This window comes from Lonchura striata, chromosome 1, assembly GCF_046129695.1.
Source record: "Lonchura striata isolate bLonStr1 chromosome 1, bLonStr1.mat, whole genome shotgun sequence".
NCBI lineage: Eukaryota > Metazoa > Chordata > Aves > Passeriformes > Estrildidae > Lonchura > Lonchura striata.
Window position 1 is genome coordinate 134,502,887 of NC_134603.1, and position 144,179 is coordinate 134,647,065.

A 144,179-nucleotide genomic window follows, 5' to 3' on the forward strand; every position below is an offset into this window, starting at 1 on the left:
CTCTATGTCAACCCTGACACATTACACTCTTGGAAGATGCTTTTCCAGGCAAAAAAACCTCCACCAACAAGAATGTGCGTGATGTATTTTTCATCAACTATTTCTGCTATGTGGAGCTGTGCTTCCATGTTGCTTTTTGTTATATATATATACATAAATCTGTCTATTTAGGAACATGAGAACAACTGCTTTAAGTAGCAGTTAAGACTGAATTCAAAATCACACTATTGTGACTATTAACCATCTGAATCAAGTAATAAAATATAGATTTTAAGAAGAGGAAACAAACCAACTTCAGTGAACATTTCAACAATGAAAAACATTTATGGAAAATTATTTCCATACACGTAGGAGATAGAAACATGTTATTTCAAAAAGCTGCTTCTAGTTTTACAACCAGGAAAAAAACACTTTGGAGAGAAATAAACAGAAGGGAAAGAGCAAAAGGGCTAATGAACACAAACTGTCTTCCTGGATTCTGGAGTTACAGCTCTTGTGGAAGGTTCTCATCTTTATTCATTCTCAAATCTGCTGTAGGGGTTATCAGAATCCTGGAGAAGACCTGTAAAACAAAATGGGACTACAGTTATAATTTTCTTTTTACAGAAAAACTCTGAGTTACTCACTTTACTGCTATTGGTACTGCATGTAACAAATCCAAAAGGCAATTCTTGTAATAGTTGCTCCATTACCCAGGCAGTCAAGGATTATAATAAATTGGAAGTGTTCTTAAGCACTCTTATTTCTCACACAGTAATCATGAATAAGTATTTCATGATTTAGCAGGGAGAGAACATTTCCCTATGAAAAATTATTATGGAAAGAACATTTCTCATCTGTGAGGTAAACTCCAAAAAATGCACTTGTGAGAGTCAAGTTGACAAAAATATAAGTATAGAGATGTCTCAAGAAGAACAGATTCCAAGTGGCCAGTTTATAAATGCAAGTGACTATAAGATCATCATCCTTTTAAAATGTAAGATGTTGCTACTTTGACTTAGCTCTACTTCAATTATACCCAACCATCTGTCACATTCAGCCACTTACAGCTTTTCTGCAACAGGACAATAATCTCTAAGAAAAAATGAAGATCACTTCTTATGTGCACTAAAACCTCCAGGGACCAGAACGACACCATCACTTAATCCAAGATAGTGTTTCCCTCACAAAGATTCTTAATGACTTTATACTAGAATACTGTCACAGAAAGCCCTGCAAAGCCATCCAATTATGCTGAGTGCCTGGATATGCAGAGCATCCTCTGTATAGGTTAGCTGAGCAATCACTGTTCCACACAGAAATTACTTCAAAGAGACTTTAAACCACACTTTAAACCTGGGGTAGGCAGAAGACTTAAAATAAAGGAGTCCTGTACGAGTCCAGAGGCTGACCTTATGCTGTGAAAGGATAGAACACTATTGCTATTTTTTCTGCCAAGATTTTTATACTGATGTCTGACAAGGACTCTTCTGTAGCTCATTTGTCCAGGCCTGGAGACAGTATGAAGTGCAGTCGAGCAACTCCAACTCAAAATGTTCAGATTCACAATAATGAAAAAAAAAATATTTCTAGTCACTGCCAAATCTTGTAAGAAGGCGTCTCAGTCTTTTTCACACCATACCTCTTTCCACATGTACCTGCACACAAATACTGAATATTGATATATTCACTGTTTCATCTGGAAGTCAAAACCTAATGGTGCTGTAGGCAGACTACACTATTGCCTACCTTGTGCAGTTGGTGAGCTTCATTTGAACTGCCAGGTTATTTTAAGATGCCAGTCAAGCAGCACAATTGCTCAGGGCTGATTACTGTATCAGTTACTGCTACTAACTACCTGATAGGGAACAGTAAATATTTGGAATCAAGAATAAATATGAAAAGTCCTATAATAACTCAAATAAACAAGACTACAAGTAGTCAATCTGTAAAACATTAATATCAAAACTATCCCTCATATATATGACCCTTACTTGTCCAAGGAGTAAGTCAGTAACATTTATAAAGCTTCAGCCAGGTAACATAATATATAGTCTATTTACCTGGTGTGGTACCTTGTATCAGAGGAACTATCCATTTCCATAATTGTTTTTGAAAGTAAATAAAATAAAAATGTAAAGATTTGTTTAATAAGGATATGCTTAGATGATATAACTGTGGAAATTATTATACAATATTTTCAGATTTTGAATTTTTTGTCTTTTTAAACTTCTAAAAAGTGGTTACTTCTCAGATTTTAGTATTACCTTTCATGCATTTAAACAAGCAGCTGTGATGTCCACTCTGCCTTTTCTAGCGGTCAAGTAAACTAATACACAATAAAAAATTGTCTCTTATCCTTGGCCTGCAATTCAACCTTCAGTGCCTTCAGGCAATATTCCTGCATGAATTTAACCCCAACCCAAAGAGAGAAGAAACATTTCTTTTGCTCCCAGTTCATCAACACCCCCATCCTTCCTCCAGACTTGTTAATACTTTGGCAGTTAGGATATACAGCTCCTAATACAATCAGTTACCTGAAACACAACTGAGGAGTCCAATTTAAAAAAAAATGCAGTACTCCTGTATTTCACCCCTTTGAAACACAAAACACATTTCCACAACATTTACCAAAAATCAGCATCAATACTAGAAATTACCACTATTATTACAATTGCCATTGCTTAAACTCTCTGCACTCATTAAGATCCATTTACAAATAAATGCACCTAACTTCAAAAAGCTTTCCATGAAGTGGCAAGAGGTGGTACCATATTCCCTGACAAAATGAACATGGCCTGCAGACTTTTCTCTGTAGAGTCTGACAAGTGCTTATTATATTTTTTTGATATTTCATTCAGGACACATACTCAATACTTCATAGGTCTGAAACTAGCACAGTAAAACACTAGATTCTGTTCTTTACAGCTTAAACAGCTGAAACACAATGGAAAAGATTTTCTACATCCAGTAATGCCAATTTCAAATTATCCAGAGGACTGTGTAAGAGTCCTGATAAACCTTTCCTACATCATTCTGAAGACTGAATATACTTTTCTCTTCTCCTGCCCCAAAGCACTCAGCTAAAAGCCATTTTAGAAAACTAAATCTCATATTTCAAGTGAATGTGTCATTTTTACTCCTCACTGCATATGCCATACCCAGTAGTACTTGCTTTAATTTTACTGAATTATGTTTAGGAATGAACAGATCTAATCACCACCAATCAGGCATTAGTATGTCTACCTTAAAGTACTCTCATCTGTTTCATCACAGAATACTGAAACTTAACAGGCTTTAAGAATGATGGGTCAATCCAGTGTGAATATTATTGGCTCTGACTTCAGAAATTCATGTCCCAGGAGAAAGGGACTCCAAGAGAAATGGCAAGCCCTCCTTCCAAATAAGGATAATCAGAGGTTACAATACCTGATACACTTTGCTTTCAGCCTTGCTCTCAAGCCTGCACCCAGCATTTAAATTTATTTTACCCTCAGCATTTTAATCACATCATAAGATTACATTAAGTAAGAGGAGTGAGACAGCAGCTCATCACTTGCACCAACTCTTACTGAAGAAGTATCAGGCTCCAGTAAGTGGACAAAAATTATATGGAGAGACATACAAAAAAAAGGAGCATGACAAAAAACTTCTGTCAGCTGCCACAACTGCTCTGCCAGTGCCACTCCAAGGAGCTGGCAGCCCATGCTAATGGGGCAGCACATCTGGCTCAGCTGAAGCTCTCGCACTGCCTGGAACCAGACAGGAGCTGTGTCTCGACTGTTTCTGTCAGACAAGAGAGACACCACCCAAGCTGTCATTTACCCTCAGGGGTTCAGAGAAACCAGATGTTTGCATCTTCAGGAGCCTTGTTTGCAATCAAGTCCATTATGTGCCACTGGTGAACTTGAATATTGGCATACAGGTCACTTAAAAGTTCTTACTTCCATTTACCCTCATTTTGAGGTTAGTATTTGACCTACTTCGCAGTATCTATGAAACACTCAAAAATTTGAAAGGTATGGTAGTCACGTATCTTTCATGAGTTTATAGGAAATAATGAAGAATCTTAGTAAAAATGAAATGAGAAATCAATGGTCAAAAGAAATTAATACCTCTTTCCAGCATATTCATTTATATTGCATACTAACTATGCATGTCCCCAGTCATTGAGATGTGACTCTCATCATGTACCAATGCTGCCCAAAAACAGAATTAACAAGTGAAATACTCAGAAGAGACTGTGTGTAGTTGAAAACAAAACAAAAAAACAACCCAGCTTACTGCATGTCTTCACCCCTTACTAAACTTTTCCTCTTTATTTCTAGCCCTCCATATTAACAACTGTATTCTTAACAAACTAAATAGCTTTCAGTGTTTGGCAATGCAAGGTTCTCCTGCCTTGCATTCAGAACACTAAAGAAGGTCAAGGCAAAGTATCTACCTTGAACAGAAGACACAGTTACTGTCATAAACTACTGAATATAAAAACCAATGTCTCATATAAAATAAACAAGAGAGGATTATGTATCATTAAAATAGCTAATCAAAACCCTTGCAGAACTAAAGAAATGAAGTAATAATCACTTTGCAAAAATTAAATGAAAAAATCCTTCCACTAATACTTGGCAAAATGCTCAAATAAATAAATAATAAAGCAGCTTCTCACTAATGCTATACTGAACACACAATAGAAGCAAATGCAGCAGGAATTAAATTGTAGTTCCTTTGTGTACTACACAAGCTGCAAAGTACTCTGAATTCTACTTTAAATTTTTCCTAAGAGACAACATATAATTTGTGTAATCATATTGCATTCATATATGTGAGCAAATGAAAAATACTATCAACTTGTGTAACAAAGAAACAATTGAAAATGCATACTCCTGGTTGCTAAAGCTCTCTATTGCTTCCAATGCTCCCAAAGGATTGTGGCAAGAGTGACACCTGCAGTGCATCATAAATGTGTAATTACCATTTAAATGGGGTATGGAAAGCTGGGGATGAAATGAGAAAAAGCATTCCCTTAAAGCCAACCAAATACTGAAATTTCGGGCATCATCATCTTTATGTACAGTCAGGTTAACAAAGTCATTGTCATTCTGCCACTCATCCATGCCTACTTAACTGGGAATCCTCTCTGCAGTGTGTAAGAGTGCAAAATAATCTAGTGCCTCCCTAATTATTTGCAGCAATTTTTATTAGATTATGTTTCATATGCTAGCATCTGTATTTTCTAGATAATAAAAAAATCTGGACAGAAAATCCACGTCTCACAGAATTATTCTCACCACCATTTGTTTGTATATTATCAGAATGCAACCCTTATATTCAACAGCAATTATATTTATGAATTTCAAAATTTATACATATTTTGTGTTTAACTTTTTCCTCAGTTACATGCATCCTTTAATTATGTTATGTGAGAGTTAATTTTTTTTTAAACAAAAATTAACCACGTAATTTCAGGCCTCAAATTGATATATCTGATAATATAAATTAATCCTTGTTTAGGCAATACAGCAAATCTGTCAATACACTTTATATAGAAGCTTGCTAATAAAATTTAAGTTTTATAGTACAATTGCAATCTTGTGCAGGCAATCTGAATTGCAAAACCTAAGTGCATGAAGAAGTGAGTATGTCTGATTTCTTACAAGAAAGAACACTTTTCATTAACACAATGAACGTACAAACTTGTTTCTCATTAACTCATTGATAGTGGAGGCAAAATGACACTAGCTCTCCTATACTGTGGACAGTATAGCTACAAACAATATTTGATTTAATGAATTTGATGTCCATATCCAAGGAAATTGCATTATACAGTTTTAAATTTCAGGAAACTCAAGTACTTCAACAAGATCCAGAAAAGCACTGCACAAAGGTCTGAAAGTTAAGCACTGAACAGACAACTGTCCTCAGTAAAATGTAGGGCCATGCAGAGACAAGTGAACTGGTTTCACAAGCAGAATATAACTGAATGCAGCTTTCACATCACTGAACTCCAGTGCAGGGTTCTGGTATGGGAACTGAGATTCAGCACCCAGGACCTGCATCTTGGAGCATCCAGGAAATGCAAAGGTCCATCTGCACTGAGTGCTGCAAGTTATTGTGGGGACATAGCCATTGCCCTAAGCTCTTCACCAGATCTTTCCCAATAATTCAAACTTGCTGAGATTGACTGTGAGGTCTCTTCTAAGGAGAAACAATCACAAAAAGCCTGTATTGTTTTATGTTGTGCTTGGATTTTGTTTGCCTTTTTAACATCTGGATTACTACTGCCATTCACTCAAGCAACTCTTGAAACTGAACTGTGGTTGAAATACAGGGTTAATTATCCTGTAAAATACCACAGAACAACTTCCCTGACTGATGTTTAACAAAAAATACTTCCAGTTTCTACAACAGTCTTCTTTCAGTAGCTCAAGCTTCACAGTGTAGTATTCCTCCATTCCTGCAAGGATCATTCTTTTACAAACGTTCTCCAGAATTCTCTGCAGACAATTCCCTACAGAGTTTGTCTGTATCACTTCTGCATCAGGCAAAGGGCAGACTGCAGATTCATGAAGGCATTCCTAGACTCTGCCAATCAGTTTAACAAGAGGATGAAAATTAACAGCTTGAGTGCTGTTCAGACCTCTAGAAACACCTTCTCTGACATCAGTGCAATTTGCATAATAAAAAAATGCAGCAGTTTTAGCAGATCTGTCTCTGAATACACAATAGTATTAACCCTATGAACAAATCAAATGAAAAATGGAAGCACTGACAAGCCTATATAATAAGAGCCTCCTACACAACACAGCAGGTTCTACAGTCTTGTGACAGTCTTCTACAACTGGACCACAGCTCACTTAAAAACAAACAAAATAAATTTTATCCCTACATTACGTTGCATCCACCACCCTTCTTTTTAAAGTTTGGTTTAAAAAGCTTACTATCTACTAGTCAGTCTCTCCTCCTTCAATAGCCTTGACTCCAGTAGCAAAGTTCAAGTAGGTTGATTTATCACATTCAGAAACAAAAAAAACCCGAAACTCAGTCTTCTTACTTAGGAACAGACAGGATAAACCACTTATTCTCATCAATATATTTAAGTGCCCATCCCAAACACACTGTTCTTCTTGCCCAGTTGGCCAGTCAGTGTAGGAAGAGAACAGGAGCATAAGCGTGCTGAGATCAGGTGTCAGAAGACAAACATCAGCAGAAAACTGGGCTTGGCTACTTCTGATGCTCATAAAGCAGCTTATTTCTGCTGTGAATTTTAACAATCATTAGGGAAAAGGAATCAACTTAGGCATAATATCAAAACAAGATGGCACATACCGTATTTCTTACGTATTTCATCATGCTTCAGTTTTCTTTCATGTTTCCTACAAGAAATAAAGACATCAGTAAAACATTTCGACTCTTTTGAGCTGTAAGCAAATATAATTATATCCAAAAAGGACATTAGCATTTTTACATTAGTATTAGTAATTACATTACAATTAAAAAAAAAATTACACTTAGTAGTTATATATATATATATATATGTTATCTTTCTATTTACACTTCATCTGTATGTACAGACTATGTATTACACACTGTACCTGGAAGACGTACCATAAATTCTTACTAATTGATAGTGCAAACATAGGATGTATTACAATAATAAGAAATACTTTCCTATATAAAAGAACTATGTCCACACATGCACACATTCACAGACTGAGGTGTTAATCTATACATAAGAAACAAGGCACTACACTACACTGGAGCACTCCTTAATGCTTTCCAGCAGGGAGCACAGTTGTAAAATTTAGCTTTGCACAGAACATACTCTGGAATACTAATTCAATATAATAATTCTAAAAGGATAAAAAGGTGTATTACTATTTTGCTTAAGATGCACAGCAAGTGTAAGTGAAAACTACTGCTTTCTAAAATCCAGCATGGCAACCATGCAGAGAATAAATTAAAATATTGTGCTAAATATAAATTGGTTTTTATGTTGTCTGACCATAAGATCATTTTTAAAGCTGTACCTAGTACTGCCAAACTGAAATTATTCACATAAACCAACTGTCTGATGAGTTGATTTCTCCTTCCCTTTTGCAAAGGTGAAGGGGGAAAAAATGAAAGATGTTTAAATGGAAAAAAATTCATTTTTTCTCAGATAGTTTTCCTATATTACAAAGGAAGGATCTATTTTGCTTATTTTAAAAAAGAAACATAAAAGCTCCTATACAACTGCTTCATCAGTATGAGACAGAATCTATATACCTTGAGGAAAAACCAAAAATTTTTGCAAAAAGAAGTTCCTCTAACAAAAATTTAAAAAAAAAAAAAATTAAAAATACACTTTTTGCTACCCTCTGTCAAAATTTAACCCAGTTAGACAAGTTGCGACTTCTGCTGGATTCCAATTTGCACGTATTCAGCAGAAAGCTGTTAAGCACTGACAGCTTAATTCACCAAAGATCCCATCTGCCCTATGCATATTCCACCTCCAAACAATTCCTACTGCTAATCAGATCCTGTGTGTCCTCAGAACCAATTATCCTGCTTCCTAGAGAGCTGAGGGTTGGAGTGGCCTTTTCCAGCAATTACACTTCTGGAAAAGCATGTAGATAAAGCACAATGAGAAAAACCAAACAAGACAGACTCAAAACCTTCCACTACTCTTTCCCAGAGATACCCACGTCCCTTACATCTCTCTGCATTATTAGGCCCAGGCAGAACAGTAAACAAAGCAACCTGGCCAAAATGCAGTAACAGAAGCTGGAGAATCAGGGTAATGAAATTCATGTAGAAGAAGAAAGTCCGGATTGAGACATTGAAGAGAACAGAGAAAAGAGGAGACAAATTTATCCACTGAAGGTAACCTGACAACAGGATTTCTACTTTCTGTGGTACATAAAAGGAAGATATATGGGGCAAGGGATCTCGGGAAGAGAATAGAGAGATTCTGCTTAAAGCAGCCTTCTCCAATATAAAGCAAAATCCTTCTACTGTATAGTTTTCATGTGAGTTTAAACCAGGTTTATTACTGGTGGTACTAATGGCATTTCTTCCTTGTTTTGCATATCCTTTCTGAAGTAATGAAGACTCGTTGCTGCAGGTTTCAGTTATTGAAACCTCAGTATTTCAGCAGCCAGTGTGAATCAGTTCTGAATTCAGAAATCACCTGCTTAAGAAGGGGATGGTGCAAAAATCAAGCTGTGTAGGCTTTAAACCTCAGAAAGGCTTTAGGATACTTCCCTAGGCTATTCAAAACAAACCACCAAACAGCTAATTAAGATTGAAGGGTAAAACCATTAATACCAGTGAAACATTCAAACTCTGACAGGCAGCCACAACGGCATCACTTCACCCATGACTAAATCCTTGCTCAGTAAATAAGGCTTAGGTACACATCAACCCAGAAGAACCAGACACAGCTCTGAACAGGCAGTCCCTGAATCTGCCACTCAGAATTACTGTACCACCCACGTCTCACATGATAATCAGCTCAAGTCACTTTAGTCTTCTGAGTTGGTTCTGTTTCTTAACACTACTGCTATTACTCCATCTTATACATGCTAAAGTCTTGGCTTCTCATGCAAGTTGTCCCCACTGCCATAAGGTGAGGAAGTATTTTTCTCAATACTAACAATTCCCATTATAATCTTCCATACTCAGTTCTTCACAAACTGCCATCCTTTCTTTCCCTGGCCTTTCTCCTTGTTCTCCCTTACTATCAATTTATACTTGACACTAGATCTTATTGCTTAGCATTTGTCTTTAAACTTCTAAAATAAATAATGATTTATAAACTATATAAATCTAACCTATACATATACCATGTATTTGAAACTGTAAAGAATCAAGTGTATACAAAAAGACACTACTCAATGCCATACTGAAAAATAATTTTTCATGTTAGAGATGATGAAGTCAAATAAAGGGCTAAAACTTTTGCAATAAGATACCTGTTTTAAGTCAAAAATTGAACATCAGACATCCTTCTCTTTATGCCCCTCACTATAAATGCAAACTCAAAATATCACCAGTGATTTTCAACCCTCTCAATAAACTGACAGCTACTTTCAGCCTTGTGTAGATAAGCAGAGAGTCAACATAATAACCCTTCTTTTCATTTTAACAGGCATCTTCCAAAGAGACACTAAAGTATCCATAATTAACTGAATTCTAATGCAAACAAGTATTAAACTTAAAAAGCAGACTTTTACAGTGTACCTGAAAGACAGAAAATACTAGGGGCTGCAATCATCTTAAACCTTCCACAGAAAATATCTCCATGGATCACTATGGAACTTGAGCTTCCTTGCTATGTTTTTACCATTCACTAAGTAATCATAAAAGGAAGCTCAGGCTAGTCTGTTCACCTTCCATTGCCAACTGGTATGAATCATATATGAGCTGATATAAGCTGTATTTGAAGTAGCTGTATCCCACAGAAAAAACAAACAACATGTAAGATGACAAGAAAAAAACAAAACCAGACAGACAGAAGGTCAATGCTGTGCCTATTTTTCTCCCATATTTATTCAGCAATTTTCATTAACTATGTGAAAACTTCACAGTAGAAAGGAAGGACTACACAGTACAAGGCAGTGTTTTCCTCTGCAGGTTGCTTGGCAAAAATGGGCTGTTGAGAATATTAATTTGTTCCACAGCCTGCTAGTAGCAATTCATTCTCCAAAGGTCTTGGAGGAAGTAAGCAGTGGATAGGGTAAGGTGCCCCAGGTGCTGGAAGTGGCTTACTCCTTGTGTTTTCCCATGACCCCCAGCCACACACACAATTGGTATGCGTGTTCAGAACATGGAAACACCCCAGGGCTGCCGCTAAGCTCTCTCCTGCAATTAAGGCAGTTTCTGTTTCACAGACACTCCTGAGACAAGCTGGGAAAGAGAAATGCTGCTCTAAATAAGGCTGCAGGAATCATTCTGGCAGAGCAGCCTGCTCCCAGTGATCTTTGTTCCTAGGCTAAATTCAAGAATGGAGCTGATATTAGCTCTAAGTTGCTAATTGCCTGGTGCAACACCACTTGCTTTGCGTGTGTGCACACCACACATTACATTCCAGAAGCATCAGACTTCCTACAGATTAACTGTACTGAGAATTTAAAGCTGATACACAAATCACAGTGGAAAGGTTACAGAACACAATCATCCCATTATGCATGTAGTCAGAAATCTTTGCTTTATAACAAACACAGCTAAGTGCTGTCTTAACTGAACAAAGCAACATAATTAAGGATGTACATTTCACCACAAGTCACATGGTTTTGGCATATAAAAAAAATGCTGATATTCCTCACTGGGTCCCTCCTCTTTTGAAAAAAACAAAAGCATTATAGCAGAAACATCATGTTCATAGTAGCACTCAGCCTACTGTGCTGTGACTAGTTATAACTGGATTAACAAATAGAGAATTCCCCTTTTTACTGATCCATTGCAAATATTCAACATAACTTATCTGACAAATTGTGTGAGCATACTTCCTGAATTGAACACCTATTTCTTACCCTTCCATGCACATTCAAGTCTGACACTTTCAGCTCACAAATTCAGATGTTTATGAAAGCAAATTTGCATCTGTACTCTTCTTGGATAATGTTTGTCCTTACCTCACAATGATGCACAAAGCACTCATGGTACCTGCCACACTGAGCATCAACTTGTTTGCTCTCTGTTCATTTCCAGCAATACAGCTCCTAATCAGGTTCATCAATCTCATAATAAAGCTCTGTTTTGTAAAAAACCTGAAACTGTCATGCCTAACATCACAATGCCTCTTTGTTTAGTACTCCATGTATTTCTCAGAAAGGCAGAATACTCCTACATCATCAGGAAGTGTATAGCTATCTATCAAGCTGTCAAGACTTACCTCTGAAGAGACTGCAGCCTTCGTTCCTCTCTCTTCCTAGCTAGCTGCTCCTCTTCTTCCTCTAGTAGTCTGCTAGAAAAATGAGGGAAGGAAAGCATAAGAGGAGGATAAAGCAACTTTATTGCTAAGCTATCACTATTTACTACTTCATAGCCATGTAAAATTTCACAGCTGAGTAAGTATAATTTACAAGTTTGTGTAATTATCGTTTCACATTTTATAATATTCTAATGCTCTACTCATTGCAGTAATATGCCCTTCAGCCTCCACAGAACTATTTACAGCTTCATACGAAGAGGATGCAGACTGTTCCTGAAGCAGGATTCCAACTGCCCTTTTCCCCATGTGTCACACCCCATTTAAGAGTCAAGTGTTCTGCATGTACACAGTTAAGTCCATTGTTGTCCTTTAGAAGAAGACTGATGGTTCATAAGCCTTTGATGCCAGAACAATTTATCTTTCCAACAACCATTACTATCCAATCTCAAGCTGCCCCCTGGAAATGAGTCAATTCTGGAATGAGCAAGGATTTACCTGAGCATCAGCTGTGTGATTCTGGGAAATGCTGAACCTACACAATACATCTGAGCTGCGCATGTGCAGATATGCTCTACTGAATTATCTGCTGCCCTTTAGCTTTGTGTCCTGCCTTGAAGAAAGCTTAGTTTCACTTAACCATTAAACAGACTGTAAAAGACTTGTAGGACTCTAAAGCAAATGTCAAATAATTTTTCTGTTAGTTCTTCCCTGATAGAATTTATGATGATTCTTCAGGATTAGTAAATGGACAACTGCCATGCTTGCCCAGGTGCTAATCATCTTCCAAAAGTGAATACTGTTCTGAAGATGTCTGAGATGAGTATTTACAATATTAATACACCTGAGCAGCATTACCACTCATCTGCAGCCACCAACATCTAAGTTAAGCAAGAGTGACATCCAGTGGTTAATTACAGTATGTCAAATGCTTTAATACACAAAATTCAGACACATTCAGCTCTGGAAATATGAACTCAATTCCTTCATGTGCTCAAATGGTCCATCTATCTCTCAACACTTTAGTTATTTCAATACAAGCCAGTACTTAAGAACCCATGTAATGTTTCAGAAACAAAGTTCTTAGTTCCAGCTTTTTCCACCTAAAGAATTATAAAATATTAGGGGAGTAGGAAACAAACATAACAAGGTCACTTTAATTTAAAAACAATGTTACCCTTTTGGAAATCTAATCAATTATCCACATCAGCATGTCCAGCATGACTAGAAGCTCCCATTCTTGGGCACTCTTCTGTAAGACTGCTTTACTGGAGAGACTATGTCTTATAACTATACAATAATCTTCACAATTTGTGTTGCAAAATATGAAAACATCAAATAAATAAAATATTGGTGCATGATTCAGAAAATAAATTTCTTCCCTGTAATTAAACATCATTAAGTATTTTCTGATTTCTGGATACTTGGAATTGTCCTTCCAAATTCAGAAAGTTTGAGATTATACAAATAAAAACATGGTTGAAAACATGTTTTTATTTGTATAAGAAGTGATTGATAACAGAAGTTCACAAGAGTCTATTTAGTAGAGTTTCATGAATAATAGCTGTTCATGAAACTGTCACAAGGAACCAGACTCTAAGAAGTCCAGAAACAGAGGATAAAAATAAACACTATGTACCAATATTCCTAGAATTCCTGTGATAGGATAGATACTATCCTATCCTATCCTATAGTTACTGTAGTAACTACATTACTGATATGGGGGTTAATGAACTTAAGTATGCTCTGTGTTCAAGCAAAAGGTAAGTTCAGGCTTCTCAAACACTTAAACACCACAGCTTAAGAATTTCCTAAAGAAACACTGATACTTCTGCAAAACAAAGAAAACAAAGTTACAACTCAGAGTTCAGATGATAACCTTAAAATAGAACCAGTTACACAGATCTAGTATTACATTTCCACAACCTTTCCTTCCTCCTATCCACAAAAAAAAAAAAATTATTTTATGGAAAATGAGTCCCCAGAAATAAGGAAGACAAGAGCAAAAGAATTCCTGCTGAGAATCAGCAGGCTTAAAGCCAATAATGTACCAGGCTTCAGTGTAATAACACATTCTGATTCCTCCTGAAACAAGCTGGACACCAGATTGACAAGACCTTTAAATCCTCTAAGGGTCACAAGATTAAGCTTGACACCTTTGGAGTCTTGGCATAAGATGATTCTCAACTAATCCTCTATTTTTAGAATTAGATGTTACAGTACTGATTGACAACTTAGCTACCAAAACTGAAGTGTAGCACAAATGTCTATTTTCACAGGATTCAGGCTTTATTTGCTGACATGTCAGCTACAGGGACCTACTAAGTTGTTCTGCAGAAGATACTGGCAGATCTTATGTAAGATCTAAACCTGTTCTTCACATCTTCAGGGCTTATCAGCACAGGGCTAAAGAGTATTCGTTTTTGCACTAGGGCAGATTTGGAATACCAGCGTACCAACAGAACAGATACCTGCTTCTTTCTCAGGGAAGAAAGAAAGGAATGAGATGTTATTTACAATTATTTTCATATTTCTTTAAAAGCCACAGATGTACTGTATTTCTCTGGCTTTAAGGTCAGCACTAAACAATGTACAGTTACATAAGCTCTTTTAAAAAACCCAAAACTAAACCTCAAACAGGAACAATGAGTCAAAGGTATTTAAAAAAGTATAGAAATCATTTCAGACCAATAAATAAAGCCCCCATTTTATTTGTACAGAAAGCTTTGAAAGAAAAAAAGAACAGAGCTAGCTGAAATTACACTGTCCAGAAAGCTTTTAAAACTTGAGTGATAAAGGGAAGTATGTTGTACTGTCCCACTTCACACACCAGTATTGACGCACCTATTTTAGCTGCTCATCAACTACTTCCCTCCTTTTATGAATATCAGTTACTCAGAGAAGCCAGTTAAAAAAAAAATATTACAAGTTCTTCAAGATCCCAAGAACATTTAATTTTTGCAGTACTATTTTCCTTGCAAATAAGTAAATTATTCTTAGCATCTCAGAGCAAAGAAGTATTATCTTACACATAGATTGTCTTTCTGAATCGGCAAAGAAAGTTAATCCCTTATATACTGACTGCTGACAGATCCTAGAGCAATTCTGAAAGATGGATACCAAGTGTCATATAGGACATTGTTGCTCAGTTACTTTCTACTCACCTGGTCCCTCTTGGCTGTACCATGAGCTTGCCTTGAAATAAATTATTTACACCATTTTCAGAAGAAGCAAGGATTTATTTGGTCATTTAAAGATTTCATGTCCAATGTTAATAAGAAAGGGTAAAACAAAGAAGTATAAAGCAACAGCTTGCCTGAAGTCAGGCAAATCAGTGCTGTTACCACTAGAAAAATCACTTCAGTGTCATTCCATTCATTATTTCCAGTGTCATACTACACTAAATATCTCTTATCTTCTTGTCTTCCTCAAACAAATAAAGCAAAGTGACCAAAACTGCTTCCAAATGAAAATATTCTTAGAATACTGGAGAGTAAAAATTGCAGGTAGATAGGGAAGAAGACCAGGACCCAGTGTTAGTAAAGAAAACAAATACATGTGTTTACCTCCTGGAAGGCCTTCTGCAGTAACAGCAGTAACAGCAACAGACTGTTATGGACACCAGAATGAGCCCAGCTACCACAGCCATAGCAATAATTAAAGCCTCAAAGTTTACTGAAAAACATGAATATATTCAACTTGTTAGACTCCATTAGTAATATTTCTCTTTCTAAAAACTCTACCCTTCCTTCCCAGACATTTATCCATCCCTATATGCAAAACATGATTCTGTTCCACTACGCCAGATAAAATGCAGTATACCACATTCAAACTTTGCAATTATGCATAATCATCACTGAACAGTCATTAAGTAAAAGCATATTTTTCATTATGATACTTCTCTACAAGTTACAAATAAACATATTCATCCAGTAAAGCAATTTTCTTCAAAAAAGATTTTTTAAACAAAATTTAATTTTTTCAAAGTATACTATTTAATTGAAGCAAAAAAGGGTTTTTTTGGACCTAATAAAGTGCAGGGAAAGACTGTCAGTTTTCAGGCTATATTCCTGGCAACAGAACCTACTTCATCTGCCTACTATTCATGAAAACACCCAACACAATCAAACTATTTTGTATTACACTGTTGTTCACTCTGGTTAATAATCTGTCAACACATGTAATTCATATAAAATTGTAACTGGAAGCCAGCCATTTGTTTTTTACTTTGAAAGCTGCACTATTCACCTTCATTTTCAGCAACAGTGAACAACATTCATCTCTTAATTTTATTTGCTCAAAGAAAAAACCCATCACCACCACCTTCACAAGTTAATTAATTTTCCTGCTGTGTTTGTAGGGGTCTCAATAAGACCATATAACCCTATTGCATGTTGCTGCCTGTAATTTGTGAAAAACATATTAAGGAAATGCATGTTTGAAGGTGTTTTTGTTGTTGTTTTGGTTTGGGGTTTTTTTCCTTCTTTTACTTCTTTTTGCTGAGAACGTGCTCCATTATGAAGTTTTCATTCTGTGTTTAAGCTACAATCAAGCTAGAAACTCAAATGGTGCACAAGATAGAAGCCATTTCCACAGCAGCAGTAAACTGTCAAGACCATCCTTAGTATCAGTAGAAAAGGATGTGTTTCTCTACTCAGTGTGAGAGTGTAAACTTATTTCATAGTAGCTCATTTGAGCTGTGTTTTGGATTTCTGGCTCAAACATGCTGGAAACACATCAATGTTTTGGCTGCTGCTGAACAAGCTTGAACAGCACCAAAACATTTTCCCACCTCCCCCCTACCCCCTTCCCTCTGTTCCCTGCAGTGAGCAGGGTTGGACACAGGCAAGAAAGTGAGAGGGGTCAAGAGGGGATGATGAGAGAATACTTGACCCAAACTAGCCACCAGATACGGTGTCATGGTCAGATAAAATATCTAAGGTAAAGGACAAGTAAGTGGAGGCCAGCTCTGGCTTCCAAGGGGAAAGTCAATTCCAATGGGAATTTATTGTTCGGGGACTGGCTGAGCATCAGTCTGCCTAGAAGGGGGTGCTAAAAAAAAATTTCGTTTTTTCCTTCCCTTTTTAAACTGTCTTTATCTCAATCAAGAACATCTTCTGCTCTTGTTCCTTTTTCTTCCTCCATCCCACTGGGGCCATGGTAGAGAGTGAGGAAGCAAGCAGGTGTGTGAGTGCTCAGCTACTGGCAGGAGTCAACCCTCCACACTTTCAGGAAAAAGTCTGCTAAACATTTCATAATAAGGGCCTTTACTACAACACTGCAAGCCCATTTTTCTCAAAAGTGAGTTTTATCACTGAAATTATATTCTTATCATACCCTAAAAAACTCCAACAAAAGTCTAAGCACAAATGCCTGTTCTCAGAAAACAAAGCACAAAGCCCTTCACTATGAACATAGAATTTATAAAGTTCACCTGTACTTTTTCATCTAGTCACTCTGAAGCAGGTATTAAGTAGTAGTGTCCAGAAACTTGCATGCTCCACTTCAACAGCAATCTTCTGCTACCCTAATTTAGACTACTGCAAAATCTCTCTGCGTTAAGCATGGTAACTTTCTTCAGTCAACATAGTCACTGACAGTTCACCCCCACTTGTTTTGTCCTTTAGCCTCCTGGTGTCCATGCACAAACACACAGAAAGCTTTGCTCTGCTGGACTGAAGCTGTACTCTTGCTTCACACAAGAAGCTTTACAATGTCTTAGGTGTTCTCTGTTCCAGTCTAGTCTGAATCTAGATCTGTACACACATTATTACAAAAACAGCTCCAAATATTTTACCCTGACGGCAGCACATGCTCAGTCATGTATTTTGTAGTAAAACATACACACAGGAAATGGAAACCGAAGAACAATTACACCATGCGTGATTACAACCTACAGTGGCAGAATGCATGTTCCTTTTAAACCTTATCTACATTGCCTTTGGTACCCAACGATTACACTGTTATTTCAGTTAAGCAAAAACAGCAATTTAAAAATTTCTGTGTGACTCTATTCCTGCGGTATTGGTTCACTGCCACTGGAATATAATAGAACTGTGGATCTAGACAAATCATCCAACACTTCCAGAAATGTTAAAGAAAGTAAAAATGTTTTAAAGCCATTGCCTCACCATACCTACACTGACTGGGGCTATGGCTCCAAATCATAACCACTGCCTCCTTGCTCAAATAAATTATCAGGAGCAAGCTTACTTTTATCATACTCATAAATAATTCTCTACAGCAAAAGTAAAATTAGTACTTACTCCAGCAAACTCCCCATCGAGCATTTGAGAGAGAACACAATGAAGATGGTGGAAAAATACTTCTAACAGGGTAATCAATGCATGTGTTGTTGGTGTAACACCAAAGGCACTGTGCAAAAGAACAAAAAAAACCCCAAATTATTAATCTTTAAAAACAGTTAACAATTTAGCACACCACTCCAAAGACAGATTTCTTATGTGAATGCAATACTGGAGAAATGGAAGTGCTTTGTCTTCTAAAGCCTACAGAAGTCCTTGTGCAATTTCTCAGTAAAACCTAAACTGAATGATGAATAAGAACATTTTGTACTTACAAGTAACACTAGCCTGAAAATATTTGAGAACATATTGAGGTACCCTGCATACTTGAAAGTAAAATGGCTTTGGGTTCAAAATTACTGGAATTAACAAATACTAAATACAAAATCACACTGCCGACTGTTCAGAATTTTAAAACACCTCGTATCTTTAAGGAATAAAAATACACCTGCAATCTTATTTCAGCCTTGCATTTGCTTATCAACAAAAAGAAAATATTAAAGAATCCTTATAAGTGTACAGGAGCTTTTGCTGCAAGGTAGTGAATGATACAGCCTCATCCAGTCTGAGTTGCAAAGCACTCTGAGTACCTTAATTGCACATGCTTACATATCCAGATATTTTTAAAATTTCAAGTTTTTATGTGTATTATAGATAAAATTCCAGCAAAACATTTCTGCTTCTAAAGTAATCTCTAAGCATCAAGCTTGGGTTTTGGTTTTCATCTGTTAAAATAAATACTTACTCAGAAGTAATTTACCACACAACTCAAACAGTGAAATAGTTTTGAATAATGGCAGTAGAAATCTTTGATAGGACATGTTTTTTTAGGATTCATTATAAAAAGAGCTCAGACAGGAACTATGCTTTATCTAACTATCAAGAACATCTCTATCATACATCCTCAATTACACAAAGCCTGTTATCTTGCTCTCAGTGGATTACAAAACGTTAAATACAAAGGAAACCATTTGCAGCAGATGCTGCTTTCTTGAAAAACTGTGGATACAAGAAGAATATATTACTATTTTGTAGTTGGTAGACTGTACAATTTAAACATACCCATAAGGACACATCAACAAAAAAAAACTAAGAAAAGACAATTCACTTTGCAAAAACTGTGCCCTTTTAATTATGGATGCTAGATGTGAATATGCTTTTTTTGGTTCAAATATTTAATAAGAATAAACAATTCAAAAATAACAACTAATAGGGGGCATAATAAAAATCGCCGCTAAACTCGGAACATAATGCTGACCCTGTTTTGAGTAGGAAGCTGGATTAGGTGGTTCATGAAGTCTCTTCTAACTGAAATGACTGTACACTGCTGGTGACAACTGGGAGCCCAGAAAGGCCAGCTGTATCCCTCTGATGGAGACTCCTGCATCTGAGTACTGAAAATGTGTCTAACCCAAAAGGCAATACCTGACACAGCTACTGGCTGGAGCAGGGGCTGAAGTACAAGAAAATATTTCAGTTGTCTCATTCTCAACGATAAAAGAATCTGACAATACACAATCATCAATACAATTCAATCAATATTTTTCCCTTAAAGCCAAAATATGAATAAGACAATCAGGTAAATTCAGATACTTCTCAATCTTCCTGGGCAAAAAAGTTTTCTAGTAATGGAAATTTACACGCAACTTTAAAACTTCTGAAATGTTTGTTTCCAGTGACATGTGAAGTTTGAATCTAAATAATCCCTCACTTCTGCTCGGCACAGACTAATGACTTTTGCATGCTTACTACAATCCTGATTGCAGAGCTAAAGAAGTTTTCAGCAAAGAGTGGAGAAATAAATTCTAACATTTAAACATCTGCCTTATTGCAATCTCATTGGAAATACACTTTGCTACCAAAAGTGGCTTAGCCTGGCAGTCTTCAGCACACAGAGTCAGCAGAGGGACTGGCAAACTGCCTCAGTTACAGGCACTTCTTGGGGCATCTTTAGAGAAAGGCACTTCCAGTTTATTTGCATTAATTTCCCATTTTTCCTAGCACAACACAAGAAAAGCAAGGCATTTTAACTGCCTGAGTTTATTAGATGGACACTTAACAAAGTGCTACCCACAAAATGAGGATGAGTCTGAGGCAGCAGCAAGATGAGCTTGCTCAGCTGAGCTAAAAAAGCCCTGAGCACACACTGGCACTGGAAGCCTGGATTCGGTCTGTCCTCTCCAGACAAAGCACAGAAACACCCTGAGTGACCAAACCATGGAGCAACCCTGGCAAAGTGAAAGCACCCTGGCATCACGTGTGACAGACAGAAAGCAACACATCAATCAGTTGATTCTATCACGTAAATAAGTAACAGTCAAAGAAAGCCTAACAATTAGATTTCATATTAAGTGGAAATTCTTATCAATCAAAAAAGATGTTAAAAATCTTACCGAAACATTTGCTAGACACTCATCACAGGACTTCTGGGAAAATGCTGAACATGCTAAAAAAACAAACAAAACCAAAATATAGAGATTATATACTTATTTTTATTCCATAAGGCATTTATCATAACATTTAACCTTTTTTTTTCCTTAATCCTAGATACAAGCAATAATTTTGACTGAAGTAATGAAATGTCAGTAATTCCATTCCAGGAGAATTGCAGCAGAGATAAAAAACATTTAAGTTTAACCTCAGACATAGGGGAACAATTCAAGCTTACCTTTATCTCTTTTGCTTTCTCTAAGGACAACACAGAAGGTATCTCTACTGAAATTCTAGAACTTACTTCAATTTAGGGAACATTCCATATTGTGCAGCTTTAGAAGCTTTGCAAGAGCTGACCCTTGTTTAGGATTTATCCCCTTCCATAGTTATTAACTTTTTTTCTGGGAGAAAAGAGTTTTTAAAAGATGAAGCTCTTCAATTAATATTATTTTAAATAACAACAAAAAACACTTCCAAACATAGGACACAATGTTAATACACAAGAGTTCGATAAAAACTTTAACAGAAGCTTGACAAGTCAAACGATGCATTTTCTCTGAATTTAAGAAAAATACATACTTACTGGTGTTCACATTTACTTTCTTTAGAAGTACCCCATGTTTATCATCTTAAGAGCAGTCTTTTTCATCCATAACTCAGACATAATTTGTTGGCCACAGGACCACATACATGCCATAGTCCTGACCCAGATTAACTATTTGAAAGATGAGGGGGAACCTCCTTTCCAACTCTGAGCCTGGATTTTTATTCTAATAATTGTTGTGCCTATGATAGCTTTTTATACCAGTTAATGAAACAAGGTTGTTCTTGTTTCACTACATTACAAATACAAGGGGAAAAGATCTCCAAATGTAGCATAAATCACAACAAGTTGTCAATTTGAGGTAGAGTTACTTGCTTGTGAGACAACTATATATTTCAATGTTTTCTTTTCATAATTAAGTATTACATATTTCTGGTACTAATTATTAACATTAAATGCAATTTATGTACAAGTATATTTATCTTTAATTTATATACACATATGGAAAACCCCCTTACCAGTTCATCTGGTAACAATTAAATGGTTACAGGTACCAATTAACAGCCTAAGTGTAAGGCCTATATACCAATTCCTGAAAAAACAACATGAGAAGCAGGTTCAGAAATTGTTCTAGGTTTATACTCAAAAATTTTCAAAAGGAGTTTTCAACACTAAGTACCACCACGTTTATTAAAAAACTACTTCATTAGTTTTCCAACTGCTTTCATAGTTGGAAAACTAATGAAAATCTCTCTCCAATGTGAGATTTTAAACACCCAAACAAACAAGCTTTCTGAATATGAATTAGTAAGGCTAATTTGCTTCAAGTTAGTTGTCTCAAAAAGCTGGAGACTCCCTTTTCAAGGATAAGCCCTTCCCTAAAGGAAATTAAACACCTCTAGCTAGGATCTAGACATACGTGTCAGAATGCACCTGAGATACCCAAATTTGATGCCAGCCAACCTGAGGTGCACCTTTGTGGCCACATCTGTTGGTGGCAACTGAATGTGAGGCGGAGCTTCACCAGCTGCCTGCCAAAAGCAGCGAAATTACTCCCACAGAACAGGAAGGGACGAACAGCTCCGTCAGCTTCTCCCGAGCCAGGGTTGAACACACATTCCTCACCCAGGGCTGAACAAACCCTGGCGACTGTGTACCCTAGGACAACCCTGCTTGAGCAAGGGAGGTTGGACCAGGAGGCCGCTGTGGTCCCTTCCAACCTGCGCCATCCTGCGGTTCTGTGACTGTTTTCCCGCGGCCCCGCAGGCGGGCAGCCCCAGCGCCAGCAGCGCGTCCCTCGGCCGGGAGCGGCCGCTCCCTCCTGCCACAGGACTGTGCCGGGGACAGCACCGCGGCACGCCCCGGGCTCCCCGGGGCTCTGCGGGCGCCGCCGAGCCTCGCAGGCCTCGGGGCCAGCCCGAGCCCCTCGGCCCGGCCGGGCCCGCCCGCTCGGGCCGCACCCGCGGGACAGCGGGCGGCCCAGGGAGCCGCGCCGCGCTGCCGCCCCTCCTTACCCTGCGCCGGCGGAGCCGTGCTGCCGATCTGCTCCAGCCCCGCCGCGGCGCGGCCCCACAGCAGCGCCAGGCCCGGCAGCCACAGCGGCCAGCGCCGCGCCGCCTCCATGGCCGGACGCTCCGGCACAGCCCGCCCGGCCCGGCCCGGCCCGGCCCGCGCAGCCGCCGCCAGCGCCGGGCGGGGCGCGGCCCTGAGGGAGCGGCGGGACACGGCCGGGCCGCGCCCCTCGCTCCCGGGGCGGGACGGGAGGCCGGGCTCTGCCTTGCGCTTATGGAAGGCACTGCGGGAGATCTGACACACACGGGGCCTTCTGCCCTCCGCTCCTCGTTTGATGTGCCGCCCTTTTGCTGTGAGGGCAGGAGGTGGCGAGGATCCTGTGCCCTGCTTCCTGCTTTCGTTCCTTAGTGAGGATGCCCAGCAGGCTGCCAGAGCCAACGGAGGCATCCCAAGCTAGGGCTGGACAGAGAAATTAATAAAGGCATGGAGGCAAACTGAAAATTTACCATGACCTTTCAATTTTAAAAGACTAACGAGTTGTTGGTTTTGCATGGTGACCCACTTTTCAGGGCCTTTGGGAAGCGTTTAGCACCCTTTAAGTGCCAGGGATATACAGAACAGCCAGATAAGTCTGTAATATACAACACAGGAACAAAAGAAAGACCCCAAACCTTCTGAGATGGCAGGGTAAGGACACACAAGACATTTTGGGCATCTCAGTGGCCTTATATAGCTGTGGTTAGGCACCAAATCAAGTCCTTAATGGCCAGTGAAGTGACTTACCATGCAGTGACAGCCAACTTTGCTTTAGTTAAACAATCCTGCTGAACTTCATTCGCTTCTCTGTGACTTGTTCAGGAATGGGAAGTTTGATAATTGGCAATCGATAGCTGAAGTACTGGTGTAGGTTTTGGTAGTGCTCAAAGATTCTGCTTCAAGCAGAAAGCAAACACTCCTTCCAAGAATGGCATTGTTCAGTCAGTAGTGACTCCAGCTGCTTGTGACCTCCCTTCTCAAACACTCCTTCTCTTCTTTTTGGACCATTTTTATTGCTCTTGTGTTATAAGGCCATTGTTGCTATAGAAAGTACTGCAATTGGTTTGTGGACATAGGGACAGCAGATCTGAGCTGTTAGAGAGGCTTTTGTAAATATACTTCAGCCTTAACAAGAAAAAAGAGGAATGTTTTTCACAGTGTTTGACCTTGACATCCTATCTGGTTTTAGACACCTGATTCACCTTCCTGCAGATATCAATCTCCCTAAAGTCCTACATGGTAAGGGAATAATAGCTCCAGGAAAAATTCTGAGGGAATTAGGATAACTACTAGTATCTCTGGTAGCTTAGGCCAACATGCAAAATTGAAAAGATCAAACCTGAGCAAGGTGCCCTTACCTTAAATTAAGTTTCAACCCGTGCATTAAAAAGTAATTTACATTTAATTTTATATATGTTATCTTCAGATTTTTGCTAGCAGTACTAAGGTCCCTGCTTCTTGGTCTTCAGGGATATTAGAAAAATAAAGCCAAAGTGTGGGTATCCAGGCCATATGGAGACAAAGTTTTTTTTTTTACCTGAGGTTAAATATAAGACAATATTATTATGACTTCAGTGTGCTTCAGCTGGCAGAATCCTTGAATGGTTTGGGTTGGAAAGAGCCTTTAAAGGCCAGCTAGTTCCACTCCTCTGCAATGAGCAGGGACATCTGTAGACAAGGTTTTACCACATGTTCAAGTCTATAAATCTTAATGAAGAAGGCTGACCTAGAACAGAGACTCGATTGAGATAAAGAGTAAAGTTGGTATTTAGTAAGAGGTCTCAAATAGATCTACCTTGGGCAGCACAACCCAAAATGGCCAAAAAAATGGACAACAGGTCACAAGGTCTCACACTTTTATAAGTTTGGGTCCATTACAATATTGGAACTAATTGTCCAGTTACAGCCCCAGCCCATGAAGTCCCATCCTTCTTATCTTCTCTCTTTGGTCCACCATTGTTTATGCTCTTGGGCCTGAGATCTGGATTGGCTGTCCTTGGGTCCCCAGCTAGAGAAGGAATTGGTTCGTCTACCTATTCTGTGGAGAGAGCTTACTATCTCCTAATATGAAGCCTAGACTTACACACTAAAGCAGAATAGAATCTGAAAAATATAAAAGCTAAAACTTGAGGCATCATTTATGCTCTGAAACACTTTTTTTCCTGTTTCTTGAAGTCACTTGGAACAGGCTCTCGGGACAGTAGAGAGACACAGGTGATGAACAAAGACTGCCAAAGATAAGGAACTGTTTACAAGTAATAATTCAATAGACTATAGCTAGGGAGGCATATGCCAGAGATGTATCAAGTCATGAAAGGCACCAGAAAAATGAACACAGAAGGGCTTTCTTCTAATAGAAGACCTAGAGGGCACTGAACACAATTGTCATGTACAAGACTGGAAAAAAAAGTTCTTAGAAGAAAATAAAGTGCCTTAAATTGCAAAAATATGGATATTAAGGACATTAAAAGTTTAGGTTAGGCCAAAAGTTTGACTTTTTTCCATAAATATGTCTGTTAACAGTTATTAAATATCCAGATACCTCTGGTTCAGAAAGTCCCTGCTTGAAGTTGTGTGCAATTGCTGAGGAAGATGCATTATGTGATTGCTTTGTTCTGACAGTCTCAGGCTTTTGTTGTTGACTGCCATTTTAAGCGAGATACTGAGTTTAAAGTGCTTTGATATGACTTCATTGAGCTGTTCTTATTAATTTTCTTTTTCTTCAAAGCTTATGTTATATTCCACATGATTGCACTGAATTCTGTTTGAGGCAAAGGGGAAATCTTTTCGCTGTTTTATTTTTTTCTTATTTTTGGATGTTTTTATGTATTCAGTGAAGAGCAACTTCTCATAAATTCCAAGTTTCCAGAATATGGGATTTTTCATTGAGTTGCTTTTAATACAATTATGTTAGAGGAAGTATTTAACTGCAGCCAAGTGGGAGAGGAGGGGAGAACAGAATTTGCTGAGAGCTCTTCAGAAGTATGGATACATCCATCTTCTCAGATTTAGTTTTATTATGCCTTTGGGAGAAAAAAAATCCATTAATATAATTTATGAACGGCTGTGGTAATTCTCTCACAGAAACTACTCCTACAGTAATGTAACACATTTCTTCTTCGTTAGGTAGCCACTCCCTCAGCAGACATAAATTGCCAGGAAATGGAATGTAGATGACAAGAAAAAGTGATCTACCAAGGAACTGACTTGACTTGTTGGACTTTTTAAGATTGCAAACAAAAATGAAATCTCAGAACTTAAAACATTTTAATTATTTTGTAATTCCATACATATTTCAAATTATAAAGATTTTTTTTTCAGCTCTGTAGATTTTGCCTGGGGTTTTGAACAGTGTTTCTACTCATGCATTTTCAGCCTCGCCTCTGGCCCCTTTGCCTCATCTCTGCTCCAGCTGCACCGTTGTGACAGAACAGCTGAATGAGCCATTCACTGGGTATCTGAACAAGGAACAGATTGGGCTGACAGAAGCTTGTCTTCTCTTTTTAGTTTGTTTATTTTCCGTTATCACCAGTGCTAACAGTCTCAAAGGTGATATATGGGTTACAAAACCTGGGTGTGTTCAGTCGATTCCCTTAATGGCATTATTACTTCATCATTGTGGCAGAGTTTACCCAGCTTTCCTGAGTGCAGTATGTGTAAATAATTCAGATGATGAGTCACAGAAGTGATTAGAATGTCACTGGGGTTTTTTTGTGTTGTATTTATCAACATAGGCTCTGGTAAAAGGCTTTTACTGCAGCAATACATTGTTCAAAAAGCTTTTTTTGGTTTGTAACTGGCTGGACCAGGAATGTATCTTCAGGTTGCCATTTGGTTTGTAATTAGATCAGTGTTCCCACAAAAAGCAGTCTGTACTTCTCTCTCCCTGAATACTTGTTCTTTTAGCTGAAAAACACTGTGGTACATGCAGCAAAAACATATCTGTAGTCCTATCGAGAACCAATGCAACTGGAAGTTAGTTTTTGAGGGAGATCGGGGCTACTCTATGGGTTCACTGAGCAGGGGACCAAATTCTTGTGCTGGCACAGCAGAAGAAAAATTGTACCCCATGGGCTTTTGTTTTTTTTGTTTTCTCAGTTGCAGGACCAGCTTAAATGTCTGTTGGCTTCCTATAAAGGCTTCAGGGCATTGTTGAAATTATGCAAGAGGGCTCGTGTGAGATCTAGTACTTTCTTAAAGTGATTACATACCTACAAGGAGCAGATCTGCTGAATAAGGACATGCACCTTCATATAGTCTTCCTTGAGAATGTATTCAGATTTTAATAAAATGGTTTCTACTATCTTCTTAAAAATATTAATAATACCATTTTACAGTGCAAAATGTGCAACTATGAGTTCAGACTATTTCTCAAGGTCAGATACAGAAAATTAGATCTTCCAGGTCCACCTTCTGTCATATAATAACAATCTTCCATATATAATCTTTGGTGAAACAGATCTCTTAGAGGTGTTAATAATTAGAAGTGGAAAGTATAAAGAACAACCTAGTTCCGGTCCTGCAAATACACAGATAGCAGATATTTGCAGAGATCAGAACATTGTGGTTTATTCAAGGTTTTTGTGGGTTTGCTCTAAATGCAACAGCCCAGTTTCAGCTTTCAGACAAACCCCATGATTAAACGAGAGACTGGGTGTTAAATAGTATTATTAAATTCGGACATGATCAGCTGAACACTGCTGGGACAGTTAAAGAAAGTCAGTCTCCTCACCTGATGTGGGGTTTGTAATGGAGGTAGGATTTGCTCCCACAGTGAGTTTTTGCTTGCAAAAAGGTAGCCTAGAGGAATAGACAAGAGCAGTTCAGTGTCTCTGCTAAGGGTGCTGGTAGCAGCTGATGTTCCTTTATTTTCATTGCACAGTAGTCAGGTGACTACACACAATGTTTAGGGAATAAACATACTTTTCAGAAGAGGATCTGCATAATTACTCAATTATCTTGCGGTTATACTGAGAGATAAAAATACTAGTCTCATCAAAAAAGGCATACAGTGAAAATTTGTTTTCTGACCTATATGTTTTTCTGACATCAAGTTTTTTTTTAAAGGAATAGTTGAGAATAGCTTTATGGGCACTGTTCTGCAGAATGGTTAATAGTACTGAATTTCAGTCAAATTGAATTATAGTCTCTTGTTAGATTTATTGTAATGTTACTATGACCAAAATGACAAGCCAAGTGCTTCAAACTTGAATTTCAAACTAAAATGCACTACCAGTCAAATCTGGCAGTGCATAAACAGCTCTTAACATTTAGTTCTTGCTAATATTTCAAAAGAGATAGAGTAATGAATTTTCTAATATGTCATGTACTGAACTGATCACTCCTAGCAGGGCCAACTAATTTATTTTGAAAAGCATTGGACATATTTTGACAAAGACTAATTGTTAAAAGCATCATTTTTTCAATATCAGGGCTGATTTGGTTTCTGGCTGAGCAGTATTGCATAAAAAATGGAAAGGGTTTTCAAGAAAAATAGTGTCTGGGGCCTTGGCATAGGCTATTGCTCAGATTTCCCAAAGAGGCCAGCTGGTTGCAGTCTGGGTAGTGGCAGGAGTCACTGGGTCAGGGGAGACTTCCTTAACTGCTTCTCTGCTCAATTCTCTCTCATGCCAACTGGCTCCTGATCCCATATGTGACTACTTCAGCATGTGCATTATCCATTGTCATAGAGTGCTTTAAATTAAATCATCATGCTGTATTAACTATGTGCAAAAAGATTGCCCTGTGTGACCATATCTGTATTTACAAGAACAGTTTTTAAAATTTGCATGCATCCTACCTGCATGCAATCCCAGCAGTTCTGCAGCAGGAACCACCAGGAGGGTCTGAAAGGGCCAGATTCTTCAGCCAGGAGGTTATGGGACAAATTCAGGTGTAGAAAGTTGTCTTGAAACAAGCAGGAGCAGCGAGGGAGGAGCCCTCAGGACTGTCTGAATTCCTCACCTGAAAATTAGTGCAATAACTCTTGCAATAGTTAGCCAGATCCTTTTATTGTGGAGCTGAGGAGGAGCCAAGTCTGTCACCTTGCCTTTGCTCAGCTGTGTGTCTCTTCTGTGCAGGGACTAGCTGAGGAATTTCTGGAGCACCCGGGGACTTAATGAGTTTGGGGCACTGAGTGTGCACACAAGGACACCCCTAAGACCTATCTACATCACAATGACAACTAAAGGACAGCTTGACTTTCATCCATATGTCTCACACTAAACTTAGTTACTAAAGCTCTTGCCACAGCACCTCTGCAATTAAAACCTCGCAGAACAGCATCTAGCTATGAAATAAGATAGGCAGCTTGTGATTTCCTGTGGGTCTGTCTTGAGATTTAACTGAGCACAGGTTTTTCCTTGGAACGTGGATGCCATGCAGTTCATGCTGTTTTAAATTGCTCTTGCTCTCTTGAGAAATCTGTTTCCAAGATTCTGCTCTTTTTCCCAGAATGAATTAATGGAATGATACTTATTTGCATGTTTTGTATTTATCCTTGGCTTTTCTTTATTAAGTCTTGCCTCAGTCATAGCTGGGCAAGAGAGACATTGTAGTGCAACAGTCACATGGGGTAAGGTAAACCGGGAGAGTCACAAAACAACAGCCCAACAAAAGAAGGGTTCTGTTGAATTCCAGAAATTACTAACTCCACTATTGGTTTAACAAAGTGACAGATAATATCCTTTGGCTGTTATTTCCTGGGACTTACATCTGAAAGACTTCCATTGTCAAAAACTGGTAAAAATCAGCCAACATTTTAATGCCAAAGTATGGGATAATTATTTACCCACACAGCTGCTCTTATTTAGTCCATTTTCTAAACTGTGAGGGGACCAGATTTTCTCTTGGCATTTCACAATCTATATCATATGAGTTAACAGACTGTTTCAGTTGGACACAGATCTTTTCCTTAATACTGGGTATTTCCTGCCTTGTCAGCACTTCAACTTTTCTTTCCCCTGCTGCAGACTTGGATTTGGTTCAGAATGCCATATAGCTATGCAAAAACTAGTACTGAGATCTCATATAGTTCTGTTGTGATTATTTTCAATACAAAGTGCTAATATAATTTGCTTCTTGGATCAACTTAAGTAATTCAAACATCCTGCTATGGCTTTGGGCTATCTTCCTCCCTCCATCACTTTAATTCAGAATGATTAAGGAATAGTATCTGTATTAATTTCATGTAATACCAGTTCTACACCATTACAGAAAAGGAATCCCTTCTGTCATATGCAATATAAAATTCCCAGCCTTATTTAAAAATGGGAATGTATCATTCTAGCACATATCCCAAATTTGAATTTGGAATTTTGACTGTAGCAAGTACTTATATGTTGCTCCTTTGAAGAAATTAAGGTACAGAGAAGATACTGTTGATTAGCCTGCTTAGTTTCACAATATACACTCACCTGTATTAACCAAAGCAGATAACTACTATTTTTGAAAATTGCAGCTTTACAAATGTTCCCATGAACACAGCATCCTGTCCAAATCTCCTTGCTTGTGCTACTGGACTGTAATGTTGGGAATCTGGGAGTCTACCAATGTCTGCCTTTACATCTCAAACATTTTCAACACAACTGTGATCAAATCCTTATTTTGATTTACAGATAATTTCTTTCTAGGCAGTGGGTGACAGATTTTTTTACAGATGGGTCATATACTGAGTAGGGATTTCCAATTTAAACTCTATGTCCAAATTTCTGGTATTTTCTGCCATGCCTGTGCCAATAGAAAAGGAAATCCTGCCTTCTCCTATATTCTCCCTTCTTATGTCCAGCCAGAGTTATGCACTTTGGACAAGTGATAAGAGACACAACAGACACAGTAGCTGGACACCGAGAATATTCTCAGGAAATGTAATAATAATTTAAAGCCATAGAGGAAACTTTAGGAGCTCAAGAAAACGAATTGATAGCTCCCTACCATTAGGAACTTGTGTTTAATCCTGTTAGAAAGATGTGACACCAGAGCCAGAAATAAACCCAAGAACATGTGTTGAAGTATTTCAGTAAAGGCTAATATCAAGATGAAATGCAAAACAATATAAAAATAGCTGTAAGAAAAATAATTTCCAGAACCAACCCAGGAAACATGATCAATTTTTGTTTTAACTTAAAATAATATTCAAGCAAATCTAGGCTTATGTTATCTTTGACAGACCATACAGGAACTTCTGCAGCCCCTTATGCCACCTTTGGGGCCCTACAAAAATAATGAGATGTCACCTGAGATTTTGTCTTTTAAAAAATGGTTCCTGGAGAGCTGCTGTGGACTTATAGACCCAGAGAAGTGACTTGACCATGCTAGGAAAGCAGGAGAAGGACTTTGAAATTCTTTAGAGAATGAAGCTATCCATGAAACAAAGTTATGATGTACAGAAAGGCTCTTAGAAGAAAAGGACAATTTTCTAGGAAAATTGCCTTCTGTCAAAGGCAAGCTTTCTTCTCTAGAAATGGTAATCTATTTGGCTGACTGGAGAGTCAAAAGCTGCAGGGTTTTAGTACTTTTGTATGCACACACAAGAAGCTCAGAGGCATAACTTATCAAATCATGTTGTTTTCATGTTATATGTCTAATAAGACCTTTTTGAGTTCTTTTAGTAAATTTCAAACCAAAAAGTGTTTGTGATATGTTTGAATCTTACCATGAGTATTGAAATACACTCTGAGCAAATTGTGTTCTGCCCAGTGTTCAAGATCTTCTTCAGCAGCTCTAAACAGATTACTGCTGAGAGCCTGAGAGAATTACAGCTCCCAGAGGACTTTCTCAAGTGAGGCATGCAGGCATCAGCTGCCAAGATTAGCAGTTCTCAGGGTTCTCATTACTCCTTGGCTACTTGAGGTGCAGCCACACAGCATTTGAAAGTGTACATGCAAACTGAGACTGCTGCAATTTAATGAACGATGAGCCCCATAACCTCTGACACAGGAACTGCTGAAAGCCCCACCACATCTCAGCTTAGCCACAGCACCACAAACCTGTCTTCTGGCTGCCAGTGTCCCAGCGTGCCATCAAGCTTGTAAAGCCAGCTCTTTCCCAGCTGTTCAGCTGACTCTCCCAAGTATTTCCAAAGGAAATGTCCTCACCTCTGCAGCTGTGGAGGTTAACAGCATTTGGTCAGAATTGCAGGTAACAAGTTAGATCTGAAGGTGCCCCCACCACAAGCCTAACAAAGAGCAGAAAGGTGAATGTGTTGTTTTGTGCTCTCAAGGCCTTCCCTGCGAGATGTACAATTGAATTGATCAGAATAGGCAGCAAGAGAAGGCAGCTAAATTTGTGCAATCTCACTTACCTGGAGCAGTACTGTAGAAAACATGCCCTCCACTAAGCCCATTTTGTGAGAATGCAATTCCTTTCAGCTGCTTCCTGAGATGACAGTTCTGCCTGGAAATTCAACCTGTCTACAGGACACTATAGCAAATCAGTAGAAAGAACCTAAGCATTTTATTGTTGCTGACTTGATTAAAAAGTCAAAACAGTGAAATTATAGTAATGCAGGGTCTCTAGAGATAACACTAAACTATTCACATCTAACCTAGAAACGAATGTAAATACCTTACTATCTGGCATGATTAATCTACTACAAAATTAGCTCTTTTCTTACTAATATCATCAGTTTCTGCATACATACATAATCTAAAGTAGTCTGATCTTCAAATTCAATAGAAGTAAACTACTTTTTGTGGTTCATTACCTTTTTTTTCTTGCCATACTGTCTTTCTGAGTGAATTAGGGTAAAATGAAAAGAACAAAGGAACAAACTTTGAAATGTTTTGAAACATGATTTTTTTTGCCTTGTCAGTAAATGTTCTGTGATTTTCTCCAAATGCAGCATTTTTCAAACACTTCTATAACTGATAAACACAAACCACCTAGAAAATTTTTCAAATTAACAGAATCTTTCTCATGCAAATTGCTCATTAAGTGAGAAAACAAAGGTGTCAAAGTAAGGCTTCATGAAGGATCAACCTAAGACTGCCATCTTGCCCTTCTTCTACTCAAATACTCCCACTTCCTCCTTTGTGCTGACAGTAGAGCTTGTGACCAGGAGGCAGATCAGATTAGCTACCTGAGGGGCTGAAAACTAAATAAGCAGAAAAGATAAATAGCAAAAGGAACAATAAGACATGATTTCATCTCCTGGTAGCAGACTCTATTTACATCTGCTTAAGCCCATCAAAAAAATCACATGCTGAAACCTCTTGAATAGTAGGTCACAAAGGGTCTGCAGTAACATAAGATAGATCCAGGACTTTTTTTTAGGAAAAAACCTTATTTTTGACATAACTGCTAGTATTTATTTAAACTCCAATATGAATTTGTAAATGATCTTGCACATTTGCTTAAAAATGTATTGTGGCTTTGCAAGAAAACTAGAGCAGTATCAATGGTTACAGACCCTCTGACTGGTGGGAGGGCTGTAATATGTGGTGATAAGACCACAGAGAGACTGGAGAGCACCAAGCTTTAAATGTCAGCCTTGGCAGTGATGGCTACACAAGAGGCACGGCATATAGCTAGGAAGTGGTACTGAGCATTTGGGTCAATGTCTGTGGTCCCCAAGGACACATCCTGCCTCGGTAGTACTTGCATGTTGAGTTTTCCAAGTCTGCTTACATTCCTCTAGGAGTCTAGGATGTCGAGTAAAGCTTATTCCTATACTTAGAGCTTTCATTACATATTTTTGTTTTTGTTAGAACAGAAACTATGGCAACAACCCTGCTCTTGGAAATCCAGCTGTCTGGTCTCTCTCCTCAAAACAGTAACTCATACCCTACAGCTCACCACAATTTCTACTGCCCTTTCTCAGCATTTACATCTTGCAGCTGCTGCACCCAGAAGACAAGGGCCCATACTGCCCAGCCTCATGCCCAATTAACCAAGTTGACTCTTTGGCACGTAGACAAAAAGCAGTTTTGAAAACAGTAAAAACTTCTTATCCTCCAATGAGGTCTCTGTATGTCCCTCTTGATGAATAAGGATGCAGCAGTGGAACAAAAATCTTAGAGGAAAGCTTATGCTGCTTCTGAGGTGCACTACTGCTCAGTACATACATGAAGGGATAAGTAACATTACACACCTAATGAACCACACGTGTAAACTCCAGTCCTGTGAAATAATCGAAAAAACTGCCAAGATGTTTGTTTCCAATGAGCACAAATAGGTGGGGTAGTTTTATAGGAAATTTAATATGAAAAAAATGAGTCACTCCCACATTTTGGGAGAAACAGTTCTCTGTGTATTTATGCCAACATCCAATCAAGTCCCTAGGTTTGTACCAGCTAAAAGAGAGAGGAGGCCTGTCTGAAAGTGACAGCAAATGAGGAAATGAACCCACTGAAACAGAGATTATAAAATCATTTTTACACCCCCTCAAATGAATTGTAGTACTGACAACTGCTTTTTACTGTGCCTTCTCCACAAGAACAGTTCTCATACAAACTACTTCTCAAAACAGATATAAAAGCCCCAGTTGCCTAGAATGCCGAGACTAGAAATCCTTAGGAATTACCAGCAAGTCTCACTCTACTCTGCAAAATAATTCAGGTTTTATGAATTTGAACTATGGCATCAGCATTTTTAACACTCAAAGGGTTTTTGTATTTAGCCCCTGAACAATGGGGACAGGCTCAGTGTAGCCATGCAGGTTTCAGTGGTGGTTGCTGCTATCTCTAGCCATTCCCCAGCAAGCATCTCCTGCGGAAAAGCCGCCTGGGGAAGCGTTCAGGCAAAGCACTCAGGTCCACACAGCCCACTCAGCGTGGCTAGCTCAGCAAAGAGCGGCAGAAGGGCCTTTTGTACGGCCAGTTCCAGCGAGGCTTATTGCATCCACCACCCCGAAGGGAAGCCAGGGAGGGAAGACCAAGCCATGTGGTGTGCACAAGGTTAAGTATGGGGTCAGTGGCCAGTGGTCTGAGGGCACAGGTGGGGCACAAGGGGCAGGGCAAAAGGCATTAGCCTACAGGGAAATGGGGCTGGCCACCAGGGATACCACAACCAATGAGGAAAGGGAAAGGAGAAATGATGAGAATTTGAAATATATGGGGAAAGGAATGGGATGGATCATGGTTTTGTGCAAGACTCCACAGGGAAGTCCTTTCTGTTCACCTAGGTGGGGAAAACTCTATGGTATGTCTTTCCAAGACAATACCCTGTGGATTTCCCTGAGGGGGAAGGATTCGGAGGATTCCCCAGCTCAGTACTAAGTCACCCTAATGCTGCTGAACTGCAGTAGCCAGGAGCACAAAACAGAAGTGAAGCATCAAGAACCACTGCCATCCTCCCAGAGTGCCTCAAGTCCCTGGGATGCCAAATGACTTTCACAGGCCAGGAGGCAGTATATTCTCCAGCTGACAGCACATCCTGCACAGCAGATGGGAGGGCAGGAGTTTGGCTTACCCCTCCTTTTCAGAAGAGCTGGTTTAGGGTTTTGTGATGCTTTTAAAAATTATTTTGTTTCACTCAAAGCAGGAGTCCTATAAAATTATGCATCTAAAATGCAGTATACATATTTTAAACCTAAGGCATCTGAAATAGTCTGGTGATCAATATCAAAAGGTAAAGTCTTTCATATTTGAGTAGCTACTGTTTTCAACAAAATTAATCAAAACAAACTGTGTCTATACGAGACTCTTTTATTAAAAATACATATTTTCTGTTTCACATAAAAAGAATCAACACTCAACACAATTTAAAGAAGTTGGACAGGAACTACTTGAAAAAATACAGGTTCTTGTAATCCCAGAGCACCCAACCTTTACTGCACAAGCTACAAATTAAAATCTTTCTGTTCAAGACCCTAAGTGCTTGTCCTGCACACAGCAGTGCCCAGGAAGGTGCAGCCTCCCCAGAGGCTGTCCTCTGGCAGATATACGTGCAGGACACGTGCTCTCTACCAATCCAGGGAGGCCTGGTACTGGGCACAATGGCAACCTTAGTAAGAAAAAATGTTGAAGTGGCACTCGGCTCAAGTGTCACAAATTGGCCATGTCTTTCTGCAACAAAGTAAATACAGCACAGCACTTCCAGGTAATTTCACTTAGGATCCAGCAGAAACATATTAACAGCATTGATGAAAGAAAATCAGCTATGCTTCGGTCATAGAACATGATGCAACAGTCATTTTGCTAACTGAAATCTACACTGGAATCCATTATCTTCTGGAGCTCCACTTTTCATAACTCATTCATCTCTGACTTTTGGAAAGACACAATTTTCAAAGCAACAAGTTATCAGCTTAGGCAGCAGCAAATACTGTTTAAAAGTTCTGTGCATAAAAATCAAAGTCAGAATACAAAGTCAGAATACTCAGAGCTCTCAGAGGCATCTGCTATTAAAGTGCACAGAAAACAACACTGGCTAAACTTATATTCTTGTAGAAAGCAACAGTTTGCCAGGCTGTCATTCTGGTTCTGGAGATGCTGAAAATTCAGTTTCTTTTTAAGTCACCAAGAGACATATTCATCAACTCTTAAAAATTATCAAAATGCTTTGCAAACTCAGGCTCAAAGAGTGTATCAGATGCTGACTCTACCATGTACTGGCCAACTCGTAACTGAAGCAAGGCACAAAGAAGACACTGAAGTGATGCAGAAGCAAGATGACATTAAATCACAAACCAGTGGCCCCTTTGCTTTGAGCTTACCAGGCATCAAAGGATATGGGCAGCTAAACTAGCAACAGTGTTGGACAACAAGACTAACAGTAAAGCAAAGTTGAGTTTTGAAGAAACAAACCTGGCTTGCATGTCATTACACATGTTCTAATCCCATGCAAGTCATGATCTGATTAGAAAAGATACTTCATACTCTCATACCCTGTAAACCTAAGAGAGTATCATGTTTAGGCCTTTAGAGGCATATCTCCTTACATATTCTTTACTGTCTACAGTGGTAATTCCTTGAGACTGCTGTTTAATCAAGCACTGTGTTAATGGCCTGACACTTTACTGACTATGCTGGGAATTATGATAGAGATCAGCTTCCTCCTTCAGTCCACTGAAGTCTGAGATCTGCCAGCTAAAACACAATACTTTACATACTGTTATTTCACAAATTTTAACAGACCAAGTTTGCCCAGTACAGTACTAGTTTCTATTTCTAACACCTAGAAGAGGGAACTAAATGGTTTTCAGGATTTTGGATGAATTTTCAGAATTAGAATTAAAAGAAATTTATTTGACTTTTTAAGAAATACAAATTTATTCTGAGATTAATCAAATGCAAATACTCACTAAACTCTAGAATGCCACCAATCAAAACAGCTTTCCTTACTGGGATGACATCTCAATTTACCAAAACCTGAGAGAATCAAATGCTTGCTTTAATTATAGCACTCTTCAACTCACTGTCATGAAATTTTCAAGTTATGTCAAAGCCCATATTGAAGAGCTTGGATCCTTAAGGCTCACCTGCTGCTCTGTATTTTAGAAGGCAAAAGTGATTTAAAGACATCCCACGTTGGGAATTTACAATCTCTCCTCATCCTTGTAGAGCTACATGCTGAAGCTCAAAGGTTATTCAAAATCTCATCTTAGGGAAAATAGGAATAGGAAACTTTCTGCATTTATGAGGTGGCAAGAGGGAAAAAAATTGGATTTTAAAATAGCTGAATGTGAAAGGTGTTAAAGAACCAGGCTGAAAAGGTTAAGTCTTAATCAGTAATGAAATAAGCTACAGCATGAAAAGTTCATCAACCATAAAGATCAACTCTGAAAAAAAACCACAATCTTATTGTTCCTTGTATATACTTTTAAAAAACACCTAGATTAAAAAATCTCTCCCCAGGGTTATAATTCCCTTTTCAGAGAGATGTTGTTATAGCTAGTAAACAGTGTTTCAAAAGAATCTTTCCTAGTCTTCAGAATTCTTTATGATTTTCCTAACCCTTTTTGCAGTGAGTGACATTTCTCTAGAGAACTGAACACTTTATATCATACTTAAAAACCCATTTTTAAGAAGGCCTTAAAATAAAACATTAAAGGTTCTAAATACAATTTTTAAATACTAGTGTTTTTAGTTTTAATCACAAAATAGATCTAGTGAATTTGCTAACTTAGTAAAAAACAGACTAGAAATAAAAATTCACAAAAGATTTCTAGCCTCCAGTAATTCACAAAATGCTATTAAAGCACAGAACAACATTCTTAGTTAAATCATAGTTTTATTCCTTCTGACAGCTACTTTGAAAATAAAGGGCAATTTGGCACTAATTCTGTTACAGAAGTTCCAATGCAGCTATCTGTGTTTACAGCAAAAAAACAAAGAACAGCGCACAGAACTGAATTAGTCTGCCAAATACCCTTTTCAGACATCACATATTAAAATGTGGGTCTGGATGAACAAGAAACTCAGTGAATCCCCTACACCCAGTTTCATTGCCTGCATCTGGACAATACACGGGTGCAAGGGTCTTACAATGAGATTGGAATCTAGGAATAGCTTATTAAATTTCAAAGACATTCAGATCTCCTTTGACATCAGGAAGCAAAACGATGGATGCATACAATTGTTAGTATACTGTTCCAGCATTAGCAGCAACTGCGACTGTAGTGAGCTCAGTCAAAATAAAAAAGAAGAAAAAAAAAAGGAAAGGTGGTCTGGAAGTAACAAACAGACCAGAACAGCAACAGACTTGCTGAACTCAGGCCTCCACGGCTTTGCGCCTTGGGAAACTTGACTTTACAAAGGATTATGCTCAGTGTGGGGCAGAGAATCAAGCCTGCAATCTTCATGGCTTGAATGAGCACAAGAACTTGGCTTCCAAGGCTTTGTCTCCTCAAGATGAATGTGTCACAACAGGAATGTCAATTTCTACGGCAGAGAGGCGAGAACGTGCGGAGTAGGGCTGAGATGCATAGCTGTGCATGCTGGGGGCGTGGGAATACAGGGGCTGCCAGAAAGGAGAAGGGAGGCTTTTGCATGCACAGTACCACAGGAACAGCAGGATGGAAGTGAAAAACAGACCGCCAGCACTGGCAATGGCAATAAATACAGAGATGTCAAAGCTGAAGACGGGCTCGTATTTTCTGTTCAGATAATTGTTATAAAAAATGACCCAGATGGACGGAGTGAGACAAATGGCACAGGCAAGCAGGAACAAGAGGCCGGCCACGAGATGGCAGCCTGCACTGTTTACCAGGCACTTGGCCAGTTTGACGTTTGGCACGCTCGATACAAAGGCTGTGTTACACATGCCAATCATGCAGAGGAACAGAGCCGAGACAGCAGTAAACATACTCAGAGGAAGGGCAAACTGAAGAACACGCAAATCCAGCTGATCGACAGCCGTGTACCACTGTGGGTCGTAGATCACACAGTCTCTGCTCCCATCAAAGCGTGCACACTTAATCCAGAGTCCAGTGTAAACGGTCACATTCCTCTCGTTCTTGTTGTATGTGTACAGTCTCATCTGCCTCCAGTTGGGAAGCAGAACTGCTGCAAGGAGCCCAGCCACTGAGGCTGTTCCACTGAGGAAAGCCAGTACGGTCGCCGCGTGAACATCCCGGCAGCCCATATCTACCCACAGAGGTTGTTTCCTGCAACTAAAAAGAAAAATATAAATGAAAACAATGGACACAGGACTAACTACAGTTGATTTTTCATTTTAATAATCTTAGATGACAGGTAGTAGGCACTAACTCTGTGGCACCTTCTTTGTCTGACACACTTAAGACAGTGGTAACACTGTCTTGAAAACCACTAAAAACCACTACATTCATGCTTTAATTAAATGTCAGGTTATTTCACAGACTTCTGACTTCTCAGCTGACAGATTGTTGAAGTCACTGTGTTCAAGATGAAAAAGAAGCATATTTGAATCTATGAGTCTACACAGCCGTGATTTAAGTTCACCTGTCCTCAACTGGCAGCTCCCTGTCTTCAGCCCAGACACAATATCAGAGTGCATGCTCAGTCCTACCATGCTGCTGCATGAATAAAAGGGAGTTGCTTAAAATCTGCAACATTAGACTGGCAAGGAATGCATATGTAGGCAGTTATGTACATTTTATATAGGCCAAACTGTTGACAAGAGCTGCAAGATAGTGGCGGAGGCTCTGCTGAGTAACTTACTATGAATTTTTCAACAGCAACTAACAGTTCTGCCACACTAATCCTGCCTTTCAGAATCAACTGTCCAAGCACACAAACAATCATGGAAAGCAGATGACTTTTCAGCTTCCACATTTTGCACTCCAGAGCAAGTGTTAATACTGCTTCCTTTTCAATATAACCACTGTCTGCATACCTACTATAGCCTCTTGCTGGCAGAGATGCTGAGAAACAGTCTCAATGACGGACCTTTACAAAACAAACAAAAACTTAAAAAAAGACTCAATGCAAGTTATCAGTTATCCTCTCTCTACATGACCAAGATATTTCAAAGAAGCCTAATACATAACAGGCACTGAGCATTTACCCCAGAGTGTACTTGAAGTTGGACACTAAGAATTATAGTACCTAAAAATGAACAGATACTTTGCAAATTCTCTCTGAGCGCCATTCATTTATAAACTCCTCCTGAAATTTCTTCCAAATTATTATACTGCACTGTGCATTATCTGTCAAATGTCCAAAATCATAAACCAATCCCCGAAGTACCAGAAGTTCTGCTTAATGCATTTACAAGTAACTGAGTATCTGTATCACAGAAAGGTTATAGACATGGTTGCAAACAAAAAGGCAATTGGATCTGATCTCTCACTTTCCTTTTCTACCTGCAAACATCCAATGACCAGGGAGCTCCAGTTTTCAGATAAGGAATTCCCATGCATACTGGAAACACACTAAAAGCATTATCAAGCCATGTAACTAGCCAGCATTCTATTGATTTATAGAAAAATAAATGAAGTTCAATTTGTTTCCTAATAAACCATTAGGCAATTATTTTATGCCATCTAACCCTGAAGAATTGCTCTGGAATGTGGACACCTTCATTTAAGTGCTGATCACAGTCTAGATTCTAAAGAAGCACTCTGGAAAGAAAAAATTACAATGACATGCATGCTAAAAACTACCTTAACTGTCAAGCAGACAGCATTATATTGTTGCTAAGGACAGCTGAGTGTGGGCAAGCATCTCTTCCCATGGCAGTAAACTTTTCAGATGGCAGGTCATTAACTGGATAGCCCCATGGTAGGGGGACCAGAAAATTATTTGCATTATGATTATTTTAGTACGATGCTTACCCCTAGCTTCGGTAGGTCAAAACAATCAATCTGCAAGAAAATGGAACTATAACAAATGAACTTCAGGGGTAAATCTAATATACTATCATGTTTTGCTCTCCTTGAGCTTGATGCTCTTGCTCTTCCATAAAGAGCTTGCCTTTACCTGAATAAAACTTCCATTCAGACAGGGCATACTCCAAGATAGAGCTATATGTCAATCAGCTGGAATAAACACATGACTGACCATTTTCAGAAACCTGCTGCTTCTGAAAAATCATTTGCAGTAGCAGATTACTGCAAACAGGCAAGTTACCCACCATCCCTTCCATCACGGGAGACCTGTCCCATCTTGCAAATACTGCTGGCTTTATGATTGTAATTATAGCTTCAGATCCCTGATGAAGACACTAATTAAACAGGTGTTGTCTTAATTAGATGGCTTCAGTGCACTTACCAGCAATGTCCTCAAATCAAGAGAAACCTCAGCAACTTCTATAAGTAGGAAAAGAGGTGTTACTGGATCTAAGAAACAACAAAGAAAGAGTCAACATCACATTTGTTTCATGCAATTTTAGCAACAGCATTTACACTGCAATTCAGGAATTATGAATATCAGCTATGTTTGCATTAGGCTAACTCTATCACCTACAATTTGATCTTATTTAAAAGACACAACTCAAACTACTTTCTTTTCTTTCTTCAGGTTTTTTCTTTCTCCAGAGCTTGTTCTCTATTCACCTCAGAAGACAAAGGTGCATGCTTCTCTCACGGGCGTTCCAAGACACAGTTTGCATCTTGAATTTTATGTTTTTAGCAAAAAAATCCGTAAGTCATACGGGATGATTACTGCAGATGTTAGGTTCAAAGCTGAACTTAAACAGCAGTGAGGAAAGGGTGCAATGATTATTTAATGTCAGAAAACAAAGGACAAGCTCTAAATTGTTTATGTATCTTGTGGGTCTCTTTTCCTTCCTGCCTTCTAAACGAAGGTTTCAAGGAAATTGGAGAAAACCAGGAAACACTGGTAATGCCTTTTCAATGGCTGTCCAGGTTTTCCAGAGGAAAAGATCCTCCTGTGGATTTTCTACACCCACGTCTAAGTCCCAAGATCAAGTCTGCAGGTCATAATAGGTAAATCACTTCACTACTGGACAGCATCAGACCTCAAATATGTCAGTATGCAACTGTTAAAATTTATAATGTAAAGACGAGTTTGTTGGGCTAACGTGTGCAAAGACAGAGTTCATTCTTAACTACCCATATCAAACCCTTATAGGAACAGGCTCCATCACCTACAAAAACATCAAAGAAATTCTTCTATCAAACTGTCTAGGCAAGAAAGAGACTTTACAACACAGTCACAAACCCCAATTTTTTCACTGAATGAGAAAGAGGGCTTCAGGTTTGGAAATTCATGGATATGGATGCTACTGCACATAACTGCAGATGTACTGCTTGGTGCAGCAGCTTTTGTTCACTAACATTATTGATGAATTTTCAAGCTTTCTGTGCACTTTTCAGCTGAAGCCAAGATAAACACACAGACCTCCCTCAGCAGGTTCACACCCATGAACAACCACAACAACATAATTAAGTAGAAAATTGCTGCAGGCAAACAAAGCTGTCAGAGGGAGCTGTGCCCAGCCAGGAGTCCCTCCCATTAAATGATGAAACCTGTGTTGTAATAAACAGATATGGACCAGCTATGGAATATTCTCCAATACCCAACTCATTTCTGCAGACATGGAATTTCTTTTGGTTTTCTCTTCCTCTCTTTAGTCCATATGATTTTATTGTCCATCTCTGATGGTGTTGAACAACTAGGGACCTCAGCCACTTGTCAACTAGTTTTCCAAGGGAAGAAAGCACACTTTGGCCAGATAAAACCCTACCCTGCCTTAGATTCTTGCCTTTGGCTTCTTCCATCCCAAGGATTTTAAAGCTGAACTGTGCAAGGCTCTTATATCTGATCCACAGAAGCTACCACTCCTTAATAGGGACAGATTCTGCCCCTTATTCTACAGATCCATGTTGCTGTAACAAGAGATGCGGGCTGAAGCTGGTTAAAAACCAGTAAATCATTAAAGGCCCACAAGATTAAAAAATGAAAAAAAGACGACAAAAAGCATATTTACTACAGGCATAATTCAGAAATGAGTAAACACAGCTCTGTTCCCTTGCATGGCCTTGAGAAGACCACGGTCTGGGAAGCATCACTGTTTTGTAAAGCCCTGTAGGAGATAAGTCACAGAATAATTTATCAACACAAACGGTTGCCTAACTATCCATAACAGCATGAGCAGCTTACATTTTTGTATGAGTTTTGGCTAACTGGCCACCAGAAGCTGGAGGCCCAAAGCTCACCAGTTTCAAGGGACTGGTTCCGAACCAATGCCACCACTCTTTTTTGAAATTCTGGGAATCAATCACACAGTTCCACGTTCTCCAAAACTCCTTTTAAAATTAAATATAGATGCACCAGGTTAGAATTAACGATCCTAACTAACAGATTAGAACTTCCAAGGAAAACTTGGAGCAGGGGTAATAATTTTACCGACCAAATCGGAAAGAGCAGCTGACGCACGGGCAGCACACACAGCCTCCCCCCGGGGGAGCACCGCCGATCCCCGCCCGCGACAGCGCTCCGAGCCTGCCGCACTGCGATCCCGGCCTCGCGGGGGATGCCGCGGGACGGCCCGGGAAGCCTCACCTCGCTCACCTCGCTCACCTCGCCCACCTCGCCGCCGGGGCCGCGCACAGCGGGCGCCATGCTCGCCGCTCGGCCGCGCAGGCGCCGCGCTGAGGGAGGCCGCGCCCGCGCGGGGCCTTGTGGGGCGGGCGGCGGCGCAGGCGCAGCGCGGAGCCCGCCGGGCGCGTCCCGGCCGCGAGGAGCGCGCGCGGGCCGCAGCAGCCCGGCGGCGGGCAGCGCCCGGCCAGTGCGGCCTCCCAGTCCAAACGCACCCCGCTGCCCTGTCATGAGTGAGGTTAAGACCGGTGCTCGCAAAGTGTGCTAGAAGAAAATGCTCTTATCAGCGGTGAAATAGCCTGCAAAAATGGAGGCTCAGGGGTGATGTTGTCACCAGGAGGTTGTAGGCAGGCAGGGGTCGGTCTCTTCTCTCCCAGGCAGCCAGCGACAGGATGAGAGAGATGGGCTCAGTCGGTACCAGGGCAAGATTCAGACTGGACATCACGAGGAATTTCTTCACAGAAAGGGTAACGGGCTGCCCAGGAAGATGGAGGGCAGAGGTGTTTAAGGAAACAGTGGACATGGCACTGAATGCCATGTTCTAGTTGACAAAGTGGTGTTCGATCATTGGCTGGACTCAATCACAGGTCTTTCCCAACCTAATTGATTCTGCAATTCTGTAAAATGGAGTATTAAAAATTGACAGCCTATTCTTAGCATTAGGAAAAGCATATTACACCAAACACAGTAAAATTAGAGGAAAATCAGAGTAAGAACCAATACCAATGATAAAATAAATGCATTATGAGAAACCATACCTTTCTTCCCAGAGACTGCTTTAATAAAATTTAAAGAAGCAGGGTATGATACATATATTACAGAACAAAACCCAACTAGAAGGCTTTGATGTATTCAATTTTATTTTGCTTTATAGGCAATTTAATAGCTTTAAAGTAGAAAACACCCTGACAATAAATGACTTCTAATTTTTTTTTAAATTAAAATGTGAGTGTGCCTTCTTGTAGAACACTAAATATTTCCAAAAATGTATAGTTTGTTGAGAAAAAGCCATTTTCTGCATTGAAATGTAACATAAACCCAATAACTCCATAAAAGGAGGGAATCACAAATTAAGCATGGGAATTTGGAATCAGGATTCATACAACTAAGATGACAACAGTAGGCACCAGCAGGTGTCAAAAAAGCCTCCAGCATTACAAATCAGTTTTGCTTTTTGTGCTCCTTCAAGTCACTTCCTAGCAGCCACTGATATGTGTTTTCCTTTAAATCCTTAAAACCAACAAAACCCCTACAATCCAATGCCTGTCACAAGAGTAGAACTGGTTCACCTTAGAAGGCCCAGACCCTGGAAAATTCCTCCATCAGAAACTCCCCTTGGTTCTTCTGATGCCCACAGGACATGTAGAGTTGTTGAACTTGCTCCTTTGTGCAAGTTATACTCCCTCCATTCTTCTCACTTTCCAAAAAATATTCCAGGGATCACCAGTTGTTAAGCAGCGCTTTGAGTTACACATACTTTGGTCTTTACATTGTTGAGCTTTGTAGGGAACATAAAATAAAAATAACCTTGTCTCTATCCCCACTGTGCCCAACCCAAGTGCCAAAACAAATGGAAGGAAGCAGACAAAGATGGAAGAGAGAACAATTAAATGGAAGGTCTGCACAACAAAGGCCCCATGTGCATAGTTAAAATATTAAAATGTGCTGTATCCATTCAGGAATGCCAGCTTCTATTTGTTTGTTCTTCTTTGGAAGTTTGTAAAAGCAGGAGTTTCTTTTTCCGGTATTCTTCATTCACCTGCTCTGCTTGCGCATCTATGGATTTTCTTAGACATGTTTTGAGTTCCTCAATTCCTTCTCCAGTATACGTAGATATAGGAATCACCTCTCTGAATTCAAGAGTATTTTCTGGAATAATTTCTTCCTCTAGTAAATGAAAGAAGTCTGAAAAATTGTATTGAAAGAGTTAGCACAATCCCCAAATACTGTATCACTACAAAGCCCCTAAAATCCCATTTTATGCAGAAAATAAACTTTAATAAATTACAGTTATATACATAGCTGCAATTAATATACATATTATCTGCTTAATTAGTCTTCTAAAATCTCAGAAGACAAACAGTAATGTAGCAGTTATACCATTCTTAATGATGCCATGAGAAGATTCTATACACTTCCAATGAGTACAAAGAAATCCCAAATTGCAGAATATGGGAGAATATGGTCTTAAGCCTTTCTGGTTTTTACACGCTCCAGGAAAGAGAAAGCAATTCACCCGAATGTAATTGCAAGATTGAAGCAAACCTACACAGACCTGTCCAGAATTTTCATGTGTTTAGGCCAAAGTCACATGACAAATGGTATATATGTCAGTGCCTATAAGGGACCTTCTGTGGAGGTTACTCTTATTCCAGACACCTAGACTGGAAACTTACTCTCCCGTATCATGCTGGGAAAGATCATCTGGGATATCTCTATTTTATTACAATCCTTTCCCAACAGTGAAGCCATTACAAATGCATATAAACAAAGCTCTAAATGCAGGAAGTGGTTTTAAACATATGTTCAAATAAAAAATTTAATAGCTGACTTCAGTTTCGAACAACTCTCTGCCAATGCAGTTATCCATATGAGATCTTACTACTACTTTTGATAAAAGTTTTTGCTGGAATTTCACTTACCCTGAGGATTCTCTAGTTGTGTCATAAGTTCATCCAAGTTATCATTTGCACATGGCAAATCCATTTTATTAATAGCAAGAAGTGCAGGCTTTGTTACAAGTTCCTCTTTGTACAGTTCCAGCTCCTTAAAAGAAAAACAAATTTCCCTTAGTAAGCATTTGTTATTTAACAAGCGCTACTTCAATTTTACATCTCCTCTTGCATTTGTTTAATTGCCTAAATAGCCCTTCTTGCCCAAGCAGCTGTGAGGCTGAATCAAGTGCTCAAGACTGATATATTAAAGCACAGAAGAAAATCATGTTAAGTGATTCAGTCATTTTTTTGCTCAAAGACAGATTTTGGGTAAAAAAGCTAGCTCATTCTGAAATGCCTCTTACAAAAATAATGAGAGTTTTGGTTTTTGTTTATTCTGACATCTATGAACACAAAATCATTTCAGAAAAACTTCAGACCTATAAAACATAAGAAAATAATTTGGACAGTGTCATAATTCTTAAACATTTTAATATTAGAAAATCACAACATGAATAAATTAAAAATAAACAGTAATATGTGAAATTTAGAAGATTCACCAACTTAAGTCACACAGATAAATTTAAATTTACGTAATATGTATTATTTCAATCAGAAGCATAGTTAAGCGACAGAAACAGTGAATGTCTGCAAAGCTGGGGCCTGATGTCTTACTTATGTTGGTCTATGCAGTAAGGGCATCAAGCCAGGGCTTTAACTGTAACCACATATTTCTACTTGTTAAAATGCTACCAGATCGGAGAACTGAAAATGATGTGTCTTTTTACCTTTACTTGACTGCAAGAAATATCCCACATGCTGCATAGATTAATCAGTTCTATTAATAATTATGTGGTACCCAACATAAACTAGAGCGGTTTAACCTGGACAAGTAAAAATAAAGATTTTATCATTTTGGAGAATCTCTTTGTTCACTGGCTTTATGTTATAAATCCAGAAGATGCACTAACATTTGAATGTTTCTTAATCAATACTGAGCCATTTTCTTGACTCAACACATAATTACAACTGTCACATAGGAAAATGAGAACTTACCTTTGTTAGAAGCAATATTGTTTCAAAGGCTGTTCTGAACTGAGTTTTCATAGACAGCTGAAACCCAGAAATATCAACCTGAAAAAGGTACACAAAAAAACAAGTTTTGTGAACTAAAATTACGTTACAGTATAAAGGCACTCTCCATCAACTACTTTGCCCTGGAATGTCCAAGGCAATGTGTTCACTTCTGGGCAAATAACAGAGGGAAACTATACAGCAAAGAAACACCTTACACTGGAGGCACAAACTGCTTAATTCTGATACAGTGTTTCTCAAAGGTCTGGTTTTTAAACTTCTTATGGGAATCTTGCAGAAAAAAAAACATCATCCTTTTATTATGCTTGGAACACTTCACTGTTCTAAATTAATTGGAAATTTTCAGTGATAAATTCTATTTAAGAACTTAATTTATCATTAGTAATTTGAGTGGTCCATTCTGTAAACACAATTACACTATATTTATCATAATCATACAGATTATAAATTATTTTCTGAATTCCAACTATATTGCAATTAAGATATATTTTATTTATTGCACTTTGATTTCAATAAACTGTAAATTTTATTTAACTTACAACTAAGAGAAGCTGCTTGGTTCTCTCTACATGTTTGAGAAATTTGTGGCCCATTCCTTTGTTTGCATGTGCACCTTCAATCAGTCCTGGGAGATCAGCTACTGAAATCTAGGAAAACAAAGTTTTAAACAAAATACTTCCAGTAAGCAAACCCAGGGACTTTAAACTATCAACCATGATTATTGTTCTACGTAAACAAAAGAACCCAGACAAAATAATATGCATTGGCTGTTTCAATACAATCTGTTATTAGAAGGAGATTAAACAAAATGCTGCTATTGCACAAACTTGGTGCTCCTCATTTTCCCCGTCTATTTTTTACAGCTGTCTGCAAAGTACAAAATAGAGGGTAATAATACCTCAGCAGAGATCTTACAAAATTTAGCTATTACCTGAGAATGAAATAGACTCTGAAAGATGAGCAACTTAGGCTAGCATATTTGTGTAGAATTCAAACTATCACTGAGAAAGCAAATGAAGTCTGTTCCTTCTGGCTACAGAGTATCATTACTCCAAATACAAACCCACTTAACGCTGCTTCCCTGAGCATGAGAAGATACAAGAATTTGATTTTTGCTCTTCAGCTCAAATAAGACTTTGATTAATCAATCAGCTTCCAGGCAGAGCCCAGCAAAGACTGCCACAATGGTCAGGAATCTTGTCATTTTCTCAGCTGGTTGAGAGAGCTGTTGGACAGCTGAGGAAGACCCAATAAAAAGCAAAATTATACTGAAATCCCCAAAATAGCTACTCAGTAAGTCACAGAAAGCTACGACAGAGAGTGAAGTAAAGAAGAGCAAAGGTAAGGTCCTCCTATCTATCTAATGCCCATTTAGACAGCAACTGGATTAAACTGAACAATGCCTGAAGCCAGCATACCATAAAATTTCCAGTGTGCTACTTATTGCAGAAGGGGGCTCAGATACTCTGGTAGAAATATAAGTGATTCTGCTAGTTTTCGTGATCTGGTACTGAGCCCTGAAACCCAGCTCTACTTACTCTACTTAGATCCTCTACTTCTGTGTCTTTTTTTTTTTTTTTTTTTCTCAAGCAATAATGACAGACAGCACTAGGAAACTTGCACATATTTTATTTTTTATAATGAACTAAGACAATATGAGCACATTGTTATATATCTCTTTAAAAATATCAATATTCTGTAGGAAGAAATGAGTCATTGTCCTTAAAGTGATACAGGAAAGACACCTCAATTATTGCTCTTAATTACATTGCTTGTGTTTTGGTTTCAGCAATTGCAATCTGGAGAGTACTTCCTCTTACTCCCAGATGTGATGACAACCCCTAGCTCCCTTGACTTCAGAAAACAGGTATTTAGTCCATATAGTTCCTATATAGCCCCCAGCCCTATGCTGTAAAAATCATAAACTGTAGAAATGGCCAACAATAAGGATCACTGTCTGTGACAAGAAAAAGACTTCAGAAAAGAAAGGCAGGAGTGCAAGCAGATCTCTTGCTGGAGAAAAATACACCAGCATGAGCAAGAGATCCTCATTCTTGGCAGTTTTTTGAAAGGACTATGAAAAATCTTTTTTATTTGCAGCATAGCTTTCTAGGATAAGCTACCCTAAACTACCAGATGAAATGAATATAAAGAACCCAATTCCTTTAGACATATTGCATCTCTACAGGGAACCAGACTAACTAGATTTATTTTCTTTAATACACAGTTTACTTGAAGTTTGTTAAATGAAGGTTTCAAGCATCAGCTACTGAATCTCCCTAGCATTATCAGTTCTAAAAGCAAAAAGAGAAGTTGTTTTTTGTCTTTTCATATCTGAGGGTTATGCTTTTCTGGTTAACTTATCTGAAACCCTTTCATGCACTTGCCTTTTATCTTAAAAGTGATGAGTCCACTGCTGCAAGTATCATACACTTCAAAAACAAAGTAAAAGCACATCAAAGAAGATTCAAGCTTGAGGAATGGAAATGTTTGCTGCAACTTTTAAGTGAAGCTGGGGTCCAAAATCCATTAGCATCTCTAGTCTCATTTAGCACTGCTTTCCCTATCAGTGGATACTGTAGAAAGGATTCCAGGCACCACACAATTATCTGACAACTTTTATCTGAAGAAGCTGGATGGAACAGACTTCACAGAAATTAAAGTGGTAGGGCCATAAGTCCACCAGTCTTTCACAACTACAGCCTACCACAAAAGGAACTGATCCTAGGTGCCTGATCTCTCAGGTAATGCACTACCCTGGCTGTTCAGGTAATCACTATCATGTCATGCTATTTCAGTTTTTAATTAAAAAACTCAACCCACCAAACAAACAAACAAAAAAAAAAAACTTACGCAAACCAAACCAACAAAAACCCCAAAAAGACCAAAAAAAAACCCCAAAAAACCCATAAAAGAAATAACAGCCAACACTGAAGTCATAACAGGAAGTTACGGTAGCACAATTAAAATCATAAAACTCCCTGCCATTCACTAAAGTAGACCTTCAGCTACTGGACAAATCTGCCACTATTTGCATTCTGAAAATTACTCACTCAGTCCAGAGCTCTCTGTACAGGCAACTTGCAAGAAATTTGCTTCTTCTAAATAAAAACAACAGGCTCTGAAAACAACAGGTCTCTGAAACAGTGATTTTTTTTTTCAAGTCCTAAACTTTTAAGAGTATACTAGGACAAAACGCTCTCAATTCCATAAACAATTTCATACCTCTAAGATTGTAAGACAGGATTAGAACCACAGAAGGAAGGTAAGGGAAAATGACATGTTATTATTAGAGTGACTTGAAATAAGCTCTACATCATAATACTGTATTTGGCTATGAAACTCTCTTATTATTACTTTTAAACCAGTACTTTTCTCAAAACTCCTGTTAAGTCCATGTAATTACATTTGACAAGTACACATTATGGATACACATATGAAAATACCTACAAGTTTTCATTCTCCTTCTGAAATTCCATTAAGCAACATAAGTAGTCACTCCATGTAACTTTAACAAACAATCAGAGTGAAGTTTCATACCAACCTGTTTATAATCTGCATACATGATCTTTCCTAGTTCAGGCTGTATTGTTGTGACTGTGGCAAGGTGACAGAAGAAAACAAAACTGGTTTTAACATTTTAAAAAATGTTAAAGCTAAAAAACATTTAAATATTGTAGAACTTTCTCAGTGTATTTAAATTAAACAAATGTGCAGTAGCAAAATAAATAAATAATAAGGAAAAGGAATAAAGAAAAAGCAAAATAAAATAGATGAAAATTAGACCACAAAAAACCCACTGCTTCACCAAGTCTTATCCCTTTCTGCAGTTCTGCTCCAGTCATCCCAAAATGGGAACAGTGAAGGTAAAGAAGTCTCAGACACAAAAACTATTACCTAGACTATGGATTAGCTTCCAAACAGGGATAAAAAAATGAGAGGTAAAGTGAGATAGGACTATTCAAACTGAGAAAAGGCTGTAGAGAATTGGGAATGGTGCAAAAAAGTCAGCAGGAAATATCAGTACTTGCACTCTTACTTTTTAGTTAAAGAAGATCAGACAACTAATTTGAATTTACTGATAGAAAAAAATTTAAAATTTCTGTCTCAAAACAAAAAAAATTTCAGTGGACAGATTAAAACCCCAAAATCTTCTCTGTTGCAAGTGGTACCAAGTTCTAAAGCACACAACATATTCAGGTAAAAGAACTTAACAGTACATATTCTGTAGACAGAGGATATTACACACCACAGAGAATCTAAGTTGCAATAAAAGGGGCTGAGTCAAAAATAAATGTTAAATAGACCCTGCATTAACAGGTTGAAGCATTATGGGGGTGTATACTTGAAAAACTGAGATAGGTAGAGGAACTGAACACTGAGGCAGCAAGTATCTCCTTGAAGTATTTCTTATAATTAAAAAGCCAGGCAACATTGCTACCTTATTCTTTATAATAAACCTTCACCATAGGCAAGTCAGCAAAAAGACTTCTTGCTCTCGGGAAATATTACTGCTCTAAAAATAAGAGTATGAACTTACACGGATAATTTGCAATCTCAGGTTTCGCATGAGAAATCTTGCTTAATAAGGATGACTTTCCTGCATTTGGAAACCTAGAATGAAAGTCAGGATTGATACACTGAATAAACAGCTATATGTTTCTTGTATATTTATTTCCAAACATATTCTTCAATTATCAACTCATTTTCGCACTCATTTACTCAGACTATTGGTTTTTTTTTTTAACAAAACAAACAAGCCCCAGATCATTATGATTTACTCTCTGACATCAAATCTGAATAATTTTCTAAATCCAACAATGCTTGCCAAGGATGCAGGCAGGAGAGTTACGTAAATACATGTGTAATACATTGAAGGGAAATCTTTCAAAGTCACTCAGACAGAAATACAATATTACCATCCAAGTATACTTGGATTCACTCTTCACATGCTATAGCTAATTTTGTAAATTATGCTTGCATTCTGAAAAGCTGTCATGCAAATATATCTTACCAGTTGTATTTACAGTCTCTTAGCACTCACATCAGGTTTTTTCAAAGTCGACACTTTAAGTACCAATGATGTCTATGCTAGAGTTTATCTAACATAGCAAAGCAAATGTAAACTCAGAGAGAGTGAGACTTTGTATATAGTATATACACATGCACAGTTTATGTGTGGTTTTAAGGCAGTTGTATGAGGGATCCTGAAATTAGTACTAATCTGTTCTGCTACCAAGTAAACCTAAAAGAACACCTAGGAGCTGTTCTGTGCACACCTGTCTGTTGTAACATCTTCACTTTACAAGGGATAGTTACACCTGCATCCTACAACAAAAGTGTTCCTGAAGGGATACACCAGCTTTTACAAAAGCTTCTTCACAGAATACATCTACCCACTGAAAAGAAACACTAAGTTAAGACTGAAATTGTAACACCCACTTGTTTTAAAGATTAACCTGAGCAGGAAAAGGCACAATAGCTTTGATCCATGTAAAACTTGAAGTTAATCCTGACATCCAAGGATAGACTACAGTCCTTATTCTTAGCACATACTCCATCCAGAAGGTCCACACAAGACTTGTGTTCTAGCCAAATCCACAAATATTCATCTCATAATGATCAAAGAAAACTCTGTCTACAGGCAACTTACCACAGTCACAAGATAGAAAGGCAGGTGTCCCATAGAAAACCAAATAATCTCCACTTGAATACACAGAGAACCAAGGCCTGTTAACAAGGCTGGTACTCTATTACAGGCCTTTTTAAAGCAGCTGTACATAAATCTTTCCTTAAAAAAATAAAGCAACCTAATGACTTTTTTTACAATAGGGAAACTATCGAGTGCAGTTTTCATACACTCTGATGTTGAGAGGTGCCTTAAAGGCATTCCAGAAGGTTATTCAGTTCTATACTCGAGAAAGCACTTTGTTTCCACAGAAGTAGATTATGTTCTTTGAAGTTTAAATTGCAACCCAGACTAACACAACACAACCTGTACCCAAACTTGATGGGCCTTTCTCAAGTCTACATAGGTTTTTTTTTTTTTACCTGATCTAATAGCAAACCACTCACAAAAAAGGCAAAAATGGCAAACACAAAGAGATCAAAGTACAACCACAACCATTGGAGGCTGATTCATATTCTCAATAAGAAAATTATATGCTTCTCTAATTGACTGATAATGATTTTTGTGCCCATTTTGAAGGCAAACTGACAGCTGAAATACAAGATTAAAGAAACATCAGCATCATAAAACTCCTGTACTTTCACATTGATCAAAACAGGAAAAAAATCTGTCATGTAATTACTGAAGACCAACTGAAAATTATATATCTGTAGAGAAATCTTGTATTGTCAAAATGATTTCTAATAACAAAAATAATAGAAAAAATATAGTTAGTGTATCAATCTGTCTTCAAGTTTCCATTTTTATCCATGCTGTCTTCAAGTTTCCATTTTTTATTGGTACATACCAACTAGACTATTTCCACCTCAAACTCATAATTTCATGTTTCCTATATTTTTTTATTATTAAAGACCACAGGGCTGATTTATGTTAGCAGATGCTGAATAGAATAATGTTGTTGTACTACACTACAAGTGTAGGCTGTTGAAAGCTTTCTCCAAATAAAAATATATTTATCTTCATTGCTATAAAGCAGCAATATCGATATGCAAGTCCTACTGTTATAGTTTGTAATTACTTCCTTCCAACATTATAAGCTGGTTTTTGGGAGAGCAGGAAACATAGCCTTTGGCATTCTCTTCAAAATTGATACTGAAAGGATCTACTTGTGCCAGTGCCATGAAGTTAAACATGCAATATGCAGTTTTCTTGGCTGTTTTGCACCTCCTACCTACTTAATAAATATTGTGCTAATAATATTGTGGCCATCACTGCAACTGCTAAATAAAATTATATTACTAATTAAGTATTATCCTGATTCATGAAGCCCTTCACTCACCAAAACATAACAAATACTTTCAAATGTTAAAATTAATTTTAATAGCTTTAAACTCAATCTGATTTTTTCTAACTGCAAATAACTTAGGTGACAATGCAAATGCAAAATTAACATGCATCATCCAAACTCTCAAATTTCTTTGAAATCAAATTTGAAATGTACTACTTTGTTTTCTAATATTAGTTTTCAAACTACTATACTTACCCAACTAAGCCAACATCTGCTATAAGTTTCAAATCGAGGTGAACAGTTCTCCTCTGACCTTTGCAAGGCAGAAAGTTTGTAGCCAATGAGCCTCCAAGACCTCCACGAGCTGCTAGGAATCTCTCTCCTGCTGCATTAAGCTCTCCTGAAAATAAATTTATTAGTGAAAAAACACAATCCCCTGCAGTAGTTCAGTTGTGAATTTCCATTTAAATATCTCCAGTTACGAGACAATTTTGTGTATACTTCCTTGCAAGAACTGCACCCTCAAGGTCATGGTGATTTTCCTTGTTTGTCAACAAATGAAAGCCATCATATACCAGTATTCTTCTCTGTCATACAGTCACCTCAAGAAAACTGCAGGCAAAGTATGGCCAAGATGGAGGTTCTGAACCCTCCAGTATTTGAATTCAAGAATGCAAGGAAAAATATGCATTGATAGAGATGTGGCTCCATTCAGATGGTTTATATTTTTCCATTAAGATGCAGGGTCAGAATAATTAAAACAACAAAAAAAGCACAACACTTGGATATCTTTAGCCCTGCATCATAAACAAATCTTGCAATACATCCAATGTAGTTAAACATCCAAACCAGGGCAATTTGGGAATTTAGTTTTAATTCTAAACAGTCTGAAAAGAAAAGCTTAGAGAAACTGCAAAGGAACCATTGAGAGCTATTCCAAGAGTATTGAAAGAGATCTTCCTGGTGAGTAAAAAACAGATATGCATTTTAAGTAACCTAAAGTGTTGACATTCAGCAAGGATCTTTGTCTTCTAAGCATTTTTATAATTCAGTAAAGACACCGGGACACTTACTGGGTTTATGGAGACACAACTTATGTGAGGTAATGAATGGTTCTGTGAGAATCAGTATGGCTTCCAGCCTTTAATATGTGTTTCCAACAGCAAAGGACTTCTATGTAGTGATACAAATCAACTACTGCTAATTTCTGGAAGGGGTGGGTCCTTGCTTTTCCAACAATTTTTACAGTCTATTTGCCAACTCTTGCGCCAAAAAAAGAAAAACACAGACATATTTTGGAAAACGTGTAACCTTAAAACATCCTGGTACGAGAAATTCATTAGATCTTTTCAGTAAATGTGACAATCATTAGATACCTTAAAACAAAGCAAATGTTCTTACCAATCTGCTTGCCATTATCATCAAGAACTGAAATTCCCAAAGGCACATGAACTTCACAATCTTTTCCTTTTTCACCTTTTAGAGCTTTAACACTAGGAGAAATTAAACCAGGGTTAGTACCTTAAGCTGACATTTTGCTTTCTGGAAAAGTTGTAAATAACACCTTTCATTAAATAGATTCTTACCTGCTGTTGGCTCCTGCTCCAGCTACAAATCGCTTCTGGGGATATTTCTGTCTAATGTTCTTCAAGGTTGTCCTTTCTCGGGCAACGAACCAGACATCACCACCTCTTCCTCCTTCCCCTCCCAGGTTAGGATAACCCATTCCACCAGTTCCTCCTCTCACATAGACCCGCAAATCGTCTATGAAGTTGCTGTACTAATGAAACAACAGTTTCAACACATGTTAATTACAGAATAATCAGTTCTGTTTATATTTCGCTTCATAGAAGCGTGTGCACAACCGCTTGCGTGATCTTTCAGGGCAAATAGGCGAAACTTCAGAGGGCAGAGCGTATAGTGTTTAATCAATGTTTGGCACGTCTTCCCCGGCAGCGACTCCTCAGGGCCGGGCGCCGCAGGCCGGCGTGAGGCACACGGCCGCCGGGCCCTGAGGCGCCGGGCCCTGAGGGCAGCCCCGGCCCGCGGGAACTGCCCGAGGCCCCGCCGGCGCCACCGCGGCTCCCGCCGGCTCTGCCCGCCACCCGAGCGCCGCCGGCCCCGCGCCGGCCGCACTCACCTTCCGCAGCGCCGCCGCGCCGCACCGCACCATGGCGGGGGCGGCCCCGGGCCCGCGGCCGTGCGGGGAGCACGGGGCAGCGGCACGGAGCACGGGGCAGGGGCGGGGAGCACGGGGCAGCGGCAGGGAGCACGGGACAGGGGCACGGAGCACGGGGCAGCGGCAGGGAGCACGGGGCAGCGGCAGGGAGCACGGGGCAGCGGCGGGACAGGGGCAGGGGCGGGGCAGCGGCACGGAGCACGGGGCAGCGGCAGGAGGCCGGGCGGGCTCCGGCGCAGCACGGCGGCAGCGCAGCGCAGGCGCGGCCCGGCCTTGCGCCGCCGACACGGGCGGCCCCGCTGCCGACGGGGGCGGCCCCGCCGCCGAGATCTGCAGAGCCAAAGGCAGTTAAATCGCCCGGAGAGTCACGGAGGATGAGAAGGGGCTGTGAAACAGGGTCCTGCTCGCCACTGAAACAGGCCCGTAACCTCAAAGGAGGGACCCTGGCAAAGGAGCACCTGCGCTTCTATCGCACGCTCCTCCGAGCCCTCGGCTCCGGCGGTGTCACCGGCCGCCTCTTGTCCCTTGGCTGGCGCCGCAGCTCCCCGCACCCTTTGCGGTGCCCCTTCACGGGCTTTAGAATCCGGCAGTGCGAGGTGACCACCACCCGTACGCCAAATAAAAAGAACAGAAGATTGAGCATGTGGACTACTTAGTACAGGAAAGGAAATAATCATATAAGCAACGGAAGATAGGAAATTAATTAATAACTAGATAACTTACAGCCAATGAACTGTGACTTTACTTGCTAAAATGTGTCTATAGTGTAAAGTTTTGAGAACTGGTATGCTTGATTTCAGGAAAGCTTCTGCCTCACACCCTGTGCAGAATAAACTGTCTCCTTTGGAAAGGAGAGGTTTAGGAACCTGGCTCTGTGCGTGTTTAGAGAATCCCTAAAGTGGCAGGAACAGGATCGCCTGAGAGGAGAGTCCCAGCTGCAGGAGCAGCCAGGTTCTGGTTAACAGCAGCGCTCTCCAGCAGTGTGTTCTCCTTGGAACCTGTCCGCTGCCTTGAGACCGCATCTGCTGTTGGCTGTCGCCATGCAGCTGAACCCTTTAAAAACTGTTGGTCATACTGCTGGTGTGCTCTCCCTCAAGAAATTGAGACCTGATCTTAAATTATGCTAATTTTCAGGATAAGTATGACAGTTAAAAATACATGGTTTTAATAAGGCTTAAAGTACTTTGCATATTTTAAATGGTCATTAATAAGAAATTACTTTGTAAATCGTGACATCAGTAAGGTCTGAAGAGTAAAATTGGTGAAAAAATCATAGAGTCGTAGAGTGGTTTTTATTGGAAGGAACTTTAAGATCATCGAGTTCCAATGCCCCTCTCATAAGCAGGGACACCTTCCACTAGACCAGGTTGCTCCAAAGTCCTTGTCAACCTGACCTTGAGCGCTTCCAGGGATGTGGCATCCACAGCTTCTCTGGGCGACCTGTGCCAGTGCTTCATCACTTGCACAGTAAAGGACATTTTCTGTGTATCTAACCTAAGTATTCCCTCTTTTGGTTTGAACCTATTGCCCCTTGTTCTACCACTACAGCTCCAGATAAATCCCTCTCCAGCTTCCCTGTACAGCCACTCCATACTTGAAGGTTACCATGAAGTCTCGACACAATACTCGCCAGGCCAAATAGTCCAAATTTTCCTGGCCTGTCTTCAGAGGGGAGATGCTCCAGTCCCTTAGCAGCTTCATGGCCTCCTCCGGGCTTGCTTCAACAGTTCAATGTCATTCTCGTGTTGGGGGCACCAGAACTGCAGACAGTGCTCCAGGTTGAGAATCATGAGAGCAGAGCAGAGGTGAAAACCACCCACAAGTTCTTTCATAAGCCTTTATTTTGTAGGTGAGTATTACTGAGACAATATGACAATGTTTTTCATTTTTTGTGGGTTTTTCAAAGCACTAATCCTCATCAAAAAGTAAATATTTTTGTGTTACTTCTTACAGCTTCTCCACAAAGTTTTACATTCCTGATTGCATCTGTTAGCTTCCTGAGAATCATTACCATTTACAGTAATTTAATACTAAAAATAACTTCAACAATGCTTTATCTGCTAACTTTATCTGCTACATAATAAAATAACTTTTTAAAAATTTAGAAAACAGTGGTATGCTTTATATATTCTTTATACATTTAAGAACAGACCATTTAAGCTCATGTGAATGGCAGAACAGAAATTATGACCATGGCAAAAAATTCAGAACTCTCATGTTTTGCTTTCAGAGCATGGGGAGCACATCTGCAGTCCTAAAGCAGGTAACATGGAAAATCTGGTGGGAAGTGTTTTGAACTGATCAGTTAAAAATGTCATGACTGGAAAGTAGCAAATGTGGGCCTGGCCTTGTCCTTGAGGCATTCAACTGAATACTTGCAGGCTGAGACTCCTATATTCAGATGTCTCCAGAGGTCAAACCATGTCATGAACAGCTCCTTGCAATCTTCATCTCTCTCCCTCTAAGTCTTTGAAGTTAGGTCAGCTGAACATGGACTATAATTGCTTGTCTTTGAAAAGAAGAGAAGTGATCTGGCCAACCACAGACCCTGAAACCTGGTCTCAGTCTCACTTCGGAAAAACTCAAATTTGCTGTATTAATTCCCATCAATCAAACATTGGATATGGTATCACCTGGGAAGGAATGAGCATATTGGGGTTAGGAGAGAGACTGATAAATGAGATGAACACAAATAAGGTTGAAAAGAAAGATAGCAGGCTTAAAGGGTTTGGTTTTGGATGGTCTTATTTGATAGTTTTTGTAGTAGTCCCGATAAAATCAGTAAGAGCATGCTCATGAAATTTGGAAATGAGATATACTTAGGAATCACCGTAAGTACAGAAATCTACTACTTTTGGTTGGAATAGAGCTAATTTTTTTCACAGTGACTCTAATGGGGCTGTGGTTTGGATTTGTGCTAAGAAGAGTGTTGATAATGCAAGGAATTTTTAAATTATTGCTGAGCAGGGCTTGCATGGAGCCAAGACCTTTTCTACTCCTCACCCCACTCCATCAGTGAGTGGGCTGTGAGTTCATGGGGAACTGGGAAGGGACACAGCCAGGAAAGCTGGCCCCAGCTGACCATAACATGTGGCATCATGATCATCAAAAAAGGCCAGGGAAAGAAGAAGGAAGGAGAACAGTTCAAAGTCATGGTGTTTGTATTCCCAAGTCACTGTTAGGTGTGACAGGATCCTGCTTTTCTGGAGATGGCTGAACACCAACGTGCCCATGGGAATTTGTGAATGAATTCCTTGTTTTGCTGCATGGCTTTTGCTTTGCCTATTAAACTGTCTGTATCTCAACCCACAAGTTTCCTCACTTTTACACTTTCAATTCTTTGCCCGCTCCTGCTCGCTCAGGAGTGAGGGAATGAGGGAGCAGCTGCATGGTGCTTAGTTGCTGGCTGGGATTAAACCACCACAAGCTGTATCTCAGGAGATGGATTTCATTTAATGTAGAAAGGTATTAAGTAATTTTGTAAGGCCCTGGTAAAATCTCATTTAGGGTACTGTGAAAACCTAATCAATTGTTCTATAGCTGAGCCAATGTTGAACTAAGAGAGGGCTAGAGGGAAGCTGGGTTCATCACCAGAGACCTTGAGAGCCTTTCAAAAGAACAGATCTTAGGATGGCTCAGCTTGTTTACTGCAATAAAACAAAACCAGGGAGGAGACACAAGTGCTATCTATAAATATATCAGGAAAATAAACATGAAGGATGAAAACCATTTAAATGAAGGGCAAAGACACAAGAACAAACAGATATGTACTATTCAGTAATAAATAAATCAGGAAACCAGAATAATGTTTCTAGTCATTACTGCAATTGACTAATGAAACTGCTTTTCCATGGAATTACTGGGAACAAAAATATTTCTATTTTTAATATGGCACTTGATAAATGTATGAGGTGATTGTACAACAGAGTTTTTTTTTTTGTAGCGGCAGGGAACTAGTCCCTGTAATTCAGAAGGATCTTCCCGTTCTGTGTTACCATGCCAATTCATAGTACAAACAGCAGAACATTTTGTCCAGATTTGTGATTAATGATATGGGAAGGACCTGTCATTTTTTTCCAAATAATAGGCAAGGTTCAGAAGTCCTTATGAATGCAACAGTTAGATTGTGTGACTTCAGTAAAGCATAAGATGTCAGCTATTCTATAGAAAAGAATATAAAGAAGGAAATAAGTAAAAGGACTTTTAAGTGAGATGAAAAAAGCACAGGTAAGTTGTAGATAGTTCTTCAAGGATCAAGTCACAGACCCAGAGCCCTCCTTGGATACCAGTACAAACATGTTTCAAATGACACCCTGGTTTTGTGCTGTTATGCTTTTGTGGTACACAGTGTTTGAATTTAGTCCTTACACCTGTTAAGAGCAGCCTGGTCTGAAACTGGTCCTCTTAGCAGAGCCTTAAATTCAGCGTGCTGCACTTCCTCAGCGTGCAGCAGGAGGTTAATGTGTTAATGTGTGGACTGGCCCAGAGGTGCCAGCAGAGCTACTAGTCAGTGTTAATTGATGTCATGTAATCAGTCCACACCTTGACCTCAAAAAACAGAAATAGAGAAACGCTGGTCTCCTATATGTTATGAGTTGAAGGTGTTCAATTTTCTGACATAACATTGGATTTGTTTCAACAGAGATCAAGTTTATGCCAACAAGCTCATACCAGCAGGTAATTAAGCAACATTTAGTTTGAAATGTGGCATTGTGCATTTTCTAGTTCCTTATATAATATTAAGTGGCTCATCACACATACACGATGCTAAGAGTTACTGAAACAGAATCATTTAACACTCTGAAGTTTGAGAATATTTAGATGTTTCATTGTCCAAATACCTGACTTCAAAAATGTATCTGATCTCCTGAAGAGACTGTTTGCCAGGCAGGACTGATTCTATCAACTTTCTCTCCTGCTTGCATTGGGTGTGTCATACTTGATCTTCAGCAACAGGGCTGTGAGCACTTCATTGTCAAGCCTGATGGCAGAACTCTGACAGTCACTCTGTAATTTTTTTATTTCAGAAGCTGATAATCAGTGATGCAGAGAGTGACTCAATTTTTTATCCTCAGTGAATCAATCCTGTTTATGAACAAGTGTGCCTATGTCACAGAGATATATATATAATTCAGTCACAAAAGGCTGGTACATTTTAAAGGTTTCCAAACTGATTTATACATAGCCAATGCATATTCTGAGTTTTGTGATGAATAATGCTTCAGTTCCTGCTTTTTCATTCTTACAGTGTACTTCACCTATTTGTATATGATTGCTTGAAAATCACAAGGTTACAGCTACTTCAAATCACACTTTTACCTGTTTCTTTTCTGTCTCTCTATAAATTACTAACTAGTGTACTGTCATCAGCTCTGACAAGAAGAAGCCATAAAATCTCTTCCCCCAGCAATTTTAAAACTTCCACCAGCAGTTCTTTGAAATTTGTGCTTTATGTGGTGCTTTTCTCAGTCTAGAAAAGAACTAACTTTGATGGAAATATGTAGAAATTAAGCTGAAATATTTTAGCAATACAGCTTTATTTAATGTAGAGTTGAAATAATAAAAAAATGAAAGTCGGTTTTTCTTTCCTTGCCTTTCTGAACATGCACACAGCTGGTACGTTTGCATAATGGTCATGCTAATTGAAAGAAATAACTTCATCAACATACCCAAGGTCCAAATATTGTAAAATATCGATATATTAATTTTACAGTTTTATAGAAAAGGGTAAAGAGATTTAACCAATGCCAAGGATACACTCTTCAGTACAATAAAGTTCCTCTAGATGGAAACACTTCAGAATAGAAGGAATAAGTGGAAGTACAACAGTTTAAAACACATGCCATGGAAAGGCATCAATGCTGGAAGAGTTTTGAGGGAAACATTTCATTTTGCCCAGATTCAGCTATCAACTAAAAAATTAAAAATCACAGAAATAGATACTTTTACTATGAGCCATATGAGCCATCTAATAAAACCCAATGCCAAGCAGCTGTGCTAGAGTCCTTGGGTTTATATGTATGCTGTGAGCTATATATAACAGCTTTGGAATTCTTCTGGAAGCCCTGCACAACAAAATTTTTCTCTAAATCCCATTCATATTTAGTCATTATCTCAAAAAAAAAAAAAAAAATTTTTCCAAAGTACATGGATAGCTTCTTTGCTTTAAGGACTTTTCCCTTCAGCCCAAGCTTTTATGTAGCTTTCAGATATGTTAGATATTACAAAGGTGGTCACAGATTGATTTTTCTTGACTTTCCTTGACTTTTCTTGTTCTGAAATAGAAATTTAAGTGACTAACTTAATAAACATGATCAGTGACTGTCTTCATAATGTTTCCATCTTACTTCATGTAACTTCATGTAACATTTCACAGGATTATTAGTTAATTAGTTAAATAGTTAACCAATAATTTTGATCTCTGCTAACTTCAATTCATGGGTTCATCCTTGTTCCAGGTGGCATTCCCCCACAGGTGATGATCCCTCAGTACCTGACTGACAAAGTGGATAATATCAGAAAGAAAAATAAAATATAGACGTCAGCCTTCAGAACCTTTTTAACTTAGAGATGTGAGTTTTTAAAATATTATCAATGAATCTTCATGTAGATTCCTAGCAGTACATTGTTGATGAGGTGGCATTTTAAAAAGAGGTATTTTTATTTGAAAATATTTTCCCAACAAAAATCTATTCCTCAGCATTTTGATTTCTATAGGTGTGTTCTGCGAATACCTTGAGACTAAAAATGGTGGATTTAACGAGAAAAAGGAGAAGCAAGAGAAAAGTGGTGAAATGAATCTGTAGGATGAAGAAATATGATGAAAGGCTGCCTACAGTGGCTGTTGGAGTAGAAGGAAATCTCTGTGTTTGCACCAGTAGCCTGTGCTACTACACCTAGATGTTTTAAGTGTGAATGAAATGAGAAAGGATTGATGCCACAGCCAGGCAGCTGTGGAACTACCCACCTCTTTATATGCCTTTAAATGCCTTTGAAATTTTGGCAGTTTTACTGTGAGATTGACAACACTAATAAATTTGATAGTGCATAAAGCAAACAAAAAGGGAAAATTTTCTTAACTTGAAAACTTACTGAATGCTGGTTTTTATTAATGATAAAAAGGAGCTTGCTTAAAGGTAGGTTCCTTGTGAAGTCTTTGTAATGCTTTAATTTCTTTCTTATGAACACTGCCTTAGAATTTCAAGGAATAATTACATCTAACAGAACTTTAGCTCACTTCAATGATACAATGAATTCGGAGATAAGCTAACTATATTCCAGTCTTCCAGATATTTCCTTCTATTTAGTTGTGTAGGTTCAAACGTGGCATACTTTTTGAAACATGATTTTGAAACAGTCTTGACATAGATTAGCTGGTAAGGCTTCCAGAACATGCGAAATTGTTGTGAACACTGCCATTTCAGAGCAGATTTGTATTTGTGCTTAAGCATTGCCTATATTGGTTTTTGACAGAAATTACTAAATTTCTACTTGAAAAAAAGTGACTGTTCCTGTCATGTTGAACTCCACCAAATCATATTGTGAAATCTTAACAGACCGAATATTTACCACATATTTGTTCTTTTTCATTACTTTAAATATTGTCCCTGCATGTTCTGGTGGGCAAACAGGAACACGCGTGGAAAGCGATGTTTATGAACGGGAGGTTATTCAATGAGAGTGTTCATGCTCCTGATGAGGAGGAAGATCTGCTGTCCGCTGTTTCCTCCCTGTGGCGGCTCTCTGCCCCTCCTCCCTGCCCGAGGGCAGGCTCCAGGTGAGCCCCAGCCCAGCCCGCTGCCACGGCCGCTGCTGCAGAAAGAGGTGGGGCTGCACAGCTCCTCCACCCTTCGGCGACCTGAGTTCGGCTGCTGCTGCCGCCTTGCCAGTGGCAGAGGCGTCCCTGTGCACTGTCACCTCGGCATCCTCGCAGCATCCAGCAGCTGCCAGGCACTCGCAGCCCTCTCATGAATATCTTTCTTTATCTCCAAGTGGCTGACTTCTCTTTTTCAAGGTTATTGTTTTCCATCTCCTCGCTTAAATACTGTAAGTACAACTTCTGCAGTGGCTCTTTAGTTACTGCCTTTGTGAAATTCCTCTCTCTTGTAGTGAATAGTGGGAGGTACTAGTTCAAAGTCTCCGAGGTTTGTTGTGTCTCTGCTCCTGTTTTTGCTGTTCAAATGGGCCTTTAGCATTTTAGGTTTTAGCTGGATTAAAACATGAAATTGGAACAACTCAAAATGTTGGTGGTTTCCTGGCTCCCGTTTTCCTACTTTGTAGGAAATTGCCAATGTGTCCTTCCTCTGAATGCTGGTGCCTAGTGAAGTGGAAGTGAGAAGAGATGCATTTCCATCCCTACTTGTTGGCTGGAACCAGTTTTCTAGGAACCCAAAGAAGATAAACTAATGCATGTTGATAAGCTCTCAGGATGCTGAGGCAGGTAATCCTGCTGCCTGCTGAGATGCAGCTGGCCCAGGGTTTTAGGAAGGAGCTAGGCTGGAGGGTATCTGTCTGGCTCAGTTCCTTGGGTTCTGAAGCTGAAGTAAAGGAATACAGGACCTCAGGTGGCTGCAGCAGTATGATTACACATTCAAACTAAAAATCATCCCAGAACCCTGAGGCCACAGTAAAAAGGCTTATTTCAAGCTGTCCTGGTTCCTGACCCAGTTTGGTGTGACTGTGAACACCATGGTGTCACCCCAACTCTGTATTTTTACAGACATTCCACATAAATGTTGTATGATCTATGGATTATTTTCTCTTTAAATGCATCACTGGGAGTTGCAGAAAGGATGTCAGTGTGTTAGCACTTTGAAGATATAACAGACTAACTTTTAATACTGACAGTGCCCAGAGATATTTTGAGTGGAATAGCTCACTTGCAATCCTGGCCAAGTTCCCAGCAAAATTTTCACAGCTGCCCAAAATATTGTCTTTTTTTCTGGACAAAACCTCACATCATTTTCATAGTTGTATTTTACACTCTGAATTGGAAACTATGGGAATAAGCATGGCACCAACTACTTAAAATGGAATTGATTTAGGATACCAAATTAAGGGGCACTGTCTGAAAGTTTTAACTGTCTTCTTTTTCTTCAGACTTCTTCCTATGTTTGTCTTTTTTGGTTTCTGATTGGTTTCCTCTTTATGTTTATTCTCCTGTTCCACTGCACTTTATCTTGATAGAAAGGGGTGATAAAAAAAAATTATCAGGTGTTTTAGTGCTGTTCTGTCTAAACTTGATTCAAGGATATGGAATACACATCATAGGAAGACTGCATTTTTCCCAGGGGGATCTCTGTAAAGAACACATATTCTGTAGCATTTGAAGTTCTCATTATGCCTCCTGTTTTATTGCTCTTTCCATCTCCAATTCTTCAGATACTTTCTCTGTTTTGCATATATACTAGAAATAATAACGCCAAAATCTTACTTAATTTTCTAATATAAGCCAGAAAGGAATTTTCTCTCTTCTAGTCTTGTGAGCAACAGCTGCTGAATGAATTCATAACATGCCTGCACTCACCCAATACACTGTACAGTCTGATTTACCATTCCTTCATTACCAACTTTCTGAGTCAGACTTTCCATGAAAGACTGGCTGTTTATAATTGTTATTTGTTTGCAGTAACTTAATATAGCATACCACTAGGACTCTTTAAGCATCTGCTATTAACCTGATTTTACTGACAATCCAAGCACAGGAGGTTAAGGGAAGAAGTACTGGTTTCAAGGAACAGTTCTGACATTGGCTATGGTCATGTTAAAATTTTTGCTTTGGGTGTTCATATTCTAAATGGCATTAACAATTTCTAGGTGCAAACCTAGCTTCCAGCATTCGGGTTCACTGACTGGTATTTATTCCATTATTTTTGGAAAAAAAGTATTACTCTGACTATATGTATAAATTATCTCTTGGGGTACCCATGAGAGTTATGTGACAATGAACTATATAACATTAGAATCAATGTGATTTTATACACTTCTTTTCAGGTATCTTCTTGAAGTATGGAATTTGTATGGAAACAATGGTGGTATCTTCAGTTGGGCTGTATGTTGATAGTGCATTTGGTTTATGCCAATCTAGAGTATCAAAAAGAAACTCCTCCAAGCCTGCGTGAGATTGACCATCAGTGCTGGGAGGTATCATCCCATGGGCTGATGGAAATGAAGAAACTCAAGGTAGCAGATACAGTCATTGCTCTCTGGGACTTCATGATGTTCCTAAAGGAATCCCCTAAGCCCAAGCACAATGAACTCTTCAATGACTTAGCCCAGAACTTCTGGGATATGTATGTAGACTGTGTGCTCTCAAGATCCCATGGAATGGGCAGAAGACAATTAACATCTCCCAAATATTCTTCCACATACTCATACAGAACTTTAGAAGGTAACTATAGTTATAAGATATGGTACTAAAATTAACTGAACCAATGCTCCATCTTCACCCTTCATTGTTTAGACAACTCAATATACTAATTTCCAATTTTCTGACTCTACTTGTCAAAAGTGTTTGCATCTTTCAATGGTAGCTACTTTCACAATACACAAAACACTGGTAGTTAGACTACTACATTTCTATATTTAACAAGGTGTAAAAAATACTGAGTATGCATGTGGAAGTGTGTGGAAATGGATGCTGCATTCTCTGTTTATTACTGTGTACATATAAATGACAATCCATTGATAAGTAATTATAATACTGAAAGTTTCCTGGTATTAGAAGATCAGTCACAGCTTGGGGGAATCATTGTTCTGCAGAAGGGAACCTCAAATCCCTGACAGTTTGAGCCCTATTCCTTCTAGTGAAACATACATATCATGTGATGTCATGGTCATTTTGAATCACTAAACAGTGACAGGTTCTGGTCATCATGATCAGATTTGAGTCTGAAGTGAGATCATGTAGGTGACTTTACATCTTACTAATCAGTCCTGGATCTGTTTCCCCCGTTCCTCCTTAGCAATAGGTTTTTTTCTGATGTATGTGTCAGATGATTCAGGTTCTTGGAATGAACATGAATATTATTTAATCATAGCATTTCTAATACATTGCTTCGACAATAACTACTTGTCTTTCATAATCTTGCAGGGTCTGCTTTCATCAACCCATTTTAGACCAAAAGGGGAGAAAATGAAGATACTTATGGCAACATCAAAACGAAGGAGCACAAAATCACAATATGTATTGTAGATGTTTGGACAAATCCTTTGGCATGGTTCAATCCTTTTTATTTCCTTTTCTTTTTGTATAAAGTACTTAATCACTCCTAAACTGATAAGTACATGAACCCTGACACTGTCACTTTTGCTTTTCTGTCTTGCAGTCTACTAAGCTTGCCTTTTCCTCACTCCATGTGTGAATGTTTTCTGAGTCAACACCTTTGTTCTCCCACATAAACTTTAAAGTCTGGATGTATCACATTTTTGTAGTCTTGTCTTTTCCAATAATTCTCTTTTAAAAAGTTAATTTTTCATGGAAGCCCAATATATTTTTATACATTATGCAAGAAAGACAAGGTAAACAAATTTATTTTATATATTGATTAGCACTTACTATTAATCTTAAGAACTGAAAAAAAAAAAAAAAAAGAAAAAAAGAAAGGGGTGAGACATTAAACTAAAGGGAAGGATTATGCTCATTGTAATGTCCTGTGCAGTCTAGGCTTTGTATTTTACCATTGCTTAGTCTAAGTTATGGATTAATTAAAGTATTTTTCTAAGCAGCAATGTCTGAAGAGCAGTAGTTTTCTTACCTATTAACATGTTATTTGATAAGCCACTACTATGTGACATGCTTGACACAAGACTGCAGGTAAGGTGATGCAGTCCATCCCCGTCATTGCAGGCAACATTGCAACTGAGATGGGACCCGTGCTCCAAGTGGTTCAAAAGAGGGACAGGCTGACTCGACTGCTGCTCTCAGTATAAACCACTGAGCATGGATAAAATAATTCAAGGAGGTTAACTCCCTACTTAATCCAATTCTTCTGAGCATAAAAAAACCTGAGAAATGCTGACTGTTCTCTGCTGTACTCTTCGGGCTATGCAGCTTGTTCAGTCCCTGTTGTGTTTTAGCCTTTTATGAGATTACAGGTGATTTTAATTATTTTAGGAAATAGTACTCATGCTGTTACAGCATATAAACCTTCATAAGGAACAAGAAATCGATCCCACATAATGCCTAGCCCATGTATAGTTTGTAAACTATCCAACAAGTCTCATAGATTTGTAAATGTTCATTTAGGTAAACACAATTCTGAACTGCATCTTCTAAAATATATCTCCTACAGTATTGTGGAGAGGGTACAAAAGTAGTGAGAGAGTTTTCTGACCCAGGAACATCACTTTAAGTTCCTGACAGAAATAACATTTTTGAGCAAGCGGAGTTATTACACACGCAAACAAAGCGACTTCAGGAATCGATACATTATGATGAGCAGCAGTTGGAGAGCCATTATCTAACCTGCCCCAGCAATATCTAGTTTATAAAACTGTGTCCTGCACTGCATTTGCAACAGAAGTCTTAATTGGCATAAATAATATAAAAAAGCCCCTTGTTCACCTACATTGATCACCTACAGAAGTATTTAAGTACAATAACATTACAAAAGGATTGTTTCCTCTATTAGTGTAGTGATCTTTTCATTGAATGCCAGAGCAAGGTATCCTATGCAGTTTTAAAGGCTTCATTCTTCTTCAGGCAGTAAGTCTGTTTTAATAAGTTTTTTATAACACACAAAAGTGCTTAGCATCCACCATAATTGTTTCCAGAATGTTTGAACAATCAATTGCTATGGTCACCCTGTGGTGTCTGCCAACAGGTACACAGCAGCAGCGGCAAAACAAATTCCAGGTGGAAATGCTATGGTGTACATCTATGAGAGCTGTGGAAAGCTGACTACTCATGAGATGTCAGCATGAGGGACTAACAGTGAATGGGATTATTTTTTCTTCCACTGCTACCCCCTATTTTTCCATCCCTGGGTTACAGCAGGGACAGCAAGCCCAGCTTCTTGGGTGTTGTATGTTGCCCCCTGCAACAGCCAAACTATGGTCCATGGCTGTCTGGCAAAATCAAATGCTGTTTGTGCTGCTATGAGCCTTGTGTTTGTACTGATTTATGAAGGATAAATATAAGTATTTGGGGAAATTCTGTCCCCTTCATTCTGCAGTCATTATTAACATTAATGCCTAATTAACAAGAGCATTTGCATTTGCAGCTGCTCATTTTCAGTCAGGGTGTCTGTAGAAGAAACAATACAGTTGTGGGAGAATGCCAGGAGGCTCACTTTGTGACTGATTTAAAGTTTTTGCATAAGCAAAACTGATTTCCAGTTAATGGTTCTTTTCCCATACTTTGGCTCCAGTGTATTGCTGTAGCTTTTGCTCAGAAATTGGAAGGACTTACATAAGTCCTAGACAGTTTTTTATGGGCTTTGCCTTGCTGCCTCTAGTAATAAGTCGCCTACACATTCACACATGTGTATGTAAAAAAGCATGTAAAAACCCCTCCAAACGCCATAGCTTTTGGTCTCCTAGTAAAATATATATAGTTTGGTTTTAATTATAAAAAGACAACAGACCATACATTCTCTAAACCAGTAGTAAAGCAGCAAGGCTGCTGCAGAGCTGTCAGAGAAATATAAACATAAAAAACTGAGCAAGACTACTTGACACAGAGGACTTCAGAGAATCTTTATATACCTTGGCTAACCTTTCTTGTGGGGAGGCAAGAAATACAAATAGGCTAGTTCAATAAAACAAACTTTATACAGAGAGTCTTGGGAAAATATTGCAATTAAATTAGATTATTATTAAAAATTATCAGTCAGCAAAGGGTCACCATAAAAAGTTAAATTAGCACAACTCAATTTAATTTCTCTATCTTTAAGTACTAGATGACTTTCCTGTTCTACAATGTGATGACTGTCTTACTCAACAAGGGTGTAACAGACCTGCCCATAAGAAAAATCCTTCTGATATTTGGAAAACACACATATAGAGATTTTTCTAAACTTCAAATACTGTTTTTTGTATGTATATTTTATTTTATTTTGTTATTTTCTTAGGGTTCTTCTTTTTATAGAATCTAGGTAGTCAATTTTGAAACAAAACTATTTGCCTTTATTTTTAATGCCACCACTTCTATGTTTGTTTTGTTATGTAACAAACATTTTGAAGATACACTTATACACACACCTATCCCATCCCTCTTTCATGAAGTAAAAAAAGTGAGCTGGAGTAGGTTTAGCTCAAATTTATTTCCTTTTTTTCAAGTTGGCCATTAAAAAAACAGAAGTTTGTGCTTTTCTCAAGATGTTGCTGGCAGGCAAAAAGACAGGCTAAGTGCCAGTCTGTATGTCACAGCATAAAAGCTTGCAATGTCACAGAAATTCATGCCATAGCAGTGGACAGCAAGTGGTTTTAAAATGAAGAGCCTCAGGGAGTCTTGCGCTGTTATAGCAGTGAATTCTGGCATTGACCAAATTGAAAAAGAAAACAGCTCAGAAGTTGAGTCATCTACACAAAAGGTCTGCTACTCACCAGTTCATGTGGGCATTCTGGAGGTGCCAAGGAGGAAGAAGATGAGTTCTCTTTGGAGACAATGGGAATAAGAGCCCAACAATTATTAGATTAGTAAGATCAGTTAAAGAGCTGTGAGCAACCCAAATGGAGAAGGATGTTCCAGAAGGCCTCTCCAACAGGCTGTGAGAAACTGTTGGCACAAAAAAGCTCCTTAATGAGTGTTTAGATGAAAACTGGGATTCAAAAGTCCTGATGCTAAAAGTGGCAATTCAAGAAACAAAATGGGCTTGGACAAAAAGTATGTGGGTATGGTATTCAGGAAAATGAAAACTCAAATGTGTTAATGTGAAGATTTGTCTCCCTGTTCAATGAGATGCCTAAACTGCAATGTATGGGAAGTGTCAGGAAGAGATGGAAATTAAAACAGTGGACCTGCTGACAGCGGATATTAGCACGCAAAGTCACTAGACTAACATACCTTTGTCCCATACTGTACAGGGGACTTTATTAATAAAACATCCCCACATTATATTAATTAAGGGAAGACATAATATTACTCTTGATGTTCTAAGCAATTTTTCAAGCCATTAAAAACATATTTTATCTTGTGTCTACATATAGGTAACTACATATTAATATATTACTCTTTGGAACAGCATCTATTCTACAGGTACTGATTTTTTCTTGACTGAGTCCAGTGTTTTATCTCTTTTGATAATTTCTTAAGGCTCCTTTACAAACAGAGGACTTTCTAGGAGCATGGTCTGTATCAGCCAGCGGCTCTCGCTGACGAGGCACACTTTTCACAGTAACAAAGCGACCCGGTCCGATCTGAAATACAAAATAAATACATTGCTTGACTTTCATTCTAGTATTTAAAATGACAGGAGAGTTAAATCATGTAAATAGTATTCAGTTGGTGGAGATGCCTGTTGAGGTTTCTGAGGGCCAGTAAAACTATCCTTTATACTAAATTCACAATTTGTTCCCATTGATACAAAAGAAAGGAGAGAGTGTTTTTTCAGCTGGTACTTTTACATGCTCTGCTTTTCTGCCTTCGTGTCTGATTTATGAATTGCAAAAAAGAAATTCAATACTTTATCCAATTGAAGTTTGCTGTCCAATGTTATTTGGATTTGTATAGGATGTCAGCCACACTCTGTGATCTCAGGATTTCACTATACATTATTACTTATTACTCCAAGTAAGGAAAAAAACCCAAAAAACCAAAAAACAACAGGCATTCTTTCTCTCAAAATGCAATTGCATAGAACTACTGCTCCAGGAAATCTCCAAGACTGAAAGACACATACCCTTTCCAGATTCATTACTACCTTTATACTGAATAAGTTGGGGTCTTGGAATAAACATCCCTGAGTGACAGCTCTGTCTTCTAATCATGACCTACTAAAAAAATCAAATGCAACTCCTTGAGTGCATGTGGCTCACATGTTTGATTACTTGATCTTGACTGGTTTGCAATAACCATTTTAGCTTAATCTTCATCTCCCTGCTGAGAGTGTTTGGCAGAGAGGAGGGGAGAAGATTGTTGCATTAAAAAATTTTCCAGCCATGTCTGTAATTTGTAATTCTACTAAGCAATGTACCTGAGGAGTGTTATATGGATGTTGCAGATACATTTGTTTTCTCAATACACCTATTCTGCAAAATGGACTAACCTTTTCCTTGTTTTTAGCTACAGTTATTGAAATATTGATTGTAGGAGCATGAAGGTATTTTCTTGTTAAACCCTCTCCCTCTAAGATATGAACATGCTTAACTTGAGGTTCAAGCCTTTAAAATAAAATCTGACAATATATTTTTATCCACTAACAATTTCCATATTACTCATGCTTATAGCAAAATTTTTTTGATACTTTCTGCAAAATACTGCTTTTTAACAGTCTCGCTATTGTTTATGCAAGTACCTAAATAATTGTTCCAGCCCACTTCATCTTGCATTCACAGATGTGTCCCTCCATATCTTTCTGAAGTTTAAGATAATATGGGAAAAATTCTAGTCCAGCACTCTAAGATAATCCTCTTGCTTCCTATTAGGCTCCTTGCTTCTCCATCATATCAAACATGAACTTCCTCTTTTCTTTTTCAAGTTGCATCCACCTTGCTTGTCATTATTATTCATGCCAGAGAGCCCAAAATAGAATTTCTTGCCTTCATACAAGTTTGAAAACAGCACTTCATGTTTATTTCTTTTAGTTTTTCCTCACATGTAAGAGTAACTTACAAGCAACAAAGAAACTATCCCCCTTAAATCCTCCTTAGCTGTGATGCTTGCACAGAAACAATCCAGTTAGCTCAAACACAGTTTATTGGATAGACTGAGGATTCCCCTGTTTTGTCAAAACTCAACACCTAAATATGCCATTAGGTGTGAATTAGATCTTAACAAAGGCTTTTTATTTTCTCACACTTCAATTAACCGATATAAATGAGACAAGTGGCACATCTGCAGGCAGCCAGGGACATGCTACTCATAAAGGACACCTCTATGGATGTATCAAAGATTGCACAGCTGTACTCAACAATGAAAGGAGCAGGGCTTGACCTCAGCAAGGTTTTCATGAATGGCTGTCTCATGACAGGTACATGTTACATAGCACAGGGCCCATCCTACCCACACTTTTTCAGTCATCTGCAGATCTGAATCTCATTCTGGCCAAGCTTGCCTAAGGCTATGTCCAAACAGGAAGTGGAGATTTGCAGAAGATACAGATTCTTTCTTATGTACTTGGAGCTTGTCAACATAAACATTATTAAAGAAAGCATAAGCAGCAGCATGTGTACAGCCAGAACAAAACCCATTCCACTTACCAATTAGTAAAAATAAAAGTATTATTAAGGATTACTTACTGTTGTATGGAGTTTTGGAATATCAATAGCATGTTCTGGTCCATTTTGAGTATTTAGCTTAGATGTGGAAGCCTCTATTAATGTTTCCTGAAGCATTTTTGCTTTCTAAAGATAGTCAGAGAAAGGTAAAATCGTTTTAATCTGCATTAATCATGTCATTTGCACTCATTTGAAAATATAAAAACAACATGACAAAGTAAATGAAGTTATAATTCTATTTGCCTTTAATTCTAAGTATCCTCCCCGTTTTTTGACTCTTTCATGTACTGAACACCTAAAATCAGAATAAATGGGCGTAGCACTGCAAGGGTGGGAAGGGAATTGCTGCTTGCTGTGACCTGCGGGCTGTGCTCCGTGCAAGGCAGCCCTTGGTGCTGTGAGCCTCCATGGCCACAAGAGCACACTGCTGTCTCACGGTCAGCTTTCACCCCACCCAGCACACAGCCGCCTCTCCGGGCAGACCCAGCTGTACTGAGGCATCCCAACACAATCTCAATACATCCCAGGTGAATGACTTCACATTTTCTTTTTCTGAAATTCGTGAGCTTTTGGTCAGCTCATCTGTCAAGCTTCTGACTAGCAACCCTACCTCCCAGCATATGGATTGCTTCCTCCAGCTCAGTGTCACAGAACTGCAGAGTCACAGAATGATTTGGATTGGAAGGGACCTTAAAGTTTATCTGGCTCCAACTCCCATGCCATGGGCAGGGACACCAGACCAGATTGCTCAGAGGCCCATCCAGCCTGGCTTTAAACATTTCCAGGGATGGGGCATTCACATGTTGAACTTGATGAGGATGGATATTGATTCAATATCCAAATCACTAATGAAAATATTAAATCAATACTATATTGTCAACCCTATAATTAACTCTGAGGAGTATCACTCAAAACTGACCACTAGTTAAAATTCAATCACTGACCACTGTCCTTTAGAGCCCATCAGTCCAGCCAGTTTTTCCCACAGCCTGCAGTCGACCTGTATGTAATCTAGTCCATTTTGACTACAAGATTACAAGAATGATACACAGGACCACATTGAAAACCTTGCTAAAACCAAGGGTATAGGCATCCCCTTTCCTCTTCTTCCAGAACAAATAATTTTATCGCAGAAGACAACTATGTTGGCAAGGCATGATTTATCCTTGGTAAATTCATGACAGTCTATACCAATCTCCTTCCTTCTCATGTGCTGAAAACAGCTTCCCAGTGTCTCAGTTTAAACTAACGAGTCTATAGTTCTTCCATTTTAATTTCTAATTCTAGCATACATCTTTCCACAGGCCAGGGAGATGCTGGCATAGAAAGAAAATTGTTCTCATTTACAAGTCTTTTGGGAAATGAAGAAAAATTAAATTTAGCTTCCAAAGTTTTTCTTTTAAGTCTGATTTCATTCATTTTCCAACTTAGTCTGGTTACCAAACCAGGACTCTAGTATTTCTATGTTTTGGGAAAGTACAAATATTGATAGAAGAAACTCCTTCCATTATAAAATATTTCTCATCTTGAAAGATGTTTGCTGTATTAAAAAAGAGAATGAAGAATTAGAAAAAACAATGAAAAGAATGAACAGATTTGTAGTTTCAACAGTTTTGGAAAAATACACATATATACATCCACTCCTCAATTGCAATTGATCCCAAATTTGTGATTGTAGTCAGAAGAATCAAAATAGTATAACTTTTCCAATACATCTTATGGTTATTTCTTCTGTGTCTGTGTAAATATAAAATTTACTATCACTTCTACCTGAATATCCTTATAATTCATTAAGATTTTTTTTTTGAACTTCACAATTATTATAAGTACACCGTGACTGTAAATTTTTTGCTCCATCAGGTTTCTTACCTTCAATGCCTCATAGTTTGATGTCCGAGACAAGAAATTTTCCCAAGATTTATTTATCAGTTCTCTCTGTGTGTGGGTATCTTGGATCTGTCATATAAATTACACAATGCTGGTATTAGAGCTCTTCTGATTTCATTGCTTGTGCCATTTGAAAAAAATGTTCAACTCCACCCCTTTGGCTACATTAGCTCATCCCTCTCACCTTGGAGATTGGACAACAGTGTAGTAAAGTACTTGCCCTTTAAAAACTGTATTTATGCACTGCACTTACAGACAAAGAGGGTTTTGTGCAAACTAATTTTTCTCTCTTCCAACATGTATGTTGGATGAAGCCCAGCTCTTTCAGGAATACTTTCTGTATATTCTTACTCTCAAATGCTGAATAAAAGAGATAGAATCAGTTCAGGTGACAGAAGTGCAGTCATCATAATACAGGACAATCTCTCAAAAACACTAGCATGACATTTCAGACAACTGGTCCAGCTGATCTTGTTTTTCAGAAAGCAGGAGAGGGTGAGACAACAGATGAGCAAAACCATTAAATGTCTGCCTTATAACCAAAGCTGGAAAATGTCTATACCTTCTCATTCTCAACATGCTGGGAAGCACAAAGCCCTACTTTCTGAAGTAGTAAAGGCCCATGAATATTCAGAAAGGGAGCTTACAATAGAGACTTATATCACATTTTAAGAAGCAGGTGTAGTAGTAATAGTTGTAAAAACTTTGTATTGTTATCTGCTACAGATGAACATGGATGCAACTTTATAGTAAAATAATGATAATTTCTCATTACTCCATTGCTGATGCATCACTGATAATACTGCTTCATTTTTTCATATTGCTCTCTAAATACTGTAGAATTTATAGAAGCTGGCAGGATTGAGGTTAACCTAATTTAAAGTTAAAATCTGGCTGCTGAGACAGATTAAAACTTTTCAAGCAGTGTTCACATACAGAATTCTCAACATTATATAATAGGAAAATCTGCATATGAATGGAAAAAAAAGCTTAGGTGGGCTTTCCTTATTTAAATACTCCTTTGTCTTACTTTCTTGTAAATTTTTTTCTCTTCTTGGATTTCCTGGTGGTATTGTCTTTCAAGCAATTCATTCTGCAGAGAAGCAACCATTTTTCCAGTATTTTCTGACACATCTGAAATATGTTTCAAGTTTATCTCATCTGGTGTAACAGGCCTGAATTCTTCTTTTATTTCTGCAGATATTTCACTCCAAACCTCTCCAATCTGTGTGTGAAACATATACCATGAGATTCAGTATTTATCTCATTCTTCAGTTCCAATTATTCAAAATAAAATAGAGCAACCATCTCTCTCCTTATTGTTGACTTAGAATTTTTATGCAAGGTTAGACTGCACTACTACTATGTCAGATTCAGTCATGATAAGCCTCTCTAAGCCTTCCCAAATCCAAACTTGATTCAAAGAGGGGCAACAGGAATGCTGATAACTACAGAAATTCAGAAGAAATAGCTTCAAGATACCAATTTACAAGAGCAAAGTGTTGAGTCCTACTGCCTACTTCCTAAAATCTCAAATTGGAGACATTATTAGAGCAAACTGCAACACGAGCCATCAACAGAAGCTGGAATTATCAACCAAAGACTGTGTCTTGCTATTTCCCGAACACTGCAAGCTCTCACAGACTTTGTTCCTAAGCATAAATTTATCATAAACTAAAGCATTTTTTGAGCAAGGCAACTCTCAAAAAGCTTGCTACCCTGCTGTAGTCCCTATAGGCAGACCATTCTTAACTTTACACAGAATGGATGGATGGATGGATGGATGGATGGATGGATGGATGGATGGATGGATGGATGGATACTGCACGTGGAAACAAACATGGCAAAGCACAGAAGAAACTTTAGAAAAATGTGTTTTTAATGTAATTTTTAGTAGTGACCCCTTAAACTGACTTTACAGCGCAGGGACGCAGTCCTACTCTCCCATCCTTCCCCAATTTCTTACTCCTGGCACATTCCTGTCTTGATCTGACAAACAGTTAAAACTATTTTTTTCTGAATTATTTTTTAACTAGCATTAGTTTCTAGTCTTGCTGCATGGTCACAAACATTTGTAGCAATATGAAGCAAGAAGATGGGGAATGATGGAATGTTGGAGGAGGGATTACTTCTTTTGCTGGTGAATAGTGGTTTTCACTATGTGAAATTTTAGGTGACTTGTGACATAGGAGATGGCTTTTGAAGGGTTATTTGTTTGCTTTGTCCCGAGATATACTTGCTATTTTTGGGAATACAGGTACAATAGTATTTTTTGCTTGGACTATACTCACTTTAAAGTCAATATAATGTTGTATAATAGTAAGTGTAACAAAATCCTTAGTAGATAGGCCAGGCAAATTTTCAAAACCTAAAAGAATATTAATCACATCAGTTTGATGAATTTATCTTAAAATATTATATTCTAAAAACCTTATTTGTCATATAAACACATGCAACACTTCATCACACATACACCAGTCAATCACTTTTGATCCTGAACATTATTTTGCTGATCAAAACCCCCTGTATCTCCATAATACACTCTCTCTGTACTAAAATCTTTACTTATGAATAGCTCTGTCTGCCTTCCAATCACTTGGTGGGCCAGGATGCTACACACCTGTGGTAAGAGCTTCATTTCTGTTAAAGCAGACAGACAGTTGAGTCTACTGATCACAGGTTCTAGAGCAGCAGTTCAGCTGACAAACTGCTCAAAACACAGTTTGCTTTAACTGTGAAGTAGCCAACAGGAAAATTATACTAGTGTTTTGTTCCAAAGCTGTGTAATGAGGGTGTCCCTCCATCTTGTAGATTATTATCTTCAGCATAATGCCTTGAGCATCATGACTCCATCTTTTGAAAATGTTCCCAGTGTATGTAAAAGAATAAGAATAAGGTAGGGAAGTACGATTGCTGAGACTATTTTTCTTTTTTTTTTTTTTTTGTGCACTGAATGATAACGGCACTTAATTTAAAAAAATCTAAATATAGTCTATCCAATCTTTCTAGACTTCATCCTATCATATGTGTGGTAACTGGGAAAGTAGCATCTGTCTAGGGTATAATTACATCCTGTTTTAAAGCTAAGAAATACTGTAAATAAAGACCATTTACCACTACTGTTATTCCAGATTGTCATGTTACAGGCTGTTATGGAGCTTAATAGTAAGAGGAAATTGCTGACAAAAATATGTCCATATGTTATTATCTACTTTCATATAATTCAGTACTTCACAGGAGGCAGTACAATGTATATAACTAACATGAAGGATATCTGTGAATACAGGAGAAAGCTGAAGGAAAATCTTATGCCTTTTTATTTTAGTAAAGAATCCAGCTGTGATCTAACATTCAATATAATTAACATTACTAAAATTAGTAAGAACCTGGGTTACAACAGAGGAGCAAGTAGCTATAGATTATTAGAAAAACTAAGGATGTTTTCAAACCAGCTCATTCTCCAGGTAAAGCAGAGAACTGGCTGAAGCAATCTCAGAACAATTACTGTTTATCTTTGAACTGCAGAGGATGGACATGAAAACAAAAATAAGCCTAAAAAACCCCATGAAAGAAATAATTAGATAAATAATGTTTATGCAGCTAAATATTAACAGTAAACCAAATTAATATCCAACATGAATTACTGAAAACTAAGACCCAACTTTTGTCTACAGACAGAAAAAAAATATCTCATGGATGTGGAAGAATTTATCACTTATCTTGATTTCAGTCTAGGTTTCAAGACAAGGATATAATGAATATTCATGTTCAGTGTAAAAACAACAAAAAATTAAGAGGGACTGCCACACTTTGAAAGAAAATATTAAAATGCAAATTAATCTTGCCACTCTAAAAAACTATCTAAAAGCACAGAATTTAATTCAGTAAGGACAAATAAAAAATTCTAACTGTAGGAGTAGCCACCTGTACAATATTCTAAGCTGGATGAGCAAATAGTATCATGCCACTAGGAATACAGCTATTGTTACATTTATGCCTGAATGTTTATTTACAAGATATATAGAGTAACATAAGTCTATCTAGCTGTGAGGCTTCTGCTGGAGTATTTTGTTCAGCTTTGGGATACTACAGACCAAGAAGAATTTGATTCAATTGGAAAGAGTACAGAAAAAAAAGAATAATTAGAGATTATGTTAGAAAATGCAATCAATGAGTATTATCTTTCTCAATCTAGAGAAATAAATGTACAAGTGCTAAAATATGTGAAAGAGATATTGTGTGTAGGAAAATAAATTGCAGAGAATTTCAAGCAAATTTTAGGTTTAGAAGAAAATTCTAAGAAAATTCTTCCTGGTAGGGGCAGCAAAGTAGTAGGGAACCTCTGAAATCCCAACAAAGAGGGACTTTTAAAAAAAACATAACAACCAAGCATCTATTAGAGAGTACTGATGCTGAATCACAATGTTACCTTTGACCTTGTTTTTTTACAGCAACTTTATTGATAAGTTCATTTTAATGACAAATATGACACTAACATAACAAGGCAACTCATTTTTCTTACCCAGCTTGCAAAATAATAAATAAACTTTTGCCCTTATGCTCTCTGAAATCTCCATGATGGCAAAAGTGGGACAGCTGGCAGGCAGTGGAATGACCTTTTGCTGTTTCTGGAAGCTGGTAGTAATAGGTCTCTTGGTGTCTAATACAAAAACACAAAAACAGAGTAGAACAATGAAGCAGTAGTATGTTCCCAAACTTAAGAGAAAATCCATCTTACTTTGTGCACACACAAATAATTTTGATTGTTTGGCCAAGAGTTTGAACATAATTTGGGTCAGGAAATTTTAATTAGCATAACTAAAAATTTGTGAGAACGGCACTCACTTCTTTTTACGACATAGAACAAAATACAATGCCTTTTGTGGAAGAAATTAAGCAGTTTAACTGTCTAGCATTAGAAAAGCTGGTCATGGTTCTGCTCAATACTTGGTTCATTCCCAGCTGATGTAGAAAATGCCACATAGTGGCCAGAAAAAAATGAAAATAAATGAATAAATAAAATGAAATAAAAAATTAATGAAATTGAAGATATTTTAGGTTTGGTAAGACTTATAGTGTAAAGTTATAAATGCTGTTATTTACTGTCATCAGAATTCAGACTACAAAAGCAAATAATGTCATAATTTTACTGGACTGCTCACAGTTCCACAGGCATCATAAAACTCACCAATAATCATTCCACATTGATCACGTCTGATTCCCAAGTCCAGCTCCTCCTGTCTCCATAACTGTATTAGAAGGTTAGCTGCTGTTTGATCTCTCCTCCCTCGCCAGACACTCATGTGCAAAACCATTTTAGGGTTGTCAGAAAGTTCAACCAAGATTCCAAGAATTGTATTGCACAGGTTCTTTTCCTTTAACTTTATCAAGGACAAAGTAAAGAAAGTTTTAAAGTGTTCAAAACACAGTGATGTCTTCTTTCTCAGGAATTGTGTAGTATGTAATCAAGTAACCGGAAGCTTTTCATCACTAGTATTTGCACAAAATTCATGTATAAGCTTGTAAATCCTTAAAGTTTCTGGAATCCTGCTATGCAAAGTTCCATAAATCAAGGAACATGAGGGCAGGATCATATAAGATACATTCCTGTGTGTAGAATCATACAGTAGATTCTGTGGACATGGCTCCACGATCATATGCTGGAGAATACACTGCTACCAAGGTTTATTGTTTTAAGAAACAGAACTCAGAAGGCAGAGGCTGAGCAGTACCTCACAGCACACCTTCGGTTTTGTGGCCAGATCTTTTGGCAGCAGCTGAGAGGAGGCAAGGGCTTCAAACTGAAAGAGGGTCAGTTTAGATTAAATATCAGGAAAAAATTCCTTCCTTTGAGGCTGATGAGGGACTGGTTGCCCAGAGAAGCTGTGGATGTCCCAGCCCTGAAGGCTGGATACAACAGGCTGGATGTAGTTTTGAGCAACCTCATCTAGTGGAATTTGGCCCTGCCCATGGCCAGGGGAAGTGGAACTGGATAATCTTTAAGGTCCTTTCCAGCTCAGGCCATTCTGATTCTGTTATTCTGAGTGTCTGCAGCCTTGCACTGCAACAACATCAGGGCTAACAGCACAACCAGTGTGAATGAGGAGTGAATGACCCACGGAAGGTGCCTTTTGACTTCGTGAGAGGTGAAATGACTGTGCCAGCTCCATGTCCAAGATCCACAGCAGTGGCTATACACACAAGATACATGTACAAAGTAACTTCAAACACATAAACTGTTAAAGCCATCAAGTGCTCTTACTAATTTCTAATATGAAGAACTGAAGTGCTTTTCTAAAGAGACACATCATGCAAACTGAGTGCATAGTTTGGGTTTTATTTTAAAAAATAATATCATTTTGTTGAATTAAAAACTCCTCTGTCAAATACATATTAAAAAATATACAGGGAAAACCTATACAATAATTTCTGAGCAGATATTTGGGTCTGTTTCAGGGAATTAAATAAACTTGGGATTTTTTTGTTTGTGTTGGGTTTTTTGTTTTGTGGGATTTTTTTTTTTAATTAGTTTTGTTTTGTTGTGTTTTTGTATTATACCAGTCTATGGAGATACTGCAACAAAAATAACACAGTTTGCCATGTTGTTTTCCAATCCTTTCATTCTACAAAACCAGTAATAAAAATACCTACTGCCAACAAATCCAGAAGGAGAAAAATGCCCTGTTTTTCAATAAAAGAGTCCTCTGCAATGTAACATCCAATGACACAGGACCTTAAACAGAAATAATTTCACTTATGTAGATACACTTTTATGATTCGGAACATTCTACAATCATCTAATTTATTTTGCTGAATTTCATGCCATTTGGTATGCAATATGCTTCATACCTTCAGGGAGTAGAAAAATCATGTTTCACGTACCTTTTCATTTACACTTCTAAATATACCCTGCTTGACTGCTTTTTCTTCTCCTGTGGCAAGGTGGCACACCTTCCTTGAAGCAGCCTGATAAATTTGGCAGGCTCTCAATGAATTGGAGTATGTATTTGAACTGAAACTAACTCAGTAAACGAGTTTAAAATTTAACCAGGTTATGTCCCTAATCTGGTTTATTGTAGGGCTGTGTGAATATTTCTGCCAGCAAAAACAAAGGGGTGAGTCAAGCAAGACTTTTTTTGGCAACAGTTTGCTTCTCTCAGATTAAAATGATCATAAAGCCAGCATTCATGCTGCTGTTGTTTCTTTGTTTCCTCTGCTATGGTCATTAACAGAGAAACTAAAGCGAGCTCCTGTATCAGTATTTTCTCCTAGCAAACATATTTGATTTTTAATGTATTCATCAACCTCTGCCTTAAAACAAATTGATTTTTATTTTCCTTCTATGTACTGGCAATCTTTAAAATATTTCTAGCCCAAGATAGTCAGTTTACAAAACATATGTTTACAGATTTTTTGCTAATATTGGTCTGTTCTTGCCTGCTATTTACCTCTCTAAAGTTATTTACAGACTCTAACAATATGCCTTTCTTAGAAAGAGGCATATGAGTAACTCTGCATGTCAGGAGGTCACTCTGTGTGGGGAGTGAGGTTGCCACACTGAATCCGTATTTAGAAAATCTTACATGCAGTATATATAATTTCTTTTGCATAAATTTTAACTAGTCAAATTTTATGAAGAATTTTTATACATTATAAACAGAAGAAAGGCCTATATGTGCAGAGAAAGGTCACAGCATTGCAGACCTAGAAATACAAGACTTGACATTTTACCAAGTTACTGCTGCTAAAATAGTTCACTAACCACAAGCAGTCGAGTGCACTGAGGAGGAGACAATTGTGGGATAATGCACAATATAACTTCCTTGGATCCATCTTAAAGAATGAGATGAGTATACCAACTCCTTCACAGCTGAAGAGTTCCTGTTGAAATGTTAATTAAAGCAATGTTTCTTAAGCCATATTTACTAAATTTAAACATGTAAGAAAATACAATGGAAAATGAGAAATGTAAATATTTCTATTGTAATGAATTTGGTCCACTTGTTAGAGCAGGATGTACACATAGGGAAGATTTTCAGTTTTTTCGAAGTGCTAATTCATCTCTTAACACTCTTTCATATATTAATTTCAAAATAATGTAAATTAACAAATAGATTCAATACTTGCTAGTGGATTTCTGAATGATTTATATTTTAGCTGGGTCAAGAAACATGACTTTTTAACAATGAACTACAATTGACACCTGCTTTTCATTTAAAACACAAAAAAGCAGTGTCCCTAAAAATAAAATATAGTATATTTTGACATTTTCTGCACAGTATAAGGTAGAAATATACATACCTTTCTGTGGACATCATTTTCACAGAGAACAGATAAAATAAATAATATGTCAGCTTGGATTTCCAGTAGAACGGTACCTTCTTTTTCTTTAGATTTGTCTGCTGCATACTTTAAGATGTCTGTAAATGGATATATTTTATATATATATGAATGACCCTATACAGATGTCAAAATTCTATTACAGCTGCTGCTTTTTACAAAACTCAAATTTATATTAAAGGATTTTTAAAGTAAGTTCAGTTTTATCTCCTGTGTTTAAATAATAGCTTCCAGAAGTGCAGCACTCTGATGCTGCAGTTTCATGGCCTTTACTCTTGGTGACAATGACAACAGCTTGCACTGACTTCTCCCTTGTTCAGACTCTGTGCTGCCCCTTATATTGTGTCAGTGTACGGAATTCAGGGAACTGATATGAATTAAGGAACTCTTAGAAAAAGACAACAAACTGGCTGGTTCACTCTACTCCACAGCTTCACAAATGTTTGAACTGACAGTGGAAATGTGGGAAAAACATGAAATACCACCATTTCTGAGAAAGTCAGCCTTGGAACCACTATGTGGAAGAGAGCATTCATACACAAATTCTCCCCTAGAGTAAAAGTTAATTGATTCTGATATGTAAGGTATAGTAATAATTTTGCTTTCACTAAAATCTGCAGGTTTCCAGAGCTTTCACTGGAGTTGAAATGAGGCTATAAAATATTTAGTTTCTAGGCTTTTTGTTAGAACATACTCTTTGAATTCCAAAGGATCTTTTCTGTTTTGTTTCCGTCAGAGTAGTGAAAACTTTCTGTTATTGTAAGAAAAACTTAAACCAGCTTGTTTTGGAACTTAAACCAAATTTAACAGAAGGTATGTGTTACTGAACAAGAAATGCTCTAAAATTGCAGGAGCAGTGATTAAGCAGTTTTATTCTGCTTTCTTCCTTCATGTTGTTCATATAAAGGTACCATGTTAATAGTTTTATTCTATGCTAAGAGGAGTTGTGGAAAGCAACACCATGATAGACCTAGGTGGAAAAATACTCATGGGCTGGAGTTTCTGGGGACTGCCACAATGAAAACAAGATCTACCAAATGCAGTAATGCAAAGTGAGAAGAGGCAGCTTTTGCTCTGAAATTAAACATCTAAACTTTTAAAACTGTCTTCTTTGCTTAACTCGTTCAATGTGTATTGAAATAGAAAAAGAAATAACATAAAATCAGTTACATCTTGGATTAATTGGTAGAGTTTTTTTTTTAGTTTTTCAGCAGTCGAAGGACACACTAAAAGCATGGCACACAGAAAGCATGAACATTCTCAGTGTCAACAGAAATGTACTAATTAAAGAACAGCAATACAAATTGTGCTTTACCCAGTAGCTGGCTAATTGCTCCCTGGTCACACAGATTAATGCTCACAGCATCATCATAGAGGGCCACAACAGATCTCAGAGCTCGGAGGCTGTAGCGCATTTGCGGGAGTTTGTTGCCACGACCACCTGTTCCATGGAAACTGCTACCCTGTCCAAAGAAAGGATCTGTGGAGCAATCACAATGAATACTAGTTTTGGTGGATAATCTATGTTCAGAATAATGTGCTCAGGAAAAATAACAACAAAACAAAACAAAATCCCAAAACACAACAACAACAAAAACCCCCAAACCCCATTGAAGTTAGAAATTATTCTTTAAAACCATCTAGTAATAAGCCTTTTTATGTAGAACTACACTTTTTACATGCATAAAAAAGGTAACATTTTGGTGAACATTTAAAATTATTATACATTTTTTAACCTTACTGGGTTCATGAGTAGTTTTACAAACTCAAAATATATGTTTAGTATGACATTTAATCAAAACCTTTTGATCTCCATTCAACCCAAATAAAAATTTCTTAGGAAATTTCTTAGGAAACCTAGGAAGACATACCAATTTTATGATGAAAAATACCTATCCTTAGAAATCTGATCAATAAAACTGAGTACACATAGTTATATTTTTGCTTAGCCCATGCTCTTATCTGATGCCCAGAAGCCAGCTGTAATCTGGAACCTGTCTCACTATGTATGACTCTGAGTTAACATGTCCTGTCTTATGGCAGGAGTTCCTGCTTGGACTTCTTGCCTGGGAAGGGAAGGGCCTGGCTTACTTAAAACACAGAGAGTAGAGGTGTTTGTCTGAAGGAATATCAGTACAGTGGTACACAGGGAGAGGGGCACCAGCTCATCTTTCAGCACAAAAAAAAAGATGGTTACTTTATTTTTTGGTTTTGGTTGTTTTTTCTTTCCTAGGAGTTCTATGAAAAAGAATCATTCTGACATCATGAGTTTTACATTTTCCTTTCCTGTCAAAGAAAGTAGGTTCAGTTGAATTGTTCTGAGGTTACCTGTGTATGAAAGCCATGAGTACCCACTGACCTTGGCCTACACACCATTCTAGAAACACAAGGAGAAGAGTATTCGCTTGGCAGGACAAATATTTGTCTACTAACACAGGAGCCACTGAAGCTAAAACAGCAAGTGCATGAAGCTGTAATTCTTCATATTGGGCAGCAGACCAGTCAGGAAATCCAGACTTTCGATTTTGTTTCACATAATAAAGCAAAGCTGGCATTACATGGTTTTCACTGAGGAGCTGCAGAGTCCAGAAAAAGAAAAAGAGAGACAGTTTACAGGTTTTATATGCAAGTAATAAAAATCTAAAGGGTGAGTCAACTCTATCTGCCCTACACCAGCAAAATTATATTTTTATTGAGAAAATATGTCATGAAGAGTACAAGTACAGGCAAATTTTATATTCTATAGCTTTCCCAGAGACTGTGGTTTGTTAAATTTTATTATGTTCTTCAGGTGTATTTCAATAATGCTCTGCAGTCACTTGTCAGCAATTTTCCTAGCGTGGTCTAAGTTCGTAACTTTCTAAAATAGAAATTGTAGGCTGCTTTCCAACAGCAGGGCTTGGTCTGAAGTTATGTATGAATTCTTGATTTGGAGAACAGATAATTTCAGTGTACTGAACTATGGCAGATGGACAGATAAGTAATAGTCTCGTGATTCTTTTGTCTTTTTTTTTAAATTATTATTTCTATTCTGTTACAACTTACCTGTGCAGCAGATGGGTCTCTAGAGAAGATCTGTAATACATTAAATAGTAACTTCTTCATCTCAAAATCCTCATATGAGTAGGTAAGTTTAAAACCCTTTACCAAGGGATTGGGAAGTTTAACTATGAAGAAAATGGTAGATAAGTTACAAAAAAACCTAATTAAAAGCAAAAAATTGTGTAATTATGCAGTATGGAATCTCTTACCTTCAGTACATGTTGCAAGTACTATTAAGACCTTTGCAAATCCACTTTCCTAAGAGGCATTCAAAAAACATACATTAATTAAATTGCAGTGAAATTAAGACTTATGATTTAATTTTGGCTTGACTTTTTTCTTCAGAACACAGAATTTAATGTATCCTGTGGCAGAATAAACAGAATTTTATCAAAGAAGAGAACAACCATTTGTACATTATACAACAATAACTAACTGCAGTCCTAAGGGTGCAATTAGTTAAACCCATGTTTCATTCACTACAGGTCTGAACTTCTGTGGGGACATCCCAAACACTTGCATTTACTACTATAGTCTAACACAGAAAAATATTCTCAGTGCTTTTAGAGCTGTTTTTTAAAATGCATTTGGTCATGTTTTACATCAGGGTCATCAGTGCATATAATTTTGTGGTATCAATTGTGCGTACCAAGGCACTTCAAATTCAGTGCATTTACAAGTAAACATATGAAAACTGCATATATGGGCAAGAAGAATTTACCAACATCCCATATGAAATGTTCATAAATAAAATCTTGTAAATCACAGCTCCTAGAGAGTTAACAGAAGGGCTATAATGTCTAATATAACTATGGATAGGACCAAAGCCAGAATGTGTCTACGCAGCACATTAGAGGCAAAGGGGTGTTGTTTCTGAGGTAAATAATTAGCAAACAAGTTTTTTTTTTCTAACACAGAGATAATAATAGCATTCAGAACTTTATAGAAATTTTACAGTTTGCTTGTGATGAGAAAACTTTTCCTTTTCAAAGGCTCAGACTCCTGTGCTGATTTGTGAACTGTATAAAATACAAGACTGACTTTTCTGGAGTTGCTTGGATAATATATTAAGAAGAAAAGGGAACATTCTGGAGGAAATTGCTCTAGTATTATATATAAGGCAGAATTATATGGTAATGTTAATGTTTTTTCTATCTGATATTTATACCTTGCAAAATCTCTAGGCAGGCTGAGAGTAAAGAACCTGAATTAAATTGTTTTAATATTTTCTTTTTATAGAAATAAATTTTCTTTATTTTAGTATAAGGAATTAAAGATGCATATCTGGTTTACTTATTCTGTAGGAATAAAATGCCCTGTTTCTACAGCCAGATAAACAATTTGAATGTTTTAGATATCCAATACGTTGCTGCAATAGCATAACAGATATTTCATATTAGTTGGTATTAAATGAAAAGCTTGAATGAAAAGTCTGTAATCTTCATTTAGTAATACAGCCAACTGGTAGACTTCTCTTCAAGAGGAAAGTAATATATTCCTGAACAGCCAATTGATCCACAGGGATCTGATTGCTTAATTATTCAGTATGTATGTCACAACTTCATTTGAAGTTGTAAATCTCAAGTGTAAAATGAGACTAAAGCAATATTAATGTCTATATAAAGTTAATTTCTCTGCAGGTGTCTCATAAAAATTCTGGAATATTACAAAAGAATGACTCATCTACATTTCAGACAAGTCACGGTAGTGCATTATGTGATGTAGTCTTTAAAAGAATTTATGTGTCTCTTATTAACAGGACCTAAGTAATTATTTTTGCAGACTCCTACTTAGAGCACCTGAGCTGATTTTTGGACACCCTTCTTGTTCCCAGTTATGAGGCACACATTGAACTTGGGTCATCTGAATATAACCTACATCTTCAAACAACAAATGTGATTTAGTGCAAAACTCATTTTAGGAGAATGGCACATTCAAGAACCCATACAAGAATATGACAATTAATATAAAATTTTTCATAAATAATGTTAATGTGATTTTCTAAGTATTAAATAAGGTTGATGCTAGTATTCTGGGCTAATGACCTACAGATTTTATGTCTCTTTGAGGTAAAGACAACTGCAGAGCTAAAAAATATTTTCTTGTTCAGCAAATCCAAGAAAGAAAAAAAAAAGCACTGTAGACACAGGAGAGAAAAAATATTAGAACCCTAATGGGGAAGAATACCAAGCTAATAAAAGCAAAGGAGAAGTTATTAGTCTCTGGAATACAACTCTAAATACTTACAATCATAGGTACTGCAGGGTTTTCAGCTAGTAATGTGGCAATCACCAAGAGGTCATTCCGTAGCTGGTGATCGCAGTGCTGGAAGCCACACGTGACATCTACAAATACTTCTTTCAAAGCACTTAGAAGAAAATGAAATGCATTTTACTTTTCCCTTTGATATTCTAATGTAGGACAGTTCTACATATATGAATCTTCATTCAGCGTCATACTTTTCAAAGCCTTAGGGTTAAACTACAAGAGAAATAACTTAAAACTTTATTATGAAGTGGATTATTTTGGGTACCACTAGGCATCCCATTTATTCATAGATGCAAGATGCATGCATTAAAAATTGCATCTTCCACTGTTTGTGTTATAATAATACAAAGACACAGTATTTACTCAGACATTGCTGAATGATTATTGAGAAGAAATAGTCTGATCTTAAATAGTTAAAACAGTCTAACTCACTAAGGAAGAACCTGTTATTTACTCCAGTAGAGGATCTAGAAATAAACCTTGTATATCATGGCATAGAAATTTCTTGTAATTTTGTAACATCAGCATTTCAACAGTGAAGGAATACTGGTCTGTTAAGCCTAATGTGGGAACTTCAAAATGCTGCAATTAACTCTTCTAATGTACAAAGCAATAGATAGAGCTATTCTTCCTGCACTATGCAGCAGAGCACCTTCTTCTTACCCTGTAACAGCAACTACTATGTTAATACTGAAAACTTAATGAGGATGCAATCAGAGATCCCTTTGCGTTTCTCTAAGTTAATTTCAAACAAAATGCTACACAACAGAATGCTCCAGATGTCTCCAAAATTACAAAATTAATTCATAAAATGCTCCCTGTACTTACTGTACACATTCCAAGCTTCTGAGCTGATTGACAACTTCTTCTTTTGAGGCTTTTTCTAGCAGGTTCCATAGAATATCTGAGGAGCGGAACACCAGCTGTCCTGAGGGGTCAGCACCATTAAGACACAAACAAAGCCTGCTGGCTGCTTGGGCCTTCACCATTTGTCCACAACTTATTTCTGAAATTATGTAAATCAGAGTAATTAATTCTCTATAGGTCAGTAATTGTTTCACACATGTTCAGAGAACAAATTATCTATAATCAATGGTAATGATATTATTGAAAGAACAGTTTGTACTAACCAGAGGTGGAAAGATGCTGAAGAGCTTTAAGTACCCACAACTTCTCAGTAAGTTGATTTTCAACTAATGCTAGTGACAAAACAAGAGCTTCTGCTAATCCTCCTGCTTCAGCCATCTTGATTTTATAGATGGGACTTGTTGGCTGGTAACCTGCACATACACTAGCTTTAGTCGAAATGCAGTAAATACTCAGACTTTTGATTACTTCATAAAATGTTCATACATTTTAAAGAAAGGATTGAAAATCAAGTATCATATTTCAAGGAATTAAGAAAAACAATGCAATACAGAAGAACTGTTTTTAGTATATCTGAATAGTGCCTATAATATATACAACAGACTCATCCTCAAGCAGACTTCAATGCCATAGAAACAAATTACTTGCTTCTTAGAATTTAGATAATGAAAGCAAAAGCAGGGCTATAGAAGTGAAAAACTTTCTTCAGTCATCAGTAACCTAGCTCTCTTCAGTAGCCTGTTGACTAGAGAATTACTGCATTCTATCATCATATTACTTAAAATATTAAAATCAAAATCCAAACTTTGATTTACAAGCTTGACTTTCTAATGTGTCCCTATTTTTACTTCTGTCCAGGCATATGCAAATATGTATTTCATTACTGAATTATGGGGAAGGTGAAGCACTGAGAAAATAAATGTATATTTTTTTTAATATTATGATATCTCATGAGAGCAAGTTTATCTTAAGCAGTTTAAATATATATATGTGTATATAAATACACACACACACATATATATCAAATGTCATAAAGTACAAGACTGATAAATACAGATAATGCACATGGAGGTTTAACTAAGCGCACACTCTGATAGGCTCCAAGTTGATATTACTTTATAGATAAGAGAACTCTGTAGGGTCAGACTTTGGCAAGATTTACATATATGCTTAGAGATGAAATATTTGACTTAAGAAAAAAATCAGACTGAAACACATTCTTCATTTCAAGTTAATGTATCTTATTTTCTGAACTGGAAGAAGAAAAACAAAATTGCTCAATAACATTCACTTATCCCAATGGAATTATTTACAGATACAGAACTAAATGCACACATAGCTACTTGCGGGATTTGAGTCTTGTTTGTAAGGTAAAAACAGATTTGGGTGCTTTCATATTTCTAGAATTTTGAAAGGGTTATAGTAGCAGCAGCTTCTTTAGGCCTCCTAAAATAAAACTTGTAAAAGGGCACAGGACTAGTTCCTCACTGCAGGAACACAGCAGGGGAGCACACTGACATCAAGCTCCCTGACCTGCACTCTTGAGCCACACTGTGGCAATATTCCCTTGAGGCTGGCTGCCTATAAATTCAGCAGTCTCAGAGCATGTGATGTTGTGTCCCTGTGGGAGGGGATCCATGACTGACTTCACCTGACAACAGTCTCTGGCACCATCATAAGAGTCAAAGGAATTATACAATAGTGCATTCTGATCATGCCTGAGTTCATGCATAGCCTCTTCCTGTAGAGATAAGTCACACCATTTCTTTAAACCTATGCTCAAATGTGTCCATGTAATATGAACTCAATCAAATTTACATAGTTTCAGATCTATCCCTCACAACACAAGTGACACCAGAGCTGCTTCTCTCCAGGCTACATATAAAAACCTGAAAACTACATTTCCCTTCTTATAATTTTGATCCTAAGTGCTTTTTTTTCCCCCTCCATTACCCACATTTCAGAGATCTTATATCACTTCACATTTTCTGGATGCCATTTAATGCCAATTTTGTAAGTGTAATAATTAATTCCTTGCACATTGATGAGCTTATTTTATATTTAGAATATGCACCTCTCTAAAAACATGTTAATTATACATTTGACAATGTTATATATTTAATATATGAGATACAGTAACCATAGTTATAAAGAAAAATTAAACGATAGCTAATTAAAATAGGCATTTCAAAGTAGTTGGGATCATTAAAAAAAAATTATCCTGCTTTACCTGAAAGTAGTTTTCCTGGTAACTCTGTATTATAAAAGTTAATAATACTCTTACAGATTTGTATTTTAACTTGAGAGCTTGGCACTCTCATCAAGTAACCTGTCAGAAAGTGAAATAAATGTAATTAACAGACTTTATAATTTTTTTAGAAAGTATTCTTAACACAATATTCTTCTTTTCACAGCACTTAGTATTACCTACAAATCTGTAATTTCATGCGAAGTTTCATTATAAGATATTCAAGAGGCAGAGACTCCCACACTGGAGAGGACAAAGGCATCTTAGAGGAGTAGCATAAGTTTAATCAAAGTTACCTTCTCTGCTTTATGGCTACAGACACTTACAAGGCACTGGATGTTGTTCCAGAAGTTGTGGAATTCTGAGGAAAGCTACTAAGCTACTACACCAAGCTGTTGCCATCACTACCATGTTATTAGAAACTCTTCTAAGCAGATATAAGATTAAATAAAGGAGCATAGAAGCAGGAAGCATACATATTCCTGGCATCCCAGGTTTCAGTGTTTACAGTGATACCCCAATTTCTCAGATCAAAATGAAATGAAACAGGCTAGATACACATTTACTTCTTCATCTGCACTGATAACATTTTTCTCATGTGGCTTTTGACATTGGCAAATAGGTAATTCTGCTAGCCAATCTTCAGGTTAGCTGCAGAGCAAAGTAAAAATTGTTTCTAATATGAAAAAACACAGAGGATTGAATGAATAATTTAAAGAAACTACCTACATTTACTAAGGAGTAACAATAAATTACATTTGTGCTAATAATACAGTTGATTTTATTGTGGCATAATCATAATTTTATTGTGGTGTATCAGGTTACACTCACCCAGTTGTGCAATGGATTGTGAAACTTCATCTGAATAGTTTGCTTTATCAGAGAATTTCTTTTTTTGAAATGGTAACCTGCAAAATGAAATGTGAAAATAATGCAACTATGTTTTAATCAAGTCACCAGAAAAGTTCATTAGGTGTTCTCTTCTTCCTTGCTAATTTTTTCAGATAAGGACACATTTTCTAGGGTGAATGCATTCTTTGCATAATCTGCAATTACATATTGGCAATTAGTGGTACATGTTCAGAGATACTATTTTCATAATTAAAATATGATGCAACAAGACATGCTGAATAAACAAATGTCATTTAAATGTGGAAGACTAAATCCTACAACATAGACACTATCAGGCTATTACAGAGATAGGCTATGTACACACATGTGCAGAGGTGGAAAAAAGGGATCATATCTCTGGGCAAGACCTCTTGAAATGGATAAAAGTAAACCAAATAAACTGACTCCAAATAGCACAACAACAAATTTATTTTCAAAAACAGGATATTAATAAATATTCAAGAACATATTCAAAATAGTCAGATATGACATAAACATGTAAGTGCTAAAAACTGTCTAACAGTAAACATTACAGTATTATCCTAAGGTCTCTGCAGCACATACTGTACAAGCAGCTTTCCAGTAGGTTTACCTCTCTAAACACTGCCAGAGAAAAAGAAAGGAGAGAAGAAACAACAGAGTAAATTCTGGGAGAGGCAGGGGAGGGAGAAACAAGACATTGAAAAAAAAAAAAGTGGGAAGAAGACAGGTAAACAGAAGCAGTTACAAAAGAATGGGATATTTTACTGGAGAAATTAATGTAGCTGAAACTTAATTCTAAAAAAAAAAACCCAGCCCCTGCCTCTGGTTAAAGACTTCTCTGTCATATAAAGTAGTAGTGAATTGTGATGGAATTTCCATAGTACAGAAATTAAAGCAAAACCCAAAGGTGCAATTTTCTAACATATAATCACTGCAGAAGCCACAATTAGTGCTGAACTGCTCTAAAAGAGGAAAAGTCTCACAGCTACATTTTATCAACTTCATATACTCATGCTCAGTTTTGTTATGCTTCTAGCAAACACCAGAGAAAATTAAACTCCATGATGTACCTCCTCACTCCCCACAGTGTGGCAGCAAAGAAAAGCAGTACATCTCAGAGTGCTTAGGGAACTAAAAGATTCAGCTGGCAAGTTCTGCATTTATGAAACATAACAGCTGACAGGAACCTATGTAAAAATTTACCTGAATATCTGTTTTATTATGCCACTAGTTTTCTATCTGGTGGTTTGTTTTTTTTTTTTTTTTCTCTTCCTCATTCTCCTCAAATGAAATTAAATACAGGAGTAACTGTAGCTACAAGCACACCATAAATAACTTTACTGAATTATTGAGGAGGAGAAAACTACTGAGAAGTGTGGGTAACACCTAAATTCTATTCTACTGATTATTCAAAATATGGTGACAACAAAGATGCCCAAAAGTTCATGCAATACATTTTTAAACTAAATATAAATCCTAAATCCTTTAGCGGTTCATTCTCTCCTGTAATATGGCTTGTCATTTTGTAATGCTTACCTTCAGGTATTAGAATGTCTTTGTGTCACCATAAGTTTTTAAATTCACTTAAGATCTTGTCTGGAACAGCAAAACACACCTCAGTACCACATAGCTGCTGAATCTTTTGAGGCCAGCAGTCCCAGATTGACTTAGGCAGTAAGAGACCTTGGGGAACCTTGCTTTCAATCAAGCTGGGGCCAAGTCCAACACAGTTTTGAATTATGTAACATGGAAGTGCACAGCTACTGAACTACTAAAATAGGTTCCTCATTCATGTCACCAGAAACTGGACACAAGTAAAAGACAGCTGATGAAAAGAAGGATGATAAAATGGATACATTGCAGATATAGGTGCTTTGTAGATAAATGCTGTATGGATATGTCACTCGCCTTAGAAAACCTGTTAATAAAAAGTATTTAAATCTCTAAAAAAGGGGCTGAGGTACTTACTCAAACAATTTAATAAGTTCACATAAAGGCTCAGTGAAAGCTTCTTGTTCATTCATTTTTTCTGCACACAGGTTAAGAATTTCAGTGATTTGTGCTACATCCTTAAGGGGCTTTTCAGGTGAAATTAAGGAAATCAGATCATCTGTACCACTATGAATCAGAAGAAAAAGCTGAAAACTGTGATCATCACACTTCAGAGACACAGCCAACAAAAAATAAGACCAATGTTTACAAAGTTAGGTGTTTAAAGGAAGTATGTGAGTCAATACTTAAGCAGCTTTATTTTTAAATATGTACAACTTCTGCAAAACTGATTTAGGTGTCTTCTCAGCTGAACTCACTAGAAGCTCAGCACTAAATTTCTAAAAATGGGGGATGAAACGTTTTTAGATCACAATGTCAGATTTACCTATCTAAATTCTGAGACAGACTTGTGATATTTCAATTGTTTTCTCCTCTAGTCCCAAGTGACTAACTGAAATTTGAAAATCTGGACCAAAATACATACTGAGATTATTTAATTTAAGGGTAGAGGCAAAAAATCAAAGCCGAACAGAGAACTGAGACTGAGAAGTTGCTACCAATCCACAGACTCACAGAAACTGCCTTTAGGTACACAACTCAGTTGTAATGTGATGCCTTAAATCACTGTGCAAATTATCTGAACTGTATGAAATTAATAACATTTTTCCACATGCCAACACCCTCCTTAGTACTTCTCATTACTGGAACATTTCAGTTTGTACTGTACAGATAAATTAGCCTGACTTCATTTTTCCTTAAAATGTTTCCTTACTGGAAGTCTATTTTATCTTGCAATTTTATCTGCTGTTTCTTAAGCAGTGGCAATTATTATGCTTTTCTATTCTGAGTTTAAAGTACACAAGTTACATTTTTGGACACTTTCAGCCACTGTGCAGGTGAGAACTCTCTACTGAATTTTATGACAAATTAATCTAATATCCAAGAATCTTGCCAGCTTACCAACCTTGGCTGTGTGCACACAAGGAGGCCAGTGATGAGAATGTATATGGTCATCCCTATTCTCCACAGGGAAGCACAGTACAGCATCAAATACTTTACTGAAAAGTTAGACTATTACCATACATAAAACACCATGACTTCAGAATTCTAGAGTGGCAAAAAGGATACAAGTCCATTTTCAAAATGCTTGACTACCTTCTTGAGAGTTTTCAGCTGCTCTTTTTCCAAATCTTTCTTAAGTAAAAGAATGAAAAGCAGGTTTTAATTGTAGCTTTTGCCCTAGAACCTTAAATGATTATGTTTATCCCCTTTTAAGTTTAAATGAAATTGGAAATCAGATTTAAAAGTTTACAAGACACAGCAACATTCTCAAAGTGCTTTGAAGCACGATTAACTCCATGATGAAGCCTCATTTCTAAGTATGAAGTCTGTTCTCTTGTAACTGAAGAGGCTTTCAAAAACACCTGTTCAAACGTGTTGACTCTTTCTCTTAAATTCTTTGTGATTCTTTGTAAAACAACTAAGAAAACAAAACCTATGTCACACACAACATAAATGTGGAAACATGTAGATCTAAGTGGCTTAGAGTGCTCTGCACCACTAGGAAACAGCCTTCAAATTGAAAACTGAAAACAACTGAAGTGAGGACATGTTAGGCTGTCTCAGTGATGTGCAGCGCTCATTTCAGCTCTCCTGAGCACCTGCAACTTGAGGCAGGCCAGGAAGTTGTTTCAGGAGTCTACAAGCCCAGAATCCTATAGGCATTTTATCATATATCTTATGCTCTCTACAGAAGCAGTAAACAATATCATCTGGCACTTTTTTCTTCAGTCAGTATGTTTATTCTATCAGCTCTGTATTAAAAAAAGGGAAGAGGGGAAGATATAACTACTTCTCTGTGGGGCATTAATTTAAAATGTGCTAGATTTAATCAGTTCTTTGTTTAAGAGCATAAATTACCCATATTTTGGATCAAAATTATTTGATGTCTTAGTAAGTTTAATCTGCCAAATCACCTTGTGGAGACTAAAAATCATCTGTGAAAGCCCATCAGATGACAATTCTCCTGTGTGCATAAATAGTTGTAGTTATTCTTCAACATTAACCTTTGTATATTTCACCTTCATTTAAATTCATCTCCCTGGAGAACTGTTAGCAGTTAACTTGGGCAATTACATGAATTCATTACATACTTCCAATAAGGTTGTATGTATATCTATTTCCCAGCTATAGGTTTCAGTACTCTAAAATTCTCCAATATGCTAGAAATTCTGCATGTCTAGTTTTTGAATGCTCATGCTTTTGTCTTTTTTAAAGTTCCTGTGTGATCTTCTCTTCCTCTATGTATTTTTTTTAATATAAGCCCGTAATTGACACATATTTTTTTCAGTAACAATGATCATCTTTAGAAGCATTCAAATACAAGAAGTACTCATCTTTGTGCTCTGTAGCTCCAGCTACCTCTGTTGGATATAATAAACCCTTCTGAGTTTATTCAGGGCGGGTGCTAAAGTAACTGTATAAAGACATTGTCAAAACCCCATTAAGAACTGTGTAACAGAGACAGTGAGGTACCAGGGTTACTTACTGAGCCCGAATCTTTCAGTAGTGCGATGACGTGATTCAAATCCACTGACCTCGACTGTGTATCCTGAAAACGCAACACTTTTAACCTTTTTTTTTTTTTTTTTTCAATTTTGAAATTTTGCTTTTAAGGCGTTTAAAATGTGAAATAGCTGCGTGAAACGAACATGGATTTACTCAGGGACGGGTAAATTCAAGCCGCGTGCGGAGCACACATCAGGGTTGCTCTCAGCCCGAGAAAGACGGCAGGAGCAGGGGCAGGGGCAGGGACAGGGGCAGGGCAGGGACAGGGGCAGGGACAGGGACAGGGGCAGGGACAGGGCAGGGGCAGGGGCAGAGCAGGGGCAGGACAGGGCAGGGACAGGGACAGGGACAGGGACAGGGGCAGGGCAGGGACAGGGGCATGGACAGGGGCAGGGACAGGAGCAGGGGCAGGGGCACGGCCAGGGCAGGGGCAGGGACAGGGGCAGGGACAGGGGCAGGGCAGGGACAGGGGCAGGGCAGAGGCAGGGACAGGGACAGGGGTAGGGACAGGGACAGGGGTAGGGACAGGGGCAGGGACAGGGCAGGGGCAGGGACAGGGACAGGGCAGAGGCAGAGGCAGAGGCAGGGACAGGGGCAGGGGCAGGGACAGGGCAGGGGCAGGGACAGGGACAGGGGCAGGGCAGGGGCAGGGACAGGGACAGGGGCAGGGCAGGGGCAGGGACAGGGACAGGGGCAGGGACAGGGAAGGGGCAGGGGCAGGGACAGGGCAGGGGCAGGGGCAGGGACAGGGACAGGGCAGAGGCAGAGGCAGAGGCAGGGACAGGGGCAGGGGCAGGGACAGGGCAGGGGCAGGGACAGGGACAGGGGCAGGGCAGGGGCAGGGACAGGGGCAGGGGCAGGGAAGGGGCAGGGGCAGGGACAGGGCAGGGCCAGGGACAGGGACAGGGCAGGGGCAGGGACAGGGACAGGGACAGGGGCAGGGGCAGGGACAGGGACAGGGGCAGGGCAGGGGCAGGGACAGGGCCAGGGCAGGGGCAGGGACAGGGCAGGGGCAGGGACAGGGACAGGGCAGAGGCAGAGGCAGGGACAGGGACAGGGGCAGGGGCAGGGACAGGGGCAGGGGCAGGGACAGGGACAGGGGCAGGGGCAGGGACAGGGACAGGGGCAGGGGAGGAGCGGGGCAGGGGCAGGGAAGGGAAGGGGAAGGGGCAGGGGAGGAACAGATCAGGGCAGGGGCAAGGCAGGGGCAAGTTCGGGCCAGCACCGGTGCCCCTGCCCGCGGGGGAGCTCACCTGGGCGGTGTCCGGGGCGTTCGTGCGCCTCTCGCCGCCGCGAGAGGGGCCGCGGCCGGGGGAGCGGGATGCCGCCCGCGGGGCGGGGGCCCGGGCCGCGGCCAGCGAGGCCATGGCGGCGGCGGCGGGCGCGGCCGTTGCCATGGGAGCGGCGGCGCGGCACGGCCCGGCCCGGCCCGGCCCGGCCCGGCCTTCCTGCCGCTGCGGCTCCTGCCGCTGCTGCAGCTCCGCCGCCACCCGGCCAGAACCGACACTTCCTGGGCTGCTGTCTGCGAACGCGACCTCGGCGAGGAAACCATTTCCACCCGGCGGCTCCCACATGCTGGGCAGCTGGAAGGGAAGAGGCCGCTGGGTCCGTAACAAGCAATCATGACAAAACCCTCCATGAGACATGACAATCCCCAGAGAGCAAAGCGCTGCTTGGGGTAGCCTGGCAGCGAGGAAAAGGGCGAAAGCAACCTTTTCCGTGCATAGGCCAATGCAACAAAGTAATAAAAGCCGGGACAGAAGGGTGAGGGGATGCAGAGCTCAAGCCGATCTTGCAAACAGTGAGCAGCTGCTTGAGGTTTAGGTGACAGCTGGGATTCCAGGGCAGCACAGCGTTTGGTGTGCTCGCAGGTGCTCCAGGCTGCTCACTGCAGCTGCCAGTCCCAGGTCTGGACACACTTTGGGCAAGCTGCACACGTGTCACGTTGGATGTGCACATATCGCAAGTCTGAGTGCAGGCACTCTTGATGCCAACCTCTGTTTTCATTGACAAATAAATATTTTATTATGTGAATAAATTTATTAAATGCTAACATAGCTGTCTAAATCTCCAGATAGCTTTTTTATGAAAAGAACTGACTGATAACAATCAAGAAAGGCAACTTTATGGTTCCAACTGTAACCAACCAAGTCCTTATTTTCATTTTTCCCAGCTTGCATGCTACACCCCTCCCATACTTGCCTTCTGCAGAAATAAGGTGAACCTCACAATTAGTACTCACATATGCTATAGACTTCTCTTTGCATCAAAGGGAAAATACCCAATATTGTGTGTTTATACACAATGTACACACAAAAACACCCATACACATTCTGCATTTAGTAGAAATTCATAAACATTTCTACTTATTTTCTGTAATTTTAGGCAAAATGATAGCCTAGCACAGTATAGGACTCTGAATTTAGAAAATGCTGTAGCCCCTTTGACATCCATGACATCCTGAGCTGTGATCAGGCAACACAGGTCATACAAAGGCATGACCTGTAGCACATTTATGAAGTGCCCTCACATGATGTGACAGTGCAGTTGCCCACCTTGGAGCTGGTGTCTGACACTCTTCATCCACCCATGTGCACACATCTCTCCATTACTATGCACACTTTACTGGCCCTTCCATGTTCTACTTAAATATTTGTTTCTGTGAACATTCTGTTTTGTATGAGGGCTTACACTGGATGGAACAAGATTGTCTATTAAGCATCTGAGATTAATTATGCTGACAATGTTTTTATGTCTTCAGGCATTTAGCTGAAAAAGCTGGATTATATATTTTTCCCTTGGTGCCCAGATAGGAACCGAAGTTTTATGTATTCAAAGTTTTAAAGCTTATATAAAAAAAACCTGCTTACATTTATTTCTATTGTAGCCTAAGTGATTTCAAGTTTGGTGGCTCCATGTTTTGAATGACAAATGTGTAGAGAATATACCTAAATTGGGCAATTTAGTCTGTAAATTATAAGCTTAAGTCACATGGTACTTGTTGGCTCACTGTTCCAAAGATCATATTGCAAAGCTCCATTTGCTCACTGTGCACCTTCTTCAAAATAAAGCTTTTAAAATTTAGGATGAAAGCTACATTATGCAAGTTTGACTACAGGGATTCTGCTACCCTTGGCAAACGGCAAATGCCCATCCTCAAAATCACACAATCAGCTGTGATAATATTTATTCAAAAGTTAATAAATCCCAAACTTATATTGTATTTTTATCACATCTACCTCTTCCTTTGGTAATGAAAATATTCAAGACTCCAAGGCCTTACTTATGAGAGTACTGAATTTTAAGTCTTAGAAATGCTACAAAATATGTTGGAAATATAGACTTGATGTAAAGAGGATTTCTGCTTTGACTGAGGACAAACTGTTTTGGTGTGAAGACACATTTCAGCAAGCTATTCTTGAGGTAAAACTTAAATTTCATAAAACCACAGCACTCTGTGTGTTGGACACAGCTGCATGTTAGAAGATCACAGTTACATATCTAGGTCTGCTATTAATTTCCTGTTGACTTTGCTGAGTGAATTATTTCCTCTAGCACGCAGTATTCACTGTTTTAGAAATTAAGTTGTGAGCTTTTAAAGGACTATTATTTAGTATATACCTTTCATGTGCTGCAATAGGGGTCTTCAGCTCTAGTCAAGTGATGTCCTTTTCTTGGCTATATTCAACATCTAGACTCTGTCCAAAGCCACCTGCACTCTATCAAATATGACACTGAGGGTTTTAAAGTACAGAAATCAGAGCCTTCCCAAGATTCTTTCTAAGTCTGTTGACTCTTGACTTCCTTTTCATTATCCTTTTGTGTTTTTTTTTGTCTGTTCTGACAGACCCATGTTTGAAATTCACAGAATAAAAGGAAAATACCTTTGAAGTGGCTGGCAGTAGACTCAAACCCATCAAGTCAACAGAGCTTCCAACATCTGGATTTACCTGCCTGTACTACTAAAATACAGTGTTGAGGTCATGGGATGGTATGGAATTGTGAAAGTATGGAATTTTCACACTGATCTTTATTATTGTAAGGAAACACAATAAATCACAAGACATTTATACTCTTGTACAGTGATAGAGCTGGAGTACAAGGCCGGAGAAAAGTGTATGTTTGGGGCCCCAGCTGCTGGCATAGTATCAACATTCAGTAGAACAAGCACTGAGATACAGAAAAATGGAGATATTAAAAACATAAAAGCCAAGAAAAGAAAAACCTCAAGGTCCAAAATGTTACTGTTAGGTTAGGCGTGGCACAAACCAATATTAAATGTTCTGAATTTTAAAAATACCTATATTCCATTTGGGAGTCTGGGCAGGCAATGCCACCTAATGTGAAAGCAATGCAAATGCTGCTAGCTCCACTGACCCATGCATCTTTACTTCTCTGCACTCGGAACAGTTTATGCAGCTGATCGACTGTTAAACAGCATTATACCTCTCATGTATGGCTTTCCTCTTGTGCTGGCATAAGCCTCTTAGGAAAAATGTTATGTATTTCCAAAAGAAGGACTGCAAAGTGCTTCACCTGTTTGTTTCATTTGAAGAGTAATTCTATTTCGTGCACACAGCAGGACACTTGGCAAACATAATGGTGCTTAGCAATCTCATAATGGACAAAGTTTTTGTTGAATGAAAAGTGGAGTGAAATATGCTGGTAGTACTGTAGTGTTCACTTGTGTTCTGAAAGCCTGGAAAATATCTTCGAGTAGGATAAGGGATATAGCTATCCAGTGTGTCTGTGTGAAAAAGCTGTAAGATGTAATCCAGACATTGAAAAAGAAATAAATTGCCCTTAGATATTTTTTATGAACTCACATTCAAGTTTTATCTTGCTGAGAAAATGCTGATCAGAGCACCCATGAATTAGAAAGAAACACAAGCTAAAATTTATTCTGCATAAGCACAGAAGAAAAGGCAAAATACCTTACATTGATTTTTTTATTGATTTTTGTGTAAAACACAGTATATGGAAAAATAGGTAAAAGCATTGTTAATAATTTATAATAGCCCTGTTCAGAGAGACAGCACAAACAGTCTCACAAACACAACTACAAAGAGAATATTACACATGGGAGACATGTTATGCTTATTGTAAGACACTGCCAACAGGCATGATAAACAATATATGACAAAATACAATTGTTCAAGTCAGTTAAATGTGTCACTTATTTTAAAGGCTGTAATTAATTCAAGCAGTATCATATGGTGATACAATATCAGTACTGCAACATTATTCATTATATTGATAGAAAATACTACAGGGTGAACAGCCAAGAAATCAAAACCATGTGCATTTGGAGATGCACAGTCTGCAAGGAACTATGCATATGCATTCATTACCACTGCATATGTGAAAATATTACACTGAAAATTTCAGTATATCCAATTTTTATGCACCTGATGTATCTAACTTTCAGAGGAAAGCTGTTTCCTAACTGTATTCATACCTGTGAAATTTATTGCCACTGGAGAACTCATTGTCTTATATTAATTAACTATTTTCTTTAATGCCAGTTGGGCAGCTAATACCATACAGACTTAAACACAGACACACTATTGTATAGGCAATTAATGGCAAATTAAAATATTCTTGGTACATCACATAATTTACAATGTTGGAACAAAAAAATGTGGCAACAATTCACAGTAACCATTACCACAAGCTAAACAACTTGCAAAACAATTACAAAATAATTCATTTCTAAATAACTAAAAACCTCTAAATAATTCAAGAATGTGCACTTAATTAACCTGTACATAGTTGCAACAGTTAATAGAATTTTAAGATAAAATTAAAGACACATGTAATCCTATGAGAGAACTCTATTTTAGACAGTGTTAAGACCACTTTAATATCCATAGAAAACAAATAACCTATTGCTAAATACATAGAAGTCTCCTTTTTATAATACATGTACAATTCTGTATCACATACCAAGCACTATTTTTTAAACTGTACAATAATTAAGAGAAATTAGGCTTATTTCATTATGTATTTTCATTAGGCAGTAAAGCAATTTATATAAAGCTACACAAAAATAATTTTATAGTAGGCTGTTCCTCAAAATATGTGTTTATTCTTCTAAGTAACTAAGATGTCTATATGAATTTAGTTGTTTATATTTAGGCAATCTAAACTAAACAGTTAGCCTCCAGTATTTTTCCAATGAGAAGTGCTATTGTGAGTTTATAGAAATCAGTGTGTTTGGTCACATGAATGAAGATCCCATGAGGGATGAAACATATGCTGGATATAAAGTTTGCTAAATGCATGAGAGTCGTTTACCTTCAGGCTTAACAGTGTCTTGTTAGAATGAATTGGTCCTTAAAAAACACTACAAAATATTAAATAACAAGTCAACATGCTATTCCAGTTAGAAGTAAATACATGGCCTAACAGGAAACTATATGTCATTTTTGTAGCACAAATATTTCACAAAATGCCTTCATATAGTTAATCTAAAAATACTGTCTATTTATTAATACTTCAATATTTCAGCCATTAAAGTAACATATAAAATTAAAACACAATTTTAATTTTCTACACATAACCTGAAAATATGAATGACTCATCATTACTCTCTCCAGACATCTTTGGCACTTTGCAATTTAGCAGTTTAATAATTGTAGAAGAAATTTAATGATGAAGTAACTTTTTGCATAGGAAAGAGGGCCAATACATTTCTGCATATACTGTCAGTGGATGCATTACAGTACAATATCTATGGACTTTGACAGTAATTTTCAGTAAGTACAATATCACAGTTCTGCAACATTATCACTATTGCATCAAAATAATTAAATAATTGTAGGGAACATGAATGTTAATTACATATTCTACAGAAATGTAAAATTACCACAAAATAACAGCAGCATTTAATTTTCAAATGTAGTCAGACTGTCAACAGTAATACTTTCTGAAATCTGTTCAGAGGTATGAAATTCTACTCTCAGTTATACCAGCCCATTCTAGTGATTTTAATTAGTTTTCATATGCAGGACTGGGGTAAAAAAAAGAGTGGTATTTATCCCCTTAAAATTAACCAAGATTTGATATGTTCTAAGATTTTAAAAGTTGATTTTATTTAAAGGAATGAAGCACAATGCTTCAACCTCGTGTAGTTTCACTCTGCAGTAATGAAATAGGAAACAGTCCAGGACATGCAATTCTGAAAGCCTTTTAAGAAATAAACACCTTTTGGAACGCCATTACAGACAAAGTTAAGTTAGAAGTTGTAATTGTTACTTATTCTTCATTTTTATGTGCAAATCTAATTTTTACTAGTTTAGGCTCCTGTCTGTCTCCAGCAACAACAGAATTTTCAGTTAATGTCTAGAATGTTTGATTAAAGAGTAGTGTACTTGTATATCACCACCAGTATCACTGAAATAGCTGCATATTGGAGGAGGAACAATAAAATAAATACCCTGAAACAAACTTAATTGGTTTTGGAAAAAAAGGCAAATATTTATTTATTTATTTAATAGATATATTGAACCTTTTACTTCTTCATTTTTCTGTTAAAAAAATAGGAAAGCTTCTAACTTCTAAAATATTTGATACATTTTTGGAGAACATAGTTATTAAATGCAGTAATCCAGAGGAAGCATCTGTCTCAATTCCAAAATTATTGATTTCCAAGAGGCTGAGAAGTTGTGTTTGGGAAAAAGTCACCAGACATCTGCTTTGTTTTTGGAAGCATCTACCACTTATCAGCTATTGAAACAAGTCTCAAAGACCTCAGCCTGACCAATTATAGCTATTATTATGATTTATTTTTCCAAAAATGGCGAAATAAAATTATTTTCCTTCCAATTGACTCCTCACAAGGACGATAAATCTGAGCTTTCCAACTACTTGAAATTGAAAATTTGTGAACTAAAATAATATCTGTTGACCAACATAACATAGTTGTTTTTTTTTCAAAAAATGTATTCAAAGACCTCCATTTTCAAGAATCCATTGGACTCCCATTCAGTACAAAACATGTCTAAAGACATACAAAAATGCTTTAATTTGTAAAAAAAAACATCACGCAAGTATTTTATTTTTCATCTCTAGATTTGAACATCCTTAAAATGAAAGGAAGTTCAACTGTCTCTCATTTTGTAACACCCAGAATATACATAGGCTTGAAGTGTAACTTTGGGGAATTTGGATACCAGAATAAAAAAATTGTTGTAGATATTTTGTATTTTTAATTAAATTAAGAACAACTAACATGAATTCTTTAGGCTTAGGTTGGCATAACTGGGGCAGGACTTGATTTCAGAATCTTCTTTGTCTGTGAAGCTGCTTGTTTTATTACAAGCGGGAATAATGAGATTTACAGGACCAGTGATATTTAAGGATAAACTCAAGCTTAATTCTGTATATTTCTGATGCAAGATAGGAGAAATTCTTACAAAGCAATAAATAGTAAGAGAAAGTTCAGCTAAGAAAATTAGAGATTTTAAATAGTGCAAATGTAGATTAAAAAATATAATTTAATACAAGAAAATTAGGACCAAATAAACAATCTGATTCACTGGAATAGAAATTTTGCTAATTAAGCAGTAGCAGCCTGAAGGTATGAGTTGGGTTTGGTTGTTTTATTAGAGAAGAATAATTACTACTGACACAGCAGTAGTAAGAAATAATTGTGAACATTATGTAGAATCCAACAGGAAATGCACATGTCAAGGTTTAGCCATTTTTAAGTAAAAGAATAACAATTTGGTTTCTCAAAATTGCAGGCATATCCCAGAGAAACTTGGAAAAGTTAGACCTTTATATAAAAATAGAAGATTGGATTTGCACAAAAAGATACTAAGAATTTAAGACTCATCCTGGGAAATTCATATATATAATAACTGAAACTCCAGTGTAGACACATACAGAACACGAGTATTGTGATGTTTCCAATATATTGGAAGTTTCACAGTGAAAACAGATTTTCATTGTTGCTGAATTCTCAGCTTTTCTTTTTGTTTTAAAATTATTTCCTCATATTTCAAAATAATTAAAAAATCAAAAACTAGTTTACACACCTATATTTCTATAAATGTATAGCATTGTTTTAAATCTTCATTATATGATGTATGGAAATAAACAGATGCCAAAGGTCTCAAATCCTACTTAATACTTTGGAAAAAAAAAAGACGGTTTAGTACAGTAATACCCTTTGCTTACAAGATGTACAGTCACACCATAATTGAGACTGGGTTTGCATATTCAAATCATGGAATGGTGTAAAACCACATACAAATACTGTACATGTGCAATACACTTGACCAAGTGCAAGGTGCTGCACCTGGGCTGGGGTAACCTCAGTGTCAGCACAGGCTGGGGATGAAGGATTGAGAGCAGCCCTGCCCAGAAGGACCTGGGGGTGCTGGTGGATGAGAGGCTGGACATGACCCAGCCATGGGCACTCACAGCCCAGAGAGCCAAACGTGTCCTGGGCTGCACCAAGAGCAGCGTGGGCAGCAGGGCAGGGAGGTTTTGTCCCCCTGCTCTGCTCTGGTGAGAGGGACCCCACCTGGAACACGGCACCCAGCTCTGGGGTCCCAGCACAGGAAGGACATGGATGGGTTGGAGTGAGTCCAGAGCAGGGCCACTGAGATGATCAGAGGGCTGGGGAGCCTCTCCTGTGAGGAATGATGGAGAGAATTGGGTTTGTGCAGCCTGGAGGGAATGGCTTAGGGGTGACATAATTGCAGCTTTCCAGTACCTGAAGGGAGCCTACAAGAGAGCTGGAGAGGGCAATGGCATGTAGTGACAGGACAAGGGGGAACGGCCATAAACTAAATGAGAGTTGGTTTAGACTGGGTATTAGGAGGAAGTTCTTTACTGTGAGAGTGGTGAGGCACTAGCACAGGTTGCCCAGAGAAGTTGTGGTTGCACCATCCCTGGAAGAGTTCAAGGCCAGGTTGGATGGGACTTTGAACAACTTGGTCTAGTGAAGGTTGTCAAGGCCTACGACAGGGGCATTGGAACTTACTGATCTTTAAGGTCCCTTCCAACTCAAAACATTCTGTCATTCTGTAATCATTACAAATTAATTTGTTTCAAACCTTGGTTATTTTCTAAATAATTTACTTTACATTCTGAAACCATTAACCCAGAAATGTGGTTTTAATAGAAGAAACACAGCCCAGAAAATGTCATATTAATAAGCAGGACTCTGACACATATGATCTAAGGCAAAAAAATTATCTGTAAAGCCTGGTTCTAATAAAATATTATTGTGATATAACTGTGCAAAGTAACATATTTTTTTTTAATTTCATAATCATCTGCCCTCTGTAATCCAAAACAAAAATATTTTTGTATTTATCAGAAGTAGTCTTCTAGTTATAAATGTATCAGTTTGATTAAGAGCTTGTACTATATGCCAAGCAAGAGACCTTACAAAGACTCCTACTTAACTAAACTCCTAAAAATGCAAGTTTATGACAAAAAAAAACCAAAAAACAAAGCCCAAACATGTACAACGATGTTAACAAATATCATCACATTACAGTTATCCTTTCTGGAGAGAGATGTGGAACAGACCCACTTACTTCTTCTATAACATGGCTTTTCTCCCATCCTCTTCGAATTCTCCTCAGCTTCCTACTTACACATGGCAAAAGTAAGATGATCTTACCTAGAATTACAATGGAAGGCAGAACAAGGGCAAGAACAAAATTTGGTGGTGTGTAAAATCTGTAATTCTCTTCTTCAAAAGCTCTCTTCCATCCATAAATCAGTACATGGAAAGTACTTATAAGTAGAGCAATGTATCCAAGTGTAGACTGTGAAGAAAGAGAAAACAGGAAAAAAAAGAGGATATAATAGCACTTGGTCCTTCATCTGACAGCTCTAATACATTATTTGGATTATTTTAACATTTCTATTAGACATCAAGTTAAAATCTCTTACCTATTCACTACATTAAGTTAGCAATATATGGTTTTAAGTTAATATTCTGAAATTTACAGACTGTATTGAGCACTGATTTACAGAGTATCTCTCCTAACATCTACAGGCCTTAGTCAAAGCTGAAATTATGTCTGCCCAAATTCTAAGTAATGGAAGCCAACTTCAGGATAGGTATGCCAGTAAGAAACAATTCCTGAGTAGTTACGAGAGCAACATCCATTGTGATTGGAAATTAAGTTTCCTATTTCTTAACTATGAGGATAGATCCTTATTATGGAACAATGCAATTCTGTTGGAAGAGATTTGGACCTAAACTTGCATATTTTTATCACTTTGAGATGCACAGCTTACTTCTGCCTCACAAAGGCCTACATCCACTTGTCTGATGTTAGCATAAACCACCCCTTACCTTCTCCATCAGTTGTTGATGACTGGTTAATGGGAATATCTGAACTGCAGGGCTTGGGCATAACAGCACAAAGCAGTGCTGCAGTTTACCATAAACCAGCAGCGCTGGATAAAAGGTGCCTGCAGAGAAAGGACTACTCAGCACATAAATCTAGAGCTTGCCACAAAAGGTGGTAATGACAGGGGTCACTCAACAGTTCTGTGAATCCACCTTTTTAAAAACGGACCCTGTAGCTGTAATGCTTCGCAGATTTGACAATGCATCAATTTAACTGTCCCAAACCATGACAAAAGAAGACTACTATGCTTTGACTTCTGGTGGTGATCAAATGAAGAAAAACACTTTCTGGCCAAAGTGGTGTAATAGCTAACTTGGCTGGGAAACATTTGTAGAAAATCACTGAAACAGGGAATGAGCATTAAGAAAGGTAACTGGCTACCAAAGTATGGTCTAATTCCAGCAAAGAGAGAAACAAAGAAAAATGCAGCCTAAGGGTCTATAATAGGTAGTGAAAGAAGTAATGCCTTCTACTTCAAGATTTAAGCAGCTTCTAAAGCAAGAAGAATGTCTCAGATAATACTATTTGCAAGTTCACAGGTATAATGGTATAAAAGGAAAATAATATTTCTTTTAATTTCTTGGGATTGCTACCCTGTTTTTTGACTTTGCAATATTTGTGTATCTTTTTTGCCAATAGTTTCAGGGCCATTTTGTTAATCTTTAGTATGTTTCATACTTTTTCTTAAAAAAATAATTTGTTCCCAAAATATCCCATAGTAAACAGAACATTTAGACAAACACTGGAAGATATGAAAATGGCCTATGGGGTATCTGAACGGAACTTCTGGGAAGAAATTTGGACAGCAAACTATATGATCCAACCTGATGTTTTAATATGTTGTTGCAGATTTTTCTTGGAATGACTGTTCTGAATTCATTGTTATATTACTGCCAGCAGGGAGAAGGGCACAAGTGAATCATATCCCTCATTGCTTCATCAGGATTACTGATGAGAAATATAACAATTTTTGAAAAAAGAAACAGGAGGGGAATATTATACATTAATTTCCAGTTATTTTATTTTAGTGCTTATTTTACTTCCATTTGCAAGCTGTAGTTTTGAGACATCTATATATGTTTATCTAATGGTCAAAATAGAAACTAAGAAGTACATCCAGTATATTTTAAACTAACAACAAAAGGACAAGAAAAACATATGATGCGTTTTCATTAAGTTTTTTTTTTTTTGTTTTTGCCCTGTGAAGAGTTGCCATATGCTTCTCTGAACTGTTGGTAGAGCACGTGCTAGTGTGTACTACACAACTTCAACCACAGATCTGAAAAACCAACAAAGACATTGCTATAGCTTCTGTCAGCTACTAATGCTATGTTCTTCAAATGGGCCCTTAATTACCAGTACCAGGCTTCAGATGATAATTCCTTTAGGAGCAGAGGACTTCTGAAAGCAGCAAGAAGAAATACTGTTTCTTCACTGGTAAATTTACATTGAACAGTGCAGTAAGCAGCAGAATCAGTTGTAAATCCTGGCAACCCTCTGCCTGGGCTTTAGAACGGCTGCTGGGAAAAGTGGAAGAGTATCTTTGGCTGCTTTGTTTTCTTATCTTCCATAATACTGTATTTCCTGAAAGCTGAGTAATAGATTAGCACATTTCCTATGGACTCACAAATCTTTTAGCTTTTCTCTAAGTCCTCTCTGTTTTGTTTCTTTTCCTTCCTGATCAAAGTCAGATTTTAGTCAATATGGGAGATTTCCAGCCAAGGCTACTGATAAATTGGACAAACTGGTATTGTTTGAGAAAGGAACCAACAAAACTTAATGGAGCAGGAAGGATGAAAGAGAAAAACTCCTAAAATGTTACCAGCAACATGTATGTATTTAGAGACAAAACTGTGCTATGGGGCAAATCTGCTTCAGGAATTTCTACATTCACAATGGTCAAGTAGTTCCAAGCAATTTACATATACAAAAGATATTTTCTAAATTCACCATTTATGCAAGATATACTTCAGATTATCTGTGTAACAGTCTATTGCTAAACTTAAAAACTGTTTGTAGTAACTTCTGACTGGAATCTTACCTATCAACTTGATAAATACTCAGGCTTCTGTCTACCTTACTCTGGGGGAAAAGTGTCCTATTCTTGTGGGAGAACTAAGGCAGTCTTTCCTCAAAGTGTATGCATGAGAAATACTCTACTCGCACTGCCTCCATAAAACCTTAGGATTGGGCTAGTAGAGAAAAGGAATATCTCCAAAAAGTCAGCTTCCTACCACTCAAGTGGCAGATTTGTGTTGTTTTTCGCTAAAAACTATGAAGCTCAGCTTTCAAAACCAGTCTGCTCTGTCCAGTGCCACTTTAAATGATGGGGTTTGGACTTGAAGTCTTAGACTGGAAAACAAAAGTAGCAGTCATTTATGTTTACATTATATATTTACAGTTTAACTTTCCTCACTAGACTGAAAGAACCAGTGCAGGATAGCTTGCAGACAACACTCTCCATTTCCTTGTACTTTATGTCAATAGTCAAGGACAGGTTTCAATAAATGACTTTTTTTCTGTTTACAGTGTGTTGGTTTAAGCTGTTCATTCTGCCTGCTCTGACAAAATATGAATTATTTTGTATTTCTTGCCTATGTCTTCCTTTGCTCCTTATCCAAATGTATTTAGATGAAAAAAGAACAATACTGAAGTGGCATTTAAGAAAACCAATGCATTAGTTTATCAGCCCCAGCTTTCTTCCCTGCTGCTTTTCTCAGTAAACTTCAGCTCTGGGTTACATTAATGTGTCTGCAAAGTTTCACACTAAGTTTCAGTCATCTAGGAACTCCTACTGAGAAAACTCTTCATGACTGTCTTATTCTGTGATTCCTCTATCTGGATGTTATGAGTGTTTCTCTCCAAATCATGATCAAGTAATCAAACCTTGGTTTTGTACAGTGGTCAACTCAACAATTATTGTAGCAATTCCTCTCTTCTGGTCTCTTAGCTCCTTCTAGGACTGACACAGTAATTTCCTTTTGCACTATTAAACCTTCTCACATCTCACTTTGTTCATATGCATACTATGAGTGAAGTCAGCACTACTTGTCCTGTCAAAGTCCTTTTCCCTTGATGAAGCAGGCTGGAATTTCTGGAGCTGCTGACACCTGTGTTTGAAACCAGGCTAGGTAAAATGGAGGCATCTCCAAAATAATTTTGGATATAAATGTCAGCAATTCTGTGCAAAACTATTGACAACTGGTGTTTCTTTTGAGTATTAGGAAGACTGTGTTTGAAGACTCTTTGAACTGCTGTAGGTTGGGGAGATGCTGCTTAGGGCTTGTTCTACTAGAACAAGGCTAGTCTATACTGTACACTATAATAAACTCATATTTTCCTAGTAGCACTCAAGACTGAATATGTTCTAGTGATAAAACTATTTAGAAGAGGCCACACCCTTATTTTGATGAAACTGCATTTACTAAGATGAGCAAGCAAGAATGTGTTGTTCTCAGTGGGAAGTGCTGAGCTGGGACACTGAGCTAGCTGACCAACTGATTCTTCATGTATCAGATGTGAAACAAGTCCAGCAGCTGTTGTGGCAAATCATCTGAGATTCAGGCCTAGCTTTTCCCAACTGCTTTTCCCAACTGAAAATAACAGCAGCAATGGGACGATAGGTTAGAAGTTCTGCTGTTTATCCCCATGATATAGAAGAGATTGAGAAATTTAAGTTTCATCTTCCTTCACTGAACTGAACTTCAGTAGAAGAAAAACATAAAAGAGACTAAGTATATCATCATGTTTTATCTGTTCTCCTTGCATACTAGGGACAGTGAAACATACTGAAATACAGACTCCTTTTACTCCAGTAAGCAATCACTGGAAGTCTGTTTTCTGATTGAAGAAAGAAAAAAAAAATTTTTACAAGTGACTAAATGAAGAATAACTTACATCCTGAGAATTAATGACAAAGTAAATACTCATGAACTTTACAGAAATTTTTAGCAGTTCAATACTTTTGTGATTAAGAATAGTAAATGATCATAGTTCATTACCAATGCAGTTATCTTCTGCACATAATGTAGCATGAACTGTAACATACACCCAGAACAAACAACTCATTGCCAAAAAAGTTCCTCAAAATACTGATAGATGGGTCATTAATAGTTATTTAGATTTGGAACTATTTTGACTTAATTTACAGTGGAAATAACTGCAGTAAATATGCAGCTGTAAATACATCATTGTGATTATTGTGTGGGTTTTGACTCAGTCACACAAGCCTGAAATTTCAAATATGAGTAAGACAAAAATGTTGTGTTTGTGGCTAGAAGTTACTAATGGATAAAGGCATCATATCACTCACAAGTGAATACATATTTTTCCCTTTTGCACTAATGTTTTATATCACCCAACAGCAGTACTATTGTCCTCACATAGTGAACTCCAGATGGCAGAGATGCTGTAACAATACACTTGAGTATTTAGTCTCTCTGAAGGCTCAAATCCGTGACTGAATAAATAGTTCTATCAGGGTAACTCCACTTTGAAAATCTTTTCAGCAAACTTTTTGTAGGTCCATCTGTAGTTGGCAGTAATGAACATCAGAAGGAAAAGAGAAGACATTATAGATAGACCTCAAACAACTACAGCCTTTGAAGTGTTTCCCACCACTCTCTTTAAAATGTCTGTAAATTATGAAGCACAACCCAAGCCCTGAACTTTAAAGTCAGTGCCCACATTCTAAAGTGAACAGGACTCAGAATTAGGCAATATTATTAGGCTAAACTTAAAAAAATGTTCATCAGAAAAGACTGAGCTAAGACTACAGTACTAAAGCCAAAGTCAGAAAACAAAACATAACAAACGCTAAAACTGTGCACACTTAGGAATTTTCACCTGACTGAATCCTAGTAAAATTTCTTACACCTGATTGCTACCTAGAAGTACTGGCAGTTATGTGTAGGAGCAAGCATTGAGCTGTTCACTAAAGCCTGTGTCTCTCAGTATTTTATACTGGTTAGATTTGCATGTTCTAGGTACTTACCTGAGGAAGGAAGGCAGCAGATGGTGTGCCAGGACCTTGAAAAACCTCTGACTTTAGTAAGCGAAGCTCCATATTTTACTAGTGGGTATTTTCAGCTAATGGGAATAATGCAGTTGAGAGCTGTGTCAAGTCTCACAGTAGATGAGAAGTAAAACTTAACCAATGGCACCATGGCTATCAGAGGATTGTGCAATAAAAATCTTGCAGGGCAAATTAAGTCTTCCATTTTAATAGCTGTGTGCATCTATCTATACAAGTATCACTGCATTTAGCAGGTTTGTCCAAATTTATCTAATTTGAATTTAGTGAGTTCAAAGAATAGAGATGGGATTGATTAGTTATAATTTGATTTTAGCTATGTTGGTTATTTAAGATCAAATGTAGAATAAAAAGTCCTGTTCTACACTCATTAAATGCTTAATGTGCCTTCATAGTAACATATTTGCTAAGTAATCATTGTTTTTATTGAATTACCAGAGACAGAGGGAAAAAAAGCTCTTGTCACATTGCAATGAGCTTCTGTTTATGATGTTGATCATGACTGTGATCAAGGAATTCTTGTTAACACCAAAACCCCTTATTAAAAAAGAAACACACCTGAATAAAACTGAACTCCCTCCAGTTTAAGGCACTGTTTACTGAAGGGATGGAAGTTACTGCCAGCAAAGAAAGCAATCCAAGACTCATTATTCCAAAGGAGATATACATTTCAATTCGCCACACTTCTTCCTCATTCCAAGAATTCTCAACATTTGCATGAACCTGATGAAAGAGAAGAAAGAATGAAGTTTATTCTAAAGAATATTAAAAAATACCAACAGAAGTTATTTTGCTGACTTCAAGTTCACAGTCACAGGACAACTATAAAATGTGGTCAAATATTTCAGAGGTTTCCTCATGCCTTGGAGAAAAACAACTATTTCCTTACTGCTGATATTGGCTCTTGCTAGATTAAAATATATTAAACATAGAAATTTAGATGAGATGCTAAAAGAAAATGTTACATTATATACCATTTACAACAATACCGGTATAAAATCAGGTAATTCTGCACATTCTTATACACTGTAGAACAGAAGCTGTGTTATTCAGACTCTGCAAACTTAAATTCTGTAACATAAGTTGGATAAACCTGAAATTTTTTTTTAATTTATAAATTAGATTATAAATTTATAAGTCACATTTAGAAAGGACTTAATTTCTTTCAGCTTTTCTATGCTAGTCCAAGCTTGCTTCTCTCTTTCACTACTGACATCAGATTTTTCCAAGATGGTTCTCACTGGAGAGCTTTACCAGAAAAAAGAAACAATTCAGGACCTTAACAGCTAAGAAACTTAGATATTCAATTATTTTTTCCACTTCCAGGTTAACTTCTGCAATATGACGTGTCTTGAAAAAGGTGCACTAGAAATATTAGCAAGTGAGAGTTTTACAGTATCATTAAAACTAAGATAATTTCTTAGAAGTACCAATGAATCCTTTAGTATTATTAATTTTAAGTGTGAATTATGGTTTCTTGCTGCCTATTACAGTTTTTCCCTTCCTTTCTCTTAAGTTCAGTTTTTGATGCTAGCTCTTTCAGAGTTTGTGATACTCCCTGTTAATTTGTTACATTCAATTTTATTTCCTTATTTGGTTTTCCTTTCTGTTCTATCACTTCTCTCTTTCCTACAGATTTTATGTGGTGAATGGCAATGCTGTTTTTTTGGCAATGCTGCTTTTCTGCTACTTTAAAGGTTACAATAAGCTGTCTCACTGAGAGACAGCAGCATCAGACTAGAGATTTGCTAGAGAATGTTTCAGGGTTATGCAAGATCAATTGTTCCTGGAAACTATGAGTCAATTTCTATTGCCTGCAATAGAGGATATCCACAGAATTTTAAAAGAATAAAGTATTTTTTAGCATTGGTCCAAAATGTTACAAAATATAAGTATCTTCTTTTTTTCCTTTTTGGAACACAGGAGTAAGATCTGTAAGCATGATTACAGTAGCTTGTACTTTTCATATTTGTAAATGCACTTATGATACACATACTTCCCCCATGTCTTAAGTATACATAGAAAACAACATACCTCAGAATCTTCCTGCTGCTGCTCTTATCCTGCCTATCCTACATTCTTCTTGTGCTTATTGCTATCAGGAATTTCAGTAGGACATGTCCTTGATTCCCCCTATCACACAAACTTGACTGCAGATTGACCCACAAGGTGAGCAAAATGCACAGGTATTTCTTTTAGCCTCCTTATCTGGCACCACCTATGCATAAGATAACCCATAACTTTTGTGCCAAAAGAAGCAGAGCAGATTAAGAAAAACCCAGTTATTGTGTTCAGGAGCCATATGCACCCAGCCAAGGCACTTTTGGCTGATTGAACTAAAGACTCTCACCTGTTGATATGCCATGTTGAGGAACAAGTACCGCTCTGATCTCCTCATAGGCAAGCAGAGGCTGTACACCACGTGCACTGCTGCAAAGAAAAAACTGAGCAGTCCAAGCTGCTTTCGACACTGGAGCCAGTTGTCCAGCCAAGGAGGAAACCGCCGGTACTTAGTGCCATAGTAAAGCTGATAAGCAGCTGCAATAAGTCCTGATAAATATACCAGAGAAAGCAAAGTGATAGCAACAATTGGCAGAGTCTTGTTCACAATCTCAATGGGAATCTTGTAAAAGTCACTCTGCTGATTTCTCATGTATGGATGGATGACATCTCTGACAAAGGAATAGATGAAGAAAAATGTTGCCAGGCTAATGGCAATCAGTACAGGCCCCTTCCACAGGGTGAACAGTCGCAGAGGCAGGTTTTCAATCTCCCTTGAAGATGACAATGCCCCCAAATCAATAGGAATGAAACTGAGCTGACGGGCAAGTTCAATAACTTGATGGCGAGCCTGAACATTGTTACTGCATATATAGACCTGTTGGGAGAGTTAAGGGAATTGTCTGTAGTCAGAGAAAAAGTCTCAAAGGTAAACAAATACCAGCAAAATCCACCAAAAACCTTAAGGGCTTCTAAATCAAAACTACAACACAACTGCTAAAACTGTACACTTTATCACAGCTTATATTGCCAGCATGACAATAAAATCACATAAAAATCTAGCCAAAGTGCAGATATGCACATTGATTTAGCAACAGAGTAATCAAAACAAAATTGGCTTTTTCTTGGATTTAATAATGGGGAATGTCTTAGTAATCTGTACACTGAAACCTATCATACCGAAATGTCTGCAGGACTGGACTAACTTGAAGCTACAACTAAAAGCATGTCAGAAAAAACAAAATCTCTATTATATCTCAAAATACAGGAATCTTGAACAACGACCCTTAAACAACTATAGCATACACAGACTGAGAAGCAGCAAACTGTGTAATCTCTCCATGGTTAACAGTTTTAGCCTTATTTCATAACCCAAATTTCCACAGATTGCAGAAAAGACAAAAACTAGCAGCCAAATAAGAACTTGTTCTAAAGGCACTTATTACACAGTGAAAGAAGTGTACTGCTACAAAGTACTTCAAGGTTCTATTAAAATTTTCAATGGACTATAGTTTGCTCAACACTATTTGCTGATCATCTGCATTGAAGCAAGTATGATCTGTTTTGACTGAAGTGAATTAGTGTTGCGGTATTCTTAAAGGGGATAAAAGAAGCATGGTGAAGTTATTTTTTAGATTACACTAGTTCCATATCAATTGCATTCCATTTTAATCTACCTGAAGTGCCAGAAAACTGAATTTAGTCTCCAGCAGTCATGTTGCATCACTTATTTCTTATGTATTATTCAGATTTCATAAAGCTGTGAAGGACTGAATGCTTGTACAGTCTTAAATCCTTTACATCACTTCAGCAAAACATGAAAAACATAAAGGGGTGTTTTCTATATGCAGGATGGATTTCAGAACATACTGGGAAGGAATTTGAAATGATGTTCACAAGCAGGCCTGGATCAAATGAATGATCACTCAGAAACATATGTGCTGCCTTCTGTTCCCTCATATTTATGATTTTGGGGCACTCTAAAATCTACATTATTTCTTTCAATCACTTTGCTGCTACACTGAATGCAAGCATTTGTAGAACAGCTGATTCTCAACCTCTGAGATTGGGACCTGAGATTTCTGTGCATCTCTTTCAATAGTTCACCCCAACGCTGCCACTAAAATGCACTGGAAAAGACTGTCTCATCCCTTGTATAAAGCATCAGGAAACACATGAACGTATTTCCTATGGAAAACATTGAGACTCAACTCTTCTCCTGTCTGTAGTCACCAAAAGGTCAGTTATTTAAGATAGTATCCACATTTCCTCTGCAGTCTTTAAAGACAACAGGCAATGCAGGGGAAAAAACTGGACCATTTACTTTATTTGTCTTACAATGGGATGAACTAAACTCTAAAGGTTTTATTGGCTACTAAAATGTAAGCTGAAGGTCCAACATTTTAGGCATGTTAAGTCAGGGAATGTAAATCTCATGAGTTCTGGTTGTTACATTCAGCTCCTGTCATTTTCATTGACAAATAAATTAAATTAATACAAATAGAAACATTTACCTGTCTGCTGGCATCCTTTGGTCCTAACTGTAGTGACCATGCTGAAATGACATTGAATCCTTTGACAATTACGGAATCGGGAAAAAGTGATGCCAAATACTCTGCATTGGAGTCTGGATATTGGTCTACTCTTGTATTATTGCTGACATCAATCAGAATTTTACCAGCAAGTAAATGTTTGAGATCCCACAAAGAGGTGTAATGTTCTCTGTGTATGGCTACAAAAATTATGTTTGTTTTAGCTACTGCATCTTCATGGTGAGTGACATCAACCACATGGGGAAAGAAGTCAGCAGCGTGTTTAGGGTTTCTGCTCCCTACGACCACGTGGTACCCACATCTGATAAGTCTGATTGTCAATGACTTCGCAAAGTCTCCACTTCCAATGATGCCTATCGTGACCTTACTGGCATCCTTGAGTATGCCATTGGCAGCATTTGGTAGGAAAGTTTCATTGAGGTTCTTGGGACTCCCCATCATAGAGATTGATTCCATACTTCCAAGACACCAAACCTACAATGATTTCTGTAGGGAAAAAAAAAACCAAAAAAACAAAAAAGGAAAGAGAAGAAAAGAAAAAAGAAAAAACAAAAGAAGGAAAAATCAGCATTATACAATTTTATGAGACCTCTAAATTCATTAACACCTCTGGAAGCAAAATCTTTGGTTCTGTTTCATACTACATTTTCTGCTTAATCAAGTATGTGCTAATTAATTTTGTCCTGCAGTATGTCACCAATAGGAGAAAGAAGAAACATAAAGTACTTTAGCACTTCAATAATGCAGTTACCTAAGTAAAATCCATTTTTTCATCTTCTATTTCTTAACTTCCACTGCCCTGGATTACTGGCCCACAGGATAACTTGGTATTCCTGAAACTGATGGAAACATGTAAAGAAAATTGGAAAATGGTAAAGAGCACTGGCCTGTGATCAGCATGAGATCAGTGAGTACATGGAAGCCAAGTTCCATTAAAAGTTTATGCAGGTTATTATTATGATATCCTCTCCTGGCCATGAAGTAGGAGATGCAGAAGTCTCAAAGATGCACATGTCTTGAGACCATGACAAACATCCATCTGACACACTCACCTGTCAGCTTGGAAAATGGGCTGCCCATGTCGATCCAATGGCAGAAACAACAAAGAAATTTATCAAGACTTAGTCGTGCGATCACTAATGACATTTCTAGGTCAGCCTGCTTGGTCTGTATAAGGATTAACTGTGGGTGCAAGAGTAAAGGATTCAAGGCCATGAGTCACAAATATGCTAAACACAATTTTCTATCCAGGCAAGATAAATCCTGGACACAAACACATGGAACAGTCTTCCATAAAAAGCTAATGGCAGGAAGAGACAGATTTCACCCAACAATAAAAGGGAAGATAATTTTAGGACTCAAATTCAGTGTAGTAAGGGATGTTTTTAAAGAAAAACAGAAGCTAAGGCTCACAGAAAAATAAAATAAATACTGCTCTATCCTTAGTCACAGAATTTCAATAAAGCTCTAATAAAGACATTAAAAACCAACAAAACAACCCTCAGGAGGGAAGTGTTCACATGAAACCACAGTTATGACCTAGGTGGTTCTGCATCACTGGTGGGGGTTGACCCTGGCTGGAGGCCAGGTGTCCAAAAAGGTGCTGCTCTATCACTCCTCAGCTGGGCTGAGGAGAGAAAATACCATGAAAGGCTCATGAGTTAAGGACAGGGGGAGAACACTCACCAATTACCACCAGAGACAAACCAGACTCTACTTGGGGAAATTAACTGACTTTATTACAAATCAAGTCAGAACAGGATAATGACAAGTAAAACAAATCCTAAAGAAATACCTTCCCCTCACCCCAGTAAGTTTCTTCCTGGGCTTAACTTTATTCCCAAATCTCTGCCTCCTCCCCTCTGCAGCACAGGGAGACAGGGAATGGACATTATGGTCAGTTCATCACATGCTGTTTCTCATGCTGCTTCTTCCTCAGGGAGAGAAGTCCTTCTTCTGCACCAGCATGAGGTTCCTCCCAAAGGAAAGTCCTCTACATACTTCCCACAGGCTACAGTTCTTCACAAACTCCTCCAGTGAGGGTCCCTTCTACAGAGTGCAATCCTTCAGGAACAGTGCTGCAGCATGGGTCCCCATGGGGTCACAAGCCCTACCAGGAAACCTGCTCCAATGTGGGCTCCTCTCTCCACAGGTCCATGCCAGAAGCCTGCTCCACCCCTTCTCATGGGGTCACAGCCTCCTCTCAGAGATCCACCTACACTGTTGTGGGGCTCCTCCATGGGCTGCAGGTGGATCTCTGCTCTACCATGAACCTCATGGGCTGCAGAGGGACAGCTGCCTCACCATGGCCTGCACCACATGCTGCAGGGGAATGGCTAATCCAGTGCTTAGGGCACCTCTTTCTTCTTCACTGGCCTTGGTGTCTATGTACGTTGTTTCTCTCACATGTTCTCATCCTCTGTTCTGCAGCTGCAATTACTTTTTCCCCCCTTCTTACCTATGTTACCTGAGAGGTAACAGCCATTGCTGATGGGCTAAGCCCTGGGTGTCCATCCCACACCCAGCTGACACTGGCCCCATTAGACACAGGGTAAGATTCCTGCAGCTTCTAACAGAAACCACCCCTACAGCCCTCCTCCCCATCCAGCTACCAAAGTCTTGCCAGGCAAAGCCAATACAATTGTAGAACCGGAATAAAGTCTGAAAATTAAAGAAGCAAATGAGGAGAGGCAGACTAAGAAGGAGCAAAAAGAAACTACAATGTTGCTGTCTTGGGAGCAATCAACAACAGACCACACAGAACCTTTTCCTGAGCTACCATCCAAGAGCTGATATGATGGTAATTAATCATCAGCAGGGAACACAAACCAGCCATTGGCTACTAATACAGCATGTGTGGTGAACAATTAAAAGCAGATTTGTGTTTCAGAAATTAGAGGGAGCTACTAAAAGAATGGGCACTTTCAGCTTTGACTAGAAGGTACAAAGTCACCAAAACTGGGCTCAGAAATTCAAGACAGAAAGCAATATGTGAAAATGACCATAAAGTATTCAAAGAAAATATTCTAACAGTGAATCCTTCTGGCAGAGGCAGAACACAAAGATTTTTATGCATGCACCCAAAAAAGCATTGCCTTTTTCCTTATAACTGACCTGAAACATATTTAACACATGACTAAACTACCAGTGTTTCCTGTATCAGGATGGGTTTGCAGCCAGGAATAATGAGATAAGAAATGTAACTGTAACATGTAACATGTATGCTTTCCCTATATGATTAGAGTGGCCCATTTCAGTTCATACCCTGTAACCAGAACATGCTGCAAAACTGTGAGATTGAAAGGGAACTACCATAAAGAAATGGGCTACCCAGTACCATTTAACCATGCTGCAGCCTAGTTTCAATTTTAGTCCAAAGGATCCTGGGGAGAGTGGGCACACAGGACTTGGACATGATTAATTGCCCTGGTGAGCTGAATTTGGCCTGCTGGCCAAAGTTTCTCACTGCCTGTTCTAAGGAAAATACAGCGTGAGCAACAGAATCAAACAAAGAGACTTCATAAAAAACCCTCAGGGAACAGGCTGACATGACTTTTAGACAAGTAATCTAAGAGAGGTACAAGAGCAGTTACTGAAAGGGACCATGTGCACAACTGCAATTCAGAGGCAAGAGCATAAAACTGCAACAGGAGAGCTTCCCTGACCTGAAAAATCACACAAGATTAAAAAAATAATGTTATGGGCATGGCCAAGGAGCACTATAAAAAGACAAAGAAACAGTGCCATCGTGAAGGGATAAAATCAGAACAAGGATGGTACAGAACTGAATTTGTAACTAGTTAAGAAGATAAATGGCAACAAGCAAAAGTTCCATAAATACAAGAAAAAGATAAAAGACAGAAGGCAAGGGTTATAGCTTCAGAGGAAAAGGGATGAGTTATAACTCAATACTATTGCTAAATGTCTTCTTTATTTCAGCCCTCAACATAAAAGTTAACTGTAAATAGGTATTTAAAGAAATTCCTTCTACAGAGAGACAGACAGTGAGGCAAAGTGGAAAAGGTAAGTTAAGAGTAAAGGATAAAGTTAAAGATAAGATAAAGATTTTCAAGTCAGCAGACACTTATGAAATCAGCCCGTGATGCTTAAAATGCTGACCAAAGTGACATCTTCAGAACTAAAGAGATGACAAGACCAGGTTACCACATATTGCTTAAAGAAGGGAGGATGACTACGGAAAACAAAGACTTGTTAGCCTAACTTCAGCCCCTGGACAGGTTTTTCATCAAGTTATTGTGCAATCAACTAGTAAATAAATGGGAAGCAGATGATAAGAAGCAGTTGAAGTGAGTTGTTCAGGAAGAGATTTCAACAAAACCAACTTCTTTTACGAACTAATTTCAGATATAACAAAATTATAGAAGTGACACAGATTTGACATATGCTCTTAAATTAGCTAAGAGAACATCAAGAGCTATGTCAGCCAGATGGTGACACACGTGAAAAAATGGTTCTGGAAAAGTACGGGAGGAGAAAACCGAACCAGCGCAGGCCGGGCCGCGGTATCTGTGACGCCGCGCTCGGGCACTCACGGGGCGCGGGCTGCGCGGGGCGGGCGGCAGGCCGGGCCGGGCCGGTGCCCCTGGGCGGCAGCGCGCCGAGGGAATCCAGCCCGGAGCAGCTCGGCGGGGCCCTGGGCCGGGCCGGCATCTCCAGCTGCGACAACACCGCCCGTGACAGGAGCGCCGGCCCCGCCGCCCGCCGCGGGGCGGGGGCTCGCCGGCCCGCCAGGTACCGGAGCCGCCCGGGCGCGGCTGCCCGAGGCCGGCCCGCTCCGCTCCGCGGGGCGCCGGCACCGCCAGAGCCCGCCCGGAGAGCGGGGCAGCCGCTGCGCTGGGCAGCGGCAGAGCCCCGCCGGCGGCGGCCGCGCCGAGGAGCGCCCGGCAGGGATGGGGCCCGGCCCGCCCGGCCCCGGCGCCGCTCACCTCCGGCCGCCGCCAGCAGCACCGCGCCGCCGCCGCTCCGCCTCGCACTCGGGCCCGCAGTGCCGGGCGGGCGGGGAGGCGGCGCCGCTCCTGCCGCTGCGCCCGCCCCCTGCGGCCGCCCCGCCACCGCGGCCGGGCGGCGCCGGGGCCGTGGCGGCCCCGGTGGGTGCCGAGTTGGTCGTGAGCCGGCAGGTGTGTGCTTGCGGCTGGGAGGGTCGGTGCTGTCCTGGGATGCGTCGGAAGCCTGTGGCCAGCAGGTGATTTTACCCCTCTGCTCGGCTCTGGTGAGGCCACATCTGGAGTGCTGAGTCCATTCTGGGCTCATCAGTGCAAGAAAAACTACTGGAGAGGGTCCAGGGGACACAACAAAGATGCTGAGGGACCTGGATCATCTCTCTTACGAGAGACTGTGGGATCTTGGCCTGTTTAGTCTGGAGAAGAGAAGACAGAGAGAGTCTCATCAGTGCATATAAATACCTCAAAGACAGGTGTCAAGAGGGTGGTGCCAAGTGCTTTTCAGTGGTTCCCAGCAACAGGACAAGGAGCAATTGCCATATACCAAAACTCAAAAATGTCCACCTCAACATCAGGAAAAACTACTTCACATTCCAGAGCACTGGAACTGGCTGCCCAGGGAGGTTGTGTAGCCTAAAGACATTCAAAACCCACCTGGATGCATTCCTATGTAACCTGCTCCAGGTTACCCTGCCTTGACAGGTGTTAGATGATCTCCAGAGATCTCTTCTAACCTTAACAATTCTGTGTTTCTGTGTCTGTGTGATCTGTGACAGCATGGAGGGTCGGTGTGGGGAAAGAGGGCTGTGGATGGCCCTGCGATGGATGGCCCCTCAGCTTTGGCCACTGTCGCTGACCGGCCACCTTTCCTTATCCTCTCCTGGCAGAATGGTGCTGCTGCAACCAGTGCCAGCTGTAGGGCTGGGGACTTGTACCATCATATGTCACAGAATGGCAGGGTTGGAAGGGACCCTTCAAGGTCACAGAGTCCAACACCCTTGCAATGAGCATGAACATCTTCCACTAGATCTGGTTGTTCACAGCTCCATCCAGCCTGACTGAATGTTTCCAACAATGGGGCACCCACCACCTCTCTGGGCAACCTGTTCCTACATTTCACCACCTTTCTCATGAAAAATTAATTCTGAGAGGGTGTTGGGTGTCCCTGCAGCCCAGAAGAGCTTCCCAGGTTTGGTTAGTGGGGAGGTCACTATGTGACACCCATGTACCCCATGTTTGCTGTGTGCCCAGTATACTCTGTATAGGTGGGAGTAAAGCTGAGCCCCAAGATCTGATTTCTATCTTGTTTGACATGGGAATTTCCAGTTGAAGACAAATGGAGCTTTTCCCTGAAAAAGCATAGCTTCTGATTTTAACATCTTCTGATTAACCTAATAAATTCTGCTTTTCATTAGGCTATGCTATGTATGTAACAAGGTATGATCCTCAATACTTTGTTTCAAACTGACCAATCCATATGAAAATGTGTCTTTCCTGTTGCAGCAAAAACTGATGAATACACAGGTGACACTTAAACACTGAAGGTGACATTTTTCATCTTTTGTGTATGCATGCTGACTTGTTTCTATGATGTATTAACCGAGGACTTCAGCAAAATTAACCATGCAATCAATACAAACATTTGTTTCCACATATAATCATGATAACCATACTGTAGAATTTGAAGAGATGACTGTGACACTTTTCTGTTGTAGTTCAGAAGCCATTCATTCCCTCCCCAATTACTAAATAAGTAATTTTCTTGATGTTGAAAAAATATATTTTTAAAGTATTTTTTTATTTGGTAAACAGATGCATGAAAATTATACTGCTTGATTTTCCAAACTGCATTTTCAGCTCTCAGACATAGAGGACTGAGTTGTTACTCCACAGAAAAAAACCAAAAATGCGAACCCATTGACAGACCACTCAGAACTGAATGATGCTTTCCATGGTGAGAACTGGCATTTCAGCTCTTAATTTTCTTGTTCTAATATTCTCCTTTGCTATTGATTCAAAAGTCATTATCCCAGGCTTGTTTTTTGGTAGCCAGTATAGTATGAGCTCAAAAATTTTACTCCAGTCAAAATATATATCAAAATAAAAGAGCAGAATGCTCTTTCCTGCATTGTTTGTGTCTGATTCTCTTTATATGCTACTTTATGTTACTCCTGTCACCAGAAAAGTATTTACATGAAATGGGCTCTTGAGTCATGTGCCTCAAAATGATAAAGTATCATACAAAATCAGAGCAGTCACAGTCTTATAATTCTTAATTTATTTGAGTTAAAGACTTAATAAGAAGACTATAAATTGGAATGTTTGTCATTGCTTTCCTGTGGGATTTTTTAAAACATTATTTCAGCATAAAGTCTTGAACCAAAGACTCCAGCGTTTAGGAGATGGTCATTACATCTGTGTTGATTCTTTTAGCAAGCAGGGAGCTTTTTCCTTATGCAGGTGTATGACTAACAGTGCATGGTTTGTTACCTGTTTCTTGAGCAGCTGTTTGGCCCTGTGAGTGCTCTCTAGCTGCATTTTCATGGGAAAGCGTCACAGGTTCTGTCCTCCAGGCTATGTAGGGTGTGCCAGCTCTGACCCTGGTCCTTCATTCCTAACCCACAACCCCATGGATATCATTCAGTGTCATTTCTCACCTACACTGTTAATTTCTTCTCCAGCTGTTTCTCTTCTTGCTACATGCAAACCTATCTGACTTTAGCCTTTGGCACAGAGGTAAATGAGGGAACTCTTGAGATGTAGTCATTTACCAGGCTGTTGAACAGACACCACTATCTTGGTATCTAGCACGTTTAAAAAATAAAATAAAGGCAGTTTGATGGATTTAACTTGTTCTTATGTTTTTCTTCTACCTTTTTGAGGTTTTGAAGTTTGAAAATGCTTGTTTGAAATTGGGACTAAAACAATACAGCCTTCCTTCCATTGCTGTGTAACTGATCTGTGCAAACAGGAAAAGCTTAAAGGGCCCCATTTTGCATGGAGATTAGCATGACAGCAAGGCTATATAAATACCTTTTATATAAATACCTCTCAGCAAAATTGGATCATGTCTCTTTAGTAAGAGGATGAAATTGGATAGTTACAGTTCTGTCAAATTATGTACCAAGATCTATGGTCAATGTAGTTCTCGGGTACCCTGTTAAATGACTATCTTAAACAATCTGTTAAAATAAGAGATTATTTTCTCTTAGCAGGTGTTTTTCTTTTTTTAGCAAAGTCTAGGGCAGCATTATTATTTTTTCCTTTAAGGGATAGAACATAACAAAGGACTTTCCAAATGGCAAATGGGACAGATATTCTAGTTCTTCCTCTTGGCAATGGGAAAGCAAAGCCCTGGGGATTTCCTTGTGGCAAGACAGTGAAAACAAACACATAAAGTTTTGCTTCCTATCAGGGCAACAAAACCAAATAGAATAATTTTTGGCATACTATGCTCAACACAGCTAATTTTATAACCTAGCAGAAAAATAGAGTGTTTCTCAGCCAGGAACATTTAGACCAACCCATTTTTTCTTACGGCAGCCTGCAATTACTCTAAAAATAAAACTTATACTTTTTACCCATTCTTTGTAAGGACAAAATGAATCTGAGAGATATGTTATTGTTTACTTGAAAAAAAAAAGGGGGGGCTTTGTTGAAATAAATAGATTATTAAAAATACCACCACCTTCCTATTAATTAAATGAAGAACAAAAATGAATGGCAAACACCTCAACTTGTTGGACTTCATCAATTTGTCATGTCCCCTTTTCAGTAACTGTCCAGGTATCACTACTTCTCTCAGACCCTGTAGGATCTGAATTTCAGTAATCAAAAACAAGGAAAGAAGTGCAAACTGAAAAAACTAAAATGATTTAGATATTCTTTTGAGAAAGAGAGGAGAAAAAAGAAGAATGTAGTAAAGTAGTAAAGAAAATGGAAAGAAAAAAAAGAGAGAAAAAAGAGAAAGAGTGAAGGAAAGATAAGAAATGCCTTTATAGAGCACATTTAATAAACTATAGTTGAGAAATACTGGCAAGTCATGTGAAACAAGATAATCTCTTTCTTCCCAAGAGAAATTACAAAATAAGGGTGATTCACCTAAAGTAGAGGACTACTCTTCCCCTCCTTTTCCCCCTACACAAGAAAAAAAAAAAAAAAAAAATCCAGATTTACACTTCTATTTCTAAGGCAATCGAAGAAGAAAAACAGTGAGGGCTGTTTCTGATTTTATGATCTATCTGATTAAATTTATTCACCAGAAAGAAGCTGAAGGAAGGAAGGAAACCTTTCCTAGATTACACTGACTATGGTTTTCCATAGCTATTGTGATGCCCAGGTGAGGGGTTTCAGGACCTTTATTCTTGGTTTCATGTGGAGAACAAAGTTATGTGTGGCCTTTCCACTTCTCGAAATGACACTTTCTTTGTGGTGTAAGTAAGAGAAGGTAATAATTTTTTTTTTTTTTTAATTTGTGGCTGCTCATCCTAAAAGGTATCTGAAAAATGAGACAGTAGGTTCTAAAAGTGTGATCTTATGCCTACCAATAACTGTTAGACTCAAAGTCGGGGAAAAATAGATTGTTTTTCTAATGCAAACAATTACGTCCAGACCAAAGCTTTCAGTCAGTTGACTTCTTAACCAAGAACAGACATACCATCCTTGCACAACTGAAAAACTTATTCAAAAGACATTAATATTTGCCTGAATAATAAAGTAGCTGAGGAAAACATAGGCTGAATTGTAGCTTGGCCACCATTTGACAGCCTAAGACTAGTGTGTTTTACTTTTTTAGCTGTTTGATTTCAAATTTTCTTCACAAAGCTGCAGACCACAGGTTTTTCTTGAGAGCAGACTTGAAAATCAAGATCATAGAATGTTTTAGGTTGGAAGGTGTCACAGTGGGTCATCTGGTCCAACCACCCTACCCATGCAGGGTTATCCTAGACCACATGGCACAGGATTGTGTCCAGGTGGTTCTTGAATATCTCCAGTGAGGTAGACACTGGATTGTCTCTCTGGACAGTCTGTTCCAGTGCGTGGTCATCTGCACAGTAAAGAAGTTCTTCCTCATGTTCAGGTGGAACTTCCTGTGCATCAGTTTCTTTCTGTTGCCTCTTGTCCTATTGCTTGGAACCACTGAGAAGAACCTGGTCCATCCTCTTGACCCCCTCCCTTCAGATACTGACAGACATGGATGAAATCTCCTCTCAGCTGCCTCCTTTCAAGGCTGAACAGGCCCAGCTCTCCCAGCCTTTCCTTGTAAGAGAGATACTCCTGTCCCCCAGTCATCTTCTTTCTCCTCTGCTGGACCCACCCAAGAGCTCCACTTCTCCCATGTACTGATAATCTCAAAACTGGACGCAGCACTCCAGATGTGGCCTCACCAGGGCTGAGTAGAGGGGCAGGATCACCTCCCTTGACCTGTTGGCAATTCTCTTCCTAATGCACCTCAGGATTCCATTAGCCTGCAGGGCCACAAGGGCACTGCTGGCTCATGGACAGCTCGTTGTCCACCAGGACCCCCAGGTCCTCTCCTCGGAGATGTTTTCCAACACATCAGCACCCCCAGTCTGTACTGGTGAGGTACTACACTGTGTATTATGTATCATTATGGTGGTGAAAATGTAAAAATATTTAATATGTAAAATATTTGTAATCCCATTATAACATGTACCTTACCATAGATTAGGTCTTCAATTAATTGATTCTGAACATGAATGGGATTGTGTTGGCTGCGTAAAATATTCCTTGACAAACAAAAATGAAACAGTCATTCAGTTTTCCTCCATTTTACCCATCTCTTCTTACTAAGGATTTCCATTCCCTACTAACTTGATGATGTTCATTGACCTCATAATTCAGTAGCAACTTAGCACTGTGAAAGGAAACTCTGTATGTTTATAGGGCAATGAAATCTAATTGAGTTCCCAGTCCTGTGAAGAATTATGTAGTTAATTCCATAGATATGAACTGAGGTCAACAAGTTGCTACAGATCCTGAGAGTTAAGCAGTTTTCTACTATCAAGGCAATAGCTTTTTCTTTAGACTTTAAATTGTCATTCCTAGCATATTTGTTTTCCAGCCACGAAACTTACAGGAATGTATTAGTCTGAGTGATTTACTCTTGATGTAAGGGAACATAAGAAACCATACTTGGTCAGGCCAATAGCCTATCTAACCCACTAATACATGTTCAAGAGCAGCAAAATAAAGTGCTGTTTAAGGAGAGTGTGCAATCTTGGCCGCTGTATTTTGTACTCTCCTCCCAAATCCATATTTACCCTAGTGATGTCATAGGGTACATACCTACAAAGCCCTTTTGGCGTTGCTTTAGGGGCTGTTGTTTCTGGGTTTGTCTAACCTCCTTTTGAACCTGCTAATTCTGTTTGCCTCCACAGCTCTCTGTGGCAGCAAGGTCCAGAATTTGTTCCCTACAAAAAGATGCACATTCTTAATCAGTTGTAACCGATCTCCTACTGTTTATATTGAATCCTCTCTATTCCTGGTAAGGTAGATTTGGTTAAAAATATCTTGCCCACTGTCTTCAATATTTTGCAAATCGTGATTTAATCCCCTTCCACCTTCTCCTCTCTCATTTGAAGAGCTCCCACCTTTTTAGTCTCTTCCTGTCATGCAGCTGCTCCACGCTCTGCTCATGTGAGAAGCACTTCTCTGTATTGCTGGGTTAAATTATCAAAGCCTAATTGTGGCAAAACCAAAGACCCAACGAGGGTCAGAGGAGCAGTAACACGCAGAGGAAGCCCAGCAAGCTGATCAATGAAAATGAAGCCAAATTTCCTGCTGCAAAGATTATCCAAGGGGAATGACCAGATCATTGTCACTGGGGTTAAAGCTGCCATGGTCATCGAATAAAGAAACTGTTTCCCCTGAATGTAATGTGAACTGAAGAAGTGTTTTTCTTTTAAGAGATGTGGTACTTGATATGCAAGAGAAAAAGAATTATCTGAAAATTATTATTGGCTATTTTAGGGTGATTTTAAGAATGTGCAAGTCTTACTGTGGGATGTTTAGGGAGGGATCAAAGGTGGGGAAAGGGTGGTATCAAGGACGATAAGGTTGGAATAGAATGTGAAAACAGAGTTAAGGGAGCATTAAATTATAATGAAATTATACCCCCCTTCCATCTCCCAAAATTTCTGTAGGTTCACAGTTTCCCCCTGTTTCATTCACTCATAATCACCTCATTCTGCTAGCTGAGTGTATCTCATTTCTACTTACCCATGTACTTCATTTTCTCTTCCTCACCATTGGCATTCCCCACCACCATTTTTCCCTTATGTTTTTAGCACCTTGGTGTCAGAAAGGTGTAAGAACTCAATTATGTGAAAGAGTTTCCAGGGACATTGTACTGGTTTTGGCACCAGTAGGGAACTACACTCCAAATATGCCACTCCCTTTCCCCTGCCCCTTCTAGTAAGGGAGGGACGATGAAGCACAGACTATGTATTGAAATAGCAATTTACTATAAGAGCAAAACAGTGTAATAAGAAACACACAGTAACATCAGCAGTTATTAATAGCAAAAGTATGCAAAAGGGAAGATGTTTTACCCACAAAAGAGTATTCACCACCAGGAGCAAACCCCAGGTGGCAGGTGCTTCCCATAGCTCTGACTCCATGCTGCCTGGCCCCCTGGCTCATTTGCACATCACAGTTGTCCTGTGAGCACCACAGGTCTTAGTCTGGGGAAAACAGGAAGGGAAGTCTGGTGGGTGGCAGAGGGACCAAGTCAGCAGGGTTAATGGTGACAGCCCTCCACTGCAGCAAGCCTGGTGCATTCCCAGTTCCAGCACCCCTGCTGAAACCAGCTCCCAGCAATGATCTTTGTGGCATAGAATAAACAGCTAGGCAAGGCCAGCAAGCCCCTTTTCTGTAATCAGGGCAGAGGTGCTTAGGAATAACTGAGTAAGGATGTTAAACAGGGCTGAATAAAACTTTGTGAAATTGCATGGTTCAGCTGCTGTGTTGTGATATGGAGTGTTTCAGGCCAGGCTGATAACAAAAAATGGTAACAAATTTTATTGTGGTTCCCTTGATAAGGCTGCCTTGACGGAAGGTACCTGGCAGGATAGAGTCCATCCTAAACACTGGAAGAGGTGAACAAGTTATTGGTAATTGTATCCAAGACAGTGAAGACATGAAGCATTTCTGTGACTGCAGGGGACAAATCTTGCTCTGAATAACTAAGTAAAAGTCCCATTGATTTCATTGGCAGTTTTGTCTCTGCAAGAACTAAATGGTGATGATTTAATATTTGAAGTAGAATAGTGATATCAATACAAGGCTAAAACTAAAGTTCGTAGGAATTTTCTGAATATGGCGTAATGTGCCATCTAAATCTGGTTTCAGTTGATTCCTTATTTTGCCTAAGTAAAGTTTAAGAATGCTTTAGTTTCATTGTATTTTACACAAGTTTTCCTTTGTTTAGCATATGATGTACACTTTACCAGGAAATAAAACAGCAGTGTCTGCTGTTATTTGAAAATAGCTCAGTTTATCTAAAGATCATTATGAAAAGTGGAGCAATATCAATGACTCATTCCCCAAACTTCAGAAACTGTATGTCACTGAACCACTTATAACCTCACTCGTGTTCATCTGTATCAGTAGATTTTGAACAGATTTCCCCAGAGATGACTCAAATGGTATTTCATTTGGAGAAATTTTTGCAAATTAATAGATAGTGCAGGTAACTTTACACAAACCTGGGCTCTTTGTATTTATTCATTCCATTCAACACCTCCATGTAGATAACCAACCCTTCCATTCCCTGTTTCAAGGATTCACTTCAGAGTTTTCAGACTGTCCCACCAGTCATTCAGTTTTCTTCCATTTTACCCGTCTCTCTTACTAAGGGTTTCTATTCCCTACTAACTTGATGGTGTTCACTGATCTCATTCATTATCCTCCACCTACTTATTTTTACTCTTTAACATCCACTGGGCTCCTTTACTCTTTCATAAGAAAATCTGAGTGCTTGCAATGTCTCCTTTTCACTTTTTCACAGATCGCCAGTTGTCTTATTCCTTCTGATTCCATGTTGATGCCTCTTTGCTCAGCTTCATAGTCCCAGAAAAGGCTTTGGTCTGTCATTAATTATCAGGGAATAAATAAAGATGTGAAAAAGCAATGTGAAAAAATAAAGATGTACAAAGTCTGTTGGAAATTAGAAGGGGGAAATTATGATTTTAATTATGGGTGACATCTAACAATTGTTAGATTCCTAAAGTTGCAGAGATACTTGAGGAGCTCTGAAAGTGGCTTGTTTTTATTCCAGTTCCAGCTTCTTGTTTATTTTCTTTTTAAGGATTTCCTGTTAGAATATTTTTGAATGAATGAGATGCACTGTTCAGAAGTTATTCTGGTACATGCACAGGTACAGGCAAGAGAGAAGTGCCATTCAGTTTTATGAATGAGTCACAGGACTGAAAAAATAAAGCAGAGAAATAGAGGTGGGTTATATGACCATTACTTTAAGTCCAGCAATAAGATACTTCTCAGCATGCCAATTAACTGACATATTCATGTGGAGAAATCTTTTTCAGTATAATACATTCAACAATAATTTGTAAGCATGTATATAAAGACTACACATGACTGCAAACTACAAGTTTGACCATCCAGTTAAAAAAAATACCCACATTTGCCTTGCTTCTTTTCTAGTAGTGAGCCCTAATCCCCCCAAAAAAAGAAATTTAATGACCAAATATTTCTATTAGTAGCAATGGTAGTATTCTACATGTTCCACAGTGACTACACATCTTTAACCAAGTCAAAGACATAGCATATTTATCTCAGCAATGTACTTTCATGCCATGAAGATGAAATATACATAAAAAAGAGACAAAAAATACAATGTAACTCAAACTTCTGCTATATCATCTTTATTGAAAGTAGCTGTGGTATTTTTTATGTTTACAGAATTTGGTTCATGGATTGGTTTTATGTATTTTTAGCCGAAAATCTCTGAAAATTTATTATGCCTACTTAATAAATTAGCCTCACTTCATCAATTCAAGTGTTAAATTTAATCTACAGAAAAATTTAAAGAATGATGCAAAAATTGAACTCTGAGATTAACTGAATTCAATGAGACTTGTTTTAATAAAAGAAATAATAAGAAGTAATTTTGCCATCAGCAACAGAATATGCTCATGGGATCAAGAAATCCTGGCATGATGGAAAAACATCAGTGGCAATGATCAGCCATTGCCAGATGCTTACAGCAACAACAGTGGATTACATTCTTCAGGGGTCATTTCAGTGTGTTTTCAAAAATTGGTCTTTTTGTTTTGCTTTGGGTTTTTTTTTTAAATTATTCCTTTAATGCCATTTAAAGAAAATCGGTTTAAAAGAAATTAATTTGAATTTCATAAATGGTTAGCATAGCATTTTGTGTTGTTAAGGGACAGTACTAGAAACTCTGGATGTAGTAGAAAAGAGGAAATGTAAGATCATCGTCTCTACAAATGAAACCACACATCCCACAGTCACGTAGATGTCAGTCAGTTGTATGTGGGTTTTGATGACAATTTCTAGAGCACATTTTTGCCCACTGATTCATGGAAAACTAAAAACATGACAAAAAAGTGAAGAAAGGAAATATTCTTGCTACTGAAATAGGATGAAATAATCTAAGTTTTAACTTTTAGGAACACTTACAACTTTTCATTTAAGGCTGGTTTAAGTTAAACTGCCTGTTTACATCATTCCTCTTTGAGTCCTTCCTACTGATATAGGTAGGATGCTGACTGTCAGGTGAAATCAGACCCATGAGTGGATCTGGCTGAATCATTCTTCTTTCTGCATTACTTTTCAGCTGGATCTAATGCCCTACTCTGATGAACTTCACACTTTAAAGACTTGCAATACTGAGAGAACAGAGAAGAGTGGCCAAAGGGAGGGGCTGCTTACAGTAAAGGCTGCTGTCAACAGGAATTTGCATTTCACAATAGTCAACACAGCCCTGGCTCTAGCTTCCTGAGCAGATTATTGCTATCACTTATCATGAGGAGTATTCGGGATATGACCTCCCCAAATTAATTTGGCATAAAATTCCGTAGGCCCCTTTAAAAATTTGTATCTCCAGAGTTTCAATTTTGTGTCTCTCAAATACATTGGAGACATGTAACAATAGAAAGAAGTACTTTGCAGGCCTTACAGAAACATTTTAAAGCCACTGCCACTAGAATGATGGATTCTTACACTAAAGTATGCCCATACTTTACACATATTCTTACACTAAAGAATGCCTTTCCACAATGCCCTTGCTATTCTTAAACTTTTCTTGGTCTTTGATCAGTATTTCCAGGGATCTTGGGTCTCCCTCCAAAGCTTTCTCTCCCTTCTCAAAAATCTCTGAATGCTAGAATATACAGTTAAAGGTTCTGTTAGGAAAAATGCAATTTCATTACACTATGAAATTGTTCATTTTGCTTTTCACATCTTTATTTGCTTTCCTTTGGAAGCTCCAGGCTCTTCACTAGCATGGAGAAAATGGTTCCCCTTGACGATTTCTACCAGCAGCTCTTCTAGAGTGTACTGTGCATTTTTACCCTTTTACTCTGGATGTATATGCCACAATGGCAGTTACAGCATACATTGAAGCATTCAATGATGCACAGTTTTATAAAACTAATTAGTGTTACACAAGTAAGTGTCTAAAATGTGCACACACATTCAATTAATGTATTATAATAGTATATAGGCATATTAATACACTGAATTTGAAATAGGTACATAAATTACAAGATACATATGAACTTAGATTCATCAGTATTGAACTAAATCATGTCTGACACAAACGGAGAAATACTGTCAATAGCATTTTCTTCTTAGCCCTATATAGATCTCCCTCACTGCTGTATCTGAATGCCTAAAAAGCAAATCATAGAATAATTTACATTGAGTCTACCCATAAATCCAACACTGCCAAGCCTACCACGAGAAGCACCACATCTACATGTCTTTTAAATACCTCCACAGATAGTGAGTCAACCACTTCCCTGAGCAGCCTGCAGACTGGGAAGTGAGTTACTAAGATGTAGTTTACTAAAGACTTAGAAAGCAGAGAAGCAGAGAAAGCAGAGAAGAGACTCACTATGAAGTCTCAAGTTCTGGCTATAAGCAATCAATGGTAGTTTCTAGAGAAATGGCTAGATGTGACACAGAAAACCTGGCTGCTTCTTGAAACAATCAGTAGGAAAAAAACATGCTTGAATGTTTGGATGTCATCTGTGATTTTTGGAATAGCTTTTGTAGACTGAATGTAAATTTAATGTCGTAGAAGATACTTCTGTGTTTGCCTCTGGGCAATGCTAGAGAGAAAAGTCTGAAGTGTGCTTAATATCCCCAGCTGATCGATAAGCGCAAAAGGTCAGTTTGGATAGTAATGATCTTGAAATTGGTTTGCCCCTGTAATTTGTGCTATAAATTCAAACCATATTAACTGGTTGAAAGGAATGAAGTCTTGCTATCTTGGACTACCTTCTGTAACAAGTGCATAAAGCTTATTAAAGATTTATTTAATTAATGGAAATATAAATGCAAATGCATTGAGCACCATACTGTTCCACTGTTAGAAACTTCTTAGATTAACATGGCAGTCCAGCTTCCTGTATTGTAGGGTTTTGGCCTCTGCTATTCATTACTGGTTTGATACATAATGCCACAGAATTCAATCTATATTACATAGGTCACCATGTCCCCAGTTACTTTCACAGTATTACATTATGTGCAAATTTTAAAACGACCACCTTTTAAGTTGCAATAATTGAATGGTCACAACCTGGAAAATACAAAATGCTATATCCCTGTAGCAATTTAATTTGTCTGTTATTTATGCTCCATGTAAAAGTCCAGAAAAAGAAAACAGACTCATTAGCACTGTGTATTACAATTTTTTAGGCATATGTTGTTTTCCTGTTTGTTTTAATACCAAAGCCATTACCAATTACAGTTCTCATTTAGAGGAGTAGGTGGCATCTAGTCCACGTCCTAGTCAGCTCCTGCAGGCAGACTGGCAGAAATGTTCCTCATGCTGGGTGAAATATTTACTGCTGAATAACATACCTCAAAACAGATACTAACTAATTAATTATTCATTTAAAACTTTCAGCCGGACCTATGCAATGTAAGGAAAGTAGGATTTAGTGAGCTTATTAAAGTTATTAGGAAAATTTCTGTAAAAGCAAGTGCATTTAACATGAAAATCTCACCAAGTCATTGGCAAGATTCAAATGTCTATTTTTAATGTTTTTCTTCCAGTCACACAATTGTGCTGGACCTAGAGTAAACAAAAAAACACATTTACCTGATGGAGTTATCCCACTGGAATAATTTGTGCAAATAAAGTTTAGCACATGTCAAGGGCTGCAGGCTTAGGTCAAAAGCATGGAAAATTTCCAGCATCAGAAACAAAAGAATATGCTCATGGAATAAAAAATGGGAAATGTTTTATCGTTTCAAGTAAATAGAGACACACCTAGTCCTGGAGAAGATGGAAATCTGAGTCTAAAACCCCTTTTTTTAGACTGTGCCCAAGCCTCAGGACATATTTACCTTGTAAAGATCCCTGTAATTCTGCTTGCCCAGTTGTGTACGTCCAATACCTGACAGGAATACACAGTTTCTGTCTGGCTCTTATGCCAAGGTCCCCACTGCAGACTGAAACACAACTGCAGGTGCTAAGAGGCAATGGGATGGTAAATACTCTAGTTTTTGTCCTATTATAATTCTGAGATGTAATGAAGGTACACATGTGGCTGTGCAAAGCAGAAAGCATTCCTGGGCTCTGTGGTGTAATATTTTTTTTACTTTCTGTGGTCATCTGCAGAAATTATTTGTGTTTGATTTTGCATACAAAAGAACTGTGATTGAGACAATGAAACACTTGGATTTTAAACGCAGTGAGTCAAGAGAAAGAATAATCAAATAACAAAACACTGAACAGACTAAAGTGTAAAATAGATGTTTTCATTTGCTGTCTTTGAAAACAACAAAATTGCATCAAGTATCTCATGATCCTGAAGTCAAAAATAAAAGTGAGAAAGAAACATCTATAGCAAATGTGAAAACAGAGCTCATGAGTGAAAATGTAATGGCTTTGAGCATATTTAGATATATAGACAGGAAATGTTCATATTTGATCTACAGTCTGGAAGTTATGGTGGTTTGATTGGCTTGTGTCTTAGCTTCCCAACCACTTCTGATTTTTCTTATCCTCTTCCTGAAACATGGGAGGAGCAGTACACATTTACAAAGCAGAACTACAATAGGAAGAAAAACTGCAACCATAAATGAAGGTGGCGTATACCAGATGAATTGGTTAGCATCAACCCACTTGTTCCAAGCAAACACCAGTGCATGAACAGTGCATAGCAGAAGGGCTAAGTATCCCATCTTGCTCTGAAAAGACAAAGAAAATAGCAAGCTATTTATTTTTCCCAACTTGGCAAAAAAGTAATCTGTTAAGCAAATACAGAAATCTGGATGGGCCTTGACCAACATGCTCAAGTTAAAAAAAAGCAACCATTGGCTTTAAATGAAAAGGTAACAAATATAAGTCAAGATTCCAACTGTACTCCATTGTGCCACTGTAAAAGAAAATGGAAGAGGCACATTTTTCAAGTGTTGCTATGATACTTAGCTAAAATACAGAAAAGATTGAGAGATTACAGGTTATTCCTGAAACATGCTCAATTCTGAATATCTCAATTTCCATCTCTATACTAAATTACTTTAATTCTGTGATAAATCATTATAAGTTCAAAACCAGATATATTAAGGGATTAATTTAATACTTGCAGAGAAAAAAATTTAAGCTAAATTAAAATCACAAACTCAAGGAAGTCTAGTACTATGGCAAAAGCCCTTCAAAATGACAGGAAACTCAAGTCCTTAATTTCATTTACAGTGGTAAATTTGGCTTAGCTTGTTTACAAAATTCAGGAGTAAAGAAAATTTACTAGTAATTCTAAATTTCTTGTCACTTAATAATCTTGGACTCATCAGTGAAGTTGAACACTGTATTTCCAAATGCTGAATGCTTCAGCTTCCAACTGCTGTTCTGCTACAGAACATGATTTTTAAGTAATAAGGTTATTTGTTTATAAAGTAAGTCCAACACAGAAGTATTACTCATCTGGATTTCTTCACCACAGTCTTTCAATAGTGAAAGCAGTCATGCATTTGGAGACTTCCTCCTGAACTTTTCTATATTCTCTGTCTGTTTATCTTACAAATTATAGACTCATAAAGTGTGCAGAATATCAAATCAATAATTGGTGATTATACACTTCAGATCTGCTTTTAAAATATAAATCAAATTTTCAAATGTCAGGTCCTTAGCAGATTATTGAATTTTCAGATTTTGGTGTTTGAGGACTTGATCCAACGCTTGCTTAAGTCTAGTGTGACCATACTGATGTTAGCAGAACCACCCTGATTATTACTGCATATGATGTAAGAGAATCGAGAGCAACCCAAAGTGCCGGGTTAAGGAAACAAGCACAGCTGTAGCAAACTCAAGACTGGCTGGATTTGATTACCCAGCATCTGTTCTATGATATCTCTTTCAGAATACACCGTGCCATATAGGAACAGCATTGACTGCTTCAATGCCACCTTCTCCAAATTCAGCAGGACATGGGATGTTCCACAGAGAAAAGATACCCAGAAGATGACTTCAGCACCACAGCTAAGAAAAGGTCTCAAAGGGACTACTGCTGCTGGTCACAAAGTCAGGAGGAGAAAAAAAAAAGTGGTATGGAGTTGTCTTTTCTTTCCATTTTATAAACTGAACACAACACCCTATTCTCTTGACAAAAGAGTAATGGAAAGAACATTTCTCACAAACCAGTTAACAAAGAGTACTGAACAAACTTTTCCATTGGTTTCACTAACTTTGTGTTTGATATTTCCAACTCCTAATGGTCTTAGCTGATAACATACAGTTCTACAAATGGGACTAACAACATGCAGTAATGATATTCATGCTCACCTGAATGTAGTGGAACTCTCTCCAGGTCAAGGAGTGACTTACAGATGGAATTGATGTTATTGCCAACAGGGCCAGCAAAGCAAGTCCGAGGATTCCTAGAGACACATAAATCTCCATTCTCCAAACATCATGTTCAATCCAGGCATTTTCTTTTTTTTGTTTTACCTGCCAAAAGAACACCATAAAAATTACAGACTGGCACACTTGGTTGTTTGTGTTAAATATAATTTCACTTTTTCACCATAATATTAATGAAATAAGCAAAGAAAATCAGTATTTTGGTTTGTCTGAATGTCTTTGAATGTAACTGCTATTTATTTCTGATGACAGTCTTCACTAGTATTTCCAGAGAGAAGGTGAGCTTTTAGAGAGAAGAATTTAGATAATCAGTGTCTCAGCCCAGGAGAGCATGATTCTGAGGCCTCTTAACCTGCCTTCACAGCAAGGATGAATCTTGGTTTTGACAAGAAAAAAAACCCACGTATGGCTAAATACCGTATCAGGGAGATTATAACAACAGGAAATATATTAAAAGCTCTACTTCAGGGAGGTAATTCAACAGGCCTTCTTAATAAAAATATCCTGACAGGGTAGCTGTTTAGCTCTGTTTTTTAAAAAAAACCACAACTTGGTATATTTGTGATTTTAATAAACTGATGTCAAAGCTTCTTTCTTCTATTTACAACTGCCTGCAACAGCACTTTGATCCTGCTAGTGATCACCATGGCATAATATGCCCCAAATATGATAATTTCTACATCTTCAATACTGGAATCTCAAGGAAATTTCTAATAATCCATTTAAGTCAGATTACCAGTAAAGCTGATTTCAGAGTTTTCAACAGGTAATTTGACTGTTTACAAAAACCTTAAGAATCTACTGACATCATCATATTGTGCTTTTAATGATTTTTAATAATAAATACTTCAGGTGTAATAAAACATATTTGCAGTCCATACCTTATATTGAAATATTCCTAATAACGCATTACTTATGGTATCCAAGGAAATAAGTGAGCATTAGAAACTCTCTGGTTATAGAGGACATTGGAGAGCTTTGCGAGCCAATTATCGACCATGAATCAGAAGTGTCATTGAAATCCTACCTTTAAATGAAGTACTGTGCATTAGTCCAAATGTGAGCCATCAGTATTCACACATTTAGTTTGTGCAAATACAGATTACTGTGATTTAGCTCAGCCCTCCTTCACTGCTGGCTGGTTCACTTTGCAAAGGTGTCTAAAAATATTGTGCTCAGTGCTCAGTTTTTGTTTCTAGATTTCACTGGTCCAGAGAAGAAATCTACACTAAGCTAACAGTGCGCCCAAGACTTAAATGTTCTGTGAGATCCAATTTTGTGCATTTTACAGATGGAAAAAAATCCCAAATTAAGAAAATTATTTCATATACATTGGCACAGCTGTGATGACTCCTGACTCTATTACTTTGGGAACTAGGTCCTGCTCCATCCCTGAACAGTGCTCTCTGTAAATGTACTTGAAAATCAAACAAAGGCAATGAAAATGGCTTTACTCCATCAGATTTGCAAGGATTTTCTGAATACAGAAGGGTTGGTGTTTGTGTGCCCATCATACCTGCTGGAATGCCCAGTTCAGCAGCTTGTATCTGTAGGATCTTCTCATTGGATAGCACAGGCTATAGCAGGCGTGCAGTGTAGCGAAGAAGAAACTGAGAAGTCCAAATTGTTTCCTTGATAACATCCATCTATCCAGCCACTGGGGAAACCTTTTATACTTGGTGCCAAAGTACAGCTGGAAACTAGCAGCTAATATTCCTGGTAAATACACTAGTGCTAAAAGGGTAATTGAAGTCACTGGTAAAACTTTGTTTATGACAAGGATTGGAATTTTATAGAAAACCTTTTCCTTTTTGGTTATAAAAGGATATATGACATCTCTCATGGAAGTGTAAATAAATGTTAATAATGAGATCACAGATGCTATCTTCATTGGCAAGTGCCACTTAGGAAACAGATCCTGCTTGCAGTGCTGTTCTGAAGAATGTTCAAACTCACCAAAATGGTGTGCTTGATGTAAATCAAAAAGTGCAGCTGCTTCTGATGCATTGGCAACCTGCATATCCACATTCTGGAAGGGACAGAATGGAAATACAAAGTGAGTTCAAGAGAAGATTAGAAACTTCTGTAATGACAGTATTTGCCATCACAGCTTTTACAACTCACTGCAGTGGAACCATATACAAAACATATGCACTGTTAAAGACAAGGTAACTTGGAAACATAGTATTTCAAACAGCATAGTCAGCACGTAAGTAAAGCACTTGAAGTATAGATTTCCCGTTCTTCATTATCTGCAGTGATTTTAAAATAGATTTTCATTCCATGAAGATAACTATATTGCAAGGAAGGAAGGATTACATTATGTAAAGCATCATTTCAGCTACTTATTATATAAGCTATAGATTTCAAATGTCAAATTTCAGCTATAAACCTGATGATGTAGCCCAAATACCACGCACAAGAAAGGATTAAAGGATTTTTTTTTCTGGACCTTTTTTGTGTGATGTGGAAAACTTCCTGAGTGCAATGTTGCTATGATGAAGATTCCCCCAAAGATAAATTTTATATTCCTGCGTAAAAATCTCAAATTATTTCTATGGAGTTTTGCTCATCTGGTAAAATAAAATTAGCAGCTCCCTCATGTAGTTTTTAGCTGCCTCAAACTTTGTTTATTTTTTAACATGGACTGTGATTAAATTAAATGAGATGTTATCTATCTTTTTAATCTCTTCATGTCAATATTGTGACAACATTTCAGAAATATTCATGATATGCCAGAGTGATGCTAACACTGTCTCTGGACAAAAGTAAATCAAAAATTGCAATATTCTATGTGACATATGAGCTGGTTTTTTTTAACAGAAACATTACCAAGTAGTTAAGATTTCCTGTATTTCTTCTTGGCATGATGCTCTGACCTGCATTCTGATCAATGGCATGATTACCACCTTCTCTTTTCTCCATTGTGGAAACTCCCTGCAAAACAAATACAGGATGTAAAACAGGTTTTGAAATGCCATACTGGAACTTTGAGGCCTATTTTCCCTCAAATTGTTTTCTTCCTTGTCCTCCACACATTTGCTGGAAAAGGCAGAATCAACTAGGGAAAGGAAAGGCTGTCCTCTGAGAATGGAAAAAAAACTCAGCTTATTTCCTGGGTAAAGCAAAGAATAAGAGAGAGCATAAATCAATAGAACAAAATTACTAATGAAAAATAATATTTAAGCCTGTCACCAGCAGAATGAATGCATTATTAAAGTTTTAAATGACAATAAATTAGTTTGAAACAGCTTGCATAAAAAACATGTAAAAAGTTGTGAAGATGGATTTTAAGTTAATGAGATTTTCTGATGCAAGAAGCCCATGGAGATGTGGTTTCTAATATATTTTAGGGTTTAGGATTGGTCTACCTGACAGTCACTCTGGGGCTTTAGAGGTGTATTCTCCCTTCAAGATGGTCAAGAAACTGTAGCTTCACTCATGCTGTTGCCAGGTATTTTGGCAATACTCATCACCACAAGTAGCAGCTGAAATGATTCTAAGCTATTAGGAATGACAAAAAATCAGATGGCAGAAAAAGAAGAAAAAAGGAAGAGAATTGATAAACTGAAAGAGACATTTCTGAAAATCCTAGGACAGCAGGAAAGACATTATTTTGAAGAGTGTAAAATAAATACAGGGCCTGAAAGCACCTTGCAATAGGACTTGCCAGGGGTGTGTCACACTGTTGCACACTGCAGGAGGAGAGGCTCTGGCACCATGCTACTGGAAGCTCAGAGTGCCATACCACAGGGTGACTTTCTGTGACAACCTTTAAGAAAATTACTAGATGGCTCTTCCATTTACTTTCCCACCAAACAGCCAAATTACTGGATAGTAAACCCTTTTTCTAACTACTGATTCTTTTAGATCCATAAATCTTTTGGGAAATTATATGGAGAAATCAGACAATTTTCCTTCTTTTATTGTGTCTGGTTCCTTCAGTGGATGAGTCCTACAGTATTTTACTGTCTGCTATAAGGATTTGCTCTCTGCCAGGCCAACAGGTACCTGAAGCTGAAGTATTCTCTTTGGATTTTTCCCTCCTGGTAGTCAGCTCTCCCTTTGAGCATAACCCTTCAGAGTTATGTGTTGTAGAGGAGGGTCAACAAGAGTTCTGTCTGAAGGTCAGGCTGTTAAGCCATTCCTACACCAGCTAATGGTGTAGGAAAAGGTTATCCTTTGTATATC

General features: G+C 38.3%; 6 protein-coding genes and 1 long non-coding RNA gene across 15 annotated transcripts; 1 reads left to right on the forward strand and 6 right to left on the reverse strand.

Moving 5' to 3' along the window:
* Positions 1 to 298: 298 nt before the first annotated feature.
* Positions 299 to 22,818, reverse strand: PTTG1IP2 (PTTG1IP family member 2). Of its 2 annotated transcripts, none has more exons than XM_021551673.2 (7): positions 22,690 to 22,818; positions 20,592 to 20,644; positions 18,160 to 18,268; positions 15,460 to 15,568; positions 11,858 to 11,926; positions 7,309 to 7,355; positions 299 to 562 (listed from the first exon to the last, which is right to left on the reverse strand). In XM_021551673.2, exons 1-7 carry the CDS (start codon positions 22,796 to 22,798, stop codon positions 513 to 515), a joined length of 546 nt encoding a protein of 181 aa, XP_021407348.1. In that variant the 5' UTR covers positions 22,799 to 22,818; the 3' UTR covers positions 299 to 512. The 2 variants fall into 2 exon arrangements, with proteins under 2 accessions (XP_021407348.1, XP_021407347.1); XM_021551672.2 differs by having other exon boundaries at positions 11,858 to 11,929.
* Positions 22,819 to 25,596: 2,778 nt separating this feature from the next.
* LOC116183204 (uncharacterized) lies at positions 25,597 to 30,169 on the reverse strand. The gene is made up of 2 exons (XR_004147752.2): positions 28,524 to 30,169; positions 25,597 to 25,746 (listed from the first exon to the last, which is right to left on the reverse strand). It is a non-coding gene; the product is annotated as an uncharacterized LOC116183204 (long non-coding RNA).
* Positions 30,170 to 35,351: 5,182 nt separating this feature from the next.
* CLDN12 (claudin 12) lies at positions 35,352 to 43,723 on the reverse strand. 4 transcript variants are annotated; one of them, XM_077788132.1, is made up of 3 exons: positions 43,630 to 43,723; positions 41,356 to 41,423; positions 35,352 to 39,275 (listed from the first exon to the last, which is right to left on the reverse strand). In XM_077788132.1, exon 3 carries the CDS (start codon positions 39,245 to 39,247, stop codon positions 38,510 to 38,512), a length of 738 nt encoding a protein of 245 aa, XP_077644258.1. In that variant the 5' UTR covers positions 39,248 to 39,275; positions 41,356 to 41,423; positions 43,630 to 43,723; the 3' UTR covers positions 35,352 to 38,509. The 4 variants fall into 4 exon arrangements, with proteins under 4 accessions (XP_077644258.1, XP_021407371.1, XP_021407370.1 ...); XM_021551696.2 differs by having other exon boundaries at positions 43,639 to 43,719; XM_021551695.2 differs by having other exon boundaries at positions 43,621 to 43,695.
* Positions 43,724 to 44,404: 681 nt separating this feature from the next.
* LOC110482456 (GTP-binding protein 10) lies at positions 44,405 to 99,353 on the reverse strand. Of its 3 annotated transcripts, XM_077788139.1 has the most exons (31): positions 99,210 to 99,353; positions 97,937 to 97,999; positions 96,517 to 96,582; positions 95,365 to 95,474; positions 93,355 to 93,431; positions 92,506 to 92,604; positions 90,539 to 90,688; positions 90,237 to 90,414; positions 89,388 to 89,508; positions 87,350 to 87,398; positions 87,144 to 87,265; positions 86,458 to 86,674; positions 85,414 to 85,578; positions 84,060 to 84,178; positions 83,521 to 83,639; positions 82,410 to 82,491; positions 80,947 to 81,139; positions 80,281 to 80,418; positions 78,050 to 78,126; positions 76,789 to 76,983; positions 75,741 to 75,827; positions 73,893 to 73,997; positions 55,900 to 56,093; positions 55,715 to 55,806; positions 54,569 to 54,713; positions 51,937 to 52,010; positions 50,941 to 50,993; positions 47,936 to 48,043; positions 47,358 to 47,435; positions 46,290 to 46,413; positions 44,405 to 45,552 (listed from the first exon to the last, which is right to left on the reverse strand). In XM_077788139.1, the coding sequence occupies exons 1-31, from the start codon at positions 99,351 to 99,353 to the stop codon at positions 45,323 to 45,325; spliced, it is 3,774 nt and encodes a 1,257-aa protein (XP_077644265.1). In that variant the 3' UTR covers positions 44,405 to 45,322. The 3 variants fall into 3 exon arrangements, with proteins under 3 accessions (XP_077644265.1, XP_021407318.2, XP_021407402.2); XM_021551727.2 differs by lacking the exons at positions 44,405 to 45,552; positions 46,290 to 46,413; positions 47,358 to 47,435; ... (4 more) ...; positions 55,715 to 55,806; positions 55,900 to 56,093 and adding an exon at positions 70,738 to 71,852; XM_021551643.2 differs by lacking the exons at positions 73,893 to 73,997; positions 75,741 to 75,827; positions 76,789 to 76,983; ... (17 more) ...; positions 97,937 to 97,999; positions 99,210 to 99,353 and adding an exon at positions 56,454 to 56,541.
* On the forward strand, positions 66,433 to 67,610 carry FAM237B (family with sequence similarity 237 member B). Its single transcript, XM_077788143.1, has 2 exons — positions 66,433 to 66,882; positions 67,585 to 67,610. The coding sequence occupies exons 1-2, from the start codon at positions 66,501 to 66,503 to the stop codon at positions 67,608 to 67,610; spliced, it is 408 nt and encodes a 135-aa protein (XP_077644269.1). The 5' UTR covers positions 66,433 to 66,500.
* Positions 99,354 to 101,966: 2,613 nt separating the features above from the next.
* On the reverse strand, positions 101,967 to 123,930 carry STEAP2 (STEAP2 metalloreductase). Of its 3 annotated transcripts, none has more exons than XM_021551721.2 (6): positions 123,872 to 123,923; positions 119,677 to 119,764; positions 118,887 to 119,411; positions 116,723 to 117,250; positions 114,931 to 115,095; positions 101,967 to 108,746 (listed from the first exon to the last, which is right to left on the reverse strand). In XM_021551721.2, the coding sequence occupies exons 3-6, from the start codon at positions 119,379 to 119,381 to the stop codon at positions 108,462 to 108,464; spliced, it is 1,473 nt and encodes a 490-aa protein (XP_021407396.2). In that variant the 5' UTR covers positions 119,382 to 119,411; positions 119,677 to 119,764; positions 123,872 to 123,923; the 3' UTR covers positions 101,967 to 108,461. The 3 variants fall into 3 exon arrangements, with proteins under 3 accessions (XP_021407396.2, XP_021407397.2, XP_021407395.2); XM_021551722.2 differs by lacking the exon at positions 123,872 to 123,923 and adding an exon at positions 119,978 to 119,995; XM_021551720.2 differs by lacking the exon at positions 119,677 to 119,764 and having other exon boundaries at positions 123,872 to 123,930.
* Positions 123,931 to 137,870: 13,940 nt separating this feature from the next.
* STEAP1 (STEAP family member 1) lies at positions 137,871 to 142,913 on the reverse strand. Its single transcript, XM_021551714.3, has 4 exons — positions 142,821 to 142,913; positions 141,505 to 142,017; positions 139,911 to 140,075; positions 137,871 to 138,316 (listed from the first exon to the last, which is right to left on the reverse strand). Exons 1-4 carry the CDS (start codon positions 142,911 to 142,913, stop codon positions 138,059 to 138,061), a joined length of 1,029 nt encoding a protein of 342 aa, XP_021407389.1. The 3' UTR covers positions 137,871 to 138,058.
* Positions 142,914 to 144,179: the final 1,266 nt, after the last annotated feature.

What these genes read in the sequence shown, in the direction of transcription:
- PTTG1IP2 (XM_021551672.2), bottom strand. Translation starts at nt 22,798, where the DNA reads ATGGAGGCGGCGCGGCGCTGGCCGCTGTGGCTGCCGGGCCTGGCGCTG. An exon ending in AGTGTCTAGCAAATGTTTCG is followed by an intron (nt 18,269 to 20,591) that starts GTAAGATTTTTA and finishes TCTTTTGCACAG; the next exon opens with TGCCTTTGGTGTTACACCAA. An exon ending in TCGATGGGGAGTTTGCTGGA is followed by an intron (nt 15,569 to 18,159) that starts GTAAGTACTAAT and finishes CATGTTTTTCAG; the next exon opens with TAAACTTTGAGGCTTTAATT.
- CLDN12 (XM_077788132.1), bottom strand. Translation starts at nt 39,247, where the DNA reads ATGGGCTGCCGGGATGTTCACGCGGCGACCGTACTGGCTTTCCTCAGT.
- FAM237B (XM_077788143.1), top strand. Translation starts at nt 66,501, where the DNA reads ATGGAATTTGTATGGAAACAATGGTGGTATCTTCAGTTGGGCTGTATG. An exon ending in CTCATACAGAACTTTAGAAG is followed by an intron (nt 66,883 to 67,584) that starts GTAACTATAGTT and finishes ATAATCTTGCAG; the next exon opens with GGTCTGCTTTCATCAACCCA.
- LOC110482456 (XM_077788139.1), bottom strand. Translation starts at nt 99,353, where the DNA reads ATGGCAACGGCCGCGCCCGCCGCCGCCGCCATGGCCTCGCTGGCCGCG. An exon ending in AGTGCACTCGACTGCTTGTG is followed by an intron (nt 82,492 to 83,520) that starts GTTAGTGAACTA and finishes TTTCTGTTTAAG; the next exon opens with GTCCTGTGTCATTGGATGTT. An exon ending in TCCTTCTGGATTTGTTGGCA is followed by an intron (nt 81,140 to 82,409) that starts GTAGGTATTTTT and finishes TCCTTGATAAAG; the next exon opens with TTAAAGGAAAAGAACCTGTG.
- STEAP2 (XM_021551720.2), bottom strand. Translation starts at nt 119,381, where the DNA reads ATGGAATCAATCTCTATGATGGGGAGTCCCAAGAACCTCAATGAAACT. An exon ending in CAAAGGATGCCAGCAGACAG is followed by an intron (nt 117,251 to 118,886) that starts GTAAATGTTTCT and finishes CTCTCCCAACAG; the next exon opens with GTCTATATATGCAGTAACAA. An exon ending in TCAACATGGCATATCAACAG is followed by an intron (nt 115,096 to 116,722) that starts GTGAGAGTCTTT and finishes CTCTTTCATCAG; the next exon opens with GTTCATGCAAATGTTGAGAA.
- STEAP1 (XM_021551714.3), bottom strand. Translation starts at nt 142,913, where the DNA reads ATGGAGAAAAGAGAAGGTGGTAATCATGCCATTGATCAGAATGCAGGT. An exon ending in CAGGAAATCTTAACTACTTG is followed by an intron (nt 142,018 to 142,820) that starts GTAATGTTTCTG and finishes TGTCCCTTCCAG; the next exon opens with AATGTGGATATGCAGGTTGC. An exon ending in GAGAGTTCCACTACATTCAG is followed by an intron (nt 138,317 to 139,910) that starts GTGAGCATGAAT and finishes TTGTCTTTTCAG; the next exon opens with AGCAAGATGGGATACTTAGC.